The sequence below is a fragment of the Uloborus diversus genome, chromosome 3 (genome assembly GCF_026930045.1).
Source record: "Uloborus diversus isolate 005 chromosome 3, Udiv.v.3.1, whole genome shotgun sequence".
In the NCBI taxonomy this organism is placed as follows: Eukaryota; Metazoa; Arthropoda; class Arachnida; order Araneae; family Uloboridae; genus Uloborus; species Uloborus diversus.
Window position 1 is genome coordinate 198,938,808 of NC_072733.1, and position 144,179 is coordinate 199,082,986.

General features: G+C 31.7%; 1 protein-coding gene across 1 annotated transcript; it reads left to right on the forward strand.

Moving 5' to 3' along the window:
* Positions 1–392: 392 nt before the first annotated feature.
* Positions 393–97,600, forward strand: LOC129219119 (T-cell leukemia homeobox protein 3-like). Its single transcript, XM_054853439.1, has 3 exons — positions 393–969; positions 39,921–40,173; positions 97,309–97,600. The coding sequence occupies exons 1-3, from the start codon at positions 393–395 to the stop codon at positions 97,598–97,600; spliced, it is 1,122 nt and encodes a 373-aa protein (XP_054709414.1).
* The last annotated feature ends 46,579 nt before the right edge of the window (positions 97,601–144,179 follow it).

The window sequence follows — 144,179 nt, forward strand, 5'->3', positions numbered from 1 at the left end:
TGCTGCTCGTGCTTTTCCGTCACTTTTGCCCAGTCAGTGAAGTGCTGTCTGCGCTTTTTCGATTGTGTGCTGCATATTTATTTTTATGCTGGAGAATGTGTGATAAATAGCTTGATTATCGAAAAAGATTGACCTGAAGCACATGCTGAGTGATTATTTTTATGCATCAACTAGTCATCAGTCTTTGTAATGGATAACAAAACATAAGTTAAGCAATTAGTTGTACGTTATAATTTTTTAAACGATAGCGTGATTTCGAAAAGAAGGTAAAAATGCGGACACTTCGAGTGAATACTCATTTTTGTGCAGTGGAACTGAAAAGAAAAACTTTATATCAAGGTAGGAGCTTGAGGTAAAGTCTATCTCGAGACTTCATAATTTTAACTTTTGTCATGGATGACGCAGACAGCGCAGAAACAGTCAGCAGCAGTCGTGCTGGATCTGCAAACAGTGGCAGAGGATCCTCTTCCCCTACCCTCAACAGTCATCACTTGTACAGCAACAACTCGAACAATAACAACAATAACCCTTCTCCGACGCCCCTGCATTCACCTCTGGCGTCAAAACCGCGATTGTCTTTCAGTATCTCTAGACTTTTGGGAGATGAAAAAAAGAGGAACAGCATACCTTCACCGCTCTCGGAAGGCTATGAAGATGGCCCCGAAGAGCAAGGACATATTGCTAGCAATAGTCATCACCAACAGCAAATGGCTGCTATGGACGCAATGACTGCTGTGGCCAACTCTTGTGCTGCAGCAGTAGCTAACGGTTTGCCACCGTCGCTTCTTGCTGAAATGAAAGCTTCTGTACCCGGCATGGTGACTGCATTCGACACCCTTCATAGAGCACCGAATGGATCAGTGATCAGAGTTCCAGCCCATAGGCCAGCGCCTATGCCCTATGCTACAGCTGCTGGATTTTCCTGGATGGGACCTGCCGGGCCTACGTTAGTCAAAGACAGACTCCATGGTAAGTGTCAACTTCAACTTACTTTAAACGTCCTTAGTCGCGCATTGAAAAGTATTATTGGCCAAATTTACTTCTGCCTTAATGTCTCCCAAACGTTTGGAGGAGCCTTATGGTCTTCTGAAGTTATTTGCATATGTAATCAGCTAAACTCAAAATTCTGACAAAGCTAGTGGCGAATTTACAAGTTTAAGGGACCATCGCAATGCATTTTTGGTGACCTCCTAAAAATGAACAACATTACGTAAAACATTTTTTATACTGCCATTTAAATGCTCTTCGGGGCCCTTATATCATGGGGTCCCCTCGCAATTGCGGCAGGGTAAATCCTTCACTGGTCAAAACTAAAACTCTGCATGAAACTGAAACGAGTACAGCAGAGAGCTCCATGGTAAATTGAGTCTCGGTGTTTACGTTTATACTATACATGTTGCAATACTCTCAGAAAAATAAGCGGCTTAATTTGCAGTGAAAGAAATGAAAGAGCCCAAAAGTCTGCAGAACTCTCTCTCTTTTTTTTTGTATTTAAATAGTCTGAATTCTGTATAATGCATCAAAATTCGCATGAAATTGGAAAAACAGTACGGGAGCTTAGTCCCTGGAGATCCCAAGCAAATTAAGTCCCGGTAAAAATAATAAATATTATTTAATCTGAAGGTGTGAGCAACATTTGTACACATTGTTATTTACAAGATTATTACCCACGGGCTGCAATATAGGCACAACTCAAAAAATTGGGTTTTGAGATAAGTGGGTTTGAAGTTTTCATTGCTAAGGAAAATGCATACGAAATGCATTTTACTTCTGCCATCTTTTACGGCGTTATATTGAATTATGAGTTGCGCTGGTATTGCTGTTGAAAAGAATGTATTTTCATATTTACACCTGTTCTTAGTACAAAACGCGCGTTTTTTGAGCGTGATATGCAGTTGATATGTTTGATACTGCTTTTAGAAGAAATTCTAAACTTGAATGCAACGTTTACGTTCAAAATTAAAAAACATGCTAACTATTTTTATATTAGCACACATTTCAATAAAAAAATGCTGACAATTTAGGTTGTGCTAAGTGTTCTGCATGCGAGGGTCAAAATGTTTCTGAGCATCTTGATTTTGGTTAAAGGTGTGATTTAACAACTTAGATCTTTGAATTAACTTTATTAATTAACAAGCACATCCATTTTTTGACGTATCTGTACATCATTTTCTTCGGAACAGTCGTCAAAACTTTCCTCAAAGTTTGCTTCAGGATGTATATTTAAAGCTTTATTTTCAGTATATTGTTAGCGTTCTGGAAATTAGCCCTCTATCACGCAGGAAACTTAAGATTCTGGAAGAAAATAAAATTTTCCTAAATTATTCTACAAAAGATTATTAATCTCTGATTGAGAAGTCCTGAAAAAACTTTTGTAAAAAATTAAGGAAAGCAGGTTAGGAGGGACCTAAGAACTTAGCTACTGATAAGGTTTTTACCTTGAATAAACCCAGAACAGAAACTATGAGTTACTTAGTTTACTGAAACCACCCTTCATAATTAAATAAAAATACCTTCCAGAAGTGTAAATGCACGCACTTGTTTCACAGTTTCCAGGATTTCTTTTTTTCAACGCTAAGTTTTGTGCTTCTGACATTAAGCGGGGGTCACAAAGGGGTTCCTTATGTCCGAAGCACGTGTGTTTTTGGGAGTTCAAATATTTTGAGATTTTAAACGTATGTGACAGAGATGAGCCCTGAGATGAGGGTTCTGGTATTGTAAGGATTACGTATGAGAAATAACCGAGTCTTTTACCCACATCATTTAAATGTTAATGGTTTTTCTAAAGCATTTTCAACCATTTTAACATATCAGAACAATCTGTTTATTCTTCAGTCAATTATTTCTTGTCCCAAGCTCTATCTGAGAACTCCTCCCACATTTGCCTTCCACAACTCCTAGCCAGGGACGTGCAGGGGGAGAAGGGACACCAGTTGATCCAGGCCTGAGCCTGAAGGGGGCCCAATATTTTTGAAACTAGGGGTGAAATATAGGAGTAAACAATATGGAGGGGGGCCCGGAAAAGTGATTTGTGACAGGACTCAAAATATCGGTGCCTGCCGCTGCTCCTAGCACTTTCATATCTGAACAATAGAAGTTCCACATGATTTAAATATTTATTTTTATGAGTGTCAAATGTTTATTCTCCATATTGGAGAGTGCGAGCTGGAAGCAAAAACACTTCATATATTAAAAAAAATTGTTCAAGTTTAATTCAACACCGATATACATGTACAATTGAGATGGGAACCGACTAGCTTTTCTTTTATGAAATAAGTATAATATAATAGATGTACCTTTCCTTATATGCTGTTTTATTCTAGCATTTACTAATTTAAAATTTAACAATTTTTTGTAACTGCAGACAGCATTTTCGCTTTCAGACTCAACTTGAAAATTTTTAATAACACAGATTTTAAAACAAGTATTTAAAATTAATTTGTTTTTACGCTTTCATCATTCAACTGAATTTTGTTAAATATTTTTCAAATTGTTTTTCAGATGATATGATCCAAAAAGCACTTAATTAAAAATTCGGGAAAACAGAAAAAAGTGTAACGTAATCTTAAAATGCTAGTTTAATGTAAACCTGAAAATACTTTACTATAACTAATATAGCACAAAAAATGCTTTAAAATTGTGAAAGAGATAATCAAACAAGAGTATGAATTGCAATGAAAAAACAATTTTTTTTTCTTCCCGATTCTAAAAAAAAAAAAGAAGCGAAATTTCATTATTAATTTCTATTTGGAGTCACAATAGCAATAAGAGTATACCAGTTATCTCTGGTCTCATTTTTAGTGGATCCCTAAACATTTCCCAAAAAGTAAGGTTTGCCTTCTTTTTTCTTTCCCTCCAATGGTTTTTGCTATGATTTGATTTTATAATTGTTTATTGCGAAGATATAAGACATTCAAAAGTTACTAACCTCTAAATATTTAACTTACGTTATCTTTATACATTTAGAAGAAATCAGTGCAAAAGTGCAACTACATATGAGGCAGTGAGAAGCAAAGGGATGTAAAGTGGACATTTTCAAGTTTTGAGTAAAACGCGTTTAAAGATAACATCCTAGGTAGGCTTTCATTGATTTTTTTTTCTAAATCATACTGTATAGCAGCAACTACCAGGGCTACTAGTACCATCTCTTTCCCCAAGACAGAGGAGTGGTTCACCTACCATGTGTACTTGTTATCTACAAATTTTTAATTTTGCCACTTACGTCCCTTTGCTTCTGACTGCCTCATAGAATCGTGCAAGGATAGTATTTGTTATATTTTTTTTTCTCAAAGATTTACGCCTTTTTAATGACCAAATTATCTTTCTGGTACATTTCTTCAGGTGTTGAATGTGCATAAAAGCTCAGAACAAGAACTCAGCCTCAATATTTTTCTTTTTTGGTGAATCTTGATAGAAATTGGATTTTTAAAACTTTTTATGCATGAATCTAAGTTTTGAAAAGGGCTCTTGCAAGTTTTTTTTCAGAAATTAATCCCGGCAATGCTTTGCTTCATCTCGGAGAAGCTGTCAGTTTAAAGTACAATACTTTGAGGCCCAAACATTTTAGCATAGGTTGAATGCTTCAACGAGGTAAACAATTCAATATTTTTTATGCTGCTTTGAGGAAAACTGAACAAATTAAGTTTTTTTTCCCCCACGGTTTTTTGGAGAATGTGAAGATGTTATTTAAATGTTATTTAAGTAGCATTTTTTAATTTTATTTAGTTAGAAGTGTTCACGACATCGTTCGGATAAAAATTTGCATTAAAATTGAAAAATTCTATTTTTCAAAATTTGCAGTAACCTAAGTTTTTTCATGATAATAATGTGTTATATCGTGCACTCTTAACATTGCCGTGTTATTTACAATACGCGTCAGTAGCACAGCCAGAAATTAATCCTGGGTTGAGTTTTGAGCATAACCGTCATAATGTGTGTACAAACTACCGTGTTAGGATTGTCAGTAAGTGTTAAAAACAAGGGTTCTTGGGAGAGAGGTTGCCCCAAAACATCCTCCCTGTCTGCGCCACTGGTTTCAGGTATTTCAGCTTACAAAACACAATTCTGGTTGAGCAAGCTGAATGAAATAACAGTTGGTAAGAAGTTTAAATAATATGTTAATTTCGTATGTAGCCATTGGCTGGTAAAGGGTAGTAAATGCAAATTTTTTATTGCTTTGCATTTTTGTCATCGACTGTACTTCAGCCTCATTGTACAAGTTTGCTAATTAGGTTTCCGTTGAAAAAGAAGTTCGAAACAAAAAACGTAACTCCAACATTTTCCTATTATAATAGGATTTAATTCAAAAACGCGTTTCTTATAATATCTCGAAAATGGATTTCTGCAGATACTGTCGTTCACCTGCCCACGGCAGTATGGTATTTGGGTAGTGTATTCGGGCCCGTTTATAGCGAAACTGTATAATAGTGAATTTATGACTATAACATATTAGCTTCAATTCCTCTTCACGTTTTCTTACCTGTTATTTAACTTATTTTAAAGTGAAGTTGTAACGAAAATTTTTGTTAATTCCCTTTGACTTCGCTTTAAATGGATGCGACTGTATTATAGAATACAAATTTAGCTGAGTGATAAAGGAATTTACTGTGGTTGAAGTATAAAGATAAAGCCTGACAGTAAAACTTTTGCCCTCAAAATGCTCAGCTTTGTTACATCTTGTAAATTTCTACCAAGATCTAACTTTAATTAAAACCAATTCAATAAAAAGAATATGATAGACACATAAATACATCAAATTATCGTTTTCATCTTTGTTTTCGAAGCTTTGTGTGTGTTGTTTGAGCAACTAAATTTTTTATTCGTTAACACGAACTCTTAAAACTAATACGGATGCCACTAATATGGCATACTATATCTCTATTAAAAATTTGCTGAATTACTTCGAACGCTTAACAGCTGATAGTTCTGGTGAAATTATTCACACCGATGTACTCTCTAAAAAGTTTAAGATGCAAACTCATACAGTCTTAAATTATCAGGAAGAAATTTTAAATCTGAAATGAGTGCAGAAAATACAAAATCAACATACTGCTTGACGTACAGACACGAATCTCTAACTTGACTCACAATGTCGTGACTGGAAATTAGGTTTTAGTATTGGATTGATTTTTGTGTAACAGCATTTTTTTGAAAAAACATGTATTGACATATCTCCTAATTTAAATAAGAAAAACATTTCATTATAAAATTCTTAACTTGAATGCTAAACAATTGAATCAAAAACAACATATATTATATCAACATAATATTACGTTGATTGTTGTAGCCAGTCCCAGTGCGGTAGTTGAAAAAAAATATTTTGGGGAACTCACCTTCGGGTTTAGAATGAATTCACCAAAAGCAGAGGGGGATTGAAACCAATTTATTTTTTTGCAATATTTTTTGAATAAAAGACGAAATATTTCGGGTGACGGCTTACCCCGCGCTCCCCCCCCCCTCCTCAACTACAGCACATCAAAACTGCTGAATTTGTTCTTATTTCTTTATCACTTCATATTTTAAGCACACGTTGAATTACTGAATTACAAGAAAATCCATAGTGAATAAATAGCAAGAAAGATAAACTAAAAAATTTTAAACACTCAAAACCTTCAAAACCAAATTAAACGTGGGAGGACATTTCAGCATTAGGTATACTTCAGCTATGAAAGTTTTAAACTAACCAAGTTTGAAAAGAGTTTTGGCTGTAATCACATAACCCTATAAAAAAACAGAGAATCAGTTTAGAAAAATTGAAAAAAGGAGGTATCCTTTCATCAAGAAATTAACGAAAAGAAAAAGTCAGTGCCTTGACGCATTTGCGAAGATGTTTTATTTTGTCATCTTTACTGAATTTTAATATTTTCCCACTTTCTTTCTTCTTTGTTTTTTTTTTTTTTTGAATGTACGAGTACATATGTGCATATTTACCCTGTATGTGTATTGACATGATATATTAGGATCAGTTTTCTATTATACGTAACAGATATTTTATTTGAAAATACGCACCTCTAAAGCAATCTAGAAATATTTCATTATTCAAACTTCTGTAAAGAACTTCTGTACTTTTAAGGTTCTATTTAAATACGCAATAAATTGAACTTAACTCATTCAGAATGTACTTATATTTATCGGTTAAACATATTGGTTGCGCATAGACATAAAATTCTGATATTCATACACTCTTTCCTTTCATCCCTAACACCATAAGACATATACTTCCAATGTTATGTAATTGAAGTTTCGCGATTTAAAGTTGCATGCCTCGCGCGTACCAGCTTTTAGAACAAATGAGAATGATCTAGATTTTTTTTCTTTTTGAGATTTCGTGCTGCTTTACACCGCTAAAGCTTTATCATCAATTATTTACCCCAACCAAATACAGACCGTTTGAGATCTCAAAAAATTGGGAGGAAAAAATAAGCATTTGATACCCTGAAAAATAAAAAGTAAGGACTGATCATAGCTTAAAATGATCAGTAAAAAGAGTAAAACTCCATCAGAAAATCCTCTGCTTGACGCTCCAGGTAGTTTTACAACTTGGGTGATCCATAAAGACTTATGTTTGAAGCAAGTAACTCTATAAAATGATTGTAGAAATGGCGCAGTCGTTTTTCGGATGAAAGTGGAGAAAATCACTGCCAAGGACAATCACTATTTTCTCCTCCCAATGTGAAAAATTCATCCGCGAAGCATCCGAGCTGGAGATAAAAGTAGCGGTGATAGGATAGGAGTAGCGTTTCTGGTAGGAATCTCGGAAAAAAACTTTTAACATCCTGAAGTGGCCCGTATAGTTACTTCCCTCCAGTTTAAATTTTAATCTCCGAGTCGGTGGGTCATGTGTTCTCCAGGGTCTCATCAAGTTCAATTTGGGTTTGAATATTTCAAGCCTTTCATAAAAAGCTCCAGGCAGCAGAGATTGTGAAAAACTCTTTGAAAAATTGTTGAAATGCAAGTAGGGGAAAAAAATTCTAAAAAAAGGGGGGAAGCGTTTGATAGGAGTACTTGATGTATGTTTTTTGTTTTGTTTCTTTGCGGTTTTTTTTTTATTTTTAAATTTAATAATACTCATCATGTTATTTGCTAATATTTTGCGCAAAGAACATTTAGGTCGAAAGCATTTCTTTTTCAAAAGCTATGTATCATTATAAATACGTTAATTCATTTATTTGAAAAATAAAAATAAATGAACATTTTGTGAGGAAAATATGCTGAGAAAAGTGAATATTTACCTACGGTTTGAAGAAAAAAAACTTATTGTATCAGAGAAAAGAAAATCTAGTTGCTTGGGATTTTTTTTTTTCTTGCGAGAAAATTTTTTTACTTTATAATAGTTATCGTAATTGAATTCTGAAAAAAAAAAAAAAGATATGAAACCGCTTTTTTCATTGGAAATAAATATTTTTTTAACAATTAAAGGGCAGTATTAAATTTGTGTTTAGTAATTTGTTATTTATATTATGTATTTTAATTTATGTTTTTAGTAGCATTTATTAGGCATTATTCAAACCAGGCAATTACATTATCAGTGTCAATTGTTCGAGACTTGAACCATGCTTTATGGACGCGATATTGTCAGTTGGTGTAGTTGGAAACAATTGTCTTCGCTTTAAATCTTTCTCTACCTCTTGGATGTATTGAGAGATAAAATTCGCATGCATAATAATACACAATCTGTAATAGAAAAATACATAATATGTATAAATGCAAGCAATACTTTCTGTGAGTAACTGTGCGTGAACAATTTAAGTGACAATGTTAGATAATTGTTTTTTTTTTTTTTTTTTTTTTTCATTTAACAGAGGGACTTTCATTTCCTTTCTCATAACGTTTATTTGCGTAGGTATACCCATAGTATATACAGTGGTTTTGGAGACTAAAAGAGTTTCGAGCAACGATATGTGTGGCCCATCATGTGGTCTGCTGAACTGGTTACCTGGTAACGGCACATGACATACGTGATTAAACTCATTTTGTGTTATCACACTCTAAAAAAAGAACTTTTTCCCTTTCCGGAAAGCAATAGAAGTTAAGTTTGAACACTGAAAACAATCACGTGTAAGATAAATTCAACGACATTCTAAGGAAAAACTGCTCTTTAATTTTCGTTCTCCCTAATTACAACTTGTTCAAAATATTTATAAAGTTAAAGAGATAACTAGGTTGAGTACCGCCGTTCTATAGAGATTGTTACTACAACTGTCTGTCTCAAATTACCTAAACTGTCTGTTTCTATTATTTACACTTTAAATATTAGAGATGCCGAAATCCTTTGCTTGATTTTAAAACTAATTTTGTTGTTTAATAAATAGGAAAACGAAATTAGCTTCGGAGTTGTATTTTTAAAGAAAAGATCATCAGTAAATAATGATTTTGAATTAGATTACATTGTTACTAATATTCTGCCGTGTGCAGGTAAAGGGCAGTAACTGCAAATTTTTCATTTTTCATTTTTTTGCATTTTTGTCATCTATTGTACGTCATCTTTATTGGACAAGCTCGCTTATTTGGTTTCCACTGAAAAAAAGAAGCGAAAAAGACGTCTAATTCCAAGATGTCCCAATAGTTAGTATTGAATCCGACACACATTTCTTCAAATATCTTGAAAATTCATTTCTGCAGATACTGTCGTTTACCTGCACACGGCAGTATTGTAATTAGTATGTTTTTAACTGAATAAACCGTCAATCGACGACAGTACTTTTATGGAGATATCTGTATGATGTTGTCAGTAGCATCTTCTATCGTTTTAATCTTGAACGTATTAACTAAAAGAACGAGTAATGAGGTGTCCAGACAAAATGTTTTTTCGAATCAGACTTCCCTCAAAAGTTATTTGAGAGGGACAGGGGAGAGGGCAGGGGGCAAGGATGACGAATAGACACATCGATCGACAGGCACACATTTTTCCTATCATACACCCCCCCCCCCCTTTACTTATTTTTAATTCTAATATTTATTCAATTAATTTTAGTTTCTACCCTCATTTTGGATTTTTGAGACATTTTTAAGAGACATGAAGTCTTTTTACATTTTTTTTATTTATATCACTTGATTTGTATTATTATTTTTTCTTATCATAATTTTTACGGGAAATCAAGCTAAAATAAGTGGGAAAAGCCGAAAATCGTCCCCTTGTAACTTGAAATATCTTACTGAGAAAAAACTTATAGTCAAATTATACGCTTAATTTGAGAGAAAATGCACACAAAAGTTTGATTCACATCAAAACATAATGCGAGAGCATCCAAAATGATGATTACCTTTCTAACAAGATGCGAAACAGAAAAATGCAACAACGTATAGCATTTGCTTTTGGATCAGATTTGAAGCAGCTGTAACTAGCAATCACTGGTCTCCTTCGGCAAGTAGTGTATTATTTGAACATCACGCGATGTTATGGTTCAAGTGAATGCTGTTATGTAAGAAAGGAAAACACAATCGTAGAAGTGTAATCTCTTTAGCGCGAGAACGTTTTAAGAGCAACGTCTTCATTAATGCATTATGTTTCCGCTGCATATAAATGAAAAGTAAATATCAGATTATTTTTTTTATTATTCATTATACTATCTAAAGAAGAAACGTTTTATATATATATATATATACATATATATATATATATATACATATATATATATACATATATATATATATATATATACATATATATATATACATATATATATATACATATATATATATACATATATATATATACATATATATATAAACATATACATATATATATATACATATATATATATACATATATATATATATACATATATATATATATACATATATATATATACATATATACACATATATATACATATATACACATATATATACATATATACACATATATACACATATATACACATATATACACATATATACACATATATACACATATATATATATATATATATATATATATATATATATATATATATATATATATATATATATATATATATATATATATATTTTTTTTTTTTTAAATTTCTGTTAATTTTTTTTAAACCAGAACAAATGCTACAATGAATGCCTTTTGGGCGGAAAGTTTAGGGTGGAGGGTTTTAATTTAGTATGGTTCTTCTCAAAGGCGGATCCAGGGGAGGGTCAAAGGATCAGCTGACCCCCTTGTGACAAGAATCTTTATTATGATTATTATCTAACTTCAAATTTTTAGATTCGACAAAAAGAGAACATGGAATTTATATCTATCTTTTTTTGCTTCGTTCTGTAAGTAATTCTTCTCAGCTCGTCGAAGGATATGACTGGGTTCGTTAACTGATGCGCTATTGCTATTTTGATTTTTTTTTTTCAAAAGATCAATTACCTCTAATGAGCTTAACGTTTTCTCAGAGCACTCTTCCACTTCAAAACACATGTTGTGTGTGCTACAAAATGTGCATGTAAATGTATCCAGCTATTTTTTAGCAGTAATCTCATATATTCAAAGTTTACGGTAACATGACCAACCTGTCTGTCTAAAGAAATATGACTTTTGACGGGAATAATCCATGGGGATAATCCATGTTTACGCCTTTGAAAAAATTAAGGGGGGGGGGGTAATATGAAAGGGTTTTGATCTCATTGGGGGGGAGGATCCGTATCATAAGGGGGTACGCCATCCCCCTTGGGTGATGATCATCCCTGCATAACTGATACTTTTATATGTAGGAGGTACATCACGCTTGAGATTGAAACTTGACCCCCCTTACAAAAAATTCTGGATCCGCCTCTGGTTCTTCTGGATAAAATATTTAATAGATCTTTTACTATTCCGTACATTGATTTTAAAGACGCTTTAGTTTTTTCGTACTTTATCAATTTTGGAAAATTTTAGTTATTTATAGAATTGAACTCAACCGCATTGTAGTGAATACATTTTACCAATAAATTTAGAAGCCCCAACTAATAATACTTTTAAAGAGATTTAAGTTTCATTGAATGTATCCATACATATTGAGAACAGACCGATTTTGATTGTTCATCTCTCTGCTATTAAATAAGCACAACTTAAAAAATACTCAATTATGAATTTAAATTTTTCTACCTAATAATATCTGTGGGAGTTTTTAGAGTAAAAAAAAAAGTCAAAAGTAACAGAGTTTCTTAAAAAAGTTCCAAGTTTCAAATCAATTGAAAAAGTTTGTCATTTAATTTCATCCCTCATCATTAAAGCTTTACTAAGAGTTCAGGTGAATTAAGCATATGAAATATCTGCTGTTCAAATAACTTGATAAAGGTTTAAAAAGAAAGATGTTTTCTCGAAGAAGGACGTAAAGCAACACATTAAGGAAAACAAAAGGAAAGTTTTAAGATGTTTGGCAATTTGGCATTATTTTTATAATTTAAACCGTTGTCCTCGCGATGCCAATACCTGTAAAGCCTGTATGAGCAATTATTTTCATTCAATAGCCTTTGTCGCGATTATTCTACATTTAGCAAACTCTGCCTTTAAGCTATTTGGTTCGTTGCGTTTTTGAGACTTTTGGCTAACGAAATTCCAATAGAGACACCATTATGGTCTCCATACACTGATTTTTTTCTGACAAGTAAAGCTGCAATTTGAATGCTTATAAATATCGTCATATCAATAACTGAAGTCAATAACTGTTTCTCTATAAATACGTAAATTCATGGTATTGCTGTAATTACATTTATGCACGATTAGTAGAATCGATCATATTCATTTCAACTGTTGTTTAGTTCAAACCTAACCTGGAACCATTGTGAAGACTACGCAGATTCTAATCACAGCATTATAACGCTGCCAGGTTAGGTCTGCCCCAACTATAGTTAACCACAAATACAACAGTATGCTGAAGCCGGTTAATTGAATCAGTGATTAATTGAATCAACCGCTTTAATGAATAAAATTGTCATAAACAGAATGAAATCCAGCTTTATTGGAATTAGCCGCTTTATTGAATCAGTCGCTTCATAGAATCAAACTGCTTAGAACAAATGTGATTCATATAAGTGGCTGACACTGTAGTATTTGGTGAGGCGACAGTCATGGAGAGTAAATTGACGGAACGCATATTTTCTTTAAAATTATAATTGAATATTGCTCAATAAAAATTATAAGTGAAATTTTCTTCATTATATGATTTGGCAATCAAATGATGTAAATGAAAAAATCGGATTAAAAAGCATCTTAAATTTTTACTTGATAAATTAAAACCATTCATTTTCTGTTTCAGATATAACCAAATTGAGAACTATAAATATCAAAACTCATCAGTAAAGACTTTTCTGTTGATCGCTTTACGTTGATGAAGAGAATCCATCACAGCTTTGAAACAGCTGTTTTCTATGTGAATTTCAAATTGCTCTTTTTAGTCACAGTTTAGCACTTCCAAGGTTTTATACAAATTCAGAAGTTCTACTCCTAACATTTTTGCTGTGAATGATGAAATAAAAACTATCATTCTTTTTTGTAATGTGTAAATTACAATTTTAATCATACAGACCATAAATACTGATGTTATTAGCAGTTGCTACTCCAATGAATAAATTTTCTCTATATATAGATGTTATACCAACTGCGATTTTCTTGTTTATCAACAATATTATTAACTTAGAATCTTAAGGAGGAAAAGTTCAGAGCTTCCGTAAATGTGACATCGTGAGGAAAAAAAAAATCTAACGCTGTTAAATACAAAATATGCAAAGCAATTTATGTGGCTTAGTTTCTTTCTTGTATCTCAATAAATAATTTCATAAAGTAACATTTAACAAATTCGATCATTGTCTGGTATAAATACAAAAAGGTAGTTAAATTTATAAAAGGAAGTAATTAATACTTCTACAAGTTTTTCAATACCGTGAGAAAACTTGATTACAGGGAGGAAATTTTATTATAAAAACCCAATTGCATTAAAACACCTAAACTGCAGAGTTGAAGAGCTGTTAAAGGTCAAAAAACATTGCAATGGGTGAATTACGATGTTCCTCTCCTCTTCCGCTGCTTTTATCAGATCTTTTAAGTTCTTTTAGGTTGTTTCCTATACGAACGGCAAAATAAATTTTCTCTACTTGTAGTTAACTTCTTATTTGTCATACAAAGAGAAATATTTTAAAGAACCTGCCTCCCCCCCCCAAAAAAAAAAAATCGTCGCTTCAGAGTAGCAGTAGATAGCTTATTGTTGTTTTCAGACTTTGCGGGGACGATATAACGAAGATTAAACGGAGAGAGAAAAAAAACTTCTTGTTTTAATGTAAGATTCGTGTCATTGTAACAAAAAACTTATGATGCAAAGCACAAACTGTACTATGTCACATCTTCTTTACAATATTAACCTATCAGACTTCTCTTTTTATGTAGCACTGATTGTGTTTAAATGCTGTTTTATATTACATGTTTAAAAAAATAGTAACAAAAACCAATAATGCTTTTAATTAATTCATGATTAAGTAAGATTTTTAAGGCCAACGATTGTCATTCGTCAATGCAAAAGTCTATCGCAGTTATTGCATTTTTAAATGTATTCTCTCTAGATTAAATGATACTTATTAAGTAAATTCAATCAAAATATGAAACTTAGAAGAGCATAATTACAAAACCAGTTATAAGAAATTCAAGACAGATGTTTTTTAATGATTACTTTGCAACTTGTTTGAAAAAAGTAATTAATGAAAACATGATCTTCTTTCTGAAGGATTTTACGTAACGAACTCCTCTTTGAAATGATTTACCCCCCGAGTGTTCCCATCTCTTCAATTAATTAGGAAAATGTTTCTAATCTATCAACCATTTACTCCCGAATTTTGTTTCCGTTCATTTATTTCTCATGTGTTCAAGCAAAAAAAAAAAAAAAAAAAAAAAAAAAAAATGAGATCGTGTTGATATGAATATTCTCTTTCATGTTCATAAAAAAAGAAACTAGGCAGAAAAAAGTTTTTGTAGTACTTATTACATTAAGAATGCTGGCAGAAAAACTTGGTGAAAAAAAAAAGCACAACAGTTTGTGTTTTATCTACTTAGTCAGCAAAAAGTGTCGTTAAAAGGAACAAATGATAATTAATTTTCATTCACAGCTTCCTCTTGTCACGTGCAAAGTATTAGACGGTAATTAATAATTTTCGCACTCATTTGTCTAGCTGAACAATTAAATTAATTGGATGCTCTTCAAAATGAAAGGTTATTAATTTACTAAAACGTTAATTGGAACTGTAACATTTTAGCAATGATTACGTAATCCGTTTAGAGCGAAGCAAATACATGAGTCAAGCATTTCAGAGCTTTGCATTAACTGATGGAATTATTTTGTATTAGAAAAATGTGTATTTCGTGAAAGATGAAGTCATTGATTGAAACAATGATTGTATTTGTTTAATTGCTTTTATCTTTTGATTATATTGCCCCATTGTATTGTAAAGCCTCATTCAGAAGAGTTGTAAATCCTGTTAAAACTTTCTTAGGCTAATCTCACCGGAAAAATTGATGAGTCTTTATATATGCTATGCCACAAAGAGGGTGATCTATTTTATGGGAAATAAAATACATCAGATTTATGCACTCACGGTATAGCTATATATCGTTGCCTCAGAACAACAGTAGGATGTCTTACTACTGTTTCTGAATTTAGATGTTTTCCTGTTACTCTGAAGGGACGATATGTTTCAGTGACCTAATACAGTATCATCACATGGATGGGGAAGTGCCCTTCATATCAGGGGTGGAGGTCAATCCCCCCCCACCTCTCCATCCTGAAATAATGGACTCGAGGGAGGGGCTTCTCTAAATTTAAACTTATTCACAGTGTCGTTTGAGGAGGGGGTTTGAGTGTGATAAATAACACTTTTGCAAAAGGAAGAAACATTTTTTGCGGACAGTTTGAGGAAAAAGGAAGTGTTTTTGGGAAAATTGAAGCAACCGTCAGTCTTCCAATATTTTGAAATTTCTTTTTTTTTTTTAATTTTATTTTAAATACTGCCTTATTATTGCAATGAAAAAACTGAAAAAAAAAAAAGAAGAAGAAAAACGCACTTGCGGAAGAAATTGGAATTGGCGATACCTACTTTTGCAAGCTTCATTTTAAAAATAAATTTTATAGTAAGGAAACATTCACACACACAAACTCTTTCGTACTTTGTTTCCTTAAGGTCTTGGAAATGTTAAATATACGATATAAGAATGGTAACTGGTTAATGCACAAACTTGTAGCGACAGTTGATTATACTCAAGGTTACGAGAAATTCCCTTTTTATAAGAACTTAAACTGCACTGTAATAAAATGTCATTAGAAACACTTGTAAATAAGTTTGTAAATTTCAATTGTCTGAAATAACCTTGGAGAAGGAAAATGTTTTTAGTTGCTATATTCTAAGTCATGCTTTTGAAATTGAAATTATTTTTTCTTCAAATGAAGCTCATTTTCAGACATTATTGCGCTCTAATATAAGTTCCAGAAAATTGAAATTGCTTAAATTTACATCAATTTTGACTCATTTTTGGAATATTTGATTAAATAACATTTTATTACTTATTAAAAATTGTTCAAAACGTGTCATATAGCATGAAATTGCTTTAAGAAACACTTCAGCAAAGTAGAACTAATTGCTATGAATTGATAGTGATATAAAATATTATTATAAATACATAAAGGTATAGGTAGAAATATAATCAAATCTCGATAGCTGGAATTCCCAAGGAACCGGCTAAAACCTTCGAGTTTTCGGTAGTTCAAGCTATAGGAAGTTCCCACAGTTCTTCTCAAAAGTTTGGAATTCTATCAAAGCTTCGAGGTAAAGGATTGTTACAGAGAGTTAGTCATCAGTAAATTATCAAAACATCATCACGTGCTATAGTCTTGAAATATTAACAGTGGCATTTACCATTATCAACTAAATAGGCTTATGGGACAATATAACTTTAATTTATAATAACTGTTTGGTATAAAATTCATGAAAATTAGTTTATATATTTACTGTTGGGTGGTAAAAATTTTTGCTGTTAGCATCATTAAAAAATATCCCGACTGCATATTAATATTCTACTTCTGGGACATTTTGCATGCTCATGTCATTTTTTTGAGCAATCACGATTGCTTATTGTTCTCACTTGACTGTTTTTGATGTCCTATCATTTTATTTTCCCACCGCCACCCTCCGCGCCATCACCGTCGACCGGGTCCTCACGATGCTGCACCTATAGCGAAAGCCGTCTCCAGGTTGCATCCATGTCCTACACACACGTGCATACATACACGCACACACACACACACATACACACACAAACACTTACACACACATACACCTACACACACAAACAAATACGCATACATACAGACACCTACACATACACACACATACACACAACTACCCACACATTCATGCCTGCACACAGACACAAACACATATGCCTACGCACACATACACATACCTCCCACACACACATTCATACACACAACTACCCACACACTTATGCCAGCACACAGACACAAACACACACAGAAACCCCCACACACAAACACACACGCCTACATACACACACTCGTGACTGCGAAAAACATAATTTGAATTCAAGATGTCAAAATTCAAATTAACCTTTTTTTATTTTGTTTTTTAACATTTAGTGAGTTTAACAAGAGGTACAGCGATGTTTGTTTTCAGGGTCAACGCCTCAGAGCCTTTGGGTTTCATGCGTATTTCTAATCCTACTATGGAATGCTATATGCATGTACCCCAGAAGGTAAATGTTAAATGAACTCACCAGGTTAAGTGCATCATGCTCAATACTTCAAACATTTCCACAAGACCTTAAAATTAGATTTATGCGTTGAATATTTCTAAACGAAAAGCGTATTTTAGGTGCATAAAATGAAGCATACAATCCCGCAGCTTGGAATAAGTAAACGCTTGATTAAGGACATCAAATCGTGTAAAAATGATTCATTTTTTCATTATTACGAATTTAAGCAAAGAAAATTTGATTTAAGTTGCCCTATAATACAATTTTGAGGCTTTTTATAATCAAAAAGGGCCATTGTAGTACAACCAGTTAAAATCCATTAAATACAAAATTTAAAAAAAAAGTTGCTTGCTGTAACTAATATAATTTCACGACTGGATATTTATTCAGATTAATATGAGCATCCCAAAGGACACTAATCATTTGCTGAAGGTCATATTTGGACTCCATTTGACTATAATAAGCAGACAGCCAGACATGGCTGCTTTTCTTTATACGTGACAGCAATTGCAAGAACCGTCATTATCTTGAAACTTTCAAACAAATCAACTTTGTTCGTTCACTTTGGATGCATGTCGTGGCAAGCTGTCTCTCTATAATGTAGTTGTTTTGTAAAATACTGAGTCTATATTTAATATTCTGAGTATTGCTAAAGGCAACACGAAAATTGAAACTTGAACGAATGATATTTCTTAATGAGTATAAAAGAATATATTAAAAAACAAAGTAAATTTTCAGACAAAAGAGTAAGCATTAAATACTGGAACCAAACTATAAAATGTTGAAAAATATCAATAGATAGTTCTATTAACGTTTTGAAACATGAATTTCTCTATGTGATACTTATTTTATTTTATATGGTTCGCTTAAAATCATTATGTCTACATTTGAAAAAGTTGAGTTTAAAAGTTACTTTTGTTTTGTCAATTTTACTTAAGCAAGGACCGTTCAAAAAAAATAAAAAAAAATTCATAGATTCACTTTTGTAATTGTCAATAGTTACATCTGTTACATATGAATGTAGTGCAAGCATCGCGAAAATAGTAAGATTGAAAGATTTTGATCATGTCCCTTGTACGTTTTTCCTTTTTTTTTCTGTGGTCTTAGGACGATGTGATTGCGATAAGATAAAAGCAATAATTGAGATAAACTAAGGTAGGGAAGTGTGATAGTTACTCAACTAATCAATTGGGTGACTACTACCCGACAAATACTTTCCCCGTTCAAATCATTCAGTTTATCTTAAATGTCAAGCGTTTGTCTTTCTTTTTCCCTGTGGAGAAACAAGGAGTTGTACGGGATAAAATATAGACAAAAGGAAAACATAAAATCGGATATGAAAAGTGCAAGAGGGTAAATTTTAAGTCCAATTTGCTTGCAATTTAAATTCGGTAACACTACAGACAATAAAAATAATTATCCATAAAATTCAATATACTTCAAAATTATCGATAAATCAATATGCAATTGATAATTTGATATCACTACGACCCAGTAGACAAAGTCCCACAAGCCATAATTTTTAACCTACAGCATATTTAGTTCTTCCTCTTCTTACATTAAAATGTAAAAAAAAAACTGAATAACTTACTTTTACCATTAATAAGAAATATAGTAAAATGTATAAAGATAATTTCATTTATGTATTTTTTTGAAACCTCTATGAAATATTAAACGAAAACAATAGTCCGGTACTTCAAAGTTATTTGTCAACGATTTGATGAATTTAGTAGATTGATTTTAGCTAATTCATACATTTTTTATTCTAAAATTATTTCGCTTATTTTAACACTGTAAAACGGAGCTCACACAAATGCTATTTCAGTAAAGATGGCAACTATAGACAAGAGCGGCGTGTCGATTAGTGTCCACGAGCGCGGTGTAAAAGCACCTGTCTAGTTGATGGCGCCAAATATTTAAGCCGTATCATGCAAGGCAGGTGAACCAAAGGTAGCAACAGTTAAGATGTAAGTTTTTTTTTTTTTTTTTTAATTATTTCCGGTTAAGTACATTGGTAAGGTTATTCTTTCTTTTCTTTGAGTGTTCGCAAATACTAAAATTCTCCCTAACACATGTGAAGTACAATTTTCTTTGCATTATAAAAATAACTGAAGTGCAAGGGCGGTTTCAGGGGAGGGTCAAAGCGTTAGATGACCCCTCTGTGACAATAATTTTTTACGACTATTATAAAATTTCAATTTTTTGAAGCCGAAAAAATAGTTCATGGAAAAAATATTAACCTTTTCCCAGCTAGTTTATAGCTGTAATCTTTTATATTTCAGAGCTTACGGTAATGTGACCAGTTTGTATGCCTAAAGAAATGGGCAGTTGCGTTTTGATGAAAATTTGAGGGTATATTATCTATGGCACAGGTTGCGCCATTAAAAATTTAGGGTGGGAGAATTTGAAAGGGTTGTGCTGCCGGGTGGAGGGGAGGGGGGCGAAGTGCACATCACACTTGGAGGGGAGGCATCTCTGCTTAACTAATATATTTGACATTGGAGGTATAACGTTGGCCATCATTAAAACTTGATCCCTTTACAAAAATTTCTGGATCCGCCGCTGCTGAAGTGTATTTTTCAATTTCAAAATTTCAGAGTGTTGTAAAGATGACCTGTATCCTGAAACTCCTTTAAATGTTTAAAAAAAAAATAATAATAATGCTCAGCACAATCTTTCTTCTTGTAGAAAAGCATTAAAAGTTTCCGTTGAAAGGAAGTTACATTAGTTACAAGAAAACCATAAATAAAATGCTTACAAGAAACCCCCTTTAAACTGTACCTTTTTCATCAGCTTAAATGCAAAAAGTACTGAAATTTTCTTTTTCGTGTTCATAAGCAAGTATCTGTCACTATTCATGCAGACGCATCGAAAGCATTTATTACACTTTCACTTGTCCATTATTTTGTTTCTTGTATATAAATAGGCTTTTTTGCACTATCGGACTACAGAGGAACCCGCGTCTGATCTCGTTAGAGCGACCTAAAATGTACGACTGTATATCTTACAAATTTATTAGAGTTAAAGTATTTGTAAGAAAGTTGGTGTTTAAGAGATAGAAATAAGCTTTCAGAACACAAACCATAGAATCAAAACTCCATGAATTTAAACAAATGTAAATAAACGTCTTTTTGCTGGGGTATTAAAGCGCGAGTCCTCAAATCGATACACAATGGTGGCACTCCAAGGTAAACTAGCTACATACTATTCCAATTTAGTACGCACTGCAGATATTTGATTAGCAGGAACGTACATAGTGCTACTTTGTGATTAAAATTAATTTTACTTTTGGACTCGGAATTTCTTTTGACTCACCTACTTTCTCGACAAAACTCAACAAATTTAACACCTTTTAGCTAAATTCAATATAGCATCGCATATTTATACCTAAAAGGTTACAAAATGCTTTTTGCTGTTGAAATAATTTTCTAATTTTTCATCAATAAAAACCTATATAAATAATTAAATAACAATTCAGTTTATTTCTCTCTGTAACTCTTGAACTGTATTTTAGTGTGTGTATGTGTGTAGCTTGCTTTTCTACTATTAATTTCTCTATACTAGTCTGTTTATAGTTCTTTAGGTAGTAATTTATTATTTTGATTAAATAAAGCACTACATTTTCACAAATACATTTAAATGAAAATAGTTAACTTTTTACTTAAGGGGACGAAATAAGGTGCCAGCTGTTGACTGCTATCTTATCGGGGTAACAATAAACGCGTAATATTACTTAAAATACAATTTTCAGTAAATTCGCTCAGCTTTATTAGCACGCTATACGTTTGAAAAATTGCAATTCTTAGATTTTATTAGATTTAGATCAACTTTTAATATGACTTTAATTTAATTATTTATAATTTTGATAAATTCTATACATCTTTTTGAGGTTTAACTCGGCCGTAAGATTTTGTTTAAATGGAACACTGGAGAGTATGAGATATAAAGAAGCGGTTTCAGGTTTTCAGGTAATTTAATTGCGTAATTAATGCAATCAATGATTAGAGCAGTGTAAGTGCTTTTATTCTTTTAGAGTAATTTGCTTCCTTTTGAAAAGAATGCTTGTGAGATGAGAATGTTAAATATATTTTTAAACAAAGGTGATGGTTCAAATGGAGACTTTTTGAAGCTTCTGCAGAAGTAAACATCGTTTTACATCATTTTATGCAGCATATCAATTGTGTTTGTGAAATAATTAATGTATGAGGAGGCAAACAATAAATAAATAAATAAATAAATAAAAATAAATACTAAATAACCGATCTTTATCGAATTGAAATAAATAAATATAAAAATAAATAAATAAATAATTGCATAATAAAAATAAAAAAGAATTAACTTCTTGGGAAACACATTAATATGGAACATTAATGCTGAAACTATAATTATTTTACATTTACTCGTTTTAAATTTTAGTTAGTTTTTTTTTAAAGATTAAAAAGTTACTTAAGAAAATTGTGTTTTAGAGTAAACTAGATGAGAAAAAAAATTCCCAAGAGAAAATGAAATGAAAAATCACTTCGGAGAAATGCGCACGGTTATCTTCAATTGCAAAGCACTTTCTCCTATTACAGGCTGCCACCTTTATAATATCTTAAAATCATAAACCTAATTAAACGGTTCATGCGAGTTCGCACAAATGACAGATTGACTGTATAAATAAATGCATAATGCATCACTTCTGCACCTTCCCTTTTATCAGCTGCTAATGTAAGCACGCGTTAAATGCGCTGACAAGGATATTAGGCCACAAAAAATCTTCCCATGCCACACCTTCTTTTCACTTGTACGTTGTTCTATGGCAACATTTGCCTGCAGCTATTAATCGGACGAACAGTCAAGTCAATAAATAAGAATTTAATTATTTTCATTGCTGTATGGAATTATTTTTAACTGCCCGGGTTGAGATATTATCGCATAATACAACCATTCTTTCAAACGAACACAAGCCGATGCCATGACACGGAGACCGATATTGAAAATCATGATGTTAATAGGGATCGGAGTACAAATTAGTGGCAGCATAATCCGTCTTGTATTTCATTATTTTTGACAAAAACTTTTGTCCGATGAACACTTTTATTTAAATCTCCACACGCAGATTCGTTTTCCGATTCGGGGAAATGCAGCAAATCTTCGAAATGACACCCTTTGAAACAGATCACTTATGAAGCCAGTGGTAGCAATTTGCATAGCATTAGAGCAATTCCCGTGGTTCTGGCGCCTCGTGATCAATAATATTACGTGACAGTTTGGGCGCGTGAAATTGCTGATGTCCACCATTTATAATCTGAGCACGGTCTTTCACAGTTGAACCAATAAACAACACTGCACGAAAGAGACGAGGGTGACGCTGCAAAATTCTTTTCATAATTTGAAGGTTTCGATAGTATAGGTATGTCACCTTTGATATTTCTCAATCAATCATTGCGTCAAAAGGCTCGCTTTATAGCTTAATAATGATCAAACTGAACCGGTTGCAACTATTTTTGTTCATGCATACGTTTATCATAATCCTAAAAACAGCAGGATAAAATAAATATTAAAAAAGTTAAAACGTGTTATAAAAGTGTTAAAAGTGTGACAAGTACTAGAAAAGTGTTAAAAGTGTGTCTTATAATGATTTTCTTTTTGCTAAATAAATAATTTTAAAAATGAATGTTGGTGCAATACTTTAAATGAAATATTGTTTAGAAGCATATTTAAAGCATGCAAATTTTGGGAAGATTTGAGTAAACATGACTCTCCGCAACGAAAATATCGTTATTCACTTTGCAATGTTTTTATTTTAAATTTTTTATAGTGTTCATGCAACAAAATTCTTGATACATATTTAAACTTAGAACCCCTGCGTTAATTAAATAATGCAGATTTGTACAAACTACCAGTGAAACGTAAAGTAATTCTGATGGAAATCAAGTCAATTTTTTTCAATTAATTTTACATTTTGTTTTACTCTTATCCAGATTATTTTCTCTCATAAAAATGTTTTGACTCCCCTATCTTAAAATAATAATGTAAGGGATTCTCTGAAGTGATGGGCTCAAAAGCGTGCATAAACATTATAAAAGGAAATTAAACTTAATTCCTTTAAATTATCTTTACATATGAATAATATATATTTGCTATTATTATTACAATTTTGTAATGTAGAGTCACAACAAAATTATATCATAGTACTGTCTTTCTCAATGGAACTTCAGACAACTTAATAAGTAAAACTCAACTCGTATTTTGTACCAGCAGACTCAGTAGAGTTAAATTAAAAAACAAAAACTCGAGAACCTATAGCGGATACTTACAGGCCTTTTGGTTGGTCAGCTACGGGGACTGATTGATGTTCAGATCCAAATGATTTCATTAAAAAACCGAATTCTTACTGAATATCAAAATTATTACTGACTTTGCTAGGGGTAAAAATGGTTGAAGTAGCGAAATGCAATGATGCAATTTTGTAGCCAGTCCCTTTCACAAAAGAGGGGGTGTGATCTAGCGTGAAGCAGTGGCCACAACCTACAGTAAAGATATGTTAGAGCGGCAAAGAGTTTGGCTTTACGATGATCGATGAGAATTAAACAACTTACGGAAACGGCTCTTTAAATGAGCGAAAACGAATGACCTTTATATAGCCACAACGTCTCCGTCATTTCATTTAGCCGTCACTTACCACGAAAGACACATCCGGTTTTTGTGTATTCGATACCAATCATACAAGAAACATTGTTAGATTAGAAACCTTTTGGCTTGGATTTGACAGTCGCCTTCCAAGAGCATGGAGACGAATTCAATTTTACTTTTTGACGCTGGATGCTTAACACAAAACCGCTTATGTTACTGCAAGGGATAAATCAAGAATGGCAAATGGAGATGGAAAGATACGGTGATTCATTGTTTGTACTGCGCAAGTCCTTGTCGATGATGACAGTTTATGGATTAATACTTCGGAAATAGTCAATTAATGTCAAAATGCACCTCGGGTGTCTTGTATAAGATCTAAAGAGTTAAGTGATGTTCCGAAATTAATAATCTTTATTTGAATAATATCTAAAGGTGATAGTTTCAACGAATCATAATTAAGTGCTGACTGTGCTACGTGAGTTTTTTTTTTTTTTTTGCTTGTTCTCGAGCACAAATGATTGTTTTCTCCATATTTTTCGATACAATTTCACATTCTTATTGAAAGAAAGGTGGGGAAATGGAACTACTGTTATTTTTCTTTTACATCGAGATGATTTTGAAGAAAAAGATCACGGCTGCAAACCTGTTAGCCCATCTTAGTAATGATGAGTCGCATCTCTGAAATTGTTTAAAATATAAGCAAAATCTTCAGTTTTTGATTAAATTTCCAGAGAATTTCTAATTTTTGCAGTCTATTCTTAACAGACGATACTTTCTCGACTACGGGAAGAGTTTTTATGCTACAAAGATTAGTAAATAGCTCAAATCATTGAAGGACGCTGCCGTATCGGATAAAGCCATTTTAACTGTCTGTTTCTTGAAAGTCATTACACATATTTTTATTTCCTTTTCATTCATATAATAATCTTTCTGCTTCTTGTAATTTCAAGAAAATATCCGACTATATACCCGTTGGTTGGATGGCAACGTTTGCATCGTCTGCCTATCCTTCTTTTAGAATCAATATTTGTACTTCGCAGCTTTTCCTTGGAGAAAATTTGTACGCTTTGCTTTCGTATGAATGTGATTGTTACAGTTAAGTATACAGCCACTAAGACTAAATTCACGTGAAATTTGAATAAGTATACTTCCCGGTAAGTCTTCTATCCCTAAAATTCCCAGAAAAACCAAACTCGGCTTCAATGAAACAAAAAGGTTTCATAACAAAACTGCTTATAATACTTAAAAACAGTTTTCCATTGCTTCACGTAGCAGAGAATAGTAAAGCATTTCACAGAAACAATCACTCATAATCAATTAATGACATTTACACAGCATTCCTTCAACTGTGCACAATCGATGAGTCAAAATGTTCCTTTAAAAATTTCTGAATTAAAAGTACAACAATGAACGAAATTTTATTTGTTCATAAATAATGCCGATGAAATATTGTAATTAAGAAACAATTTTTGTTATCTACTTTGTATCATGTTAGACATTCTTCTCTTCATCACCATTCATTCATTTTCTTCTTCATCATATATATTATTTCAATGAGTATTTACAGTAGCAGCAATATAATTGAAGCATTATTATCCATTAAAGTAAAAGTTTCCGTCCCTAATCGTCTGTTTTCAGTTTAGTCATAAGTTAGTTGAAATCTGTTTGTGCTTTTCAAACACTATGTTTAGCAAGTAATGTATTGATATATCAAACCACTTTGCTGTTTATTTATAAACATCTATCTCGAGATAAATCGATTTACTCTATGAATTCAATGATTGTGTGAAAGTAATAATTAAGAAGAAGAAAAATGTGTTTTTCGCTTTACATGGTCTTTGAAGTCTCCCAGATCTGAAAATTTTTATGGGGACACAAAGATTTTTTTTTCCTCAGCAGAATTTAAAGATACTAAATACAATGTAAAGCCTATTAATGCAACCTGCAGACATTAAACGATGTAAAAACATTCAATACAGCCTAGAAACATTGAATTCAGTGAAAAAAAAAAGACCATTCGACGTAGCATAAAGGTTTGGAATAAAGCATGACAACATACAGTACAATTGTAAATCATTTTATTTCATATAAAACCATGTAAAAGAACATGAAGATATTGAATATGACGTAAAAAAGGTTATCCTTGAAGAGAATCAAATGCCACTATGTCACTTTTGTAACGTAAAAGGAAGACAGATGGCACCGCTTATATAATTAAATGGCCTATGATTAGTCACATTAAAATGCTTGTATTCTTTCAGGATCTCGGATTCTTGCATTGCAGACAAAAAACGGTTATTGCTGTACAAGTTCAACCATTATCGAGCTGCGTGTGAGGTGTTTTCCGAGTATCCATTAATCTAGAATCATTAATTTATCACCCCCTCTCCCCGCCCATCAATAAAAAGTCCTCCAGGAAGGCAAATCTCGGTGGAACAAGTCATCAAAATATTGGTGGTGCTAATCGCCGTTTTATTTGCAAAACTGTAATGAATTCAAATCGGTCAAATAGTGTACTAGAAACAAGTGTGAATTCTTCACTTGTTTCTTTCATTAGAAAAAAAAGTTTTATTTATTTCATTGCAAAACAAGTTTTCTGATGTTTTGCAGCTATTATTCGTGTGACTATCATACATAGTTATACAGTTTGCGTTAAATCCCGTAACATCTCGTATTATCCTTACTGTGCAACCCGAGGGGGAAATATTTCCACCGTGGTTAGGCCCATTATTATGATTCAAATCCTACCTTGAACACATATCATAATGTATCATAAGCGCGTTTGTTGATGGTAATTACTGAAGTGGACAGCATTTGGAAACAGATTTACAGTATGGATCAAGCATTGCGGATCTCATAGGCACGCAATTTATGCCTCCGCTTAAGTTTAGTAATTATAACATATGTAATTGCCGGGGAGTTACTTTCGCTTAAAAAGCGATAATCATCATACCCAAAATGAAGAGCCAACTTTTAAAATGTTAAGAAATGATTGTTATTTAGTGTTAACAATTTAAAAAATGGTTCTTGAAAAGTGAACTGGGGTGATTCAGTACAGTCACGTACGGGACACATTGGGTAAAATGTACCTTTACATTTTAATATAGGTACAAATGATTTAGGAATAAAAGTTACATTTGTTGACCTAAAGCGAAATGGGTGATTTGTTAAGCATACACAAATTTTATATATATATATATATATATATATATATATATATATATATATATATATATATATATATATATATATATATATATATATATATATATACAGTCGAACCTCCATATATCGAACTTCCACATATCGAAATTTTCTATATATCGAAATCCCAGCAAATTTCTATGTTCATTACATAGAAAAATTGTTTCTACATATCGAAAAAATCTCCATATATCGAAAAATTTTTAGAGACATTCGTAGATTTTTTTTTTCCACTTTAGACTGTTTGTCTCATGAAAAATAAAGGTTAGAGGAGAAAATTACGTTCACACTAAAGGTTGCTATGGAACTCATAAGAAATCTGGGGTTGAAGGGTGTATAGTTAAGTCGTTGTTCCGTTCTGAAGTTCTTAAATTCCCTCAAGTTTATTTCAAATCTTAGTTGTAACCAGTAACACTGTAAAATCAGTTCCAAATTATCCCTTTTGTTTGTTGATTATCATTTCTAGTCTTCTTAGCTTCAGTAAAAATCATTCAAGTTAAGTAGATTGATTTTTTTTTACTTTTCTCCCGATCACATTGTTAAAACGAAAATCTCCTCATGTTATGATCAAGTTGAATTGCCGAAGAATATGAAGATGTATGGTTGGAGTAAAATGTAATTTCTGTTAATTTTTTAATCATTAACTTGCATTTAATTCGATACTCGTATAAATTAGAAATTGGTTTTCATACACGAAAATTAGCTTTTATTTTAATGTTTTAGGATATTTTTATGATAAAATAAGATCGTTTCCATACATCGAAATTTCTATACATCGAATTTTTTTTCGGCAATTTGCTACTTCAATATATGGAGGTCCGACTGTGTGTGTATATATATATATATATATATATATATATATATATATATATATATATATATACGTTATCTTTTTAAGTTGATAATGTTTCAATTTAGTTTCACTGTCATGTATAGGACGCACTTTTGAACATCAGTTTCATACTTCTCAATTCTAGCAACATGTCTTCCAACTCGATTTGTTTTCCCTTGTTTTAAATGTATACTTTGCTTTCATACTAATTGTTTAACATCAATTTCAAAACTTAAAAAATACTGTAGTAAGCCGTAGGGCATACCGATTGAAGTTATAGCTGCTAAGGTAAACTTAGAAGAGTTTGCGCATAACTGAACAGAATAGAAATAAACACGCTAGTAGTAATCAAAGTTTGCTAAAATGATCATTTGCTGGTTATGCATTTTCACTTCTATTTTCCTGTTACGCTTTAATGTAATACAACAGTTGTAATAAAACCAAGAGGGCGTTTTGTGCAATCTGATTTTATAAGGTCGGAGAGATTGCTCTTAATAATAAATAGACAATTAAATTGTTTACAACAATATTTCCACTTAAAATTACATTATTGTAAAGTTTTTTTATACATAACCATTATTATAATAGAAGCAAATATTTTGACTTAATTAATAATGATTTAGAAAATAAACATTTAAAAAAAAAAAGATACAACGGAAGGAACGGGCGAAAATTTACAAAATAACATAAAGTTACTTTGTAACTCGTTTAACTCAAAATGTGTCCGTTTTCGTTTTACAAAAATTGTTCGTCTAGGGAAGTAGCTTCATAAGAAATAGTCTAAATAATTTTTTTTTTTACTTTATTGCCACTCAGTAAAATTTAGAGAAAAAGGTATGAAAGCTTTCGCGCATAGCTCGGTTAAACAGTGCAAAATAGCGATATTTTTTTGCAAATGCTTTGAACAACCAGTAGTATGCACTTTCATATGTCCACTCAAATACTGTTCTTGTACAACTAAATTAAGCCCCACCGAGCTTACCCAATAATTAGCCTCCTCCCCCCCCCCTTCCTAACCCTCTCGGGCACAATCACTACTCGCTTTACCTAAACTATATGAAAAAAAAAATAATTAATTCATATAACTGACTACACTGACTACATTACATATACTTGAACAATAAATTTCAATTGCAATGTTTTCTCTTCCCCTTGTTTCTACTTTTGCACTTTCGTGTATACTTATTCCTGTATTAGTGCAAGATACATAACTGTTAAAAAAATAACTGTTGAAAAATAAGAGATAGTGAGGACGGAAGGTTCATAGGTTTTTTTTTTTTTTTTAATTTGAGAATAATAGTTGCACCATTATTTTTTCCGCCTTTCTCCCGATTTTACAAGTATGCTTATGAGAGTATACATTTATGTAAATCTTGCGAGATTTTAATTTTTCTCCTTTCTTTAATACTTCTCTTTTCATTGGTTGCCTCTAGGCTTTATTTTCGTATCTTCGTTTTGTCCATCTTTATTAATAATAAAGCTCAAATTCTAGAGGATGTTGTAGGATGTCAGGATCTCTGTGACGCGCATAGCGCCTAGACGGTTCGGCCGATTTTCATGAAATTTGGCACAAAGTTAGTTTGTAGCACCTCGAAGCGATTTTTCAAAAATTCGACTGTGTTCTTTTTCTATTTCAATTTTAAGAACATTTTTCGGAGCAAAATTACCATGAGATGGATGAGTAAATTACGAAATCATCATGACGTGAAATGGGAGAGCGAATTGGCTGAAATTCGTCATCCATTATTTGTAAATATACAGGCGAACCGAATGACCATTTAATTTTCCACTACGGGCAAAGCCGTGCGGGTACCACTAGTATTTAAATAAATGTATTAGCCATTGCAGATTAACCAAAGTTCCTTTACTTTAATGAATCTCATTCAGTATATGAGCTCATTTTTAAGCTATTGTGAGACAACCAGATGAAAAGTACACATTCTGAAACCGAAACAGATGTCACATATGTCACGGTTTCTTTGTATTTGACGAAGTACCTGCTCAATATTTCGTCGAAAGACTAGATACAGGCGGAAAATAAAAATATCGAATTTTTTGATTACGAAAAACAGAACCGATAATTTTAAGCAATTAATTATAACAGGAAGATCAATTAAAGATCTTGGCTAACGACAAAGTCGTCACTTTCTTTGTCAGGGATTAGAAGATACCACCAATTGTTATTGCCATAATTGCATTCTCTGTAGTAATACGTTAAAACGCTCAATGGAAATTGGCAATAATTCTAAGAATTTTAATATAACTTTAAAAGCATTTTGATACGTCCATTAACGTACAAATTACATTGCATTTAGTTCACTGTTCCAACTTGATATTACTTATCCGAATTACACATTGCAGCTTCAAATCTGATATTATTGATGCTACATTGAAGCGAAACAAGCAGGAAAAATAAACATCAACCATTCTGACTAAAGACAAATTACAGTGTGTCGACAAGTCTTCAGTTGTGTCGGCTCGACGATGATAATATACTCAGTGACATCATTATAGCTTCCTTATACGTAGCGAACGCAAAATCAAATCATAGAGGAGTCTTACGGCGTCAATAGTAAATGCCCGGTAGCTACGATGTGTTTTTCCGTTTTTTTGTAGTAGAAGGAAAGGTCAACTTAATCACAGACACACGGACTTCTATTTGGAGTTGCTTGAACTTGCCCCGATCTTTAGCTTAAATGATAACATAGTTAAAGACTTACTTCCAGTTCGTATCTTCTTTTTTTTCTCTCTTTTCAAAGAGAACTAAATATTTTACCCATCCAGAGTGAAATTTCATGAATAATTGGTTACTTAGCTATCATATTTTAATAAAATAATTTTTATTGTTACATTATATAAATGTCTCACATTAATAATAATTGATAAAAAATTAAGGTGAGTGACACAAAGGTGGACATAGACAGTAGTGTTCCCATAGGGTATAACTCCATATATGCCGTATACTCTCAAACATTTTTTAGACATATAGCGTATACCCTCAAGCTTCATAAATTTTCATATTATGACATACTATGTATATGATCACATACACAAATTGTGCGTAATCGATTACTGGAAGTATACCCTCAGAAAAATTGATAGGAACATCACTGGCCATAGATAAGCTTTGATGATTTTTTTTTTTTTTTAATTTTCGGGTATTTGGTATGGGTCGGGTATTTGGATGGGGTTTTTTTTAACTTTTTTTTTAACGTTAAATTTTATGCTTATCTCTAACTCACATCAAGTGCCATTTTATCTCTCCAAATTCTTCCATCTTCACTGGAGATACATGTTTTATAAAGCAGTACCCTCGTATTGGTAGAATGAATAAAACTAATTTTACTTTTTGAAGAAACCAACTACTTTAGGAAGACGGGGCATCTTTAGCTCACCTACTTTATGAAAGAATGTGAAGAAATGTGACAATAAATTGCATAAATTAATCCTTTTAATACTTTATGGCGCTACTTCCGTAAGAAAACCAATTCATTGATTCGATGCAAGTCAACGATCCTTGAAGAAGATCTTAATAAGATTAGTTTCAGAAATGTTCGCTCAAAAGATATTCCCAATGTTCTGTTTACCTAATTGTCATATTTTACTATTTTGTAATGGTACATTGATCAATCATCCACAATCAAATTAATTGCCCGAAACGTTTTATTAAGATAATATTTTTAAATTACTGACATGTATCATTAAAAGTAATGCGAAGAATTAAGAGCCACTGTCTGTAAGAATCAGGCAGTTTACGGCATTTGTGATTGTTGACGTTTTTAATTTTTCTTATTTTCACATATGTTGTTCCTTATCATGGATGCAATGTTTGTGCAAAATATGACCTTTGTCTGCCTTACCGTTTTTGGGAAATTAAATTTTTAAATTTAGGGGGCGTGGTACATTTTTGCATGTTTTTCAAATTTGCAGATTTAAAAGTTCTTGTTGCTTTAAGTGCCCCTATAATGATATGGATTTTTAATTTCTATACTATTATATGGTCTTCTTAGATACTATTACAGCTGTCAAATCGGTGTCACTACGAGGGCGACGGCCACAAACTCCGTTTAAAAATGACCGAAAATGAATTTTTTACTACATTCAATGCCAATTTTCTCAAAGCGCCTTCATGATGACACCAACGTTTTTGCCTCGATTTCTAGCTACACTTGCATACATCAAAAATATTTAATAAAATTGGTGTCACTATAAGGGCGCCAGAAGATATTGGAACTTTTATGTGATAAATTTCACAAAAATGCAAATGTTTAAAATCTAACTACTACTCTCGCCCTCATAGCAGAGATCTGAAACTAATTAAGTTTGATAACCAACATGTTCGTCTAACATATAAAAATAAAAAAATCGGTGTCAATCCTATTACTTTCGAAAATATAATCATTCGAAATTAGTATGTTATGGAGTTATTTAAAAAAAAAGACTTTTCTAATTCAAATGGCTTTTTGCACGGTTTGTTTTAAACTTTATTATAAAATTACAGTAGTGACACCTAAAATAATATGTTTCTAATGCTTTTTATAAAAAAAAGCTTTATAAAAAGCATTAGATACACAGTAAATCGATATAGGTACAGATGGACGTATTGTGTAATGTGCATTACGGCTAAAATAGTCGTACTAATATTTTTTCAACCATACTAATTTTTTTATCTGTTATTTATATTAAAAATGCAACTATTTATTACATAATGTCTTAAATAGTGATGAACATAATGTATTATACAGCGAGCATTCAGAATCTGAAACATAATTTGAGAATGACGTAGACTAAAACAAAGAAAACATAAAAAATCAAATCCCCCACTTTCAAAAAGACGGTCATCTCTTATTGATGTCTGGTAATTTTGTAGCACTAAAGCTTGGGAAAACATGGTATCCCCGGAGAAATAGTAGAAGTTGACCATTTGCTAATCTGAATACAACTAGCCCCCTTATAGCAGAGATCTGAAACTAATTAAGTTTGATAACCAACACGTTTGTCTAACATTTGAACTAATAAAATTAGTGTCACTCCTATTGGAAATGTAATCATTCGAAGTTAGTATGTTGTGGTGAATTTTTTTCATTTATTATTATTATATTTAATTATTTTATTTGTTTATTTATGTATTTTGTTAATTTAATCTTATCAAACCCAGATAGTGTTTTGACCATATTTATTTTTAATTTATTACAAAGAAGCAACGTTTAACATAAACAGCTTTGGGCAGTAAGAGCGTCTTTATCTTGAATAGAAAATGCTCGTTTTGATATAGGTACAGGTGGATCTATTATGTGCATAATATGTTTAGATTATCATACCAATACTCGCCTTTTTTCTAGTCAAATAAATTTATTTATTCCAATCCTTCTTGCCATGCATTTGACCTTTACTTGCAAATGGTCAACTTCTACTATTTCTCCGGGATACCATGTTTTCCCAAGCTTTAGTGTTTTAAACATTTGCATTTTTGTGAAATTTATCACATAAAAGTTCCAATATCTTCTGGCGCCCTTATAGTGACACCAATTTTATTACATATTTTTGATGTATGCAAGTGTAGCTAGAAATCGATGTAAAAACGTTGGTGTCATCATGAAGGCGCTTTGAGAAAATTGGCATTGAATGTAGTAAAAAGATTCATTTTCGGTCATTTTTAAACGGAGTTTGTGGCCGTCACCCTCGTAGTGACACCGATTTGACAGCTGTAGTAGTATCTAAGAAGACCATATAATAATATAGAATTTAAAAATCCATGTCACTATAGAGGTGCTTAAAGCAACAAGAACTTTAAAATCTGCAAATTTGAAAAACACGCAAAAATGTGCCACGCCCCTTAAATTAAAATTTAATTTCCCAAAAAACGGTAAGGCAGACAAAGCTCATATTTTGCACAAACATTACATTCATGATAAGGAACAAAATTTGCAAAAATTAAGAAAATTAAAAATGTCAACGATCACAACCTGCCTGATCCTTACAGACAATGGATCTTAAGGTTCTACAAACTTTTGATGCATTAAATTTTAAGACGCTAGTAGAGTAGTCGATAGAAGTGCCAAGTATTTTGAATTCACCCTATATACAGACAATACATAAGTATTTTTCTTTAACTGTTATAGTACCTAAATTTAAACATAATTAGTTGAACATAAATAAAATTTTCGGGAAATTAAAAATAAATGCAATTACTTTTTTCGTTGCACTTTTTTATGTGCATAACTGAGAAAAATACATCGAACTCTCAACATCAAACAAGAAATGAAAATATGTGTATTAAAGGGATGAAATTTCTGCCCAAGTTTTTCCACTTGTTATTTAAAATTATCTACTGGATGTACATTATATTTTAGAGGATCATTACATAGTTACGTTGTAAACATATTTGCAAAACTTCGATAGAATAGAGTTCAGTTACTATTTTGCGAGCGCTACCAGCGGGAATAAAAACTACGAAAACATAGTTTGAGCGAAAAAAATATCATGAAACAAAAAATGAATTCAATAAGTTAACTCACCTTCGCTAAATTTCTTTTAGTTTGAGTGATTTATCTTTTGAAAACAATATTACAGTTTTTGAAAGAAAAATTTGAGAGCTATTTACGTTTTATGAGAATTACTTTTTTCGATAAATTATGGTATTTTCAAAGCATAAAATTATGCAAGTGAATAACAGAGAATGAATTTTGAATATTTAATTTATCCTTCTTCTAAACATTTAATGATGAATAATTTGAACGAAGCTAAAAATCGCCTTTTTGATAATTGAATAAATTCAACCAAGAAGTTTGATGAAGTAAGAGTCTTAGCCATAACTACATAATTTGAATCAAAACATTGTTCCTTGCTTGATTAAAGCAATTAAAATTCCTACAACCGTGAACTTCTGAAGTTCCCCAGGATAAAGCTATTTAACATTCTGAATTTAGAATGCATTCCTAGAATCAATATCTAGAGTACGCGTCTTAAAACTGCTAATCGTAATTAAATTTAAAAAATAAATAATTCATTTTCAAATCAATCATTTTTGAGTAATAACGAAACCAAAATTATATAGGAGTGTAATTGAAAAATGATGTATTTAAAACTAAAAAAGACGTGACCTTGTAGACATTGATCATCGCGGTTTAAGTGCAAAACGAAGCAAAATATTAACTATACGACCGACTATAACTACTTATGATCAACTTTTAGTATGTAAAACACATTGTTGACTAACCATATAACACGCTAAAATAAAGAACAATTTTTATCAAGCCAATTTTTTATCATGAAAAAATGATGAATCCGAGCGACTCTGCTTTAAACTGGCAGCTAAAGGTATTGTTAACATTTGAACCTTAATTGCCCTCTATGTGCGTACTTAGTTTTGTTATCCGCCTTGAAAGAGAAAATTACAGTGCGCAAAAAGCTTTTTATGAGAGCTGCCCGTTTGGTAGAAATAACAGAAAAATATCGTAATTATATTCAACTCCCAGCGGACAACGGTGATGGATGCGACTCCAGCTTCAAAGAACTCCACACAAACCTTCACACGACATTTTCGAATCAAAGGAGTACCATGTAATTTTGCAATGCCTCTCGCTATAGCCGTGCGCCATGCTGCGCATACCTTGTAACTGTACAAGATTATTTTGTATCAGTAACGGAAAAAATGATGCCTATTATCTCTCGAAAAGCAAAGCAAAGATCAAAAGGTTAAGATTATAACTTGAGTAAATGACGGTCATTTCTTGGGTTGTGTAATTCCCGCATGGAGAAGCGGTTTGCGTCGTGTTGCAAATAGGATATAATTATTTTGTTAGTTAAACTACTTCCAGTAATGCTTAATTGCAGTTTTAAATCATTTTAGATTATGGAATAGAAAAGAGTACGCAAATATATGCATCGAACTATCAATTAAGAGCAAGTTGTTCACATTAACTTATTAGCAAAACTTGAGAGGGAGGGGGAGTAATCAGTAGCTATTGAGAGTTTTGAATTGAGGCTGATATCTAATTGATATTATTAAAGGTTTAGTTAGGTAGTTAATTGAAAATTAGAATATCTTTGAGTTTTTTTAATTACTATTTTTTTTTAAATCTTAACCTTTGAAAGGAACAAGTAATAATAAAAACTCATTATGTTTTCGCATTAAAAAACGATTTATAAGCACGAAATAAGTGTATGCGCTGTTTGTTTTCTCTTTTTGTGCTATAATAACGATGTCTCGTTCATTAAAACGTTTTTATTTTGTGTAAAATGAAGAGCAAGTGCTCTTTCTGAATTACGCAGCGACATGTCTTATAAATGATGGATATTATTTTACGTCTTTAGTCAAATAATGATATGTATTACCACTTAATTAACAAAGTTTTAAAACATTAATATCAATGAAAACATATATTAGTAAATTGATCATTAAATTGAGATTATCAAAATTTTGATTTAAGTTTTTGGGGGATAGAGTATTTTAAGATCATACCCTTTTTCAAGAGCCACTGAAATAAAAACTCACTATTTAACTATAAGGGTTACGCTGGAAACATCTTGTTTAACACTCTAATATAGAAAATTATGCTCAATATCGCAAATTTTTGATTGAGCATACATTTTGTTTGAACTTATTTTTCTTTGTAATGGTATTCGCTGTAGTGGTATTAATGTCATTAGTATTAATTAATTATATTCACTACTGTAGCCAATACTATTAATATCACTTACATAAATCAAAATTAAAAACTTATGACAAGTGAGATAATAAAGATTAAAAAATCGAAGAAACAATCGATTACAAATTCTCAACATGAAAAGAAAAGGAGTAGAAACTTAAAAACTCTTCAATATATTGAAGTCATCTAAGAAATCGAATTCCGAATAAGGAGTAAAAAAAAATATTTAAAAAAATGTGTGTGATAGTTTCACATTGATGAACACTATACTGTCTTTTCGAACTACATTTTGTAACATAATTCTTTCAATTCATCTCGTTCTAACTTATTCATATCAACATTTAACATTGATCTTGTAAACTATGAAACAGCTCTATGTAATTACATTACTGGTATTTCTAATTGGTATTTTGTAATACAATATTCATGTACTCTCTACGTGTCTAGTTCATATAACATGAAAAAATCAGCATTGAATATTGATCTTGTAAATTATGAAGCAGTTCCTTGTTTTCACAACACTCGTCTGTTTAAAGTAACACACTGGAACATTGTATTCATGTTCTTTCTACTTGTCCAGTTCATCTGTCATGATAAATCAAGTTTGAATATTGGTCTGGTAATTCTAAAGCAACTATATGTCATTATGTCATCTTTAAAAAAAAAAAAGTGTGCATCACATGACTTCCTTTTGCTCCAATTTAATGCCATTTCCCCATTACTGGCAATTTTAATGTGATTCAATAGTTTACTCTCTAAATATCACCAACAGTGACCAAATTGAAACAGATTTACTTAAAAAAAAATCGCCAAGTTGGCGAGAAAACTTGGTGACCAAAAGACTGGCGATATATCGCCAAGTGTCCGCCAAATTATAACACCACTTTAGTTTACATCGAAATTAACAATGATTTTCCCCCAAGAAAGGGCAAAAGACTCCTTTAGAAACACCCAAGTGCAACCAAAAGGAGAGGTGCACAACTAGACCCCACTAGGAGTCTACGTACCAAATTTCAACTTTCTAGGACTTACCGTTCTTGTGTTATGCGACATACATACGTACATACAGACGTCACGAGAAAATTCGTTGTAATTAACTCGGGAATCGTCATTATGGATGTTTCGCGTGTCTATACGTTCTTAGGCACTTATCCACGTGTAGTCGAGTAGAAGCAAAAACTCAACATTCATTCGGGGGTGTGTAAAATGGAAATTAAGGTCGATTTTTGAGTGAAAATTTTTTCGCAAATACAATACTTCCTTTTTTGTAAAAGGAAGTAAAAAGCTTGTTGGCAAGAGGAACATAAATGTTTAACTGCTTATGGTTTTTGAAATACGCTCACCGTAGAAAAAAAATAACGTTTGCAATAAATTCTTTGTAGAAAAAAGCTATGCTTAAAGCGAGTAAAGTAACCCGTTTATCATTAAACATACATTCATAATTCACATTTTCAATCAAAACAGAATTTCTTCGCTTTACGTGCCGTCAATCATTAGACAAAAACTGTGTGACATGCTTTTTGTGTTTTGAGAAATAATAGCTTCTTAAGCAACAATGATGTCAATAACAATTTGTTGAGTGTGATAAACATAGAGAAAAACAGTTTAACAATAGCAGATTAAACCGAATAGTTATATGAATGAAGGGCTTGCATTTTTAAACAGTTGCATGTTGCATCGTGTATTTAGACCAGAGAGCTGTGCAGCATTTTAATAGGTCATGATGATTCAGTTTATTTATCCGCATCAAAGTTTCGCTTCTTGGTCAGCTTCGGTTTAACACTGCTTATAGACAGTTGAACTCCTGGCATAAAACTGGATTATTTACATCACAGAGCAATTTCTTACATTACAGAACAATTACTTTGAATTGCGTAAGGGACAGCAAGGTAAAAAGAGAAAAATGTGGGGTTACTGAAAAAAAAATCACATTTTTGAAAGTATACTTTTATATAACTCAAAAACAAAATTTTCCGTGACTTCATCGACTATTTGAAAATTTTTTATCCTTCGTGACTATTTGAAAGCTTTTTTGTTCGTAAAATTATGCATTTTATACTGTCTGTGCTGTGCATTTATTATGTTTAAGATCAGCAGATTCTTGATACAGGATATTTTTTTTTTTTAAAGCGTTTCAAGTGAACAAAATATATAAAAGTATTCAAGATAGAATTATTTTTAACATTGAACATGAAGATAATCGATTAAAAGTGCTAAATTTCTAAATAATCAGAGATCTACAGTCAATTTTATCTCCTTCATTTTGACCATAAATAAATGAAGCAGCAGAATGCTTGACGCAAATATCCCCCTTTCCCTTCTTGTATCAGATTGAGGAAAGCAAATGCTTTAAATGGAGAGTGTGACACATAAATGATACTGTAAAAAAAAAGCGCTGAGTTTACTTTTCGCACGTTATAATTGACTTCTTATACTATCATTGAGATTGTGTGCGCCTTACGGTAAAAAAACTATAATTGCTACTGAACTTAAACACTTAGAGTTCCATTCCTTCAGTTTATTTTGGTATGTTATTATTGCGTCATTTGTTAGTAATTTCAGCAATTAACATAAACATGACTTAAATACAATAAAGCATTTAGCAAGAGAGTAATTCAGCACTTTTCGAAGTTTTAGTAGCATTGTTACCTAAAGATATTTAATTATTTTCAAAACCATCAAATAATAAATTCTTTTTTTTTCTTGCCTAACTCAGTTGATATTTATACCAAACATGCAAATATGTAAAAGTAAAATATTGTGAAACGAAGCATAAGAAGTTATAAAATAAATGCCAATCAAAAGTTATTTTGCAAACACTTAATCATATAAACACTGTAATATCAATAATCTGCTGCTATTGTAATTCCTATATTGTTATTCGTTGATACTAATACCCTTGTAGTGCCTTTTTCTATGCCACCAGGTCTCCCGCCGGTGCCACCTAGGAGGATTGGACACCCCTATCAAAACAGGACACCGCCAAAGAGAAAAAAACCCAGAACTTCTTTCACTCGAATGCAAATATGTGAGCTTGAAAAACGATTCCATAAACAAAAATATCTTGCTTCCGCAGAGAGGGCTGCACTAGCAAAGCAGCTGAAAATGACAGATGCGCAGGTCAAAACGTGGTTCCAAAACCGGCGTACAAAGTGGAGGTAAGAAAATTATCCCTTACTTGTACTTTTTTTTAAATAAATTTCAAAGTAATATTCAAGTTGTTAGCAATAATTCCTCGAAAATAAATATTGCGATTTTAGCTTGTGCACAAAAAATTGTCTAATAATTGCTCAAAATGCAGCTTTTCGGAGAACTAAACGAGCTGATGTGTGCATCACATGACTTCCCTTTACTCCAATTTAACGTAATTTTCCCATTATTGGCAATTTTAATGTGATTCAATTGTTTACTCTCTAAATATCACCAACAGTGGACAAATTGAGACCAAATTTATAAAAAAAAAATCGCCAAATTTGTCGCCAAGTTGGCGACAAAACTTGACGACCAAAAGACTGGCGATTCATCGCCAAGTGTCCGACAAATTATAAAACAACTTGAGTTTACATCGAAATTAACAATGATTTCCCCCCAAAAAGGGGCAAAAGACCCCCTTAGGAACATCCGAATGCAACCAAAAGGGAAGGTGCACAACTAGACCCCACTAGGAGTCTATGTACCAAATTTCAACTTTCTAGGACATACCGTTTTTGAGTTATGCGAGATACATACACACACACACACATATTGCACATACATACGTCACGAGAGAATTCGTTGTAATTAACTCGGGGGTCGTCAAAATGGATGTTTCGGGTGTCTGTACGTTCCTAGTCATATTCCCACGTGTGATCGGGTCGAAAAAGAAACTCAACATTCTTTCGGGTGTGAGAAAAGTGGAAATTAAGAAAAAAAATCGCCAAATTGTTCGCCAAGTTAGCGACAAAACTTGGCGACCAAAAGACTGTAGATATATCGCCAAGTGTCCGCCAAATTATAACACCACTTGAGTTTACATCGAAATTAACAATGATTTCCCTCCAAAAAGGGGCAAAAGACCCCCTTAAGAACATCCGAATGCAACCAAAAGGGAAGGTGCACAACTAGACTCCACTAGGAGTCCACGTACCAAATTTAAACTTTCTAGGACGTACCGTTTTTGAGTTATGCGAGATACACACATACATACATACGCACATACAGACGTCACGAGAAAACTCGTTGTAATTAACTCGGGGATCGTCAAAATGGATATTTCGAATGTCTGTACGTTCCTAGGCATATATCCACGTGTTGTCGAATCGAAGAAAAAACCCAACATTCATTCGGGGGTGAGCAAAATAGAAATTAAGGCCGATTTTTGAGTGAATTTTTTTTCGCGAATACAATGCTTTCTTTTTTGTAAAAGGAAGTAAAAAGGTTGAAATTCAGCTACTAATTTTAGGTGTTTCAGTTAACGGTTTAATACGTTGCAACACGAAAAATTTCACCAACGAACTTTTCTTGGAGCATGCTCATTTTGATGTACACACTCCTTTTGCTTCCCTGTAGTCTGAACATTGTCGAAGTCCGTGTAGTCTGAACATTGTTGAAGTCCCTGTAGTCGGAAAATTGTCGAAGTATGTTTACTAACATTGTCGAAGTATGTTTATAACATTGTCGAAGTATGTTTATAACATTGTCGAAGTATGTTTTAAAAACATAGTAGAGGCTGTTATGCTTAACTGGCATAGTTAATACAAGCAAGTTTACTTATTAAACCCTTCATAACACGTATCCAAATGCCTCAGTTTTTTAATTCGTAGTATCAGAAAGAAACAAAAACATTTGTTAGACCAATGAGCTGTGGGACTCAATGCAACTTGAAGAATATAAAATCTGAATTATCAAACGTTTCTAGGCTAAAAACAAAAATAATATTATCATTTGTTTGAAATGTAGATAGCACTTTTATCTTGAAATTTTGAAACACAAAGTTGACTTAATACGAAAAAAAAAATTAACTTAATCTTAATTGAACATTTAAACATATTCACTAGATCCAAACACATTTATGATTCGTCAATGAATCTTAAGACAAAAAGTGTAAGAAGAAATTCCACCGTGATGTCATTATATGGTTTCTTGTCGACGAAAATGAATAAACAAATAAAGGACTTCTCTGGGCACCTCAAGAAAACTAACAAACATTTCCATCTCTCTTTATTCAATTTCATTTCCAATCAAATTCCACCGTGATGTCATTATATGGTTTCTTGTCGACGCAAATGAATAAACAAATAAAGGACTTCTCTGGGCACCTCAAGAAAACTAACAAACATTTCCATCTCTCTTTATTCAATTTCATTTCCAATCAAATTCCACCGTGATGTCATTATATGGTTTCTTGTCGACGCAAATGAATAAACAAATAAAGGACTTCTCTGGGCACCTCAAGAAAACTAACAAACATTTCCATCTCTCTTTATTCAATTTCATTTCCAATCAAATTCCACCGTGATGTCATTATATGGTTTCTTGTCGACGCAAATGAATAAACAAATAAAGGACTTCTCTGGGCACCTCAAGAAAACTAACAAACATTTCCATCTCTCTTTATTCAATTTCATTTCCAATCAAATTCCCCCGTGATGTCATTATATGGTTTCTTGTCGACGCAAATGAATAAACAAATAAAGGACTTCTCTGGGCACCTCAAGAAAACTAACAAACATTTCCATCTCTCTTTATTCAATTTCATTCCATTAGTGCATAATGGAAAGGGAGACTGCCTTATTCTTTAAACGCGCCCAACTGATTTCACCCTTCAAACGTTTTAGTAGCTTTTCAGTAACTAACCAAGGGTCGTTAACACATCATCAACGGCAATGACTCTGTATAGGACTTTTGAGAGAAGGCGTCCAAAAAGGCGAGAACGCACAAAACTCTTTGTTAAATGACTGTTGCTGAATTCCAGTCGTGACACGTCATTCTTGGTCGCCCACAGATGTCAAATGTGCTGCGTTTAGTGCGCACTCTTTAAACTTTTATTGCCCTGCCATTTTTAAGATGGAAAAATAATTACTAGCCACAGCATTTCAAAAGCATCAAATAACTTTTAATGAAGTGAAGCAGTGAAAGTCGTTTACAATCTTAAAAAGTACTACTTAGCTGGAAATTTGCGGCCAAAAACTTGTGTCGAAGAAATAGAGCAGCCTTTTTACGCAAATTATACCCAGCTTTTGAAAAATGAAGTTCATAGTTAAATACGCATTCAGAAAAAAAAAACGGCAAAACATTCTTTTGACGATACCATATTAAGTTAACTGATAACACTGACCATGAAACTGACACAGCTCAAAACGCAGCAGTGGAAATAATCAAGGTTTCACACAATAGCGGTTTCAAACAGTCTAAAACATTGCAAAAAAAAAGTTTAAAAAAATGTATTGTGATGTTTACTGTTTAGTTTTTGTTGTCTAAATTAGTAATGTATGCTCAAAATTCGAAAATTTTTCTTCCTAATTACAAAACTTCAATAATGTGTCATTCTTCATTATATAGATTTTACGCCACCACGCATCAGTTACGTAAGCTAACGTTGTTCGAGTTTTGTAAAAAGAAGGAGCATTAAATTTAGATTTTAAATCAATAGCTTTTTTCCCTAAATTTTAAGTTGTGTCACTTTCCTTGTCGGGGTGCGATTATAATCTCAGTGTTTCAAATGATGATTTAGAAATATTATTAGATTAGTTACTAAATCATTTCATTACTGACTATTAAAATCGGTATGATTTAAGGATTCAGTGAAATTAAATATGTTAGTGAAGATTAGAAATCGATTTTTTTTTTGGGAGCGTGAGGGTAGGGGAGGGTTTAAAGATATAAGAACTAAATAGAAACACTCATCATCACTAAGTTTAAGTACTATAAAACGTATTTGGATAATAATTACTTTAATAGGTTATTTTTATAACCAGTATTAAAGGAAATTTACTTCAGGCAGTTTAAAAATACATCGTTAAAAAAGCAGGCATGTTTTAGCACACATTAACTGATCTGATATTATTTATTTATTCATTTATTTATTCACTTCGTGTATAATGCAACAAGCGATCATTATGTGAGGACTACAAACTGAAACATATTAATTTTGTTATGATTTTTGTGGTGGAAATTTAGCTAGTATTTTAATGATTTTGGTCGCATTTATGCATTAAATTAATGCTTATTGTGGCTGCATGTATTTCATTGCCATGTATTTGTCTGTTTATATTTTAAATATTTTTATTTATTAATTTCTTTTGCACTTAGCGTAAAGTTTGTTTTTCTTTAAACGCTGTTTGATAGTAAACTTACAAAAAAAAAGTTTTATATCTTATATATATATATATATATATATATATATATATATATATATATATATATATATATTGTCACAAAGGGAAAAAATAGATTAAGATAGCAATCTTTAGCATTTAACTCATGTGAGTATAAAAATTACGTAACTATTTGGCCACGAAGGAATCACCACTTCGAGCTATACCCGAACTTAACGTGGATCTGTCAAAATATTAAGAAGTATATTTTGACAGATATATTTTAGAATAATCATAAGAGCGAAGGATTCTTAAAAATTTCTGCAGAATGGATCAGTGGAATTTCTTAGGTTTAATAATATTTTATAATTTTTGCTATGAGATACAAATCATCCGGAATGAGCGAGATAGATCTACAATAATATAATGAAATACTTGAACACGTATTAAACTCCTAAAATATTGTTTTCATTAGAATAAAACAAAATCAATTTACAATTAATATATTTAATATTTAGTTATCAAGAAATACTATTTGACTTGCATTTTATATATATATATATATATATATATATATATATATATATATATATATATATATATATATATATATATATATATATATATATATATATATATATATACAAAAGTGTGTTTCTTAAGTTGCTAATGGATTTAATCATTATACATGAAATGTGTTTACTAGGTTGTGCCAAAAGTTCGCAAGCATTTTGGATTTTTTTTTTTTTTTGTTTCTCCTTGGGAAGTAAAATTTCAATTTTTTTTTTTTTTTTTTGAAAGTGTTTATGAACATTTTAGACACTCCCCTAGTATACACTAAGAGACACTAGCGTAACCAGAAAATTTTCCTGGGTGTACTGACAATGTGCCTAAAAATTAAGAATTCTGAAAGGTGGGTTTACACAGAAGCCGAACTCGCTCTGCTATTGCTATATGAGTTAAGATTGTTTTGAAGTGACTTCTTTCATAGCATTTTTTTTCTTTGAAAACAAGATATTGTCTCCACCTACAGTGTTTTTTTTCTTGGTATCGTTTCAGTTCTTTCTACATCGCCAACCTTGTCATCACATATTTCTTGACTGATTATATACATGTCCCGTATCAGAACTCTAAGAAACATATTGAAACATTATTTTCCTTCCCTTAATTTGCAGCGGCTTCTTTCTGATCTGATTTTTTTTTTTTTAATAATCAACATTATTCACATTAAATTGACCTTATTTGAAGCTCAAAATTTATCTTCGCATCTCAAGACAGTAAACCTGGTCCATATCTCCCGTTTAGACGCATTCTATTTCTTCCGATCGTCTGCACTGTTAAAACCAGGAGTTCCACAGGGGTAAAGAATTTCACCCAAGGGTGAAAAAACGGTGCCTCTGGGTGAAACAGAGGCTAGGAAGTGTCGTTAAGGTGCTTTTGGTTCCTCAGTGGGTGAACGACGTCAATAAAAGTGATAAAAGACCATTCAATAGGAGAGCGACTCCTTGCGCATGCGCTCTGACTTATCGTCCAACGACAACTCCAGTTTGAATGGCGAACGAAGGAAGTTGCAACGAAATTTACTTTCACATTGAATGAAGTACAAAACTGAAAATTTCGTGGATTAATCTTCGAAATCTCGCGTAAGTAAAGGCATTTGATCATATTGTAGCTCTCAGAACTTTCGAACATATTTAAAGTGTTTAAAGTATGTTGACAACTCTTATTGTTCCGTTTACCTTATTAAACATTTAATGTCTTGTTATTTATATCCTGCAAAACTGTTACCTAAAACTATCTATCAGTACTATCTTGAACAACAACATTAAAAATAAAACGTTTAAATCAGCTGATAATTGAATTGCTAATTCCGGAATAAAAATGCATCGACGTAAACAGCCTATATACCAATGTCTATTTCTTCTCAATGAAATTACGTAGTGGAAACGAACAGAGCAGCAAAGGCGGAGGGAAAAAAAAAAAAAAAAACTGCGTGAAAAGAAATCTCTCACTTAGCGTTTGACTCATGAGTTTCACATCGTGTTTTGGTTAACGTATCTTTCTCAGGCGTTATTGCATGAAGCTAATGAAGTTATCTGCTCGTTTTTATTTTTAATCTGGCGGAAAACTTGACATTGGAAAGAAGGGCTTTTAAATTAGTATTTATCTTGTACGCATAAGGATACTCAAATATCGAATCTTATAATAAGTATTGATAAGTTACGCTCGATTAAAATTTTAAACGTTTATGAAACGCTTATATTTTCCTATGATTCTAATCTATAATGCTACCTAATATTTCTGGTTGTTCCGGCAAATGATTGATAAATACCTTCCCTGTTCATTTTCGGTACGGATTATAGTAAAAATTGTCAACAACATATTAATTACTGAGCAATTCAAGTGTGAATATTAGAAAGTTAGTGCACGAACAGACAAATTAAAGTCATGAACACTTGTAAACTATGTTCGAAAGTTGAAATGTGATCAAATGCCTTCGTATATATAAATCAAAATAAATAAAACAATTGTATTCAAAAACGCACACAACACGGGGGGGGGGGGGGGAATCCCTATAGGAAGCAATAAAGGTGCCATTTTTCTCACCTAGGGTACCATCTTTTCACCTACGGTGCACGTTGGGTGAAGGAAGTCAGTTTTTCACCCTTGCTAAGGGTGCAATTTCGGCTCTCTATCGGGTGTCGCTGGTGAACAAGCGTTTCACCCCTGACAGGTGCCAAACGCAACCTGTAGTTTTAACAGTGTGGGTGAGACTTACAGCCTAAACCGACTACTGCGAGAATACGAAACCGACGTTTTAGCTAATTTAGAAGTCTAAACGCTCCCCGTAGTTACACCACTCAAACTAAATGTATTACACATTAACTAAAACCCATATAATTATATCCGTAAGAAAAAATATTTGTCACGCCAAATGCAAATATGGTTATTAGCTGATATTATGTCTCTTTTTACGTTCCTATGTAAAATGGATTGCGAAGCGTTTAACGGATCCGCCTCATCTGTAACTACCCCAATGCATCAGTAATTGAAAATCAAAATATTAGCCACTAATTCATCTAAGTAATAATTAAAAATTGCTCATTTATTGTAGAAGGAGAAAAAAATCACTTTTCTTGATTCAAACTCCGAAGAGTTACAATTTGAAATGTTGCAAATCAATTGGAAATATTTTGTAGAAAATATATTTTCGAAACAATGACACTTTAAAGCTGTCTTAGTCTTTTCAAATATATTGAAGGAACTTAAGTGAAACAAAATTTTACCCATTTTGAAATCACTTGTAAAAATTTATTCAATGTAGAGACAGATGATCTCTAGTAGAAACAGTGCACTGGAATTAGGAAATAAGCAGACATCTATACAATCGATCGTCGTTATAACAACCCCTCTCTTCCAGACAAAATCGGTCGCTGTACCTTGTCATCAACAGGCATAATTGTCATCAATGTACGAGACATTGCATATTATTTACTCATAATTAAAGACATTTAAATATCTTTGACTGAATTATACCTTATTTTAAAAATAATAGGATGAGGATTTCGAACGTTATGTTGAAATGAACAGCTCTCATTGCACGTTCTAACGGTTGTTATAGTAACATTGCACCTATGGAACATAAAATGGAACTTTAGAATCGCTGGGTATAACAGAAAGATCGGTCGCTGTGATGGTTGTTGTTTTAAGAAGCGTCGACTGTTTAAGGATGTAGTATATGACTTTTATTTGGCACCAACAAATTATTCCTCTAATATATATATATATATATATATATATATATATATATATATATATATATATATATATATATATATATATATATATATATATATATATATATAATTTTCGGAAGGGGATAAGCATTTACATTACACTTTTAATTTTATTTCTCTCAAACATAATGTATTCTCTTAACTAGTTTATAAAGTTTGAGAACTGGGTTCCGGGGGTAGTGAAGTCTATACTTAGCACAAACAACGAACATGGTACATTGATGCATTACCTTCAAGACAAAAAAGTAGGACGCGTAAGATACGTACACATACATATTTATACATATATGTTATTTTAAAGTAAGCATTGAAAGACGAATACTGTGAGTTAAGCTGACCTAAATCAAGCTTTAAAATTAGTATTTTTCCTTACATCTACCAAAAAAAGCAGCCAAAACTCAAAATTGCTAGCAATTTCAAAAAACTGACATGTATTTTCTTGTTTTGCTCCAGTTCCGCAAAATCACCAAAATGATTTATTTCTGTAGACACAATACACGTGGTTTACAGTAACATCAAAGCCCCTGGTACATACATAATATACAACTTATTGTAAAACTTCAGAATCGGCCAGGGTGTCAGTTGCATTTTTTCATTGTATTTCTTGCAATTTCCAACTCTTGAATTTCTGCAAAGCCATTGTTCTTGTTCGAAATAAAAACTGCTCGGTAACTTGCTTCAGTCTAGCTTGTTTTACGACGACACAACTAATCGGTCTTGCTCTTAATCCTCCTCATGTAACCACTTTGTTTATCTCGAAATACACAAAGAAAATTGAAACAATAGAACATTCGATTGACTACCATAAGTGAATGTGATGTGCCTTTTCGTGGCAGTTTTCCCATTGTTGTTGAACCTGAAGACCAGTGCGAGGGTTCTGATTTGGCTTTTTGATTTATTGTTTTAACACTCCTTTGAACATAGTGCTGTTTTACTGATAACCTTGGTTTTTCATAAGGTTGAATGACTCTGAATGATAATTGCATGAAGATCTCTTATTGTAACTGAAAAGCTATTCTGTAGCATTTCATTAACTAACGCAAAGATATGTGTGGATTGATCGCATAGGTGAAGGATAAAGCTTGTTTTGTTTCGTGCTGTTGGTAATTAACTTTATATGGTATTATGTCTTGATTAATAGAACCATGTGGTTGTTTCTGACACCATCCGTCCCAAATTTAGTTGCTGCATTTCAATACTTTTGTACTTGATTTACTGATGATTTGGTAATTTTGTTTGAATTGCTTTTTGTAATTTCAAGGTACTATGTTATCATTTAACATTATTTAATTACCAAGTATTCCCTCCTTAGAGTAAGTCCGGCGATCTTGATAGACCTAAGCAGAAACTAAAAAAAAAAAAAAATATGTTAACGAAAATTAAAAGATAATACCTCCCGCCTCTCTTAAAGTAGGTCCAGATGCTGTGTAAAATTTATCGCGACTAAAAACTACGAATAAATGTTTTTATTGCAAAAACAAAAACAAAACTGCAGCTTTGGGGCATATTACCTTGAAAGTCAGACAATTCGCCTCACTACACCAGGTAAAATGCCTCACTTGACCAGCATTGCAAAACTTTCTGCTATTGGTAAGAAAGTGTATTAATTGACTAAATTAGTTGAAATAAATACAAATTATAATGTGGGCAACTAACTGAAAAATCAAAATCAATTAAATTCTAAACTGCAAATATAGGTTAAAATATTTTACATAATAAGCACATTACCTGTGGTTTTTAATAACTTTTGCTTTTCAATCTTGCCACAGCCATTACATCTCTGATTATACATTGTGCACGTTTCATGCAACCATCCTCAGCAGCCTATACATTTTGTCCAATCTACAGTCGACGTCATTCAGGTCTTTATTGAGGTGGTGCATATTACCTTTTTGGCAAGGTTAATTGCCCCACCACCTCTTGTTCAAACAGCAAGCCAATATGGCTGCAATTAATAGTAACAGCCTTCTTTATGATACTCTTTTACTGTATAAACCTATAATTGAACATAATATTTGAACGCTAGTTAATTAAACAAAAGTCCTTAAAAGTAAAATCTTAGATCAAGCGTTAAAAAATGTCACTCTTACCTTTCTCTTTGCTCTGAAGCTATAATGACCTTTGAAAAATCGCTGAAAATGGCTTTAGTATATGCGTGTAGCTTCTTCATACAGAAATCCTCTTGAAAAAGTTGACACAGGCGCACTCTGTTGTTACAATCGTGAAATACAGTTACTGGGGCAATTTATCAGACGGGGCAAGAGATCTTCGGACTTACTCTATATCTGTACCAAATTAATTTCAAAATCACGAGGTACACACAAAGAGGAACACCATTTTGAAAGGACTCCACCACCAGGACACCAGACAGATCAGTTTGGTTTCTAATGAATTCGTGATTAATTAGGGTCTGTCTATAAATGATGGCATCTTTTGCGGGAGAGGTAGGTTAATGAAATTGCGACAGTTTGAGTCAAGGGTGTGGAAGAACGCAACAGGAAGTGTGACATCACTACTTTTTTTTATTAAAAAAATGTATGACATTTGACAAAGTGGCTGTCTACAAATGATGTCACGCTGTGAGGGTTGAGAGGCGTTCGTGAAATTGTGGCAGCTGGTGATAAGGTGGAGGGGGTAACAAGAAATGTGACATCTAATTTTTTTTATAAGAATTGGTTAATAAAAAATAGCGTGTCATGTGACAAAGGGGGTGGTGAAGTGTGACACTTTGTGACAAGGAATTCAGAAAAATTGGGGGAAAATGACATCATTAACGAGCAGCCCCAAAGAGGGAAGCGGGGAAGGTGAAGGGTGACATTTTGTGCCAAAGGAAGGAAGGGGATTCAAAAATGGTGAAAAAACGTGTGACATTTACGAATAGTCACTTAGCTAGAAGTTTCATGCGATTACTGTTAGATTCGTTACAAAACGAGGCACTTTTCAAGCGCATGCGTACCTTGAATTTTGGAAACCAAATTGGTTCTGATTTAAGGAGGGAACGAGTGAATGCTAGGTAAGTAAATGTAATTTACTGATAGCCTATCACCCTGAAGTCAATAAAAAATATGTACATGAAATGATAAAATTATATTAGTAGAAAAGTATTAAATTGTATAGCAACTAATTAGGGGCATTTTTTTTTTTTTTTGCATTCAGCTCAAAGCGGTTTGTCACCATCATTTAATTATCATTTTTGGTAATTTTGATTTTAAGTTGAATAATATCTAATTTTATAAAATTATTATATATTTTTTGGTTTACTATATTATATGGACGCAAAAATGCTTAAAACTTCACAACTGCCTCTGATGTTCTTCTCTCGTTGCTTGCTACACATTTATTATTTTCTTTTTTACTGTTTCTTATGGCAAATGTAAATGAAATTCAACGAAATTGAAAAAAAAAAAAAAAAAAAACAAAAAAAAAAAAAACCTACATAATTGATACTGTAATACATTCTGCTATCCATCATACTCATGAAAATTGAAATGATTTTTTAAAATAATGTATAGCTATCTCTAAGCAAAACCATTTATAACTTTCTATTTCACTCTTATAAACGTTTTTTATACATAGTGTGAATTGACTTTTTTTTTTATTTTACTGTCAATCAGTAAATAAGAAATTTTAAGCCGCATAAAAGTAGCCAATGTTTCTGATTTTTATTAGTTTCACTTGAAAGGAAGTCTTTAAAAAACATTTTTTTTTTTCTTTCAGTCCCTGATAATTATATCGTTTCATTAATTTTGAAAATAAATGAACACAAACAATTAATCATTATACCAATTTATTTTCAATATCGTAACAGTACCTGTCATCACACTGTCTTGATGCATAATTCAGAGTAAACTCATTTCTAATTAATTGCTCACGAAAGAAAATACAATAAGAATTTATATTTTCACTTAAAGAGCCATTCATATGTATGCTCTCCCAGCACACACTGTTATTTAGGTTTCACGCAAGAAGAGCTGATAATTTCCAATTAAAATATCCTCGCAATTAAAATATAATCGCAAAATCACCAAAATTATTTAGCTAGAAATGAGTTTACTCTGAATTATGCATCAAGACAGTGTGATGACAGGTACTGTTTCGATATTGAATATAAATTGGTATAATGATTAATTGTCTGTATTCATTTATTTCCAAAATTAATGAAACGATATAATTATCAAGGATTGAAAGAAAAACCATTTAAATGTTTTTTAAAGGCTTCCTTTCAAATGAAACTAATAAAAATCAGAAATATTGACTACTTTTACAGTGAAGTCTATACTTAGCACCAACAACGAACATGGTACATTACCTTCAAGACTGAAAAAAAAAGTAGGACGCGTAAGATACGTACGAACGTACGTATACATATTTATACATATATGTTATTTTTATGTAAGCATTGAAATACGAATATTGTGAGCTAAAGTTGACCTAAATCACGCTACACAATACACGTGGTTTACAGTAACATCAAAGCCCCGGGTACATACATAATATACAATTTATTGTAAAACTAGAATCGGTTAAGGTGTCAGTTGCATTTTTAATTAAAAATAGTGATCAGAAATCAATTTTTTTACCATGCACTACTTTATAGTGACATTACATAGTAGTTTATACGCGTTAAATTTCATTAATCTTGGAATTGGGTCACACTTGCTAATTTTTCATTTTCTACTTCAGTGCGCATTATTTTATTTAAACTACTTTTATCTTTTAAGTCACTTCGTTTACGAATATTTCTTCTTACAATCTTCTTATTTATGTATTGCCTTTCTTTTTAGAATCACCATATTAAACTATTACTTTTTCCTTTAAAATCATTACATATTACATAACATTTTAAAACCGTCACATAAAAGTTCTATTATTTTTTTTTAAAAGTAATATATTATAGCATATTAGTAATATATTGTAACTAAAGTTGCCTCTTCCTTCCAAACAAGAATTTCAAAGAATTGCTTGAAATGCATTAAATTTTTTTCTTTCTCAACAAATCACTATATCAAAGTATTAACTTCCTTTAAAAATCAGCACATCAATGTGATATATTTCTCTTCGAAATCACCACAATAATTACCTTTTTCCTTTAAACGAATTATTTTTAAAGGTACACCTTACCTCTCTTTAAAGAAATGCTTGTTATGCCACCTGTTTCTCCAGTTTTACTGTTTAAATATATTTTCACCAAAAAAATTTTTTTTATCTCCAAAAGCAACAACAATAGGCGCCGCTTAATGTGATCACTTTGGGACAAACATAATTTGATAACAATAACCGACTGATAACAATAACCGAAAAGAATCTAGGAGACAAAAAATAATGATTTTTTTTTTCCAATTAAGGTGTATTTATTTTGGCAACCTCAAATTAAAATCACAATGACTCAACTGAATGCAGTTTTAAATTATTAAATTAACAGAATGGAAATATCTGAATTATAAAAAGTTAAAGTTAAATTATGCAATTTTTAATTACATAGTAATAGGTGAAGTAAAATACGACCGGTTTCCCTGACATTCGTAAATCAGTTTCAAAGCACGTTCAGCTTTTCTATCTTTTCCAGCATGGTTTTGCTTGTTGTTTAAATTTTAATTTAACTTCGCTTTGTTTTCAATCTCGACACAATTCTTTAACAGCTTACAAAGTAATGGCAACAATAGCGGTCCTACATCAATGCCTGAAACATATCCAGTGACTGAATTTTTATAGGTGCAAAAGAAATTTTTCTTAGGGGGAGTCTGTGGTCACTGGGGGCCGAACTTTCTGTAGCTTCATTCCTAGAAAAATTTTGAACTGCTATTGAAAACCACAAAATGCTACACAGAAAGTTAGTCTCGTCAGGGTTTACCTATGTATTTCTGTTAATTGAGGAACAAAAACGGGGAAAAAATTGAAAGTTTATAAAAAAAAGTGAAAACAATAAACGAAGACGCTGATTACAATATCCGACTTTTTTAACGCGTGTTAACATACAAATGTTGCGGGACTTCGTGATTCTGATAACATTAAGCGAATGATAACATTAACCGTGATCACATTAAACGGCGCCTACTGAATATACTTAAAAACTTTAAGAAATACTGGTCCGTAAAGTGGATTTTTCAAAAGTGCTTTTGCCCCTTTCGACATTAGCAAAAAAAAAAAAAAAAATGTTTTTCTGAGTCATTACCAACAAACATAACAAAATCTCCATCTACATACGGTTTGATGTTAGTGAATAAGGGTGAATGGTGCACAGCAGAAGCTCTTTTTGACGAGCTATCGAGGGATTTCTGGTGGGGAAAACCACAGGAGGACGATTAAGCATCGTCTAATGTTTTCGTAAGAAAGATCATCGCCGGAAGAAGCCAGACATGTGGGTTATTTGAATATGTTTCCCAGCTTCTAAAAACCACTTAATCATGTTTTGTATTGAGCCTACGGCGTTGAAGAAGATATTAGCTGAAAGTATGTTTTGTTGCAGATTTTCTTTTTCTTCTTCTTCTTAAGAACTTTCAGCTTCATGCTTGACGGGACATGGAGCTGCCTGAAATTGGTTGCAGGCGTATTCTTGATTCTTTGGCAAACTGGAGGGAAAACGTGTAATTTCTTCAAAGGCATCATTTGCAAGTGTGATGTTGCGTTGAGTTGTAACGTAAATTATAAGTAATATGAGTCGGAAGATAATGTTAGAGAACGTTATGTAATGCATCCCACTGATGGGAAACTATTTATTTTTAGCACATTACAGTTACTTTTTTAGTTACAATATAGAAACCAATGTGTTCGGCATTTTCTAAATGTCTAGAAATATTCGGCCTGAAAATATTTCTGTTAGATATTCATTGTTGTATTTTTGTTCTAGTAATAATAGATACATCTACTATTTAAAACTTTAAAAAATAGAGCACATTTAAAAAATAATTTACTAAAAGCTTAAATTGCTGAAAGAGGTTGAATTACATTTTCAGATCGATTTACTTAGTCAAATTCGGAAATACGTACGTTGAAAAAAAAGTTTGCGTTATGTAAGCCTAGTTCATGTTCAATTAACGATTCTTGAAGCCAGCGAATGTGGCAGCAATTGCGTTTCAATCTAAACTGACTCTAAATAAAAGTTTAACTTTTTATCATTGGTTTTTCTGCGGCTACTTTCGATGCATGGAGAAAAAAAGAGTTACTGAGTGGGGGTTCCCCTTTAGGGGAAAAAATACGTTGTTTGTTTGAGCATTTTAAGAACCAAGAGCAGTTTCATCATGATAACATTGAAGTTCAAATTTTAACAAATATTTGTTCTTCATTTGGAAGGCGTTTTGAAAATTCACCAAAATAGAATCAACTGTGCCATATTTGAATAAATAAATAAATAAAATTAAGAAAAAAAAACTTACCACGATTCAAAAATATTTAATGCATGTTTATCTCCAATATAAATAGAGACACTTCCTTACAATCTGTTTATCAATCAGGAACAATTATGCAGTTGACTACTATCATTTGGCGGGAATGTGATTAGTTTAACAGGTCAAATCCATTAGGATTCAAGTTTCTGAAGCAGAGCCCAAGAGCGTCAAACATCATCACAAAAGCTATAATCCTTGAATACTCTTCGGCTGTCATTAGAGCTTGTGGACTGACCAGTAAAAGCAACACAACAGCCAACAATTATTTCCATCAAATCCCTGAAGCATTACGATAGAAGATGGCAAGAGTGCTAATGCAAGCAAGAATCAGCAGTGCTGTTACTTTAATTGCCCGACTTGCATTATTAGAAAGGGAACTATTTGCTTCAAAAGAATAAAACGCCAATTGCATGGCGAGGAACGCCCAATATTTGAAATAACAAAGAGCATATCAATCGCATGTTATGATTCACAGATGCTTTGTGTAACTGAATAGGTGATCGAGATTTCGTAACTGATAAAGAAGCACATTTAATTACCAGTGAGAAATTTTCGAAGAAGGATCTCCAGTTTAACGCGGTGCCGCGTTCCCCCAGCGTGGATACATTGATAGCTTCAGTGTGATGGATCATCTAACGACCGGGGTAACTTTTCCGTTTGATGTGTCAGCTGTCTTAACTTGAAACGTATTACCAGGTAGGGGGGATGAGGAGGGAAAAGAAAATACCCTGTGTCTCTTAAAACGCATTTGAAAAGGAGAAAACAAAGACATGAGCGCCTCAAGTGAGCACGCACAAGACCAAGAAAGGTGAAGGTAAAGAGAGAGAAAATGAATATAAAAAATAACTAGTTGTAGATAAAGGCATGACGTCACTAGTGCATGTCAATGTAATGCCGTTTCTTTAATTGCTCACGATACGATCTTCGCTAAGTTAGAGATGTCATTTGACAGAAGGGGCGAGTACACTTAACTGCGCACCCTGTTTTTTAGAAATGATACGATAAAGGAAAGAATAGAAAATAACAGCATTTAAATGCTGCAATCATTTTAGATGCGCTTAAAAGTTTACTACATGATTACTGTATGTACCCCGTAATTACAGCCTTCATGCATATATAGCATATATATATATATAGAGAGAGAGAGCTTATATATATATATATGTATATATATATATATATATATATATATATATATATATATATAAGCTCGTTTTTTAAATAACATCAAAAATGTCACTTGCTTACTTTTGTATTTTGTTAAAATGCTAAGGAATTTATGGAGTACCCACAAACCGTCCTTTGAGAAATAATAAAGATGCATTTTAAAACAACTTTTTTTTTAAAATTTCAATCCACAATGTGCTATTTATTAAAAAAAAATCGTCAATTGAAATATTAGTCGACATGTAACACTATTGGCGTTGTACTGTCTGATTTTCTTAGTTAAAAACATCCGCGTAGTTGCGCATGCCTCATTTCTACTCTGATTTTATCAAAACAAGAGTGATACGGTATTTACATTTTTTCCCTATCATGAATGATTAATACAGAGACAATCAGAACTGGAACGAAGTAAGGATGCAAATCAGAAATGCAAAGTAACTTTGAAAAAATCATATGGACAAAAAGTGAAAGCTTAAAACGAGAAACTTCGGAAAGGAACAACCATGAGAGTGGGCACTTATATAAAGCGCAGCTTTTACTAATATTTAAAACAGGAACGGAAAATAAAAATTATACATTGAAAAAGGAAAAAAAAATCAACTACAAAAAAAGATTATGTTTCAATTGGAATTGCATTTTACACGAATTTTTTTCTTTGAATCATGTCAAGCGAATTAATTTTTTTCTCAAGTCAGCTTAACTCTCATATAAATGTATAAAATTGTTTAAAACCCCTGCTAAGTACTTCAAATGGACCTTCTTAGTGTTTGTTATTAAAATATCGTCAGCAATATACAGTTCTCGTAGGTATCAATTTTCCTCATTACTGTTATTGTTATTTTTTCCCGTATTAAGCGTCTCTACTCACCGCATTCCCGCTTTTAACGTTTTTATCCAGATAATGCTTACTTGTTATTGATTATTTTCCAATGACAAATTTTACATAACATTTCTTTTGAAACGAAAAAGTTTCTTTAAATCATTTTTTCATAACCTCTTTTGTATTTTAGTACTCTTTAGAATGCTTGGGGGGACAGATTAATGCCCTATATAATAGGTATTACATTTCATATCCTCCGCTTAGAAAAAACTGCTTAGCTCATTGTCCCATGAAATGTGAAATTCCTTGACCATTGGACGGAGATTCCGATCAAGAGATTCATACCCTGAACATTGATGATCTTTTGGATATTGATTTCTACTTTGAAGAATTCACGAGTTGCGACACAAATCTTATCATCGCAGTAGTTCCAGAAAGTTGGACTTGGCAGAGCTATTAGTGAAAGTAAAGGTACGAAGTCAAATTCAGAACTATACTTTCACTTGACGTTGTTATGAAAAGACTAAATGACTTAAAAGTTTTTTAAACCGATATGATTCTTTCGGAGACCAAAACAAAGATATGGGGCAGGCAAAATTATTAAAAATTTAAAAACCAGCTAACTTGTAAGTATTCTGGTTTGCTACATCGTATATGAAATTTTTACCTAATAAATTTTTAGTAAAATATATTTTACTGTTTTCCATTCAAATAATTTTATAGTATTGAATGAAAATTTGATCGACCGATAAATAACGTTTTCCCGCCTATTTCGTTTTTTCTTTTGAATTTCGCAAAAAACGTTAATCGGGGTTCTACGGTATATAATTTCTCAAATGCGTTTTTTCCCTTTTTTTCCCTTTCTTTTTTTTTTTTTTTTTTTTTTTTTTTTTTTTGTGGGAAGGCCATAACGTTCTCAGTCCTTTATTAAACTTCACAAGTAAGACATCCTTTCAAAGATTTTTAACTACAAGTCCAGATTTTGAAAATTCCTATTTCTTACTGTCGCGCTTGAATGCTTTGCACGAGTCAGCTAGTTACTATATTATTAAGACTTAGTTTCTTTCTGCATTTTACTTGTATTCAGTAGACATAGGCGTACGCACGGGGGTCACAAAGGGTACCGTGGTACCCCCATCAGCACATAAAAACGAAAGTTAATAGACAAATAGCTAACATTTTATGTTTTTAGGTTCATTAATTTCATAGCTCATAATATGCTTTAAAAATACTTCTGTTCCCGAACCTTTTTACAATGTTCTTTTTGCGAGCAAGTATGGAAGCCTTTCTCGGCGCGATTTAAACCTCCTGGTACAGGCCCATTCCACGAAAAAGTCAACTCATTGTCCCGCACGTGACGATTCATGTATTTCATTAAAGGGTACTCATATCTTTAAAGGGTAATTACGAAATTTTTTGCTTAAGAAATCACACATAAGTTTGTAATTTTTTAAAAAGAAAAAAATTGTTCACTAATATTTTAAATTATTATTTTTGGTGAAATATATGAGGCGTCACGTGCGGGAGAAAATGACCGTTTTGCCTGGAATGGCTCTACAGTGTTTCCCCTATTTCTGAATCTCTATGCATGCCTATGCCAGTAGATGGTCTTCAGAGTCAATTTGCTTTTTTTTTTTTTTGACAAGGGGGGGGGGGGGAAATAAATAAATAAAATTCTCATGGTCTTCATTTTTTTTTTTAATTTGTTATTTCATTGGAAACAAATTGTATGAAGTTTCTAGCTTATTCGTACAGAAGTATTATATTAAAAACTAGAATAACTTTTTGTCTTAAATATATCAGCTCAGATATTATACCATACATTAGCTATTAATCTTTTTTGTTTGCTTTAATTTTGAATACCATTTTTAACACATTCATATTCAGCAGTTTCAAATTAAAGTTAATTGAGTTTATAATTGTCACGTATTGGTTGATTGTCATAAACAACGGATCAGTAACATGTTATTTTTCGAGATGCCGTCTGTATAATTTGAAACTTCAGGCGGCGACGTTTCCGGAGAATCGGGCCGCCGTTCAAACCAAATAGCAGTCCTAGATGGGGGGAGGGGGCGGAGAAGGAAAGTGGAAGTTAAAGTGCGACTCGGCGAGCAAGTTAAAAGCCCACCGCATCGGCTGATGGCTCATTTGTAGGACTAATTTCAGACGGGGTTGACTCAAGGGGAGGTATTATTGGGACGTCATGGGGACGAATGTAATAAAACCCTGTCAGTTGCGCTGCAGGTTGCCCCGCGGGTGACCTAGCGCATCACTCAACACAAACACGTCAGGTAGGATTTGGAGGAGATTGTTACCCACATTTGGCAGGGAATCGCTTCCGCTTAGAGAAAACAGGAGAAAGGGTAGCTTATGCCTCTGCTTCCCTCAAGTTACTGGAATTTTCAATAGCTAAACGAGATTTAGACAGGGACCTACACCTATTAAGGAAATTATCCATGATAGATTTATAAGGAAAAAAAAGTAAAATATAGGATTTTTTTTTTTTTTTAAATTGGAAATCACTCTTAATAACTACAGCTTTAGTTTTGTGCCAATAAAATATTTAATTCAAAAGCAATCATTATAATTGTGATTTATTTGTAATTGCTTTATAATTATTTTAAAATTTATTTTATAGATGTATTTCTTTTTCTTTATTCGTTGAATATAAGCAACAAAATCTTTATGTAAATGAAGAAATATTCTAATTTTTAGACAATAAGTGTTTGCATAGTTTTAACTATAAGTTTTATAAAAATATATGTAAGAGATTAATTTTTTTTTATCACAATAATCGGAGTAACACTGTTAGTTAATATCTTAGCGAAAGTAAATTGTTTATTATTAATACTAAATATCATAAAGAAATCATTCTCTTTTTTTTTTTTAAGTGTACATAGATTTATTACACACTATAAGCAAAAAAAAAAAAAAAAAAAATCCACACACCTAGAAGGAATTTCCAGAATGAAACGAAATTTTACGCACGTAAGAACAACATTGAAACAAGAAAGTGATTACAAAATGAAATAAAATAAATGTGGAGGACGTAGGGCATCATGCGATACTTTTAAGCCTCAATCCTCACCAGTATCGCCTAATGCAATCATGCTAGAGGTGATCCGACACTGTACAAAAGCCTCCACCCTATTGACATTTTTCCAGTAATAAATAAGCATTTTCCTTTCATTTTTTAAATCAGTTTCGTACAGTGGCACACAGAATTTTTTCAAAGAGTACAGGATTGAAAGTCTACCTCTCTCATATCGTTCTCCAACACGCATCCAAACATATTCCTTTGATATTATGAATTGTCGGGAGAAAAAACATTAAAAAAATATATTGAATAAGTACTTATCATTAATTAATAAAATTAATTTTATTAATAACAAATACTGAATTAAAATACCAGAAAGCAGTAGAATAAATGTATTTTCTTTTCTCATAATTAAAAATAAAAACAGCGAAGCAAAATCATCATTACAGAACAATTTATGTTCGCATACAGTTCTATTTTCCAGGAGAGAAAAGAGGGAAAATAAATTTTATTTTTTCATTTATTATATCTGTAATTGTTGTTACTTTTGCTTGGAATTATTTTACGCATTACATACATAGGATTATAGTCAATTAAGAAGTCTGGGGCAATGGGAGAGGGGTTCTGCCTTTTGCCCTCTGGACCCTCCCCTTATTTGCACCACTGGTTTCGTATATCATTGCTGTGTGTACTTCTGTACGTATGTTAAATTTCATTTCATTCTGACTACTAATTCTTGGTTGGTCGATTTTTGTTTGCTCATTTATTTTTTTATATTTTATTAAATCTGGTGAACCCCGACCTTTGCGGCAAACCAGGTAATGTGGGGTATTTATAAATTAAAGTTTCCCACCCATGAAGAATTTCTCGGAACCTAACTGCTACTATACTGAATGCACCCAATTTCACATTATGAACCGCAGATTCTGACCCTGATTCTTCACAGACCCTGATTCCACAGAAATTAGGGTCTAATCCTGTGGAGGTATTTAAATAGGAAAATATTAAGGATACGCAATTATGTGAATTCAGTTATTTATTTATTTATTTAGCATCTCACCAACAAACTATTGACTGTAAAGAAATTATTTTTTTAAGGATTCAATATTTTTGATCATTCTATGAGAAAATTTTTACTCGCGTATATGATTAATTCTGCCTTTTCCTTCAGATATATTTAAAAAGTCAATCCGTGGATAATTTAAAAACATAGTAAAATTGTGTTAACAGAAAATTTAAAGGATTAATTTGTTAATTTCTCTGTAAATTCGCAAAGAGTTTTTTTAATTCTTCTTCTTTTTTTTTTTTTTTGATTTTTTTTTTATAACAAACTACTTCAAAAGCTTCATAAACATTCTATCTGATGTGCTGTGCTGTATCATCTTGTGGAGAATTTATCTTTTTTTTTTTTTTTTTAATTTATTTTCGAATGAAAAGAAAGAAACATTGAGAGAGAGAGAGAAGAATTGAGGAGCAAACATTGAAACAAAAAGGAATATAACAACGAACATTCCATTAAGAATTGCGTTGATCTATATCAAACGTCGATAATATTGATTAAAATAACAAATCAACTGAACAAAATCAATAAAATTACTTCATATTAACTACAACTGATGATTACAAAAATCTAATATCTTTGTTGAATTTTATTTTCACCTCTAGTTCAACTAGTACTTTTATTCCTTCAATTCTGTAGTCGATAATAGTTCGTTTTTATTTGAATATGCAAACAATAAAAAATTTATCCTCTTCATGGATGTAATATATTGCCAAGTTTATGAAGTAGGGGGAAAAATCAGATTACAGAACAAAATAAGTAAATTTGTTTTATTCAATAATACTTCTGCGTCTTAGGTCTTATAAAATTGCCTCTGTAGGAACTATATTTTCTCTACCATATGCAAGTGGAAGTCGTTCAACAAGTTCTATATACTAGCCCAGCTTAGTAATGTTAATGATGTCCATCCCTCAGTGAGCATTGTTATAGACGGATGACTTTTAGATAGGTTGTGACTCTTTTGCCAGGTAAAAGTGTTTTACGGATATAAGGACTCTTATGCGGCTTTAGTAAATTTACTCAAATCAAGAGTTTTATTAGATCAAAATATTTTAATCAATGTCTTGAAAATAGCTACAGTTACGGGTTAAAAACCTAGTTGAACCCAATGGTGGAATTCAGATACGTGTATGCCGTCTGATCGGTCAAGAAAAAACACTCTCAATTATAAAAATTTAACCTTCTGGAATCCAACAGTTTTCTACAGACGCGATGTGAAAGTTTCTCACTAGCTAGAACCATTTCTCCACATAATGCCATACAGATTAGTTTAGTCAGAAATACGATTCTAAAAAATAGTTTCAAAAAACTTTAAGAAAAAATATTGAAAAAAAAAATCGTAAAAAAATTGTAATAGAACACATGAGTATAGTCTACTTAAATGAATATTAGATCTAGAATGCAAAATAAGTCAATCAAATTTGATTAGCGGTTTACCGGGACGGACTTATTTCTGGACATGTGTACTGCAGCTCGTGTTAATTTACTGATTATAATTAATTATTTTTGTTATTTACACTAGATGTCTTCCAGTATAAGTTTTGATCATATTTAAGCTTTAATTACTTTCAGTACTCAGTTTCCAACAAGAGTAAGGGTAGGATCCCGATAATCATCAAAACTTATTTCCATAAACAAATAGGCTGAATTCTGTTTAATGCGCAGTGTTTAATGTGCAGTTTAATGTGCAGTTAACTTGAAATTCTGAATAAGGGTAAGAGCTCAGCTCCCGTGTGCTAACATGCAATTCAGCCTTGATTACTGATGTTTTGTGTTAACATTATTTTAAAGCAACTTGTTAAAATAGTGTATGTGTAATAAACCGTGATGAGATGTCAATCAAGTGTGACTACATATTCTATATGGGTCATTCTCCGGAAAATGTAACTTTTGAGCTCAAATATTTTTTAATTTCAAAACTTTTTTTTTTTTTTTTTTCATTCTTACAGTAAAGTGTTACCTACTAGAAGTAACCATAAACAATGGCCCATCTAAGTTCCAATTATTTTACTCACAAATAACAAAAAAAAAAAAAAAAGCCTTGTTCATGGAAATAAATTTAATATTAAGGTAGTAATTTTGTTACTTGTGCAAACAATGAGTTATTTTAATGATTAGTAGGAATCTAATATTCAGCTCTCTTAGTTAAAGTACAGCTTAATTAGTAGTTATCCTTTTTATTTAAATGTGTGTCAAGAAATAGTATTTAGTAAATTTGAGAATATACTGGCAATTTATAATTTCGGTAGAATGCCTAAGATTGATGTATTTCCCCTTCATAACTTATTTTCACCTCAGAAATAATGACATTCATAAGGTCTGTCACGGAGAAGATTCACGGAGGTGAGGGATTTTCCATTAATATAGTTCTAATAGATGTATTTTTCAAGGAAATAATTTTTTTCTCCGTGGCTACAATGTGCACACGTTTAGCATATGAAAACATGTTCACTTCTTTTTTTACATTAATTTACATCCTTGAAATTCAGGTTTTCGGAGGTGAGAAGTCACAATAACCACACTTAATTTTTTAAACAAAATCTATATTTTCTTGTTTTTTGACAAAATATCACAGCTTCTTTATGGCTGAAAAGAAACAAAGGGGCTCCCTTCTATCATGGAAAATAAAATTTGATGTCATTACTGCCACGTGTTAATGAGGAATGGCATTTTGTGTTTAGGTAACGGAGGTGAGAATTTATTGTGTGGCATAACTTCTTATCCTACTAAAACGAACTAAAACACAATATTAAAAAAATATATGTACTTATGCAATTAGTATTTGAGACACTTTTGAAAGGAATACTAAATAAATAAGTATATACTTTTAATTAAACAAGTTATTAAGCAACATAAACAGTCACACAGGGACACGCCACGGAGGTGAGAATTTGCATGTTGTCAACCACTGAAATAAAAATTACTGTTGAAAAATTGTTGGTAGCTTTAAATAGATATATTTTTGATGAAATTAAAAATCATTGTTAAATTAATTGTTCCTTAAAATTTTTACTGTAAAAGGCATGTGACAGAAAAGTTACGCTTTTTGAAGAACGATCCATATATTGTACCACGGTTATGAAAACACGGATTCAAAATACGTCCCGTACTCAGTATACAACGGGATTGTGCTGTAATTATTTATTGCTGTGTATTTATTTGTCTAACTAATATACTTTTTGGGGAACTTGGTTCGTGTTTGACGCTTTACAGGTATCCTCAAAATTTCTTTTTCAAAATTATCCATTGCTATCAAAATAATACCGTTTGACCAACACTTCATTAAAACGCTATATTTTCATTGATTTTTACCCGTGACACATTTGTTATAGTATTCTTTAGAAACTTTACTTCAAATCTCACCATATGTCAAAGGGTAAGATTATACTTATTAACTAGAAGTCGGTAATGAGATGTTAATGATTCTACTATTGCGTACGCGTACAGAATCTATTAATCCTTCGCAAACAAACGCTTGAACATTTTCATCTGATAATGAGGAAGATGGTTCATTAATCACAAGAAAATGAGAGTGGCACCAGACTTTCACAAAACAGTTTTGAACGAAATCTAGACGAAAATGTATTTTGAATGCATGTAATACTTATCGTCATAAATTCCAATGAATGACCTGATATTTTTTAAACAAGCAATGTAATACATTTTTAATAATTAAAACGTATATTAATATGTGCATACATTTTTCTACTCCGAAACAATATTAGAAATTATTTTCAATGCTTTTCATAAATAGAAGCAATATTTTGAGACCAATAATTTAACATACATGCTTTCAAAGTTGTAAAACAATTGTATACTAAATTGATAAAAACATGATTGAAGTACAACATTAGAAACCATGCATATACTTGTTTCGGCGTTACTTGGAGCCCTTTTTCAATGCAGAAGCAGTGAGCTTATGAGTGAAAGAAAATTCAAAGAATGTTTTCTCTTATATGAGCTCAAGCCTTGTGCATTGAATAAGGGTTTTCTTGTAAACCAAAACACGCGCATACAATGGCTGCCAGTTTTTATGCATTATAAACAGCCCCTTTTATTAATTCATTTTAGACTATATTAGAACATTGAAAATGTTTTATTACGTTTAAAATCAATGTCACAATGCGTGTTGCGGCGTTATGCGTCGTAAAAACTGTGATGGGTATCAAATTCAAATGAATAATAACAAATTCAAATTATCAATATTGTAGATATGTTTGTTGTTAGTTCTGTTGTCTTGAGAGAAAAGACGAATCCCGATTTTGAATAAACAAACTTATTTAATTATTAAAGATAGAAAACGCTTTTATGCAACTTTCCCAATCCTCAGGCGCATCTCCTACTCGTTGCATGACCATCTGTCGCACGTTGTTGAATAAGGCTTCCGACTGTCGTTTATCATATTCTTTTCAAAATGAATCAAATGAAGAAACCAATCAACGATTATGGATTTATTTCTAGCGTGAGATCTTTCACATAAAAATAAGACCCATCACTTTCAGTTGAAACACAGTTGGCGTTGTTAAAAGAGTGCCAAATTTCTTGCAACCCTCATAATGGAGCCTAATACCGTGAAACCTTCGAAAATGATGCAGCGGCGCCAACGCGCCAGTGATTACAGACTAAAACATACCTAATGTCGGTATATGGGTCATTGTAATATGAGGCCTTATATTCTCCTCGTCGTTGATGCTTTTTACCAGCTAAAAACAAGCCAACTTTTTTTTTTTTTTCATGCGTGAGGTACAAAATACTGTTTCAACAGTTTCCTTTTATGTTTTAGCTGTTTGACCCCCAACACATTGCGGCAAAGGGAAGGTTATAACTCGTTGTATTGCATAACTGGTACTTAATCTTCCTCTTTTTCCGTAGCTTGACATCCGTCTAAAACATATCATTTCACTGAGCGAAATTAGATGGAAAAATCCTTTCTGCCAAAGCGGCGTTTTTCAATTAGGTAAAATGTTTCAAATGTTGAATTCAAACACTGAACTGTTTATAGGTTTATGTTTTGCTTTTAATACATTTTTTTCTAGACTTTATTAACAATCATTATTATTACTATTATCAATATTATAACTACTACTTCCTGTTGCAGTTAATTTACTTATTAATAATAGTTAGTATTATAAGCTCTAGAAAGGATGAGCAGGTTTTAGTTATTATCTATAACCATCATTACTGATATCGTTATAACTATTACTATTTATTATTTATCCTTCTCACTGCTAATTAATAATAGAAATCATAATTATTATTTCATTTTAAGTTGGTAGAAAGAAGGAGCAATAGTACTTATTGCCAGTAACAATAGTTAGTTATTATTGCCTTTTTTTTTGTTATTATTTTGATTTACTTAACACATTTCAGCTACTTATACTTAAGCAAGAATTTTCCTAAGAGTAGTTCCTATTTTAAGCACATTCAAACGCAAGAAAAAATCCAGATTTTATTCAAATTCCTCATGCTAATATCAAAACACTTCACACAAATACTTCAAGCACTTCTTTATCCGTTTTCGTAAATTAAATATTACAACAGAAATATTTTCAGGACTTAAATATAAACGTGTATTTAAAAAGAGAAACTCGTTTTTTTTAAACTACTTACTATTCTATGATGCAAAAGATAGGGACTGGAAAATACACAACTCATTGTATAAAGCCAACTAATAAGTGAAAAAACAGTTTTTTTAATATGTATGTAGTTAATAGTTAACAACTTTTTAATTTTTATTGTATGAATTAAATTTGTTTTAAAAATGATATACAATTTTGAAACGCATCATGCATAATTGTAATTCATATTTATATTTGTGTGCATTTGTTACATATTGATACATTGCCATGTCAGGTATTTCAAGAAAAAAAAGGGGGGGGGGGGAGGCTTTTAGTTACATTTATGGGAAAATAATCAATATGCATTTTAAAATTCAGCAGACTATTTTAGCGCTCATAAAATGTTCGTAGAATGAAACTGATACCTAATAATACTTTACATAAACATTTTAAAACTTTCAAATGTTCTTTGATCTTTTAAATTATTTTTTGTGTATTTATTTAAACATTTAAAAAGCACACAAATTCAAAACAAATTTTATTTAAAAATAATTTGAAGACATTTGCAATTGATATCCGTGATCCATTCATTTTGATGGTTTTCTTGCTTTTTGTTTGCCTCAAAATTAAATAAATAAATAAATGAATAAATAGCTCAAAAAGTGAAGTGAATGAAAAAAGAGGCTTTGTTGGAAGATAATAATTAATACACTTTTTGATATTTATTTTCTCGTATTTATAGAACTAAGTGGTTTAGGAAGCTTTTTTTTTTATTATTTTTTTTTTTTTTTTTTATGTTTGAGTCGTTAGAGTGTTCATAAAATGCTTGTATATACTTGAAAAGAAACCTAACGATTCCTTCTTTGAAAATTTTTAAAATGTAAAAAATTATTCTTCTTTTCGCATATTTTTTGATTAAGTAATTTAATGAAAATCTCAATTTCGGATGCCACTAATTTCAATATATATATATATATATATATATATATATATATATATATATATATATATATATATATATATATATGTACACAAAATACCTCAAAAGTAAATAAATGGATACATTTTAAAAGCAATATGGGGGGGGGGGAATTCTGTAAGAGGTACGCTTTGAGCTGATAATATAAAATTATGTATTTGCATATTTTTGACAATGACAAAAAGTTAACTGAAAAAAAAAAACGAATTTTATCGTGGAGGGAATACTTTTGTCTAACTATAACGAAAGCATAACTTATGAATGATTATTTTTTTTACAAAACCTTATTATATTTTAAATAACAATTAAAATTCAGGTAAGAAAAATGTGAGCTCAATTCCATCTTTTTTTAAAATTTACATAATTTTCCCCAACAAACCCACATTTTACGACTTCAAAGCGACAAACGCAAAAAAAGGGGAGAAGACACGATAAAATAGTGCGATGCTTATGTAGCGCTGAATCAAAAAAAAACAAAACGATCTTAAATTTTCATTGTGATCCATTAACAAAGCTCAAAAAGTAAGACAATAATAAACCATCTCACATCATTTAAAACCTCGTAAAATTTAAGGAAATGCTTTATAATCTATAAAGCAGCGAATGTATAAATATAGAGTAATTACATTTTTTAATGTTACACGAACACGCAAAATGATACAGATATTGACGGCGAAATTGAAATAACAATTATCGACGCGGCGTTACCTTTTTTCACATTAAAGCACTTCCAATAAAAATCCATAATGTTCGATTAAGCAAAAAACAAAATAATTTTCCCCGGCTCTAACTTTTCTAATTGTGCAGAGATTTGCTGAAGATAAATTTATTCAGTGATTAATAAAAGGAATATTAAAGTGTAATGTTCGAAAATTCTGCCGCCCATTATCTGGTTTGCGCTGTTTATAACTGTCCTAATCAAAATTTTCGTACTATAATTGTAATCTTCCCCATTAGCAGTGAACACCGCGCGTTTACGATCGGTGAAACAAATCGGTCCGACTTCAATTCTTTAAGGTTGATATATTTTTTATGTATTTCAATCCCTCGATATCAAATAATTAGACTGTTTGGCTCTAATTTATTGTCATAGCCCCGGGAGACTTTTTATAACTTTCCTCCTTAATGGGATTTGAATGAGACCCATTAAGTTTTTGTGCTTCAAATCGAGCTGAAGAAGCTTCCCGGCAAAGAAATAAGTTAAAATATTAAAGAGGCCAGGGATTAGAAGCGCAAAAGAAATGGCTTTCTAATCGTGTTACGCTAGCCCTTGTGCATATATTTAGACCTCTTCGTAAACAGCGGCTATTACCGAAAGATATCACGTAATTTTATGGTCAGAAAAATACGCTCGGGAGTTGTAATTTAAGGCGATGCCCCATTATCCTGATAGGGTCAAGATTCCCCGGTTCGAAGTTGGGCTAACTCAAAGACGATTTGGGATCAGTAATGCAAAAAGAGTCGAACACATAAGCACACTATTCAAATCGGTTAAGGCAAGGAGGATTCTATTGGTTTTAGTGTTATTGGAAAAGGAGGATTCGGGCAGAGCTCTCCGCATAAATTCTTAAATTCTCAATCGCGCGCGCGGAATATGTATATAATTTTTTTTTTCTTTACTCACCTTTATTTCATTCCCCACGATGGCAGTTACATTTCGAGAAATACACTTCAGGTCATAAAATGCGCAATAAAAGTCGCCACGTTTGAGAATAATATTGCTCTCTCGATTTTCCAGCTTCTTGGTAAATAACTGCAGATCGGAAAAATTCTAAAATTATAGATGAAAAAAGTCGACGAGAATTACGATTCCGCGAATATAAAATCAAACTTCGATATGACGCTCTTACTGCATCGATGCTATTGTAAAGGACGGGAATCCGGGGTTGCCTTTAAGATCGGAGTGTTATTGTCATAGGTAAACTCAAACGTGACCACAACTCGAATCTGATTGACTACGATTTTATGTTCCTCGGTGGCCATTACAATCTGGCTTTCAAAGTTACGATACTACCCAAAGATTGAAGTAGCCTGTGGGAATGCTTCTGGATCGCTTTATTCGCCTGGAAGAGATGGCAAAAATGGATTCAAAGTGCAGAGAGTCCCGAGTTGGAAATAAATAAATCAAAGCAATATCGATGCTTAATGCTCGTAAAATGATGGCGATTGGAGAACGGAGTACGGATAAACAGGCTTGTGTGGGATGCTTAGACCAGCCTCTCTCTCTCTCTCGTAAAACTAAATACTCGATTTTAGAATAGAAACTATTTCCCTAGCCTACGCTAAAACATCCTCAACTAACTCGCGATTTTCGTTTTCGACTCACCTACCAAGGAGGTGTTTAGAACGGCTCTTAGTAGTCGACTCTGCGCATAATTTTTAAACACGTAAATTTAACACTTGAACCATATGTTAGTACCATACCAAAGATTTTCAAAATTTAGTAAACAGACCATTTCAGACACTATGGCTTCTTCTTTTATTTTGTTTTGTTTTTTGGTCACTGTTCATTGCAACCATTTTCTTTTATTCGTTTACTTTCTTTTTTTATTTGTAGTACAGCTTATGTCTTTTCCTCCTTATGAATGCCATAAAGGCAAGATCGCAGTTACTTAAAATAAAACATTCGAAATCAATTTTTTTTTTAAATTTTTACCTTAGAGTCTATTTATTGATCAGAATAATTAACTCCGTGAAGGTATTTTAAAAATATAAAGTGCTGTGATGAAATATGAAACTTTGCAGTAAATAATACAAAGTAATGCATAACATTCGCTAAAGTATATTAATAAAAGTATTAAATATTTTACCGTTTTGAAAAAAAAGTGAAGGTTTAAAAATTAATTTTGAATGTGTTTTTTATCACAATGTTTTTAATAATAAAGAATCATTAAACAATAAATAAAAATGAAATATCAGCTCACTTGTATTTAGCAAATGTTTCACGCATGAATAAGGCACTTTTGTTCATATTTTTACCTTACATATAGCTTTTTTTTTTTTTTTTTTTTTTTTTTTTTTTACGCGTCAACAATGATTCCGTCAGAAAGTATTTGAGCAAACAAAGCATTTAACTTGGACACTGAAATAATGTGTTAAAATTATCTAAAAGAAAAAGATAAATTACATTAAATTTTGATAGCGAATTAAATAATAAAATTACATTTGAAACATTTTTACGAGAGTCATAAATGTAAGCATTGGTTCTGATGCAGTAATACACCCCAAAAAGAAAAAAACCCTTTAAATTATTTAAACTACGCAAAAGGAGAAGTTTGCACATATCCATTTTTTTCTTCTATAGATCAGTTTTCCCATAAAAGAACTGAATTAAAAAAAAAAAAAGATCGTACTCGGAAGTTTACTTAGTTCTTCGCAAAGTTATGTGGTATAAAAATAAAGAAAAAAAACAGTATAACTACTAGTTAATAAAAATTATTATTTTGTTTGCTTTTGCAAAGTAAGTAGGCTTTTGAGGGTGGTGGAACTGTATGCCGCCGGCCGGTCTGTTAATAATTATCGCCGCCTTCCCAAACTTTTTTAATGGAATAACCATTTTCACTTTTTGTTCCTTCTTTTTGTCGAACGAATCTTCCAAATGAACTTCACTCCATGCATAATTTACGTTACCACTAAAAAAAAATGTATAAACAATATAACTCTACAACTCTTAATAACTTCAAATCGAAAAAACACGTTTCGAATCAGATCTGCTTTTCAGAAAGAGCTTTGTCGTAGAGCGTCAAGTACTTTTCAGTCACATGAAAGCTATACTGCCGTGAGCAGGTCAATAGCAGTAACTGCAATGCCACCTATTGTACGTTAGATTTATTGTACAAGCTTGCTTATTTGGTATACGCTGAAAAAAAGAAAAAAGCGTGACCAAAAAAAAAAAAAACTAACTCCAACATTTTCCTATTATTAGTATTAATTCCAAAAAGCGCTTCTTCAAATATCTCGAAATCTCATTCCTAATTTCTGCCTTTTACTTGTTCACAATAATATATATGAAATAATTCAAAAATATTTACTGCTGCCATCAAAAGGAGAATTTCAAAGTATTTCATTTAAAAGTCAAGATTAATAAATAAAAAGCTGGAAATAAAGCGTTTGCCCTAAAGTTCCAAATGCGTTGCTTCCCCCCCCCCCCCGAAAAATAGTTTGTTTTCCGCCAACTTGAAGGTATGAACAAAAATTTCTAAGTGAAGTAATGAAATTTGATATTTTACAAAGTTTACAGAAACGTTAAACCGACGACTTTACTTTTGATGTATGTGGTTTCTAAAACGTATTTTTTAAAATATAGCTACTATCAAATTTTCGTTGCTGCTATTGGTACAAGTGCTCAAATTTTTTTTTCGACCGTTGAGTTAACTGAAATTTTACGTAGAAATTGGACTAACAAACAGTATGAACTTACTAGGAGCATTTTTCAATGATAAAGTATCAAACAGAAGACTACAAACAAAATCTGTGTTCATGTGTGGGAAAAATTGACTTCTATTTTTCTACGTAACCATAACCATATTGTTATGCCTCACCTAACTGTTTAAATTGAAATTCTTAAGATAAAGAAAAATCTTTTCAGACACTTATTAGAAGCCATTCCTTAATTATTTTCACTAAAGTTGGATAAGTTATTCCTTAAAACCTGTTTTGTTATGCCAAAATACTTGCAATTATATTACTAGGTTTTTTACTTTCGTAATTTTACTCTTTTAAAAGAACTATGATTTTAATACTGTATTGCAAAATCGTAAATGGTTGAATAAAATGTCCTATCTATAGAAATTCCAGTACCAATAATAGTTAAACCGTACATATTAATTATTTTTGCATCATTTGCTAAAAAGAGCTGTTTAAACTGCAAACAATATCAGCATCAATTTTAAAAAGAAAAATCTGAAAATTATTTTGAAAAAGAGAGAGAGATTAACACAAAAGTTATTATTTATTAATGTTATTACATTTCGAGCATTGATTTTAAAATTCCCGCTTACAAGATAATTGTCTTCTGCTAGTTTTGAGCAGAACTAAAAAAGAAATAAAAACTTGAAGCATTTACATCTTCACATAGCCATGTCATTTAAGTAAACAAGGTCTTTGTTCATCAGACAGCTTGAACTCACGTCAATTTTCTCAAATGCTAGGAGATAAGCAAAGTTGGTTGTTCAAGTTGCAAAGCGAATGATGGTCACGTTCATTTCTCGTAGGAATGAAGAGATAATTCAGGCAAATGCAGAAATTTGCTGAGAGCTCCAGACTGCAAGATCTGGCGGTATGATATGTGTGATAATTTAATCATTATCTGGCGTCTCCCGCTCTCTTTCGCTGAATGGTTGCTGGAGAGCAAAGCGTGATGACGAGGCGGTGGTGATTATGAGTACCAGCCAGGTGAAATCAGGATTTCTTAACCAACCAAACACTTTAGCAGACTATTTTAGCAAGGGGACGCCTCGTTATTGCAACAAGTTTTGTTTCTGGTCCTCCTTTTGCAAGTTTAATAGTATAATAGAGAAGTCTTCGCCGAAATTGACTCCCTTTGTTTTGAAAAAGCACGATTTGGGCTCTATTAATGTTTTCGAAGACGACATCGCTATTATATAGATATGTAGATAGCGGATAGATAATTTGGATAGATAGAATTGACATTTTTTAAACATTAAGCAATCTGATACACTTTAAGCAGAGAAAAACTTGTCGTGAAAGCCTCTAATTTCTGATACTTCTTTGTGAAGCTCACACATGGGACCTCACCAGTGTTTTGCAGCTGTAATAAGTTTTGAAGTCAGCAATGTCTATTCATGCGCTTTTCATTTTGCCTTCAAAAAGACGAAAGGATAATAAAAATACATGCACTGGGCATGCGTCATAGAAATTCAGGTAACTAAACTCGTGAAGTACATGTAACAGCGCGTGACTTTTGTTCACCTTTGCTCCTGATCATGTTGAAGACGAAAGGGAAAGCGCATGAGTAGATATAGCCTGGGAACTCGTTTATTTTAGTTCCTTTGCGAATGCTATTGAGCATATTGTCGAATATATTCAAAAGCAGGATCTGTGATTTTTCTGAATATTCTAAAAATTTTATTTATTAGCATGGGTGTTATTCCCATTTGGATCTAGTAATGATTCTGGCTTTAAACGTTTTTAACCTCCGGCACACAAATTAAGGGGGGGGGGGTGATATAAGTACTACGTGTCTGTGTGTCTGTATCTGTCTGTGGCACTCTAGTGTCGAAACGGGTGGACCGATTTTGAAAAAAAAAAATGTTCGAAGGGAGAGTTGATTGAGAGTGGACTTATCTAGGTTGCGTCTTTGGATGATATTAATTAACAAAAATATTAATTAAAAACCTCTAAAAGGTTCTGCGCGATTTTTGCTGTGAAAACATATTTAAAAATTTAAAAATTTATTACCAAAATAGTTTTTTTTTTCTGCGTCTGATAGAATGTGTTTGGAACTTCCATGTAATATAGAATTCGAATTGTAACGTTTTTTTAAAGCAGATTTTAAATACAGCTAAGCCTTTATTCACGCGATTGGTAACCGAATTCAGTGTTGGCCGACAAAGAAATTAAACGCAATGATTTAAAATTTTTATATGTTGCCAGTTTCTATTTGTTAACAAATAAAATACTTGTAATTGATTTTTAATAGCGAAAGGCTTTTAAAAAGATTTTCAATTTTTCCTCTTGATTCTACATTTGCGGCTCAGTGGATTTTTTTTTTAATTTTAAATTGAGTTACTTTTATTTATATAGATTACTAGGCCCGCACTGAGGTGGCCTACTTTAAAAATGTTTAAAATATAACTGAATTTTCTAATTTATTTTTGATAAGCTTTGTTTGTTTTGGTGCGATAGAAGATATACGAACTAAACATCATACAAAATAAACGTATTAGTCTGGTGAAATCGATATTTAATATTTAGTCAAATACTTGAATAGGTTAATGTAGTAGGGGGTCTCTTGTTGTATTATTCATGCTTCTAACCCTCTCTTATGATAAGCCCTCATACAAGGAGAATTAGTACATTTGTGTCTGCTACTTTAGTCAATTGTGGAACTATTTCAGATCGGTCTTAGAGGGACTTAGAAAAAACAAATTTCATTAAATCTCGTTTTGAGTACATCTTAGTCAAAAAACGACTGAATTAAACGCCATTCTGCAAGCAAATCCGCAAATACACCTTCCCGTAATCTGCACCAAAAAGCTTAGTTACATCTTCATTAGAAAATTTAATTTTTATGTGCACATTATGTTTATTTCGGATTTAATAACACACTAAATATTAATTAAATGATGTATACCATAGATGGAAAAGAAAATATTTAAATATTTCGGAATCAACACAGTAACATACAGATATCTGTTATCAAGACTGAAAACATTTGACACAGCTCATAATTTAACAAGGCTGAGTGAATCGTAAATTAATAATATGGCCTTAATTTCGAAACATCAAAAAATGTCTTCTGGTGAAAAAAAATGTAACATAAACATGTTGCTTCTTTTTGAGCACATTATCTGAAAAACAATTCTATACTTTTTATTTTTGTAGTTATAATTACCATTTTGTTTATAACGTCATGGGGGGGGGGAAAAGTTCAACGTAAAAGATTTGCCCCAATCTCGTTTTTTTTTTTTTTCATTTAAATAAATAAACAAAAATCCTCTAAATTACTGCCTAACTTTGAATAAGTTTGGCAACATAGGCAATAAACATGTCAAAGAAAATGACTGCCAAAAACTGCTAGCCAAAAATCACCACAATTGCATTAAAATCTGACATCATTCATCAAAACCTGCTGTTTGACTTATGACGTTTTGGTTAACACGCCTTTTATCTCACGTTTTAACATCAGATTCGATACAACAAGGAAGTCCTCAAGCACTTTCCTTCAAATAAATACTTGATTTTTCTCAGTTTCCCAATTTTCAAATCTCAGACCAAATCATTAATTAGATATGAATAATCTCGCAATAAATGCGATTCCTTTTACAATTAAATGTATCAAGAAAAACGTTTAATGTTTAACAAACGCTCGATTGCTTTTCTTAATAAATGCATGATTGATTCCACATTTAAAAAATGACTATTTAAGTGAGATTTGTATCGTCAATGCAAAGAAAAGGATTTAAGGAAGTGTAACTGCAACTTTGTATCAAAGATTAGTTCTTATGAAAATTAGTTCGAAATATTTCAACAAACGAGAAAAAAAGTTTTAGGGCGTGTTTGAAGTACATTTCATTGCATTTTTTAAATGTAAAAAAATTATGGGTTTAAAAATTAATAAAATATTTTTATATTTAATTTTACCTCATTCAAATTAAATGAATAAAAAATAAAGTGTAGTTTGCCTGTAATTGCAATTATTTATGTTTTTCATTTTCTTACTTTCTACTTTTTACAGCTTAACAAAATTTATCCTTTCCTTTCTACTCAATTTTCAAAACTAGATACGAGTTACTAGATACTAATTTAATAACACATATTTAGTATTGGTATAGCTACGCTTTTTGAATACATTGAATTTTCATTATGATGCCATGCTTTTTAGATCATTTAGTAGTTTCAAAAGGAAATTTATAGGCAGAAATTAATTTTTTTTTTCTTTTGTTTACAAAGTCGACTTTCTTACTGTTCTTTTATTTATCATCAAATTGTCCCACTATCAAATCAAAAGCCATATGCTTGAAAATTGGTAGATTTTCTTTTCTAAATTAGTTTATTTAAGGGTTTAAAAACAAATGATCTTTGTCTCCCTTCCCTTTGGATTAAAAAAAAAGTTATATGCACTTTTGTATTTAGTAGAATGATTTACTTATGACGAAAAAGTAACAATGCGAAGCAATCATGCTAAGTAGAATGGAATGTTAAATGCATTCTTAGTATTTGCAATGTTTTATAGTTATTCAAAAATATAAACAAATAATCTGTTTTTTAAGTGTATTTATAAATTTAAATCTTGGATTAAAAATTATTGTAAAAATTATTTTGTTAACTTTATCAAACATTAAGACGCTTTTTCTTTTTACTGTCCTATAATTTTATTTTCTTACTTCATTTTTAACTTAGAAAGAACTAAAACTCGTACACTAAAAATTTCTATTATTTATTATTTTTCAATCTTTAAAGTTAAGGAACTCCTTTTTTTGTGTGTGTTTTTCATATCCTTTCGACATGAGAAACAAAGTTATTGATATAATATTGATAATGAACATATTTAGATTTGCACGGAAAGATATTTTCTGATACATTCGGGGCGAGGTCCATAATGTTAAACAGCATTACAGCAACACCAACGGCACAATTAACATTTTATTTGAAGAATCATACGTGATTTTCAGAACATATCAACAATATCAGGCTTTAAAGAAAATAATTCATAGAGATTTCATTAATTTAGAGTTCATTACAAGCATACTAACGTGAAGCATATTTTAAGCCACTTCATGAAAAATTAGGATGCAATATGGGTAAAACACGGTTAATCACCCAATTCCTCAATATTTCATTACTACAAAATCGCCCGTCAAGGTATGACAGGTAATTGAATTGCTTCTACATTTGAACGAAGCAATTTCCTGTTTGGTGATATTTCTATAGTTGACATTTAAACCCTAACTCCAGTGGATAACGTTCATTATTAACCACTTTTTCGTTTCTTTATTCTCCTTAAATGGCACTCTTACCAATAAAACAGTAAAGTTACCAGATCCAGTTCAGTTTTGTCAAAATAAAGCATTTCCCTGCATGTCAAACGTTATCAAAAATATTATCAAATTATCAAGTGCAATGGTGCGAGCTTCATTGATGATGACGTCAGAGCGTTACTCGAACAGTGAGTTCGCTATTATATATATTTTTTACCGTTAAAGTATGAAATCCGTTATTTTATAGAATACCTAGTTAGTTCATGGAATAACTAATAGTGTCCGTTAAAGTGTAAAACTCTTGTATTTCATGGTTTAACTAGTTATTTCATCGAATAACGATGTGCAGCCCGTTAAAGTGTAAAATAATCTATATCATATCTTGCACGACAAATACATTTACCTTCCACCCCTGTGTTACCCCCAAAATGTTCGTGTAAAACACAGTGTGTCAACAAAAAATGTTTTTGATTTAGAAATAATGTTCTTTGTAATTTCAAGTGTCATTTTAGTAATCCTTGTTGCAACAAATGATTTTATGGTACGTTTCCATAAATACCATTTATACGCTGCATAAATTAGATAAATTGCTTCTTTTTCATTTTAATTGTCTATCATTAGTTTATTTATAGAGTACCTATATATAGTTATTTCATTTTAGATAAGTTGTTTATTTTACACTTTAACTGTTTCTCATTAGTTAATTTATAGAATACCTAGTTATTTCATAGAATAACTAGTTAAACTGTCAAATTAATAACATATTACACACTTTAATGAACACGATCAGTTATTTCATGGAATAACTAGGTATTCTATAAAATAACTGCATTATATACTTTAACGGTAACATATATATGAGGATTTTTCATTTGAATAATATACATCTGCACCTACAGATGCTATAAAGACTATAAAACGAACGTGCGTCAGTTGTCTTTGAAAGTTACGTATTATTTGCGAGTAAGTACCTAAGCATGCATATTTTATGATTCAAGTTTTGAATACAGCTAGATTGATAAAGCTTAATCACTCGACATTTTTTTATTTTTTCAATGCTCGCAAAAACAATTTTATTTATAGAATTTTGTTGAATTCCAAAAATAAAAATGAAAAAAAAAATCTTTACTCAAAGTTATTCTCAAATCTCTAAATTAAGTTAACAAACACACCAAATCTATTTTTCATTTATTCAAGAACGTTTGTTGATTGAAAGTTCACTTTATGCTTGGAATTGCAAAACGAAAGCTCAGCGATAACCGAACGCTTCATAAAAAATTTAAACAAGAGTTTTTCGTTTAAGTATGTAAATGCTGTATTAATCTCAATTGTTTTCATCTATGCGTTTCAGTTACTTTAGGAAATTACTTTTTAATTTATAATTACTGGATTTAAGAGAGCGTGAAATTTGTTTCGCATTGATAGGCAGGAGTTTGGGCTGTTGAGTGAGGAAAGCTTAGTTGATTAGAAGCATCAAAACCGATTAATATTACATGACTGTTTTATGGCTTATGTATTCAATTTAAATCAAATGTAATCAGCATTTTATTTTGAAAATGAACCGCGTTTAAATCTTTATTAAATTATTATAATATTCTCTTGCTTAGATTGGAAATTTAGCGATTAGAAAATAATTCCTTCTTAACAATTGTAGCAGTGGGAAGCAAAGGGATGTAAGTGGACTTTATAAAGTTTCGAGTAAAGCGCTTTTAAGGTTCAGACGTTAGGTAGGCTTTCATTGATTTTTTTTTCTAAATCATGCTGTATGCTGCACCTACTAAGGCTACTAGGACCATTACTTGCCCCAAAACAGTGGAGAGGCTCTCCTATCATTTGTACTTGTTATCCCCTTACATCCCTTTGCTTCTTGATTCCTCAATTGTATTCTAATAACTATTCCGTGGTGATAAACTCGATATTATTTTACCGTTTATCAGGGTCTTGAAGTTGTGTTGTGTTTACCATTCTATTTAGTTTTTTTTTTTTTTTTTTTTTTTTTAAGGAGAAGAGGGGTTCCTTTTTTTTCTTACCTATATTCTTGGCTTTTTAACTAAGAAAATACATTCCAATAGAGGAAGAAAAGTCTTTTGATATATAGTTCTTGATAAATATGTAAGGATTAATTTAAAAAATGTAGTTTTACAAAAAAAAAAGAATGAATTAATAAATAAAAACAAATGGGTAATTGAATAAAAAAATAAAAGAATCTATTAATTTAAGGTTTTTTTAAAGATATTAAATTAACCAACAGCACTCTTCACAGAGAGCATTAAGTGAGTTTCGTTAATTCTATGTTTTCCAACGCTTGCTTATTTAATTCTTTTTTTAGAGTTATCTGCACTCTAAAAATCTATTCAGTACTACATTGGTCAGCAAAAATGAATTTCTTTCTTCAAATCCTAATTAAGTATCATTTAATGAAATCGTTTTAAATTATTGCTATCAACCTTCAGGTTAAAGATAATTCTTTCCATAATTCTCTGTTCTCGAACACAGACACAGCAAATCGTGACTGCTTGATTGTTGTTTGCTCAACCAGTAGTACATTTTAATGATGTTCCAGGATTAAGACATAAAGCTCTCGTATGCAATATAAAACTCATTTTCCATCATAGCAGTATCGTTTAAGAATAACAATCAGAGACGCATCAAAGCATTCCAGACACTTTCATTTCTTCTGCCAGAAAAACGCTGATAATGATAGAAAGCTTGCCTAAAAACTGGTATTAATCTAGTTGACGTTATTGTACTTGACAAAATGTAAATGATTTGAGTCCTCGTACCGCCCTCCTTTTTCCTTGCAAGCGCTTTCAATTACAGTTAGAAACTCATTTTTTGGTGCGCATTGTTATGGACTGTTGATCTAGGGGCCGACCAACACGGACGTATTTATCGCTTACATCGGGGGCAGCTCCAAATGAAATTGTGCAGGTTCGTGTAGTGACGGCGATGGTGCTAATTTATCTGAAAAGTTTGAATTCTTGTTGAAATGTTTGCATTCTTGATTCTTCTATCGTGTATTATTCTTCTAAGAGATCAAGCGTGAAATTAGAATTACTTGTACGAATTAAAAGTATGTTTCTCGCTAGCATTAATTTTTATTATGAGTAATTGAAGCATTTGATCACTTACAAAGTTTTTAATGGTCTATTTGAGATGTTTTCGTTTCATATGAGTTTGAAATTTCTGTTGTTTAAATTTATTTTCCAACAACATAAAAGGGTTATAAAACTTTGATTTATTTCCTTCTTATCAATAGATAGATTTCTTTTGTAAACGTGTATTTTTAACTGAGAAAATGTATGAATGAGAAATTTATGATTTCCTTCTGGTATTTTTGGATCATATCCCAGCTATTTTTTTTTATGCATCGTGTTTTTGACTGATAAAAACGAATGCTGATGTTCACCAGTATCATTAAAAGGTATTTAACCTATAATTATTCCTCATATATACTTAATATTGTATAATACTAAATTTTTGCATTTAATTCTAATTCAAGTGATTATTTTTTCTTTTTCCTTTCGAATTGAATCAAAAGTTTAGAATCTTTCCCCGATTTCTTCGGCTTGTTAGTTTATCCTTATACGCATCCGGAAGTTTTTATTTTTAGTTTTCATTTTTATTTATTTATTTATTTATTTATTTTTTTTTGCTTCTTTTTCACTACTTTTGCCCTTCAATTCCAAACACAAAGACCGGCAGGAGCAGTTTTTTATGAACTAGAAAAGTTAGATTTATGATCTAAACAAAAATTTTTCAGCTAAATAATTGCTAATTGATTATTTAAAGAAAACGAATATTATTTGAGCAATATTCCATACTCTTTTAAATAACTAAGCTGCTACTTCTACTATAATTTATAGTTTCATGAATTATGCTCGTAGTATATTTGTCCAAGTATTTTATTTATTTATTTTGAAACCGAGTTAATGAGACATCTTTTTGAACTTATGTGTGGGGCAAGTCCGAAACAGAAAAAGATGTATTGATTCTTATCTTATTGTACGGTAATATTGTTACATGTGATGTTCTATTTTATGGCATTACGAATGCGAGACAATTTTACTTTCTTCTTTCTTCAATTATTTTGATGCAGGGCCATTATAAATGAGTAAATAAACTTGTTAACCACCTTTTCCTTCAATGTTTTCACAAATGATGCTCTTAGAATTTCATTTTGGGAGATCATTGTTAGAGATCGTTGATCCAGGTAGTCGAAAGATCCTGATGTAATTATTGCTTGCGTCGGGTATCTTGGCAAAATTAAATTGTGCTGATTCGTGTAGGAATCAGTCAAGTTATGGCGGCGGTGCTGCGTTTGTAACCTTAGGCAAAGCTATATGATACAGTTTTATCAATGACAATCATTATTTTTGCAAAACATGTGGGTTTTCCCTCAAAATGGCTATTCTGCAATCGAAGATAGAAGTTTTTATTACTGACGCAGTGATACCGTTTACATTGACGTAATGCTGGCTTTTTAGAGGCATTCTCAAAGTGCAACAAGAAAAGTCTCTATAGTAGGGGAGAAAAGGTACAGTGCGAGAATTTTCAGCCTAATACTCCTTATCAGATTTAAATTGGGCTACTTCAATACAACCTTTACATATATAGTAGTTGTATTGGTAAGAAGCAGGCTTCAATGTAAACAGGTGCCATCGGGATTCCAACTAAACTTGATTAAAGCTCGCTCATTACATTTCCTTTGTAAAAGCGCCCAGTATATTTACCTTGTAAGAAAGGAAATTCTTTGGAACAAAGTTGTATCAATCCTATTGTTAAACGTGTGTTGCTTAAAAATTTTGCTACATTGTAGTAAGAAAAACTTTCGACTCTTTTCTTCTTCATAAAACCCATCGAAGCTGAACGTAGAACCCGCTGATCATCTTACGGAAAATCGAAAGCCAATTGATAAAGTTATATCAATCACACTCAATAACAATTTTTGCTGCATGTGTGGACTTTTCTTCCGAGAGTTTGATACATTGTAATAAGAGTATAAACGTCTTATCTCCTTTCTGTTTTCTATAAAATTCGTCAATGGTCACACATGCGTACATCACTTCAGGTGAAATCAAAAGCTGTAGGATAAAGCTGTATCAATCACACTTATCATACCCTCAGGAACAGACCAAACGGATGCATCGCATGGTTGACTTACATATAGATGTGTTAAAGAATGGCTTTTGCCAAATGTTTCACGAAGAAATATGGAAATTGATTGAGACTGCAAGTCCATTCCGCCTTGTCATTATGAAATGTATTTGTAAGAGCATTCCCAAATTAGAAGCAAGTTGTTTTCAGATAAAGAACTCTTTGTATACATCGCGCGCAGATAATAAAGATATTATATATAGATAAGTAAACATCAAAAGCACACATACACGCGGAGTATGTTATTCCAAAAGCTATGCCATGCACGGTTAACTGGAAAAATTACTTTAGTTCGCGTCAAAGTATTACTTTTATGTGCAATGTAATAACTTCTTTGCTGTTAAGTGTAAACCACCATGATACTAAATCTCAGAGCTCAAGAGCATTTTTCTGGGAATATTCATAAAAACTTAAAGTCTGTTTCGTCTTCCGTAACTGAAATAGTTTTACGTGCATAGCATACAAGTTGGAAAATTATGCTCATGTGACCAAAACTGTTATTGTTTCAGAAACATTTCTTGTGTTTTATGCAGAATAGTTTTGATGATGCCAAGGTTTTCTTCATACAATTTATTTTATTTTTATGAATATAAAACTGAGTATGGTACTTACTATTCGCGATTTTGCAACATTTTAAAATAATGCGGAAGATTTAAGTTAAGATAATTTTTCGTGCATGCATTTTTGCCTCAAGTACAGTGGAAAACTACATTAATATGTCAGGTCGAATCGAAAAATAATATCTTTTGAAGAACATATTTGGCTTTATAAATCGAATATTCTATTTTTCGGTATCATAACAGGTTAAAAGAATTTTCCTTTTTGAAACTTTTTGGCATTTTGATCTAACTTGTATTATAAAGCAGCTAAATTTAAGAGAAATATTTTTTCCAATACTAAATGAAACTAAATATATGTGTATATATGCCTTCAGGTTGCTAAAAAAGGACTTTGACAATTGACAAAAAGGATTGGATATCGTACCAAACCAAGAGAATGCCAATTATTGTGGAACAAAGGGTCGTATTTTGCACTGAGTGAAGCATTCTTTCATTTGTTAATGTGAATCGTACAATGTTATATTTAGTCCAAGCTTTAAGCATCGGTGTATCTTTCTTTTAGGATGTCAATAAAGAAAGCAGTACAACTTGTGAACAACTGTCTTTATCCATCTCAACTGAAGTTCAATTCGAAACTGAACTGATACTGTTGTACGTTTAATTCGGATACGTGATTTTACTCAACATTTAACGAACCATTTCTTCATTCGTCGGTTTGAATTACGAAATGCCACACTTAGTCGACACTTTAAGCATATACGCCTGTTACATTTATGGATTTATGATGTCAACGAATACGTTTCTGAAACTTCCGATTCCTTTATCCATTTCAATAGTGGCAATTCAACTAAGGAATTAATTCGCAATTGAGCTGTTACCTTCGAGTGTTCAACATATATACGCTATTTTGCTCCCTTCTGAGCACTCAGAGAAAAATGGGGAGCTAGGCCCAGGTTCCAAGGTAAAATACTGCTCTTTTTATGAATACATACTACTTGGTTTATTAAAATTCGTTTCAAACTCTGTATATACATTAAAATGATGTGAGTAATAAGGAGTTTGTTTTCTTATTAAATTGGTTAGAATATAATTTGAACGCATGTCCTTTGTTTTTGATTATTAGTATGGACACTCTTAACTCTTCTAAATTTTTGTAATTTCTAATTTGTACTTGCATTAATTATAGAAAATTTCTAGTATTTATTTATCCCATTTTATTTGCTATAGCTTGATTTTTAAATTGGCTGAAAAAACTGGATGTTACAGCACTTAGTATCACTGAAGATCTCAATTAATAATAGGTCTTGGAATATTAATTTGTGGTAGCAAAACTCAGAGATTAGAAAAAAAAAATACTCTTTTTCAACATAATTCATATAATTAATAATAATTTTAATAATTATTTGAATTTTTGAACCAATTTCTGTATTACTTAATCACAAAAACTAATGATTATACGAGAAAAAAAATAAATAAAAGAAATAAAATCAAGTATTTTCCAGCAACTTCTAAACAAGCATAGTAAGCATGTGTCTAGGATACTAGTTCTGTTCATGTGATCTCTGTTTTTTATTAGTGTGCTTGAGTGATAGGATAATGGAAATTAATATATACTTTCAAGTTTTAAATTATTTGTATTCACTTTAATTTACGTGGTTCTTCTCAACACTTAACAAACATAAGCTGGTTTCAGAGCTGGAGCACCAGCAACAAACAGCCTACTCCAAAAAATACCTATCATTGTTTTCAATGCATTGTGTTTCAAAAAAAAAAAAAAAAGAAAGAAAGAAAGAAACAGTAATTTTTAATGAAAGTTTTTGCATTAGAAAACTAAATTTTCGCCATAATCATTTATGTATGATTAGGACTCTTGAATCAATTTATATACTCATAAAGAGTTTTGCTTCAGTGATCTTCAAAATATCATTGAAATTAATTTCCTGCTTATAAAAACATCCCCATCATTAATCGTTATCATAGATTTAACCTTATGAGCTTTAGTTGAATACGGGAAAAGTGAAATAGTTAAAATAATTTAACCTTTTTCAAAGTGAGCAAATTAGAAATTTGTTTTAAAAATTTCAGTACATAAAGAAAGAACAATGCATTTTATAATAAAACTTGCGCTGAAACATTATTTTACATTTTACGCAGTAAATTTCTACCCTAAAAAAGTGGAAATTTCACTTTTTCAATTTGATCATTAAAAACATATTGATCAAATGAATGAGCAGATAAAACAATGATTGAATTAATGTAGAGATAATGAGACAATAAACAAATTAATTAATTAATTAATATATGAAAAAAATAAATGAGTGAATGAATGAAAAAAATAAGTGAATTATTAAATGAGGATTATATCCATTTGGATGATATAAATTACAGTATAAGTAAACGAAAAGAACTATTTCACTTGGTACCGTTTGCACTTGACTTAATGCACAAAAAATTTGAAATAAAAATAAGCTTAATATTAAACATATAAATACGGCACCGAATATTAGTCGGTCTTAATAATTAAAATATTAGTAAAATGAATTTTAAAGTTTCATAATAACAAGTTTTGAAAATTACTTGTGTTATCATATTCTTCGATCTTTAGAGAGATAACTTTTTCTTGACTGGAATAGACTACATGTGTTACTGCATAGGTAAAATATTACCAGATAGGTGGTGCTAAAACAGAGTAAATATTTCATGATTTCACTTTGCCCTACATTCCCATACTTGAAGATATTTAAATTGAATTGTATAAAAAATTTAGAACTGAACATCTCCATTATTGCTATTTTTATTCATACTGGAGTCCATTCCTGGTTCACTTCATACAGCCAATGGCGCCAGGTTACGATCAAAATCAGAGGACTGTCAAACTCTAAGCACATAATCTCGTGGGAAGGCGGGGGGGGGGGGGGCTGTAATGAATGAAAAAGGCTAAATTTCACATTTTAACCCTCACGAAAAAGTGTATCAGGCAATTTTTAATGAAAAATAACCTATGTAAATTATTAATTACTGTTATATTAGCAACTTTTTTCAACAATCGAGAATTAATGCAAACAAAAATGTCAATAATGCCTAGCTCAAACAAAAAATAAACAAATATGCAAAAAATAAAAAATAATAAAAAAATAAACTACCACAAAGCTGCATTGGTATTCTAAAAGTACAAGAAAAACAAAACAACTTTAAGTATGAAACAATAAGGTTTAATTGTTTGAAGTAGTTTTAAAAAATAATACGGAGATTCCTTTCGTTTTACTTCCTTATGGTTCACAAACTTTTTTAGAGGTGGCACTCGAGCACCAGAGCAGTCCCAGAGTCGAGGCCCAGGCACATACAACAGTAAAATATTTTCTCTTACTGTGACAATGTCTTCAAGAACTCTCTAGTTAGGCAGTGGGAAATAACTTCCAACCAGGTGCAACAAATATTACTGTCCAAGATTATACGCTATTTGAAGATCTCTTATTAGTTAAAGCCCTTCTAAGGCTTAGGGACGTGCAATGCATCGATATGTAAACGCGGGAAGAGGATTCCACCTCTTCCCCAAAAAAGAGTAGGGTTAAATATAATATTTTGAACAGCGTCAAGATCTTAATATATTTCTTTTCTTTAATCACTTTCATATAAAAAATAATTTTAGTAAAAACGACCTTATAACCGGTTGATATGTGTCTAAATGTATTTATTTATTTTTAGAGATGAAAATTTTCTGTCTGTCTAGCTCATTTTCGTAATAAATGTGTAACCGTTGATTTATTTCTAACAGAAAGAGTGTTAGTCCTACTAGTCTTTAAAACCTATTTGTATATGTAAACAAACTTAATTTCGTCTCATTTGTAAAAAGAAATATTAAATAAAAAAGAAATACAGGAGCTAAGCTCCCCGGCAAACAAAACCTTATTTGTACCTTACATGTCATCCTTCTAAATACCTAAATCGTTTTTTAACATTACAAATTTCCAATTTGTTATTTTCATTCGACTTAATTTTCTATGAAATTTTTCTTGCTCGTATTAATTTCATTCGGACTTGATTTAATTCATAAAAGCATAGAAGACTTTGTCTTATTGATTGCGTCTTAAAGCATCTTCAAAAAAGAAAAAAAAAACAGTTTCCTTTTCAAAAAACACACTTGTTCAGTGTTTATTTATTGATGTTGTCCTCCATGTTACGTAAAAGTTCTTTCTTTTTGCTTTTAAAAACTTTTGCATGGAAAATCATAGTTTTGTCGCTTTTATTGATTGAATTTTTTTATTTAACTCATACATTGCTAAAAATTCATGGAAGGTGTCTCCAAACGCTATTGAAGTCCAAGGATTTCCTACTTCGAATACTTACTACTAGTTCACAAACAGGCATAACAATTTTGAATCGTGTCATTTGTACGTATAATTTTCCGGGCCTTTTATTTATTAAATATAATCACTAAAAACTGTCTTGTACCCTAGTGTCTTCTAACATAGCAAAAAAATAGTTTATTTCTTTTAAAAAATCGAAAATGAATTCTATTAATATTTTAGAATGGTTTATCTTTCATTATACCATCTTTCTTCATCTATGATTAGAGCTTTTGATTTTTCACAAAAGTTTAATTCATCATCAGTCTTATTGATACTGTCTTCTAACACCTTTGAGGTCTTCTTTAAATACATTTATAATGTCATTCGAAGAAAAAAGAAAGATTTTTAGCATCGCTAAATCTTGATTTTTCTCTCGAGAAAACTTGAGTTGCAATATAGATAAAAAAATTTTAGCTTTAGAAAAGCTTCATCACGTACACTTCCTTTGCTCAAAACACTTCTAGTAAATTATTATGATAAAGCACTTCAATTTAAACATTTCGACGGAAAACTGTATTTGACTCAGTTTAAGATTGCGATACCTTTCATAGGAACTTTTGTTTTTGACACGATTAAGAAATAAAAGTTGCGAAATTTCCTCAGGGTATTTTTTTGTGATGTAAAAATATATGTTTCGTCCAAAGCTGAGATAACAAACAGATCTTATTTTCAAATTACTAGTAATTTTTCCTCATTATCAGAAGCACAATTTCAGAAAAGAGAATGAATTTGAATATATGTTAAAACAGGAAAGATGTTTTCGATAAGATATCATCTAAATTTGAGACCATTATACTTAATGTGAACTTTAAAAGCAAAATTTTAAGAATGCCCGTATACGATGTTTGACGATGAATAAGTAAACCAATGTCTTCCTTTTAGATTGAATATAAACTTCACGACTTTTATGTGCATTTTCTTAACCAAATACACCGTTGACTTTTTTTTTTTTTATGTCTTGTTAAAATGTTTCATGCTCAAATAATAAAACTTTGTTCAATCAAATTGATAAAAAATATTTCCGTAGTAAAATTGGTAAGGAAAAAAAAGCATAATCAAAAAGAAAAAAAAATGCTTAAAAAATACAACAACAGTGGATTTCTTTCATAAATTCATCACTACATTGCAAAAAATTGAACTTTTCTCAGCGTTACTAGGATAGAATGAACTTCTTATAACCTCAAAACACGTGCACACAATTTTGTTTGCAAACTTATGGTATACAGCGTTGAATTGGTTGTTTACAGCCGGTTAAACTGTAATTAATTTGCATAGAACTACTTTCCTTTAGAAAGCAGAAAAAAGTTACGATATTAATTATTTTTAAGCAAAAACAGTAAGCTTTTCTCTGTTCATTTATTAGAAACTTTTCTTTATCTCCTAGCTCAAATTACTGTTACAATTATGCGCTATTTGTGAATAGTTAATGGAGAACAAATTCTAATCAAGGTAAACTATTTTTTGTATCAATATTATGAGTTATTGATGAAACATAAGTTACATAATATAAAACCGTAACTTGTTCCGAAACAAAGAAAAAAATTGCGAAGTCTTATATTTAAATACATAAATTTTTAATTTATTTATCAAATCACTGGCAATATCAAATGCAATGCTTACATAACAAATGACTTTTACACGCTATCTAATTTAGACCAAAACACAATTGATTTTTATATTCTTGAGTTACGAACTAATAATAATAATGTTTCGTGTGACTAAAAAAAAGTAATAAAATAATTGAGTAACTTAGTTTAAGTTTTTTTGTAAATATTACCTGCAACTCAGGAGGTGAAAGATCGAGATGGTGAAAATCAGATATATTCAAAGGGTCAAAAGAAGGCAAACTTATAAATTTATCAATTTTATCTATTTTGCGTTGGCAAGCAAAAATGTGACATCCCAAAACAGTAATTAAAAGGAATATAATGCTAAGGCGATGCAAAAATAAAAAAATAGGAGTATTTTACTTTACAGACACTAATATTCTTCAGAACACATACAAAATGTTTTCATGATTTGGTCATAAGTAAAATTTCCCTCCGGACGGGGTGGGGAGGGGGCTGGGGATCATGCAGCATTTACAAAAGATATTAGCACCCAAGGATTGGTATTATGGTTAAAACTGGTTCTGGGGGGGGGGGGGGGTTGTACTACTCCAACTTCATCTTTTCGCTGCGCCCCAATGGTTCAGAATCGATAGTCATTTCTAGCATCCACTTGAAGTCGAATATGAGAGTCGCATATATTTGATTAAATACAGTTCTCATTACTTAACAAGAGTCGAATGTCAGAACATTTAGCATTTTGCATATATTCTACCCGATTGAGTAGTCCTGAACATTTTACCGAAGCCGCACATTAAAGCAGGCATTCACATATAGTCTGCCCGATTAAGCACAGAATATTTACTTACTGCAGTGACTACACGATTTAGCAACAGATTTATCATTAAGCGGAATACCAAAGTTAGCATTTCGTAGATAGTTCGTCTGTTTAGTTTTCAATAAGTAACCGATGCTGGAAATCAAAGAACGCATTTTTCTGGTGTTCTTTTTGACAAATTATGACAATTCCAAGCATTTAAGATGTGTCAAATATCAGAGTTAGCAAATGAACTTTATAAAGCATTGAACTCGACTTTTATATAAAGCACTTAAATTTTGAAGATTTCCATAACAAATATTTAAACACACATATTTTCAGCAGTAACGGTCATATCTCATAAGCTGCAGCTATTATTAAGACATTTTTTTCTAAATTTAAACCCTAAAAATTGTATAGAAGTAGATTCTATACTCTTTATAAAGTTGAAGCAATGAATCAAGAACATAACATGTTTGGAATATTTGCTGGATGATTTTTGCAATGAAAGATAAATATATAAAAATGGAAGTTCCCTTGCACAGTAGCGTAGCGAAGTTCTTTTTTCTTGAGGGTGAGGGTTGGTAGGGTATATTAATTTTTTCGAAATTACAGGTCGAAAAGTGAAATTTTAGGCCCTTGCCTGTGTGTTCATAGACATATAACTTTGTTGTTTCAGGAGGGGGGAGGGCGCGGTATGCCCCCCCCCCCATCTCAACTCCCCCTTGGCTACACCACTGCGCTCACAGAATGTGTGAAGTGCTTCATAATTTCCCTTTTAACTTGAAAACCATGCTTCAATCTATACGGAGGAAACTCAAATGATTAGAATCAAATAAGACATCGTGCTCAATAAAAATGAATTGAATCTTAGTCTATTACCGACTTCGAAGAACAGATGTCCAACTTAGAGACAGTAAAAACCGTGAACCTGTATTTAGAAAAGGTTCATATTTAGCCTGATGACTCCTTAATTATTGAGGACCAGGAACTACTGAAAATTACTCAACGCCTTTTGTTACAGAACTGTTATTGACGTCTCATCTCCTGCTGTCACGCAACTTAAAAACATGTACTGATGAGACGTATTCCCTGTATTTCGAGCTGCAAATTGCTATCTGGAAAAGTGGTGATGCGCTGATTTTCTTTTACTGTACAACTTTAGGCTAATAAAAATAATCATACTATTTGAGGCTATTGTTGAAATTGCGTTTAATTCGCTGAAGGAAGAGCCAAAATTATATATATCTTTCAGTTCTGGGAATATTGTTTATGGGGTCAAACGGACTCGGTGATTGGAAAGTGTAACATTATGTTGTAATTAGTATTATATATCTTGATGATGAGAAACTCAAGTGCAACGTGTTAATTGTACTCGGTGAAAAAAACGAGCAAGGAGAAATAGCGATAAAAATTTAAATTAATGGTTTTAGATATACATTTACGACAGAAAATAAAATGATATTTCTCTTAAGCGATGTGTATCGCAATCTCGAGCTGATTAAGTCTACTTCTGAGAGGTTACATGTCAATTATTGAAACGTAAAGTCATTATAATATTCTTGAAACTTAATCTATTCATTTTAGAGTCAAATTTTTATGGGAAGAGAGAAGGGATTCACCGCTGCCGGTATTTTGTGATGATTTTTCAAACACAAAATTATTTATATCGCTTCATACTGGATTTAATAATATGAAAGTAACTAAGTCTAGTGGTGGCCCTGGTAGTATTGTGACCCTGTGCAATTTATTTTTGCAAGGTCCTTAATATCTAAAAGAAAAAGGCAACCAAATTACTACTGATTATATTAAATTTAAATAATGAAGTATGCTTTTTGATATAATGCCTGTTAAAATAATTTAATCACTTTTATTGCCCAGTTAAAAACGACGAAACTTTTTTTCATGCCCTTCCTATACGCTTATACGGGACTAAAACTATAGTTTCAGGATGTAGTACTTTATGTACTGAACTCAATCAGTTTTCTTGCAATGGATAATTTATGAGTTTTCGGTTAAAATTTAAGATTCAATTCAAATTTCCCTTCCAAAACAACGACTAAAAAGCAGATACAATTTTATTAAACTGTTAGGGATGAAAATGTCGCTTTTTGTAGACAGTATTTCTTTCTTAAAACGATCCTTATTTCGGATCGGAAGGAAACAGATTCAGAAACTGGTCTCAATTGAGCCTGACAGCAACTGTACAAGTCAAACTCAAGAAAGGTACAGACGAGCCTGTAATAATTTGTGTTACGTTTGTAAGTTTCAGCAGGTATTTTTTAAGCAGCAATTGATCGAAGAATAGTTTCAACAGTAAGATTTATTTAAAAAGAAAGACATTAAAATATTAATGTTCTTCTTATAATACTGTACATTTTAAAGAAAAATCTAATGCAGACACCATCATTAAACATCTTTTAGACAGTGGGCACGCACTGTTACACACGCAATAGGAGTACAGTGCAACTCTGATACGTTGAGCTATGACCTTGACAATACTTACACTTCTTTTCGGATAATTGAGTTTGGTTACGTTCGTAGGTTGTTTTGCAAAAGTATTCCAATTCAACTCTGTATCAGTAACATAATCCTCTTTCCCTCAATTTTTCCTCACATACTCTCCACACGGGAGTGCTAAGAGTTAGCACTGCAACAGAAACAGGAGTGGAACGGGTCCTGGGATGAAGAAGGTGATAACATATTTTCGCAAATCTTTCTGAAAAAATAAAAGGGTTTTCGATCCACGACCCATAATGAATGCGGTTCCGTGCGTTTTTTACATATTAACTATATATTTAACAAAAATAATATTGAAATGAAAACATCAAAAAGCTGCTTTTATTTTGTCCCATACAGTCATTTAACAGGATTAACGATCTAGAAATAGAAATTTTTTGTCTAGTAACAAAGGAAAATCTGCTTCATACAAAAATTAGAGCAGGTTGTAGCAGTATAGCTAGACTGCGCAATTGAGGTTTGAATTAGAATTGCGAAGGTGATTAATCCTCCACCATCAGAGAACGTAAATTCTCCTATTGTTCTAGTGTTTTAATTTTGTGTTGGTTTTTAGTAGCTTCTGTGTATATTACTTCCTCCGTCATTGTAATACACATTGCTCATTTTTTTTTTTGCATAGATGTGACATTTTACTCATATCTTTTCTTTTATTCTCAGAATTTTAAACTTTGACTTTTAAAGATTTTTTACTTGAATATGAAAAACCATTATGTATCATAATATGAAGTGTTAACTTTCTAAGAAAAAATGTATTTGAAAAATAATGATTTGCACGTGTTGCGCTACACGTTCAAATCTTTATTTTTTAAGAAAATTTCTTAGAAAGTTGATACTTTTCATATTATAATATATAATGGTTCCTGAAATTTAAATATATTAAAACTTAAAGCCAAGGCCTTTTCAGCAAAAAAGAGGAAATATATCCGTAAAAATGTTTCATTTATCCAAATGGATTGAACAATATATAATGCACTCACAAATGTCAGTATGGTGAAGGTTTTTTTTTTCTTTAGGTAAATGTACTAAAGAGTAATAGGTTCACTAAAAGAGTTGCTTCACGAATTCAGTGGCACATAATATAAAGAGTCAAGTTTTTTCCCATCATAGTTCATTTATCTTAAGTCCCCATTTAACAATTTTATTTTGAAGTAAGATGTTCTTTTCTCATTCATATTCACCCAGTTTTTTTATATTTTTCGTTTTTAATATTTTGCTTACCAAAAGTTTTGCACCAGAAGAAAATTGATTGGCACATAGGGTAAAAGTGGGAGAGACGCCATACCTTCGATAGTTTAGTGATTAAGAAAGATATGGCTATATTTCTCACTGTTTTTATTGACTCATAGTCGTTTCCTTCTTAACGTGTCAGTTCTTGTTCGGCTGCGCTCGAGTGTGACGTCTGTATGTCGAAAAGATCATTGTAGTGTGAGCATTTTTCGAAACAAAATTTGAGTCGCTTTGATTTCAATAAGTGTTAAATATAAAACAAAGACACCGTAAAGTAAGAACTGGTTTTAATGTTTGGTTTAGCTTGTTATTAACTTATGTCAATTACATTTTGCAATATATGTTAATGCTTACGTACTTTATATCTATGTGGCATCTCTCCCTCATAATGAGGAGATATGCCAAACTTTTCAAAAGTATAAATGAAGGGGTGTTTTGCCGAAAAGATCATTTTAGTGTGAGCATTTTTCAAAACAAAATTTGAGTCGCTTTGGTTTCAATAAATGTTAAATATAAAACAAAGACACCGTCAAGTAAGAACTAAACAGTACTTACTAACCGTAAAGTAAGAAGGTTTTAATGTTTGGTTTAGCTTGTTATTAACTTATGTCAACTACATTTTGCAATATATGTTAATACTTCCGTACTTTATATCTATGTGGCATCTCTCCCTCATAATGAGGAGATATGCCAAACTTTTCAAAAGTATAAATGAAGGGGTGTTTTGTTTGTATTTTTTTTTCTGAATGCCGAGAACATGCACGAGCAATCATACGGTAATCAGGGAGCAGCGGAGTGAAGAGAACTTAATTCTGGCTATTGAAAAAGTAAAAAAGAGAAGAAATATCGAAAAATGAAACTCAAAAACTTTATGGAATGCCGAAGTTAATGCTAAAATCAGGTTTTACAGCTTCTGGATTGTTCCCACTCAATCCTAATGCTATTCCAGATCATTTATTTGCTATATCCGATTTAATTGAAGTAACTACTCCTGACATTCCTTTTAAAAGTGCTGTCACTTCAGCAGTGTCTCCACAAAACCCATCAACTTCCAGAAACCCCTACAAAGATTCTTGAGAAATCCTATCCAATCCCAAAACTACCTAGCTCGACAGTGAAGCGAAAACTATTTGCTTGTGTGCACGGAATATTAGGAAAATTATTTTTTAACATAAAAAAGACTGAATGGATTAAATGTTACTTATACTAAAAATGGGCACATGAGTCATGTACAATAAACTGTAATAATTGTGGTAGGAAAATAATCCGCAAAAAAACCAAAAGCAAGAAATAATAATATAGATGGCATCTCTCCTACACCAATGGCGTCTCTCCCACACGTTATGGGAGAGATGGCCTGTTGTTAACTTACAATTTTTTTTATTATTTTATTTTTATTTCAGTCTAAAGCTCTTTAATGGTGATTTAAATACTTAATAATAGTGTAACTTTAAAATAAGACACAAAGGTTGATTTATATCGCGTTTTTAATTTTTTATCTATTTTCTACCAAAAAGTATGGCGTATCTCCTACTTTTACCCCACTATACATCAATTTCAGTCACCACGATTTTTTGATGATGCCTTAACTCACTGAAATGCAGGTTAGTGGCTTCATTTTTTGGTAAGGTGTTATTTCTCTTGATCGTACTTCATTGGTTTTAAACTAATAATTTGTTTAATTATTAATTTAATCCAATTTTTTTAAACGTAAAATACAGTTATTGTGTACAATTTCACGATTGCAAGTAATTTATAATCAAGTTTTCTGAAATTGTTTCTCTTTTTCTCACTTGGCTGTCACTGGCGCTGCCACAAAGCATATTTGTTTCATTGAATTCCCAATGTAACAGATGTACTTTGTGGCAATACTTCTATTTCTTCTGATACAATATTTTGTTTCAACATTAGTTTACTCGTACGCTCTAACTCTCTCTACGATCTTTGGTAGAACATACGTGTTCAACTCAGTAATAAGAAAAATCAGTTATAAATTAAGAGGATTTTAATAGCTTTAGGTTCTTTCACTTAGCTTTGTAATAAAGTATTATATCCTGTGGATTCTTAAATTTTTGGGATTTTTAATGACCTTGGGTTCTCACTTTAATCCTAGTTTCATGCCCAACAAAAGTGTTCAACATTGCGATTTAACTTAAGTAAGACTTATTAAAATTTTGTCTAAATGCTGTCTGAGAAGAATTTTCGGAAGCAATGCTCCATGGCAATATTACCAGATTCGATTCATCGTAAGAACACGAAAATCAGTTAATTGTACAGTTCAAAATAAAATACAACTCTTCATAAGTAGACTAGTCTGAGGAATAAATGAACAGTTCATTTTTAGAAATTAATAAATTAAAAACGAATACCTGGGTACATCATGGCGCAACAAACTTTTACTGATATAAATTATCAAAAAAAAAAAAAAAAATCGTGGAGAACTTTTAGGTTTCTACTTTAAGTTTTGGGAGTTTAAATGAAATGTAGGGCAGCAAAGAAACGCGTCTAATAAGTGGACAAACACAACATTTTGTCGCTGTCAAACTAATTTTTGTGGGCACATGTGTCTGCTTGACAATCTACTTGATGCACATGGTAGTCGTTAGTTTTTTAGCGACCTCATCTCACCGTATAGAGCCAGTCTATTTATGCGAAAACTTAGTTAATAAACTGGTGATAATATTAGAGCAGGAATTAGCAAGTGGAGGGAGCAAGTCCAATCACTGGCTAAGCAAAAGCTTGTGCAAAGATCTCAAGTCATATGACTCAACAGCCACGAGTAGTGACATGTTTTGCGTGAAACCAGCGGAAGAAACCTGATTTCTTCCAATGCTTTTCTTTAAAATCTCTCACGTGACTTGGGGTCTTTCTTTCACGAAAAGTATTCACTCCCTCCATTTTATCTCTTCTCAGTGGTGATAATAGTCAAAATCTGGGCTTGATTACTGAATAGACCAACTAGGCCCTGGCCTAAGGCCCCCAATATTTTGAAGGCCCCAAATGGCAGAAATTACTTTAGTCTATGACTAAAATTGTTTCAGCCAACGGCTGAAGTTATTAAGTTTGAATATAGTCCCCCCAGTATTTAGCCTAGGGCCCCTCGATATCTTAATCGGGTCCCGGTCAAAATGTTGAAGTCACCACAAAGTGCACATAGAAGATATTGGTTTGACAATGACGACATTCCAGTCGTTTCCTTTTTGACGATGAATAGAAAGAAGTTACTGTAGCCACGGCGTGTAGTGTGTGTTCTTTTACCGATTGGACCATTCCATTCTCTCAAAACTAATAACATGCATGTAAATTTACATATATTAGCAGATCACATTGTCACCAGTTCATTTCTTTCTTTCCAGGCGGCAAACAGCAGAGGAACGTGAAGCCGAGCGACAGGCCGCCAATCGCCTGATGATGTCTCTCCATGCCGAAGTGGTGAGCAAGTCAATGTATGAGCAATCAAGGGACCCACTGTGCTTGAGCAATGCATCGTTGCACGCGCTTCAAAACCTCCAACCGTGGTCCGCGGAGAACTCTGCCGCGGCACACGCGGCTGCCGCTGCAGCTTCCGCTGCATCGCATCACCAACACTCGTCGGAGAGACCGCCGTATCTACAACCGCCAACTTCGCTCACGGCGCCCATTTGTTGAAATCGGCGGCGGACGGGCTAAGCCTAACGTGGCTTCCACTCCACATTTCGTGTGTGTGTGTGTGCCCCCCAATGCGGAGGTGATTTCATTTCACTTAGCAGGTGCTGTGTACATTTTCTAAAGAGAAAATGGAAAACGGGGGAAAAATGAAGAGCTTGTTCCATATCAGTGATCTTATTAAAGTTTGGTGCTTCAAGTATTTTTTGAAGGCGTTAACCAAGCAAAATACAAAATCATTAGAATATATGTATGTAAAAAAAGTAAAAAACCTTCAATGCTTAACTAAATGCTACATCTTGCCAAATCCACTCCATTTCAAACGTGATTACGTTTTCTAATACATGCCGAAAATTCATTTTTAAGTATCAGTATCAACTATGAAATTAATAAATCTTCTGTCAATAGCCCACTTTAAAGTACCATAAAAAATTTAACCAATAAGTATCGGCAATTCTTCAAAAGAAACATTTCTCAGCTCTTAATTATATATTTTGAGACTGTAAGACAATATCCAACATCTTCAAGGTAAGTCAATCTAGCCAAGAACTACAATGTTACTATGAGTGACCAATCATAATTAGTAAGTAAAATTATAATGAACATAAGCTAAGACATTGGACTTTCAATGGTAAGTTGATTAAACTCTTAACTAACAGAACTTTCAAAGATGAACGTGAGTGACTTTGAAAACCGTCTTAGTTTATAACAAATGTGCCAGAACAAACAATTTATGTATGTGTTTGACACATGTATCAACTGTAATGGTCTAAGGTTTTCGTAATGTTCTTCAATGTAAACACTAAGATGCCAAGAAAGACATGAACTTATAAGATAGACGTCTAACGAAACTGACATAGAAGTTTTAAATTCAGTGCTAGTGAATGTAACTTTAACATTAGATAGTTTACATCATATAGACTGAGAGAATAGACTTGGTTATTCTTTGTATTCCAACGTAAACAACTTCCACCACTCATTATCAATCACAAGTTGTGATCAGGATTGGATTTAGAGACCTGAAGGAACTGATTGTCGATACCATTCGACTCAAAATCATGCTATACTTGTAATTGCAAAATTGTTAGTGCAACAAGAATTTTATTTCATCGTTTAAGTCCTGGTGATTTTGTTCATTGGAAAGATACACATAATAATTTTAAGATCAAAGAAAAGTAAGTATTTAAAAAATTATGTATTATTCGAAGGCTTATGAGAAAGTTTCTACTATTCAACTGGCTACTTCTTTAATCAAAAGTTATTGAAAATATATTTTAATATAAAGCCATATTCAAATTATACGCCTTGGGAAATTCAGATCTTTTAAAGTTTTTTGTGTGTGCTAATAATGCTTCACAATTTTTTTTCTGAATTATTTCAAGTTATTTCAAGAGAAGGGTGGTCGTACTTTTTAAATCTAAATAAATTACAAATTAATTTTTGTGAAAGTCAAAATTAGATAGCATTTGGGGATACCATGGTTGCGAAAATTCTTACATTACGCAGAATTTAATTTTGGAAATCAAAAGTATATAACTACATTTATATTCATAAGATACTTACTACAGCATTCATTCCTTTTCTGAACAAAAATGTAAACTTTAGCCAACGATAAAATATCTGTGTTTATCTTATATCGATTCTAGAGCAAGGATAAGCCTTCGTACTAATGCATTAAATTAGCTAACTACATAAGAGACAGATGGTGAAGATGTACTACTTGTTCTGTGTGTAAAAATTGTGCCAGTAAGTGATTTTTCTAATCATTATTACCCTTAATAAAAATGTTGTTATAAATGTTTTTGGTACTAGTAACAACGAATTTTGTTTAAAGAAAATATTTTTATGCTTGTATGAAATGATTCATCTAGAAACAAATTAGAATACTTCAAACGTTTAATAAGATACACCCATTTCATTAACTCAAAGTGAAATTAAAATTTTCATACTAATAAACACATTATTTTTATTCCTTTAACGGTTAAAAAACCCCTGCTTTTAAAACTAAGTTACAACATGTCTGCTGATATATTAACATAAAACTTTCTCACAAAGATGAAAAAGAATTTGACGTGTTTGGAGTCTGTAAAATTAAAACTTTATTATCACAATTATTGTTACTATTTTGATTTTGAGAGCAACTTTAAACCGTTGAAGCAAGAACAATAAATTAAATTTTAAAAAAAAATACGAACATAACCATATCAAAAGATCAAATATAGTAAGTTGCGCCAACATAAGCCCTTAAAGTAAATTATAAAACACACAAAATGATTGGATTCTTGGGCTAATATTTTTTGTTCCTCTTTAGGCTAGATTCTCTCAAACATAGGCAGTTGATATCGTCCTAGCAAATTAATATCATTCAATCATACATTTTAAAATAAAGTTTTTTGGAAATAAATACAGTGGCTCCCAAAAGCGTTCGTACATTTTGAAATTTTTTAGTAAAACCAAAATAACGCGAAATTGAATTCGTATATGAAGTCCAATATTTTTTCACATCATTCCTATGTCATTCAAACAAAACCCTATAGTTTTTTCAAAATATTGACGGATCTTCTTTTTGAAATGGGTCAAAAACGAAGATACAGAGAAATAATACGCCACAAAAGTCATCGTTCACTCAAATATTTTCGAATAAATTCATGATTAAAATTATGTCATTTTTTTATTATTTTTGCATTGTGCAGACACTTAAAAGTCATTTGGCTTTAATTTTTTGTTTATTTATTCCTTAATATTGTGCTTATTACTGTAAAATAGCTGGCATTCGTAAAAAACCGCAAACACCATTCAAAATTTGAATTTTTTCCTCACAGTAGAGGTAAATTGGTTTGAAATGTCTCTAAATTAGTTAATTTATTCCATTCTGTAGTAAAGTGCTTGATAAAATGCTTTAAAAAAAAGAATCGGACCGAAAACAAGGTAAAAAAAGGTCAATCGGCAAAGTTGACAAAGCGTGATCAGAGATATACAGTTAAAAAATTTATGAAAACACACATGAGTGCTGTAAAAGTTTTGGCAGAGTTAAATGAAAATTTTTACACATAATTTTCGACTAAAATTGCTCGCCAAGTTCTCTGATTAGCTGGATTATTAGCCTCTCCCCGCAGAAATTTTCTTGGCCGTGCGAAAACAGAAAGCTAACGCTTTTCGTCGCAAAACCAATGATAAATAAGCTCAAAACGTTTTGGACTTAAGTCTTACTTACAGGTAAAAATGAATTCAACATTTTAAGAAAAATTGTTGTATAATTGTAAAGGAAGAAAAAATTAGGAACTTAATCTTAAGAACGTAGTTAGATCAATGAGGACGGTGAAGGTGTTCTTGTGTGAGGGTGCATATCAGCATCAGCACTAGGTAGTTTGTAATTTTTGATGAAATAATGAATCATGCTGTTCATTTAAATATTTTAAAACCAAATTTTTAATTCTTACCCAAAACTTTGGTTATCGGAAACAACTTTGTTTTTTTTTTTTATCAAGATAACGATAAGAAGCGCACGGTTTTCAACGTTTGCGTCTAGTGCCTCAAAAATTGTCCTAAAGTTTGGAAAATACCCCTTCAATCTCCAGATTTGAACTTAATGCAATATATTTAGAGATAGCTGGAGGCTAGATTACGAAATACGTCTTTGAAAAGAAAAGAGAGCTAAAAACAGTAAAACTCGAAGTGTGTTTGAGCACTTACTCAGAAGTTACGCAAAAAAAAAAGAAAGAAAAAAGAATAAAATCTATTCGCAGACTTTAAACGGTGTTGTTGATACTGCATGATATTCTACTAAATAATAACTTAATAAAAAGTCAGATTATTCAATAATATATAGACATTTTTTAAAGTGTACGAATACTTTTGTGAGATAAAATTTCCGGCACTTTTTAGTTTTTGATTTTTAAAAAATTCAGTTTTAATATTAAAAAAATAACGTCATGTAGTTTTGTTGAAAATTGATCATAGATCTTATAATTAAATACTTATTCCGAAATATTAATTCTAACTAATGGATAGGATCCTATTTCATTGAAAGTCGTAGGTGCACGAACACTTTTGGGAGCCACTGTATATGCAATTAGCAATAAGAGGGATCTAAAAATTAAAAATTATAATTTCACTATTTTATTTAAATATGTTTTGAGAACAATATCATAGCGTCGATAAGCATGTGTACATTCTGTAACCATTTTAATACAAATATGGTCAAATAAATCAACTCCTTGGAATGAAAAAATGGCTGGGAAATACTATATGGGTTTTGCTGCATGCGATTAGTTAGGTAAAAAAAGCAAGGTAAAATTGTTTGACTTAAAATTAAATTTTTCATAATAAAAAACGCAAAAATTGCAATGTTTATCCAACAAGTTAATCACTACATGCTATTATACACTGAATAAAGTATGGTAAATGTACTTACTAAGTCTTTAATCAAATACTGATTGATGATAAGAGGTAAGTTATAGATTTTTCTCTAAGTTAGAAATTAACTGTTCCACACTACTTAAAGAAATATAAGTAGTCAAATTTTGAAAAAATCCTAACTACTTGATATCGTGCCGATTTCGGATTCAATAAAGTAATTTCACAAAGAAAATGAGCTGATCTAGATTTTTTCAGTATGTAAAAGTTATTTCGAAAACAAATTTTAATAAAACCAAATCACATGCAGGTCTACTGAGCCCAAAACTAAAAGAAACCCTCTGCCTGTATCAAGAAACGGATTTAATCTAGTTTAACGTTTTCAGAAACATTTACCAGGAATATATATTGTCCGCCCCGATTTAAATGATATATATATATTCTAATTATTATTTAAAGCTATATCGTATAGGTTTCTGGACACCAGTTTTAGGTCTGAAAAAGTTGGGTACGTTGAGCTTTGTTCGCTAAACTTGGTGCATATATTGAATGGAGTACCCTGTAAAAAAACTGATGAAAGTCGTAACTATTTCGTAATAAATTACGTGCATTTCGCCAACATTTAGTAAAACTGTGCACATTACAGTATGTAATATATTGAATACGATATAAAATATTTATCATTATTTCCTGAAAAATCAAAACCATCTTCCTAAAAATGAAAGAAGCTGCAAATGAAATACAAAATAAAGTTGCAAGTAAAATACTAAAATTAGTGGAGATTTTTAACAACAATTCTAAAATAATTTGCACTTTACCTGTTTGTGGTGAAGGAAATGTGCTTTATTAAATGTATGCAAATTGTTATAAGCCATATTGTTTCCTAAAACTGTAGTTCAATTTTTCCAAACTTTCAGAGTTCAAGAACTAGATCTCCAAGGTTAAGTTTACTTAACGTTAACGCCTTTAGAGGAACAGTTAAAACAACATCAAAGCGAAGAAAATTTTAGTTTCTTTCAGTGTTGAAAATTATTGCTCAAATTTAGAATTAAAATTCAATTCCAATCTTGCCAAAATATGTTCCGATATAGCTCTAATTGTGCAATTTATTAAATATTTAGAAGTTGCATCTATATTTGAAAAAATCCGACGTTTTAAATGTTTTCGGGCCTTCTTCATTAAATCAAAAACTGGGGCAAAGTTTTAGGGACGCATTTACTTATTAGTATTTATACCGAAAATTAAATCCTGCTAGTAAGAAATTAAACAAAAAGATGAAGATTTTCTTTAAAAAAGGCAAAGTAGCGCTTTAGTAGCAAAGAAGAAATTGAGCTTTTAATTAATTATTAAAATTACTATTTATTAGCAAGATGCTGCTTTTCAGTATATAGAAACTTTGTACAGAAATCGGTTTTAAAGCTTAAAACATTCCATTTGTGAAACTGCAACACAGAACACTTGAAAAACACTAAAGTTAAACTTTTAATGAAAGCATTATGTATATGAACAAGATTCTAAACAATAATGTTTAGAGCTTTTCTGAAACTAAGTCAAAAGAAGAAAACGCTCAGTTGAGACTTGTGCCACATTCCTAATGTTTGTAATTGTATATCATTAATATTTCCATTACTGTCACTAATTACTCACCGAGTAAAAAAATCATAATTTCCATTAATTATTCTCACATCATGAACATGTAAACGTGAAAGAGCAGAACAAAATGCAAAGTGTCTCATTTACAAAGGTACCTCCAAAATTTATGAGCCACACTAGAAGGATGCAAGGCCATAAATAGCGTTAGATAGATTGGGATGTACTAGTGCTGGTGGTAGTACATCCCTGGCTGTAGTGCTCGTTCTAAGGATTTCACTCCCAAGTGGAATCCTTAGAACGAGTCATAGTACGGGAAGATTATGTACCTTGGATATAAGTGTAGCTTTATTAAGCGGTTAATTTATTAAGAGAAAACTAGTTTTGGGACAGAACATTAATTGTGTTATTATTTATTGGTATTAAATATAAATTTTAGTGATAACATTTTTCCCAAGGGGCACAACCTTCCCTTTTTGAAAAGAATATACAGTCCATATCAGCGGCCTAAGCTTTTAAGAGGTACCTTTCTAAATAATTGTCAAATTAAAGCCTTAAAGCCTTTAAATTTGAAACGTTTAGTATACCATTTTCGTTATGTCCAGTCAATATTTACGTCGTCAAAACAATAAATTTGTACACTGTTAAAAATTTTCCGGAAAATTTACGGTAATTGTTACTGGCATCCATGTTGCCAGTAACTATTACCGTAAAAATCAAATGTTACTGTAAAATTTTACGGTTTCCTCGGTAGGCCACAGCAACCAGTTGGCGCTGGGATCGCTTATTTCTCCGGTATAAATTACCGTAAAAATCAGCGATGCGTCGGCGATGCAATTTTACAGTAACAATTACCAGAAAATCTTCCTGAATTTTTAACAGTGTATATACATTTGCATTGCGAATAAATTTGCATAACCAATTGGTTCAACCATATTTGCTTTGTCTTTAAATCCTATTTATTGAATTTTAAGCATTAAATTGAAGCATACATTGTAAAAGCTAGTGAATAAGATTTAGGCAAAAATGTTTCAAGATTTCAAAGAATTCATTGTACCATTATATGTTAAATTTAGCATCCTAAACAATATTGAACTAATTCGCAGAAATTTGTGATTTGTTTTTTATAACAGTCTAAACCATACTTTCGTGAATTAGTTCTAATTCTAATTGGCCGTTAGGAAATATACTGGACATTATTCTTATCTGTTTAATGCGTTGCAGATAGTATATATAAAGTCTGGATAAACTTAACTTCGTTTATTAGTATTTTTAAATGATTTTTCGTAAAATTCAATTGGCTCAAAATATTCTAAACTATAAAAATATTTATATGTTAATTTGTATTTATAAATTTGGTATACACTTTGTATTTCGTTCGCAAAATAAATTGAGGACAAATGCAGAAGTGTGATTTCTTTACTATATAAATATCACAAAAATCGAAACTCAGTTCCCAATCTCAATCACCGAACATTTGCTTGTTGTTTGAGGAAAAATTTCTTGCACTTTGTTCCGTTCTTTTCGTGAAGATCAAGTATTTGTACTGTATATGCCTTCATAAACATCACGTACCTTACAGCTGATATTAAGAATGACAGAAGAAACAATTTAGAAAATGTTAATATTGCTGTTCAGTAATGAGTATTTTCAATAGTATGTCACATAAGTTTAATTATTTGAAAAGTCTAGTTTTTGTATTCTTAATATTACATGTACCTAAATATAAAACAAAAATGTAATGTTAAACAGTTTATAAAACCAATTTAAGTCTGTTTAGATGATAAAATGTACAGTGCTAACTTCGGATTCTTCTCAGCTGAAAATTACAATTAAGTAGATACCAGGCTTGGAGAGCTCTAAATTAATTAAAATCATTATTGATAATTTAACGCGATAAACAGTTATTTTGTCCGTTATTATAACAAACATATCAGGAATAATAATTTCAAGCTATCACTCTTCTGATTTCTCTTTTCTTCCTTCTTTCTTTTTTTTTCTTTTGTTAAATTTTTATTTCAGTTCCAGTGTAAATCAAATAAAAATTAGGTGTAAATAGCAATCAACTACGTTTTATCGCACAAAACTAGCAGATTACTGCAAAGTGTAGGCAGTAATCTGCTAATTTTGTGCGATAAAACGTTGTTGATCACTATATTTAATTATCTGCACAATGATATTTATTTATTTCTTAAAAACTAGAAAGTTCAACTGAGATTTAAATTTGTAATAATTTATAAGTCAAGTTCGTAGTTGATTTCTGCAGATAAAGAAGAATCGTTGGGAGAAAATTGTTGCAATATACCTCAAACCAAGAGCAGGAAATGTTTCCCATTTGACTTGAGCTTAAAGACTAACTTACATGTGATTAAATTTATTTTAAGCAAACAAACTGTTGCATGAATTAACTTAATTCAAGCGCTACACTCCCTACCTTATTATTTTTTTAAATCTGCCCTAAGTAAAGTAAGAGCTTAAAAATTATAAGCATAAAATATATAAATAAATGAAGTTACATTTTGCAAAGAAAGAAAAAAAACTTTATAATTGCATATTCCATGTATGTAAATGACTGCATCATAATAGATTGCCATAGAATATTCTTTAGTTTGATAATATAGATAGTCGAGATCAAGTTTCACTAGTTTTGTCAATAAGAATCATACCCATGTCTTCTTTACATTTTAGAGTACTACTTATAATATTATATCATAAATTATCGTTGCTCCAAGTCTGGTAAATCACACAAGCTCTTCTTATGTTTATTTAGAAATTTTAAATCAAAAGAAATAGCTTACTTTATGTTTGTATATATTCATTGTAAATATGCCATCGTAATCTGGAGATCTGTGCGATGAAATGCGTCCAGAAGTTATCATTTGTCTTCAAGATTGAATGTGTACTGTTGTAGTATTTTCATTCCTTGTACATAAAGATACTGCGAAAAGTGCTGTTTTAGCGGAATGAAAAAAATAAAAGAAAAAAAATTGAAAACCTGCTTCTTAATTGCCAATAAAGTATGATTTCTGAAATCAGACTAGATTTTGTACTGTTTTTGTTTTTCTGTATAAATGTATTATTTCTTCCATCATATTGCATTTTATGGAAAAAATACATGTTATGCATATACCTAAATCTAGTTATTTTTTTAAAAAATATTTACTTATTTTTTTTAAATTTTATAAGTTAATATCGAAAATTTCCAAAATTTTGCGCAAAAATATATATTATTTTAAATATTAACTTTTATTTTTAGTTAAAATTTAGGTTCAGATCATAAAAATAAACCAGACAAACATGCATGAAAAGTTTTACGGAAATATATAAGAAATTTTCTGAGACATGCGCGCAAAACGAGAAAACCGAAGAAACCGGCACCTGAGAAAAAGAGGCCTAAACAGCTGCTTTTAACATAAATCTCTATGGGGAAGGTTTACGCATTTTTACGATAACTTGAAAAGTTTTTGGTATATGGTAAAAAATAAGGTATTAAATTGTTATTAATTAATATATGCATAACATATATTTTTTCCAGAAAAAAATCGAAAATTTTGAAGGTTAAAGGTCTTTAGACAACTTAAAGACTGGAAGAAAATTCCAAAACATCAGAAACTTCTCTTGAAGAAAATTCCGAAACTTCAAAGATTATTTCCAGAAACGTTCCGTGATTTCTATCAGCTTCCGGTGAAAAACAAGTAGGAGAATTTGGAGGCAAAGTGAAAGCGTTAAGATAATTCACCTTTTTCAAAGTGGACAAATTGGATATTTGTTTTGAAAATTATAGTACCTAAAGAAAGAATAGTATAGGTTGTAATAATATTACCTTGATACATTATTTTTCCTTTTGGGCAATAAATTTGTATCTTAAAAAAGTAAAAAAGGGGGGGGGGGGATTTTCGCTTTGCCACACACATGGGGGCAAAGTGAAGAAAAAAATACTTTTCTAATGAAATACTTTTAAATTTAGTGTTAAAAATATTATTCAGAAAATAAAGGGAAAAATGAACGAATGAATGAATAAATGAGCAAATAATGAAACAAACGAATAATTAAAAAAAATAAATGAATGCATGAAAAAAATGAATGAATAAAATAGTAAGTTAATGTACAAATAAGTGAATTAATGAATTAAAGCATGTAAATGAATTAAAAAAAACTGAATACGTAAGTGACTTAATAAATCAATGAATGCGAAGCTATTTAACAATGTCCCGGTCACTACCCCACGTGCCCTTTACAAATCATTTAACATTTATAATCAAAACTTACCAAATATTAACTAAATACGGTCTGCATTGAACATCTGCAGTCCGTAATCAGTTAATATTTAAGATGTTAGTTACAAAAACTTTTATTTTATAGTAATATGAATTGTTTTTTATAACCCCCCCCCCCCCCGCCCCCCCCGAAAAAAAAATTGCTTTTGGGATTCAAAATTTGAAAATTACTTGTATAAAGCTATACCTTGAGCATATGTTTTGACTAGAATCAACGATACATTTACGAACTAAGTTAAAATATTACTAGATAGGTAGCGCTACAAACTGTATTTGACTACTGTTAAAAACTGTTACTATCCCATATTCCCTGTATTTGCGAAAATTAATTTAACGGTTTCGTGTCCCATTTTATCAGTGTAAATTTTTTTAAATTATTTTTTTTAATTTTATTATTATTAATATATATATATATATATATAGTATCAACACCTCTGCTCTTCGCTTTTGCACCCACCGTCTTGACTTGCTCACTTCTTGCCATCTTGCCATATGGGCATGGCATTGGACAAGCCATGGCGAATAAGTGTTCGGTACTTGCTTGTAGTTCTGCCTTAACACCTGTGATATCTTCTAAATGCCTCAGAACCATTCCTAGTAAATCATAAAAAGGCCAGGCTATTACTCTAAATGTTGAAGGATTCTCAATTTATTCCAGAAACATGATAGGTGTTAATTACGAAGATTTCTGACTTCTTCAGAAAGATTTCAGGTTATTTTCCATAAATACTCCAGAATTTGCTTTTCATGATTACCATATAGCACGCGAGAAGTGTTGAAATCTCTTCATCAATAAAATTTTGCTCATGCTAAGACCCAATTCTTTAGAAAGATTTCCCGGTTATATATTGAAATCATATTTTTTATTTTGCTAATTATTATGTTAATTTCTAAATTATCAACCTTTTAACATATATACCCACACAGATTCAAATAAATTAGCTCCTGGTGTTAGCTAGAAGTTTTTGTTTCTTGTTTATTTATCTATAAATTAGTACATTTTAGCTACAGGCTTTTGTCTCTCCCTGAGTAAGAAAAAAGTAACAAAAGCGGCAATTGCGTGCTTCTGACATACTTGAAGGAGGCAGAGTTGATACCTGCAATAAACATTGCAAAAGGCCATGTGTAAACTACAACGTAGAAAATAAATAAATAAATAAATGAAAACAGAACGTTCCCAGAAAATGATGGACAGCTAAATGTGCCTAATTTTCTGCCAGCAACATAACAGGAAATGCAAAATAGCAGGAAAGTTTCCCTTTAAAAGTAACCTTTCTAAAATTTACCGAAATCTTTCTGAAGAATTCAAAAACATTTCCAATGAAAACCAGTCATATTTCTGGAATAAATCCGGAACCTTCAGATAAAACTTAGATATGTTCATAGTAATAGCGTGTTACCTTCCCGATAGTCCAAGTTATAAAACCTTCTAAATTGAATGATACCGAAACTAAGACAGAATTTCAAGCAAACACTGACCAGCATATTTGCCTGCCTGTAATTCTTTTAAAGATACAATGTCCTGAGACTGTATTTTACCCTTATTTGGGGCTCAGAGAATCTGGAAGGACCGTAACTGAGATGAAGGCGAAACACCTTATAAAGACGGTGAATATATTTTCATACTGGGCAATTTAAAATGGTTTTCACAGCAATTAGAAATCTGCATTCATGAGGCCTCTAGCAATTCAGGAACCTTTTTTGCAATAAAAAAACCCTTGTTTTTCACTAGGAACTAAACCCATCGTATCCTACACTGTTAAAAATTCAGGAAGATTTTCTGGTAATTGTTACTGTAAAATGGCAGACTTAACGCATCGCTGATTTCTACGGTAATTTATACCGGAGAAATGAGCGATCCCAGCGCCAATTGGTTGCTGTGGCCTACCGAAGAAACCGTAAAATTTTACAGTAACATTTGATTTTTACGGTAATAGTTACTGGCAACATGGATGCAGTAACAATTACCGTAAATTTTCCGGAAAATTTTTAACAGTGTAGAACGGTTCCGAGAAACAATCCGTAATGATTCGCATTTTTTTTGCAGTGGAATGCTAATTGATCATTCTCAGACAACACTGGAATTTTTGTCTTATGATATTTATAGTAAAAATATTGTTTTGAAAATTACTATAAATGGATTAATTCTATTTAAAAAGCTGCAAGAGTACGTTGAAATTAAAAATTGAGTAAAAAGAAATAATTTGTTAAAAAGCTGTCCACAAATAATGATTAGTGACGCCTATGAACTGTCACTCCTCACTGTTTCCCAAATTTCTAGGCTTATAACTATTTTTTTAAGCAAATAATTTCAATAAATTAATTTTTGATTAAGAATGTACTCAAAGTACTAGACTCAAAACAAACAAAAAACCAACATTATGAACTTGACTGTGCTCGTAAATTCAACATAAAAACTTGTGCCCGAGTAATTTACCACGTCTGTCGACATAAAGTACAAATACATTATCACAGAAGCAACAGGTACATTGCTATAGCTCATGAATTTCTTAGCTAGGAATATTTTTGCTTGAAGCTACAATTACAAGTGCATATTATGTATTTTACCATACTTAATCTTAAGCTTTTGGCATTATTCTGCTTTTGACAATTTTCACGGAGATCAACATCTTGTCTGTGGCGTTAATATAATTCATTTAATAAATTCAAATTAGAAAATGAGTTAATATATCTAAAATTGTATGTGTGAATGATTTGTCTCCAGACCATAGTTTTAAACACATCAATGTCTTAAGCACATAAGATTATATTTTTCTCTCGTCTGTGGACATCACGTATACATAAGCTTAATCTGGGGGGGTCATAAGGGGGCAAGTTCCCCCCTACTTTTTCCGAACCATGGGTAGAGTTATTATTTTGGACCCCAACTCCCCCTAGTTTCAAGCAAATGGTTTTTTTTTTTTTTTTTGAATTGTTTGTCAAATGATCTGTACCTTATTTTTAAACGATAATTAAATGTAATTACCGATGCAATTATTATGAATAATGCAAAAATTGTATACTTGTATTCAGCCACCAATTAGTAATTTCAACCTATAGTTTTTTTTTAAACTGCACCATAGTGGCGCTATCAGAAGCCCACGAGAGCGCCCCTTGTACCTGAACCCCTAAAGTGATAATAAAACAATTTCTACCAAAAGCCGATGTGAGCAAATGACGATGCGTTGTCTTTTCTCCTTTCTCTGTCGGTAAATATCAACGATTTGTGGAATCAAAAATGATTTTTATTTCGCAATATCTTAATTTGCAAAAGAGTAAAATTTATAAAACATTTTGGTTTGCCTATTTTTTTTTTTCCTGATATATTTTTTTAGTCTAATTATGCTTTAAAAGGCCTCAAAACACAGAATTTCGTATCTATTTTTCAAAATGTTCCCAGGGGGAGAAACCCTCGGACCTCCTTAAATTAAGGATCTTCTATATCGTGTTTAAAGTGGTCCTTGAATTACTCTCCTGATACCCTCACTATAAAGTCAATCCTCAGGATTGCCCATCCCCACCCTTCAAGTTCAATAGCACAAATCCCCCCCCCAAATTTCCTCAACTCTCCCTCCCCCCCTTTTTTGTTTTTAGCTCATTTTTTATTTTATTTATCTATTTTTTAAATAATTTTTATTTTTTTTTCTTTTTAATATTTTTTATTTATTTATTCTTTTATAAATAAATTTTATTTATTTATGTATTTAATTATTATTATTGTTTTATTAGAAAATTTCTGTGCTACGCAAATGACACACACACAAACTAAATAAATGAAATTAAAAAAAAAACAGAATAAAAAAATAAATATTAATTTAAATTAAAAATAAATCAATAAATACATAAATAAAAAGCAATTTTAAAAATACCCCCCAAAAATTTTGATGGCGCAACTTGCGCCATACTCCCCCCTTGTGGGCACCCCTGTCAATCCTAAATGATATGAGGGATTTATTGTGAAAACCACGTTTTTTTTTTGTTAATTTTAAACAGTTATAATTAAGATTCAATTACATTAATATACATTCGTTGTATTTGTAACTAACAAGTGGGCTTCCCAGGTTGGAGGTATGTCTGAAATTGAGTCATTAAAATCTGCAAGAGGCTGTTTCTAGGGATCGTTTCCCACATTTTTCAGGGCTCTCGTTCGTGGGAGGGAGGGGCATCAAAACCTAGGGCCGCCACTGCTGTCATCAATTCATTTGCTGCAAAAAGGACATGAGGGGAAGGTGCATTACCCTTCATTAGTGCCTGGTTAAATCTGCATTGTCCGGATGTATGTGCGAATTACTCTCTGTAGTTCTGTTCTGTTTAAATTGAATAATATACATTGCGTTAAAAGTTATTATGATTTTTTTAAATTTATTCATTTATTATTTGAAAAAGGTAATTTTAGCATTATTTTAATTTGATGGCAGAATATGAATCAAATAAATTTTTCTTAAAAAAAAAGTTTGCCCCCTACTTTATGTGGCCAGGTTACGCCTATGCACGTATATGAACACAATTTATCCACAGATTGAATACTGTGTCCACAGATGTGACGGCAAAGAACAAAGTATTGAAATAACCAATATGGCTAAGATTTACGTAATTTAATCACTTAGCAACTTGGAACAAAAATGAAATCAATACATTTTAGACATTGTTTTAAAATTTACTTTTTCATATTCAATTATGTAATCTATTCACAGTTTTGCCATGAAATGCCATTTTATGTTGTCTCTCCTGATGCGAAAAATATTTAAAACAGCGGTTTATGTAATAAATTATCATGGTTTTGAAAAAACTATGTTGCTAGGCATGATTATCTAAGTTATTTCAATATTTAACGCTTGATCATCAACTTGATGTGAAAAGTTTAGAAAGAAACTTGTTCGAATTATGTAAGTAATGTTATTGAGATTAATAAATTTATAGATGAAGGCATTGTACAGTGCGAACATTTGTAATGAATGTATAAGAAAGTAGAGCACAAAACTGAATATGGGATAAAATTGATACAAATAGTTGTAACAAAGAAAAAATTACTTGCTCTAAACGTGAGTTAGTTTTCAAATTTACCAAGCAACTCCCCCAATATAGACAACACGCAGCCAATATTAAACATTAATACTATTTAACAAGTAGCGTTACATCTGTGGACTTCCGGCATTTCATGTTTAAATTACAAATTTGTTATCGACGATCTAATCCATTGTTATTACTATGTTGTATACATGCAATGCTACTAATCTTACAACAGTGTTATTACTTAAAGCTAAAATATCGCTTTAGAAATATAAGCTTGATTATTTTTTTAAACCTATTATGAAATTCTTACTTTTCTGAGAATGACCGTGATACTTATTTCGTTGCAAGTACACGTTATCTACGCAATGCCCTGTCATTTTAAGTTCCCTTCTGTTAATTCAAATAAAATACTTAAAAGCGTTGAGAGATACTTGCAACCAAGTTAAAAATTGCCCAGACATTCGGATAAAAAGTTTCTCTTTCTGTTGTTAAAAACACATAATTCTATCAGTAGCTGCTGAGATCCTCTTAAAACACCTGTTAAGCAAAAGAATCCTGCATACTGTACGAGGTAAATTTATCACTAAACTAAATCGCCTGTAGAGGGGCGTGAAATTACGTGCAAATGAGAATTAAGCCAGAAAATGTTGCACATATTTTGATGGTGAATAACAAAGACGATTTTCAGATAAGACAATTTCTCTGTGCATAACTTGACGGTGTTATGCAAGAATGAGTCAACCCAATAAACATTATTTTTGAGCAAATTGAGTTTAAAGTTGAATATCAATGTCCAGTTTCTTAGAAACGTGTTGGCATTTTGTTTATTAGATGGCATAACAATACAGAATTTGGCTTATTTTTTTTCCTTCTAGCTACCAACCCACGCTCATAACTAATTTTTTGAGTTTTTATAGGTTAGCTCATTTTTACATAACATCGTCCAATTTATATAAGAGAAAAAACAGCATGATTTTATTAAAAAAATTTCGAGTCAATCTTTTTGCTTGATAGTGCACATCAATTTTTGCAGTCTGTTTTAAACATTTCTTCTCCATTGCAACCTTAAATTGTTAAAAGTTGTGAATTTTTCTGCAGTCTTCATATTTTCGAAGTATCTGTTTAGCAAAAAACCAACAACATTCACTAAGCGTAGTTCAGGAGTTTTGGACTTCTTATCTCAATCAAAGCAGTTCTTTTTCTATTCCTTTTTTTATGATTTTTTTTAAAAATCACTTTTGAGTAACGAGAAGTAGCTGAGCTAAGCCGTAAGTGTAAGGAACCTTTGGAGGGGGGAGAGTCTTTGCCGAAAATGTGAGATGTTTCTTCAGGCACTTACTGACATTCAGAGTAATTTATTGCACCTTCATAGAAAAAAAGTGAGCTTCCATCTCCTCAAGACCAGATAAGAATTCTGCGGCAGAATTTTCCCATGGAAATGCTTTTTCAGATTTCAGAAAGTCATCCGGCAATTGTGTAAAATTCACCATCGCTATCACATTGTAAGATTTTTTTTGTAATAATCGAGCCACTCGTGTAAAACTTTGAATCTCACTTCTTCACGTTTTGATGACATTTTATTCAATGATTTCCCATCAAAAGAATAATAACATACTCGTACTTTGATTATTCAAAGTTCCCTCTTTTCATCCATATACAGACAGTTCAGAATTTAAGATACAGCTCAAAATTGCTTTTTAAAAGTGTGCAAAGCTTTCTGGAACAAGCCACACACTCATACCTCAGGAATTGAATTTACTTCAATTTACGATATAAAATGTTTTTTTCGGTCCATAAAATCGGACACCTTATCTTCTGTAATAAAAAAAAATAAAATAATAATAATATAATTAAACACAGTACGAAAAGCGAATGCTTATTGTACATTGCAAATGAATTGTAGCAAACTGATTACGATAGGTCATATTCTAGTACAGTAACAGTATCCAAATTTAAAATACTACGGTAAAAATCCTCAGAATGTTATCAACATGACCAAAGTCACCAGTGTACTTTTACTCTTATTTTCTCTTTAAATAGTTGTCTTTGCTTTTTGCATGGAATTTTTCTTAGGTTGTGGATCAATTATCAACAATAATTATGGAGCAATTAATTAAAAAATATCTTCTACAGATTCATTCCATTTTTTTTTTTTTTTTTTTTTTTTTTTTTGTCGTGTGCCAGCCACGCTGGCAATTCGGGGTGCGCTGCTTCACTTTTCCAACTGTACCATAATTTAAGGTGAAGTCCGAAATCCACAGTACACACATGCCACAAGACCCGTCATTTTTTTGTTCATAGTATTTTTATTATTACCTTTGTTATCTTTAGCAGTAATTTAGAAGACTTTAAATTACCAGCATTTTATCTGAACCTGGTGACAATTCCTTTTTTATTTATATTTATTCCGATTTGGAAATTGAACTTGAAATTGAACTTTTACGTAGTAAATCATCTGGTTGCTGTTTAAGTTATTTTTCTTCTTTTCAATCTTCAATTTTTTTCTCTGGTCAGCAGGTGAATTATAGCAAAGTAGGAAATTTTCTCCTCTTCATTATCGCAAAGCCATTATTTATCGCAATTAATCTGTTACGAGTATGTTTCCACAGATGGGTAGTTTCAAAACATTATTTTTAAGTTCAACGTACCTCTTTTTTTTAAATTTTCTTTCTTTAAATTGTCTTTGCCGTCTTTAACTGATAATACTATACCAGCTGCTCGGTATTGTTTTTCAGATTAAAACTTTTTGTTATAATTCAGTCAGCCAATAAATATTTTTGAAATTCATTTCTTGATTCAATGCAGTTTTAGGCTATTTTTGGCCGTTTAAGTGTGATCATAACCTTTCATGACTCCAATCATCTTAATCAGTGCCTAGCTGAGCATACGTTTTCAATAAGTTTAAGTTTTCTCCATGAAACATTATGTGGATGAAGTTTTTGCATTAGTAATTACCCGTAAGCTCTTAAGATTTTATGTTCCCCAGTTTTGAAAGTAGACCCTTTTTTTAAGTCGAATCATACTAACTAACAGCTCCAAGCGGAACTGGAGGAATGAGAGAAACAAAATAATCATGAATTCAATCAATATTCAGTAACTAGTATGGAAATTTTTTACCAGACTGTGGGACGACGCAACACTGTCAGGGTGTACATAACACCTCTGTTTGCCGACAACTGCTAAAGAGTTTTCGGAATTAAAGTAGGTACGGAATATATGCGAAAATCAGCACAAATTCGTGTCTTATTTTTATCGTTATAAATTAGCTGACACAAACAGCACACGAAATTCATTTATGATTAATTAGTTTACCCTTTACCGTTACCATACAGAAAAAATCCTTTACATAACAAAAAAAAAAGGGGAAGGATTTTCCGTTTTTAATTGTCGTTGTTGAATTCAGTACATCAAATTGATTCATAATTTGACACATTCATTTAACCGAAAAAATTAATTGTTGTCAAGTATAATTGTCTAAATTGTATGCACTTAAAAAAAAAAAGAAAGAAAAAAAAATATTTTGTCCGAAAGGAATTTCATCGCTTGTTTACTTTTTAACATGATGATATTATTAAAAGGAAAGTTTTGTATTTATGTTCTGATGTGAACGTGCAGCTATTATCACTACATCTCATCACTTAAAATGGATTATAACAGGGTACGCTCGACAAAAAGTTGGAAAACTTATCACCTACAAGACGCTCACATACCATTATACCGACGTCGGCACTATCATTACAATCCTTAATAAGGAGCAATGAGAAACCTGTTTTTGAACTTTTTTGTAAAGACTTAATGGTTTATACATAGACATTATTATTACGTTGGAAGCGTAGCAGAACTTATGGCATGTAAGACTCGAGCCCTGCTATTATGTTTTAGGTGAGAAACTATTAAAGAAAGGATAAAACTAAGACATTTTCATATCGAAGACAAGATTATATCATTTTCGTGTAGCAAATTACCAGCTGTATGCAACATTAGAAGTCGTTTGGGCTACTACAAACATACTTTTAAAATCTTTTATGGCCGTTCAAGAAAGTTTCGGGACAAGGTTACTGAAATGTGCAATGTGATTGAACTTAAATTTCGATGAGTGAAGATAAGAGTACTGGCCAGATTATCACGGGATGTCAGTTTTTTTCTGATCCCGTGAAAGATCTCGAAAAAGGTTCCAAACTTAAAAACGGAAATTAATCGAAATATATTTTTAAAATATCTTTTGAAAACATCTCCACACTGTAAACAATTTTGTGTAACCTTACTCCATAAAACCGGTGACAGCTTAGTTGCCTCCAGTGCTCTGGAGTAACTTAACTGAAAAACTGGTGTAAAGTTACAAATCGCTTGTGGAAGGTTACACCATGGTAATGTAACTGAAGCGTAACGCCTCACTAATTTCTGCGTAAGGTTTCACTAGTATTTTCTGTATGTTTACAGAGAAATTGCTTGAAAGGTTACACAATAGTAAAAAAAATTAAGGTTTCTTCTGGCTTTCTTGAAAGATATTTTTAAGATCACGCTTTTTAACAAGCAATATACACCAATTATTTATTTTAGAAAACAACCAAGACAGTTTTATTGCACCAAGAGAGGAAAAGACCTGAGCGGGGACCGAACATGCGACGCGATTCTCATCGAAAAGGCTGCTTAGAATTAAAGAAGGAAAATTTCCAGAATGCGAAAGACGAACTCTTCCAGAGTGTAAGACACCACACCTCCCCTGCTAAGAGTTGAAAAAAATGCTTTCCGAAAGCAAGGTATCAGTTATATCGCTTTTAAATTCTTTTAATTATTATAATTATAATAGCCTAAGTACGAGAAGCCAACAAAGCTATTGGGTGACATTCTAATTTTAGTGGGAAATAATTAAGGCAATCCTTCTTTAAGATTTTTATGCGAAACAATTACCGATTTTTTTTTTCAGTTCAAAAGTAGCAGTCCATTTCCAGAATACAATTTTAAATATTTTAATTACTCATTTCAAACCTTTACATCCAATAATAAATATCTCCCATAAGTAAAATAAAATACTCAGAATAAAACCGTGCCCATTTCTGCCGCAATTAACGCTAAATTCAGTTATTATTTTCCTGAAACAGTTTTGCCAACAGTTCATTCGTCCCTTTTTCGCTCCCAAAATGCCAGCATCGTAACGAGCCGTTTGCAGCAATTCAAATTGAATCCCCAACTCCACAAAAGCAACTCTCGCATTAAATTCGGACTTTATTCGTCTACAGGTGTTAATTTATATTTAATCTTCTTAAGTGCGAAATCCAGATTAGATTCCGTTTACAATTTACTCCGTCAGCTAAATTATCTGTAAGTATTAATCAGAAACTTGAGCATCCCTGCATTAATTAACCTTTTAGCCTCCCGGACGTTCTCATTAATATTCTGCTACGTTATATCATTCCTAGAGCTATTCGACCCCTAAACGGAACTGGGATCGACATAACTCCTAGGAGGAAAGCACCAAACTAATGAGATTTTCATTTTCCTGAGCACTACTTAATTACTTTACACTTGTATTAGTATTTAATTATCTTCCTTCTGCTAATTAGTTCGGTCAACACATTCCGTAATTATTCTGCTGTTACCGAGATAATCGGAGAAATTATTAAATGTAGACTCCGGATGCGTTAAGAATTCGCGGATCTTAACTCTAGAAATTAAACGCAAATATTGCAAATAAATTTATGGGCGTAGATGATTTATGTCGCAGACGTTTTCATAAATTGAAATAAGTATGATTGAGAGTGCCCATGATGTTCAATTATTGTTATGGATTGTTTTAATGAAAACGAGTTAGAAAATATTAATGTGAGAGGAAATTAAAAGATGAAACTCTAAATGATATATAGTGTAATGTTGGGGAATTTTGCAGCGTTGCGAGATGTAACTATCACTCGATTATTTTATTCGGAACGTTGATTCAATTCTTATTTTTTGTATTTCTCTTTATAAGTCTTCAGTGATAAGTTTGGTATAGATGTCGTAATCATTTTTTGTCTCCTGGAGAATGGCTTTTTTTTTTTGCTAACTTAATGCATTTTTAAAACAATACTGTATAACAAAAATTCTATTTATTGCATGCTTTTATAAAAAAAAAAAAATCATCAGCAAAAAAATGCCCTTCTCAGTCATTGTTTTTATGTTAAGGTGATGTTTTGCAATGTGTACTTTTTGGGTTAGCACTAAATTTTTTTTAGCCCGTAGCAGAAATCAATTAATTGTGAGATATATAATATGAAAACTTTTTTTTTGTTCAATTACTAAAAAATGTTCCGTAACAATTACATTGAAAGTTTTTAAACTTTAGTAGTTTCAGCAAAGGCAAACATACCTGGTTGAATCAAAATTCAGATTCAAATATTTCTGTTATACATTTCTGGCTTTAATTCCCTCCCCTCCCCCCCCCCCCCCTCGGGTTCATTCGTAACATATGGAAAACAGACTCGTCAATAAAAGTTGAAAATAATAGTTTAAAAAAACTAAAAAAAAAACATGCTTCAGTAGCTTAATGCACTAAAAAGTTAAAAATAATCTTTGGATGAGAAGTATATAAAGTAATTGACCAAACATTTAATTTTACTGTAAAGAAAAAAAAGCGTGGGGGGGGGGGACTTCCTATAAGTTGTCTTAAATTTCTTCCACTTGTTATCCACTTGTTTATTTTTAACTTTTTAGCTCATTTTGCTACAAAAGCGTGTTTTTTTTTTAGTTTTTTTTTTTTTTTTTATGATGGAATGTATTTTAGTATTCTATTGCATTATTTGCATCAAACATTTTGAATGCTTTCTTGTAAATTCATGTGCAAACATTGTTACACTCCGCAGCTCTGATTTGTACGTTGTAAATAATTCTAATAAGCCTCTGGCTATTTGTCCAAAGAAAAGTTGGACCCACAAACATACAAGTTAAGCTAATAAAAGCGTGTTGATTAGAATAAACTAATAACTTATCGTTAATAAATTGATTTGATTATAGAATATTGCATTGTCGTCGGGTCTGAAGTTGCATTCCAAATTTTAAAAGAATCCGATCACAAAAAGTGGACGAAAATCGAGTTGCAAGATTATAAATTTAATTTCGGTGTAGACGGGATTAGAACGCACGCCCAATGATTCCCGGAGGTGGACGTCAGCGAAGACCCGTGACTTAGACAGCTCGACTACGAATGCTCATAAAGTGGTGGAATGTACTAACAGCAATAAGCCACTAGCTCTTAGTCCAAAGGAGAGTTTTTCAAAAACATACAAGTGAAGCTAATAAAAGCGTGTCAAAAAGACGTTCATGGCTGCAAAGCTATTTTATATCATTAAAACCATGCTTCCTATCACGTCTTCGAGAGGAAAGCACACAGTATTTACAGTTATATCCTCCGTCAAAGAATGAAAAGGTACGACATAAGATCAAATATTGCACAAGGAATCTCAATTACATTGTTAAACGAAAAAATTATTTTCCCTCTCTTAATTACGGAGCAAGCACCATTTTCTTTTAAAACATCAAGCGGAAAACAGAAATATTCAACTCTGCAAAAGTATAAAATCATCTCGCCAAAGAAAAAAAAAAAAAAAAATCAGGTTATTCATGATCATATCCGAATATACCAGCAAACACTGCCTGTATTTTTTACTTTAGGAGGGGTAGGCGATGGTATCGAGTGGGTTAAATCAGGATATTTATGTATTAATACAAGCAGAAGAAAAACTACCTTTGTTGTTAATCCAAATATCGTAAAATCATCAGGTTACTTATTTAAGACAAATGTATTATTTCTAGAGTAAATGATAAAATCGAGACAATATTTAAATCTCTCATCATAACCCTTGAATAAATTTAAAAATTTCTATTATTTTCGTGAATCAAAAACCTGTCTTCACACCTGCCATTAAAACAACACTACGCCCATAGTAAATAGGCACCGCAGTCACGTCCAATTTAGTTTAAAGCAATCTCGGTCTTTTTGATCACCAATGTGTTACCATCCGTTTCCAGCACTTCCCGGGCGTGACAAAGCATACGCCTTGATTTGTAGGATACGCTTATTAAGGCAAAATCATCGGAAACGCTTCCCTCCTTCCTTCTGACCTTATACTGTGACAATGTCAATAAAATCTGTAGGACGAAAATATTTCCATTACTTGTAAGGGATCTTCTGATGATGATTCCTCCATGTAGCAGAAACAAAAAGACTTGGAAATGGGTGGTCTACAGCAGGTGCTGGAGGGTGTTGTCCTTACCAAATCTGGTCTTTTTGGGGTGAACACAATTTCTATCATTTCTTGCTATTCTTCTTCCAGCCTCCCTGTACATCTGTGTTTTGTACCCCCTGCTCCCCCTTTATCCGTACCAAGTAAAGTTTCGAGACGAAAATCAATCGAAAATTGGATCCCCAGGTTACGTTTCCTTGTTCTTTAAAATGGAATGACGGCTGCAGATGAGCAAAATTGCGACGATAGAAAGATAGCTGATGGTGATGGATGATGCGTTATTGTAACCATGAGGAAAAGAATTAGCGCATTGAAATATGTGTATTCTTGAAAGAAAAAAAATCACAATGGTACTGATTTTCCCAGTTTATGTGCAAAGGAGTTTTAGTTAATATATGTAAATATGTGTGAGTGTAATTAGTGACTTTTCCCACGATAAACGATTATTATCTGTAAAAAATTGAAATGGGACTAGTTTTCAGCTAACTCTTTTCGTGACAATGCACTTTTGATAATAACGAGCATCAAAATGAAATCATTTTACCATCCAAACAATTTTTTTAGCCTTATTATCATAAACAATAGTGGCCCAAATTTCAAAATCTTTCATTTGTTCGAAAACTCACAAAATCAAAAGGAAATTTCGTATAGAAAATTCCGTATACAACAAGAAATTTCGTTTTTTTTTTTTTTTTTTTTTTTTTTTGCTAGTCTGGTAACAAAGAAACTTAGCTGTCGCTCTTTTTCAACCCAAGTAAGAGTCTTAAAAATTCGAGTTTCAAAAGTCCGAGGTTCCGTTTAATTTGAGATGCTTTATTTTTATTTGCTTTTTTATATAAATGAGTTGGAAATAATTTGTTAAAAAATGGACTTAAAATAAAATGGACTTAAAATTAAATTTGTTAGCCACAAAGAACAAATAACCAGCCCTATTGGAATATCCGATTGCAATCAAGAGAAGAGCACAACTAACACCTTACGAGTCGTAGGTACGAAATTTTAACCTATCAAGACTAACCGTTTTTGTTTTATACGAGGTGAAGACATATGCACACATACATATATAAATATCATTGCAAGACGTTTTAAAATGTACTTGGTTACAGTCAAAATGAATTTTTTCGGTTGCCTACAAATTTACACTCAAAAATACGTTTCGACACCATGAAGAAACTAACCAAAACTTGTTTAGGAGTAATTAAAAAATAAATTGAAGTTGAAATGTGAGTGAAGTTTTGGGAAGTCTATATATTTTTATCGTTATTCAAGGACGCAAAAGGTGCACATACATATTCGGCGGTGACAAGCATTGCAATGGGATGTTTTAAGTGCAAAATTAAAAATTTGAAGATAACCAGTACAAACGGTAGGAAAGCCTCTCCTCTCTTTTGGGGCAGAAGATTGTACTATTGGTCCTGGTAGATGCTTCTCTACAACCTGATTTAGAAGATATTTTCAGTAGAAGCCTACCCATGATCTGATCTTGAAAAGCGTTTTACTCAAAACTTAAATCATCCACTTGTATCTCTTTGCTTCTTTTTGCCTCATATGCCTTCCGAATAATATAAAATTTTAATTGCAGGAATTTTCTGTGTAGTCAGAGTTTTCAGTTATCCAAGGTGGTGTGAGCCCCAATTACCTTGGATTTTCGGGATTCTAATGAATAGTTTAGGAAAGGTAGGCAAAATGTAGAATCACACAATTGGGACTAACCGTTCGAAATATCCTCTTTGACAAAATTTGTACATCCATCATCAGCGATCTGCTGGAATGAAGGCTCAGCTAAAGTTATCCTGACATTCCGGGTGACTTTGCGCCGCATGAGAAATGCGTAGAAAAAAAATGTAGTTGTGGTACTTTAAATCAGAAAAGTATGAGCTTTAATCCTTTAAACACTCTCCTTTTTTGTTCTGTAGCATCCACAAGCTTTATATAAAAATTATATTGCAGAAAATATTACTTGTCGGAGGAGTTGAAAAAGAAAATCATCCAAATTTAGAGAAAAAAATCATTTTAATATTTTTATAAGAAATAAATATGAAGAGGAAGAAAATAGTCATAGTATTATTAAATTAAAATATACACCTCTTTTTACTCAATTACATTAGTAAAGCTAATAACCGAGGAAAAAACAAACATGTAACTTATTCAACGTTAAGTTTAATTGCCTCAAAGTTCCAAGCAACACTAGCTATTTTTCGAAGGATATTTATCGCTTGCGTCACTATGGCTACAGTAGAATATTTAATGTGAGTTTAAATTTAACTCTAAAAATGTTTTGGCTGTACTTGTTAATAATATGACGAAGTAAGGGAAGTACGTTTTGGGAAACATATGTCCGTAAAACTGACAGTTTTGTTTGTATATAGAATGTGTCTATACTTGGTACAATACAGCAAAGCATAACATGGAGGTGACTCAAAGCTAACATGAAAACTGGAGACAAACTGTAATGACTTACTTTTAATCGTTTTACTAAATATTACTAAATAAACTGTTACAGATACTGAGAAATTCACCTTATTTGGGAAACGAGATGATTGATAAACGAAAATATTGTCCCTTACTTTAAAGGTTAATAGGATTTCAGCGTTGTGTTGTCTAAAAAAAAGTAAGAGTAGAAAGCTGATTTTATAATCTCACCAGCAGAGTGCAGCACTGGGCTTTCCAGTTTTTTTTTTTTTTATTCGAATATTTATTAAAAAATTCAAATTGGTGCAAAGTTAACCGGAGTGCTCAGAGTTAGTCTACATGACTGTACTGCTTTGACACTTAAGAATTTCAGCAATAGTGACTGACTGAAGCGAATGAGTTTAATTCGTTGAAGACATATTTTGATGGTAAAGATGCTGCAGTTCAATAAATATAATTTCATTCCACAAAAAATGCATCATCTTTTAAATAAATAAAATTTAGCTTTTACCCAATTCATTAAAATGAGATGGTTTAAAAAACAGTACATTCTTCTTATCCATCCACTATAATATTAAAATCTGTTCGCGTGCGTCTGTCTGTCTGTCTGAAGATCGATCTTCTCGAGAACCGCTGCGAATCGAGAGTCGAACGAGATACCGATCAATTCGAAATTTTCCAAAGAAAACAATAGGATCAATCTCGTAATTGTGCGACTTTAATTAGCGGAGATATTAATTAAAACGTTAATTAACATAACGTTTTTCAGGAATTTTTATTTCTTTCCTGTTGCCATTTTGCATATGGATGAGCAAGTAAAATTCTAATAATTATTTTAAAAGAGATTTTTTTGGCTGCTGTCCAAATCTTAAAACAACGTTTCCATCTGGAATTTAATTTTAAATAAGTTTAAAATTGGTTGCTCTATTCGGACATAGCCTTTATTTTATCGTCTGTCCTTTTCTTTATTTTTTTACATTCAAACGTTTTTAACTCTTTTCAGCATATGAAAGTTGTTTCTTTAGTTATGTTTATTAATTGTTTAGTGTAAGTTGATCATTCACCGTCCTCATATTTTGATACATTTAGGATGTGCGACTAATTATGTTTATTTTGTTGGACTTTTTCCCGTCACATGGGTGAGTTTTCGAATTGTAATAACTCTTTTTTTCCTGCCTGTTTCTATTTTTGAAATACAGTTTATATCGTTAAAAGAACATGTTTAATTAAGATTGTTTGAATTTCTTTAAGTGAAACAGAGTTGAACAAGAAAGATTGTTTTTAAGGATTTTAACTTAAGCTTAATTCGAATCTGATGACTTGGTATTAAATTTATGCTTATTGGTATTTATTAAGTCTTGGTACTTTAGTTTCATGTAATCAACCAAAAAGTATGTGTCATTTTATGTAAAAAGCTGATTGTAATTGTACATAAATATTTCAGATATAGTCTATCAGATTTAATTCAGTTTAAAGTGAGCACAGGTTATAGTTGATAATGCATATATTTTCATCTTTTGTGCTAATTGAAAATACGCATAACTTGCATTATTGATAACTATGATTAACTTTAAAGAGATTTTTGCCAAAAATATGCTCTACTGGTGTTTTGCAAACCTTGCATTACGCGTATTTATTTACTCCTTAGCGCTTTAGAAACTGATGTCAGAGTAATGCAAAAACATCAATTGGACATTTCTTTCGTTTTTTACGTAGCCCGTGCAACGCCGGGCACGCAGCTAGTATATATATTATCATTTGTTAGTTGGCAACAAACTTAATCAAAGTATTTTAATCTATTTGAACATGTAATACAACACAAAATACAATTAACTTTTCTTAAATGCAACTTATAATTTCTGAATCAACGGAAATAAAAATGAATATATAAATGTATAATGATTGTTAGAATAATGTTTTATTACATTGTAGCGAGTCTCTTAAATAAGGATTCCTTTAGTGTAATTTCCCTCAATAAGAGCATCATCATAGCAAAGTTTACAGCAAAAAAAGTACAGATGAGTGCGTATAGTGTTTCTTAATCAAAAAATTAATGTAGCTTACATTTTGATTTCCAGACAGATTTCAATAAATCACCATTATGTCTCGTTAAATTGACATATAGACGTTAAACAGCGCATTAATATTCACACATATTACAAGTAAACATTTCACGAGCACTCATTTGGTGCTTTGAGAGTCCTCACTATTTGACGAATACGCTTGGGACCTTTTCCGTGGGTTGTATCGGCTGAGATTTTCCGCCAAATGATCATTTAATTACTGCGACTGGCTAAAGAAACCATCTTAACGGACTCATTTTATGTCTGCGAGCGGCGCCGAAGAGGAATCAACACGACAAAAGTCGCTCGTTTTTTGTCTTCAGATCGATTCGAAACCGCGAGAAGCCATTTATCCTCGAAATGACGGTGACAATCAGTGCAGCATGAAGCTTTTTAATCGTCTTTTGATAGAACGAGGGCCATCAAATTAAACTCGGCAATAGCGGACCAGTGGACGGCTGTTAATCTCTAATTAAACATCATTATCGCAGTTCCACGCTTCGCCAGAAGGCTAACAACCAGACTTTCAAAGGGACGCAATAAAGATCGAAATTGTCGTTTCTTAGATTGTTACTGTTAAAAGAGAACGAGTCTCTAAGACCTTAGTCCAGCCCCTCGGGATCTAATTGAGGACGTTGAACCGCTGAAGTTCTCGATTGGCTCATAAAATTCATATCAGAAAATAACTACGTAAGAAATAGATGTTGAAGACTTTCTCTCCACAAATGTCTGTGTCTCTGGGGTTCTGGGTCGTGGCTGCGTTACACGAAACTCCTTGCAACGGGCATTCAGCACGCTAGCTGGCCGTGACTGCAAACTACGACCTTCAAAGCAACTTAGATGTTCAAGTAATCTTCAAGAAAATTACATCAATCCAATGGTTGCTACTATACTTCAAATGAAAACGAATATCACACGATGTAGCATTGTGTATTGTTAGTTACCGCGTAAGGAGATGGGAAAGAAGCAGATGCAATGATTGATTGCAGTTGCACAGGCGCTCAATAAACCCGAGGAAAACATGGTGTAGTATGGTTTGACGGTTTGAGAAAGGTACTTTCAGGTGCATGCGTAAAATTACTTAGAATATGAGCATCGAGCAATATTGGAACAACATAGAAAGCAGCAATAAAGCATTTCGTGTATAGCTTTTTCTAATGTCGAAAGTTGATTAGTCTTACATTTATCGATTTTCAACACTTCAATTCATGATATTAAAAATTGTATCATCACAAAGAATTTGATGGCCCCTTCAATAGCACAATGATCGTTTTTAAAAATAGTGACGCTTCTTAATGAGTAACAATTAATGTTATTTTTCGTAATTTTGATTTAAGAAATTCAAACCTTTTCAAAGAAAATGAAAGTTAACCATCAGATTTTCGATTCTTCCATCTGATAAGTTTTAATTTAGATAATAAAAATAAATATATGGTGCTGACCTACAATGGCCACTATACAGAAGTAGTACAGCCATAGCCATTTTGTTATTTACTCTACCAAGACAACATTTCGAGCTTTGTAGAACTAGTATTCGGGGATGGATTAAATTATTTGTGGAAACACAAGGGCAGATCCAGCTTCTGATTTTGAAGGGGTCATCATTTAAATATGAGCTAGCAAATCGGAAAAAAGGTCACATCGGGTGCAAAAAACTTGCCTGGTCGCCCTCAGGTAATTTCTTGAAATTGAAGTCTGAGAAAAAATAATAAATATAGGCTATTTTTGCTCGCATTAAAGGAGGTCATGACCACTCCATGATCTACCCCCCTGGCTAGGCGCATTCTAGGACATGCCAAATTGGGCAAAATTGTATCAGCTAATCAAAACTTAAATTTATAATTACTGCACTTCAGTGCTAAATCAATTTCTGATTTTACTCTTCGTTAGTTCTTCAAGCCACTTATCTACTAGAAAACCTTAAAGTTTCAGAGCTCCTTTCTGCGTTTAAAGCTAGTGACAGTCAATATTACTGGGAAATATGCACAGGCAAGTTTTAACTCCCATTAAGCATTCATATCTCAGTGGAGTGAATTATTGTCTTTATTACTTAATTTAACTACTATCATTAAAAAAGTAAATATTCCGTTATCAACACTAAACTTTTTAAAAGCCAGTTTTATAAGAGTCAGGTAGGTCAGATACATGTCATTTTTGAGTTTGCTAAAAATTTTACAGTAGATTCTTCGAATGATTTTAGAAGAATTTTTTTGTTCTTCCAAAAAAAAAAAAAAAAAAATGTGACCCACAAAATTCCAAAACTTGGTCCCGACGTAGAGGTTTTTCCAAATCAAAGGTTTTTAAAATTCGATTATTCCTGTGCATTGAGCATCCGGCAAAAACTTTTTTTGTGTTGACAATATGACAGTTAGTACTTAAATTGAAATATATATCGAAGTTTTGTGTCTGATCTTCACTGGACCCTGGCAGAGGTGGCTAAACTGGGCCGAAGAAAACGAAAATGTTTCATGTTTGAGGCCTTCTGGTTCCATGCCATGAGGCTCCACCAAGGTTTTTGTACTTAATTTGTGTAATAATATATATAAATTTTTCAATGCCCTCATTAGTTGCTTGGCTCACCCTCTGCGCTGCCAAAAATTGGCGATTTTTCTATCGAAAAATACTAAAAAGTGCAGTTTTTACAAGCCTTTATCTCAGTGCACTGAGGGTCAGTGTAGAACTGGATACTTGAATTTAAAACGAGAGTATGTATATTTTCACAAACAAGTGAACTATGGGCAATGGTTTTGCAGGCTCATAAAATGCACTTTAAGATGAGGAAATTGCATACAAGTTAATGACGCATCCAGTTAGTTGTACTCAAGTTATATGCTTTGTATTGCTGTTTTTAATTGTCCCCACTAGGCAATTGTACCCTTGTTTTATAATGTCATATCATTGCTTTTATCATAAGTAATAAAATATGACTTTGAAATTGTTTGCTATCATGGTAGTTTAGTGCAGAGAAAATACTTTTTGTCACTATAATGTACAGCCTAAAATGGCAGAAAATAAGTAATTATCAAACGAAAAAAGCTATCTTAGTTAAAATAAAAATACGCCTAAATCACCTTCAAAAGAGTGTAACAAATTACTTACGTTTTTACCGCAATAACAACCTTTCATTTTTCTCCCCCTTTGCTTTCAGTTATAATACTATAAAGTGTGCAAGTCAGCATAATCAGTTTACTTGCAAGTTTATAACTCTTTTATGGTAAGTTTTTGATCATACTAGTTTTTGAAATAGCATCTGGAAGTCCATGGGGGAAAGTTTAAACCCAGATATGTTGATTGAACTGAAAATTGAATAGTTCATTTTACTGTTTTGAAATACGTATTGTGTTCTTGAAAAGAATTTGCCCATAGTTATGTCACTTGTTTGTCAAAATATACATACACTAGTTCGAAATTGAGTTATCCAGTTCTACACTGACTCTCAGTGCTCTGAGATAAAGGCTTGTGAAAACTGCACTTTTTAGCATTTTTCGATAGAAAAACCGCCAATTTTCGGCAGCGCAGAGGATGAGCCAAGCAGTTAATTCGGGTATTGAATAATTTATATATATTATTATACAAATTAAGTACAAAAACCATGTTGGAGCCTCAGCGCATGGAACCAGAAGGCCTCAAACATGACACATTTTCACTTTCTTCGGCCCAGTTTAGCCACCCCTGCAAGGGTCCACTGAAGGTCAGCCACAAAATTTACGATACATTGAAATTTAGGTACTAACTGTCACATTGTCAACACAAGAATTTTTTTGGCAGATACTCAATACACAGGAATAATCGATTTTAAAGGACTCTGATTTGGAAAAACCTCTACGTCGGGCTCCACTTTACGAATTTTTACAGGTCCCCAAAAAACATTTTTTGGGGAAAATAAAAAATAAATGTCTTCTAAAATATTTAAAAGAATACACCATAAAAATTTGAGCAAAATAAAAAATAGTGTATATCCAAACACTCCATTTCTGCTCGGTTCTTATAAGAACTGACTTTTAAAACCTTTTTTTCATTCAGTTGAAAAAACAGAGTTGCAATGAAAAGCAGTAAATTCTACAGTTTTAAAAAAGTTATAATATTCATTCATTAGTTAAGTAATAATTAATGACGTAATAATTATTATATTGTGAATCATAATATCGTTATATAATGCATTGATGTAAAGGCTAATGAACCAAAAACTTCCCCCAGGGAAAAAGTGTATTTGTGCGTGAAAAAGTTTCCACTTTGATCAAATATTAAGAGTAGAATAAACTAATCATAGCATTGAAGTTATTCTCATTAAAAAAACGAGACGGTAATTATTTAAATGTAGCATCTTATGCACCTCCAAATAAACAGGAAGTATATATATTCTATAAACATGTGATTAACGAATTGTCGATCATTGGCCACTTTAATCAAAATTCCAATCGATGGTGAAAACAACAATTATCAAAAGAATAAGAAAATAATTAAAGACTCAAAGAAGCGTTTCGGTAATAGATTATATTACGAGTGTTTTCATTTGTCGCAACAAGTTTCGAAGAAAAAACCCTATTAGCTTAATTGAAATACATACTGAGAAGACATTTAGCATAAACAGGTAAGATAGTTAAAATAGTTACATTTTCAAGTAAGGAATGTAATCTTTATAATGAAAATAAATTAAAATATGACGCTTAAATTGTCAAACAAATTGAAACACATCATTGTACAATTTGAACAAATCTTTTGTCTGTTTTAATGCTAGTTAGTCGTTATTATCGTGTCTTAGACTTCTTTTTCTGGTATGTAATCTGTCTTTGCAACGTAAGCTCTGCCTACTTCGTGTAAAAGTAAAAAATAATGAACTTTTTCTAAATACTTAACTTTAATAAAACAAAGTATTAATCATAATATCAGTGTAAAAAACTAATTATCTAACACCTACTGTTTTACTATAAAAGAAAGCTTATTTAAAAAAAAGTAGTTAAAATAGTCAAAATAGTTAAAACTTGGATTTAGAAGTGAAAAGTGTTTTTAGATCGAGTTGAGACATTACCAAAGCTTATTTTTAATCACTTTTTTGATTGGCTAATGGTATCCTTTTAAGAAAACACTTTAATTTTACTGTTTTAGCAATGACAATTTTCGTTCATTTTATGATTAAAAAAAAAAAAGTCCGATAAGACGAATTGTGTAAAATTACCCAATTCGATAGTACTTCCTAATATAGGGTACTTATGGTAGAATCTATCCAAGGGCACCCATATAGGGGGTAAGAGGGGATATTTCTTATTTTTTTATGAATTTTGACATATATTAAATTCAAAAATATCGGAGACCCTCATGTTACTCCCCCCTGTTGAATTGCGATATTCATGGACGCCCATATGCAAATTTTTAAGGGGGGGGGGGGCTCAGATATTTTCCCTATGGTTTAGCAGGATATTTTCTCCATAGAAACCGATTTCAGTTCAGATTAGAGTTATTAAAGTTTGACATTTTTAATAAATTATTTCTTAATGGCTGGAGCAGAAATGTTTTTATATTTTTGCAAAGAAAAAAGCAGCAAGGAACTTCTAATATCTAGGGGGGCGAGGGCTTGAGATCCTGGAGTTTTATTTTATGAAAACAAGAACGCAGTCTCCAGCCGATTGGCTGCATTTCCCTACACAACCTTTCAGCGTAGCGCCAAAAGAATCATTAAGCGCAATATGACATCTTGTTTTTACTAAATTCAATATCCTGAATAAAATGGCGATCTCGGGACCGAAGGGTCTCGGGTTCGATCCTCACTGGTCGAAGACCCACCGTCGTCATTAATGGTGGCTGGGCGACGTTAAATATGCTCGTGGTCACAATGTCCTCCAAGTGAAACGATACCTCTGGGGGTGCCAGACTAGGAAGTTATTCGGCTCCTGGCCTGGTTCTAAATTGTCTCTCGAACTGTCCATAGATGGCACCACCATCTATTGTGTTGTCTGTGTGCTGTCCTGGAAAACAAAATTCTGGAAACATTGTGTGGATTAATAGAGGTATAAGCTTCCCTAGTGGAATAGCAGAAACCTCAATATGTGTGTGAGAAAGAAAAGAAATGGCGATTCAGAATGAAAATTTCGCTACATAACTTAATCAAAAGTGTTTTCTGACCACTTGTTGCGATTTTTTCTTTTTTTTTGAATTTTCAGGTCTGCCATTACGTAAAGATATTCAGTAAATCACCGCCCATTAGCCAGGGCTAAAGCAGAAATACATGAAATACACCGCCAGCTCAGTCATTTCCAGCCGAGGACTGCAGTTTTGAAATGCCTCTAAAATCTCTTAAACAAAAGAGTGAAGCTCTCCTTTTCAGGAAACGTAGTGCTCAGTGGTACTAAAAAACTGTGAAAAAATTAAAATTTTTAAAATTGATATTTTTCAGAGAAATCAAGAAAAAAAAATATTTAAAACTTTTTTTTCAAAAGACTGTGGGAAAAAAACTAAAGCACACATTTCAAAATGTTGCATATTTTTTTTTATTTTTTAACAAGAAAGAATATCCTTTTAAATAAAACCAACCCTAACAAAATATGTTCCAACGTTCCGGAGATAATGTACTTTAAAGATTTTGACGAAAATCCCAATTGAGAAATCATGACAGGACCGCCATCTTTGGCGGCCTGTGTCTCGGCATAGGAATTTTTTTGGGCAAAAAAAAAAAAAAAAAAAAAAAAAATTAATTTGAATTCTGAAATTTTGAATTCAAATTATGTTTTTCGCAATCACGAGTGTGTGTATATGTAGGCATGGGTTATTATGTGTGTGTGGGGGGGTATGTGTTTTTGTGTAGGCGGGTATGTGTATGTGTTTAGGCATGTGTGTTTGTGTCTGTGTGCAGGCATGAGTGTGTGTGTGTTTGTGTGTGTAGGTGTATGTATTTGTGTGTGCGCGCGCGTGTGTGTGTGTGTGTCTAGTGGTGTATGTATGCGCGTGTGTGTGTAGTTGTGTATGCTTGCGCGTGTGTGTAGCATATTGACACAACCTGGAGACTGTTTTCGCTATAGGAGCAGCATCGTGAGGAGCCGGTCGACGGTGATGCTGCAGAGGGTGCTGGCGGGAAAATAAAATGATAGCACATCAAAACAGTCAAGTGAGAACAATAAGCAATCGTGATTGCTCAAAAAACGTACTTATTTTTTTTAATGAATTTTAACATATGTTAAATTCAAAAAAATTGGAGACCATCGTGTTACGCCCCTTGTTGAATTGATATGGATTCTACCTTATTTATTTTTGTAATGCATCTGACATCTATGAAAAGTGCAAGAAGTAGAAGACTAATATTTTATGCTTTGGGTTGCGACCAGAATCAGTGGTCTCAGCTGCAGTTGTGGTGATTTTATTGTAGATGTTAGGTAACAAAGTTCCGATTTTTTTTTTCTCGAATGCTGCGGTAATCACGTAGCGCCGTTCTTATCCGTTGAAAATTAAAACTTTACTAGTTATTTCTTCCTTATTAACATTAAGCACATGCATTTTCCGTACTTATTGATTTTTCAACATCATTGATGCATATGATCAAGAATGAAAACCAGGTTGGAGAAGTTAGCAATAAGGGATAGGGAACAATATCGCGCGAAATACTCAATATGGGACGAAACAAGTTTTCTTTTCTCCACAAAAGGAGAAATAGAGACGCAAAAGTGCAGATGAAAATTGTGGTTGTGTGCGTCTTTTGCGCATTGTCCTTTTAAAATGATCAAGTTGTGAAGAGTTAGTTCGGGGTCAATAATGCCTCAAATCAGCTTGCATCCTGGTAATCAAAAAAAAAAAAAAATAATAATAATAATAATAATAATAATGAAAATAATAACTTTTATTTGAAATGCAAATTTATTATTAATGAAATGCAAACGCTTGTTTTCAAATGTTATTTATAATAGGAGACCTGCTGCAAAAACAAATCTTTCGAAGTTTTGAAAATAAAAATTCATGGGTAAAATGTTTAAGTGTTTAAACTCCCAGACCGGTTGTAATCCTAGATTCCTAAATTTAATTTTGTGCCCAGTATTGGTTTTTTTTTTCTTAATAGTTTTAGTTGTTAGAGGAAAAAACAAAAGGTACCTCTAGTGAGTGCTTTTACACCATTATAGTGGAATAAGCAAAGTTAAAAAGCCCTTCTGCAGATTGAATATATTTTTTTAATTAGCAACGAAAAAGGTCAAATTTTACGTTGCAAATAAATAGCTTTTATCTATTCCAATAATAGATTGAAATTATTTCACATAGAATTAACGGGATATATTCATCATAAAACAGTTTAAAACATTTCGTATCTAAAAGTATTAGTGTTTCAGTAATAAATTCCAAATGCATTGTTACACGATAATTTAAAATTCATGGTCTTAAATATGCCCGCTTATATAACACAGTTCTAAGTCAAATTACTCAAGTTTTGATATTATGTCAGTGACAGTACAGTAAATACACAATTTATTACATTACCCTTCAAGCAAAAAATTACAAAAAAGATTGGGTATGGTGTAACTTAACAATCTGAAAAAATGGGTGATATTTTTCTCTAAAATTTGGCTTCTAAAAACAAAGTATTCGATCGCCTCCTCCCCGAAACAAACTGCAATAGTTATAACATATGCCCAATAGTGGTGAACATTAATAAATAAAATTCCATAAATATAATTAAAAAATATATAACGTACCAAAAAAAAAAAAAAAACTTGATGAAAATGCTTGATAAAAGACAGAAAAAGGTGCAAACTTACCCGCAAAATAGTGTAGTTTCATTCCTCGAGTGAATTCAAAACAATTTTCAGTATTTTAAATTTATGCAGCATTGCTTTCCCTAAAGCAAGGACGATTATTATTGCTATTCAGTTCGGTATCCCAAAATATATCACAGGAATCCAGTTTTCTTTTATTAAATCAACTTTAAATAGTAAAATAGAACTCAACGGCACACAATTGAACACATAGCGTTTATTTAACAAGCAGAAGACCGAATTAACACGAAGCTAGGGACAAACACTTTCGAAATTCAAGTTCTCACAGCTTGTAAGTTACACAGCTCGAAATAATTTAAAAATTAAGTTGTTTAATCTTTTACGCTAAACATTATGTTATGAAAAAATCTGAGAACAAATATATAAATGTATTTTGTTTACATTTCTCCAAAATATCGTCTCTAAATAAATAAGAAAGAAAGAAGGTGCATATTTAAGAGTACTTGTGAAATCAGTTTTCTCTGCTACAATGAATGCAGCAAAAATCAGTAATTTTTGCCGCATTTTTTCAATTCCAGCAGCTGTTAACTTATTTTTAATTATTTATTTATTTATTTATTTTTTTGTGCTTTTGAAAGGCGAAATTTTTTTCATTCCGTGGGCCGTGTAACCAGGGCTACATTTGGAAATAGGCACCGGTCGCACCGGTGCCATCGCAAGCGTTCGGAAACGATGAAGTCCCAATACGTTTTCAATTAGAGATTCAACCGTTTCGACCGCTTGTAGTGGCACCGGTGCGACCGGTGCCTGTTTCCGAATGTAGCCTAGTAAGAAACTTGAATCAATTTCTGCACAACTACGAAAAAACAAAAACACGCTGAGTTTGTAAATATTATGGATCAGCCCTAGTTATCTTCGTCTTGTTTTTGAATATTTTAAAGGTATGTTACTCACTTGCATTAATGTTCTTTACAGAATGAGAAATTTTGTGTTTTTACATTTACTGAGCTTCATATGTTTGCTTCGAATAAACAAATACTTTATCGTACTGCTTAAGTTATGAACTAATTTGAACAGCCATGTTTTAAAGCAATGTGGTTGCGTAAAGATTAACGTGTTATAATTTTAATCATGATGTTTGACCACTGATTTAGGACTCCTTTCCCTTCGGATTTAGAGTTTAAAACAAGGGCTCTCTATCTCCAGATCACGATCCTAAGATAGTTCGTAAGGCATTTCTTATGCTGTTGAATTTCAATCTTAAGTCTGTTTCATCTATGTGCTTTTTATCAAGTGTGTCATTTACTTTGAGTTTTTACAAATATTTCAGGTGTTTTTTTTTTTTTTTTTCTGATTTGCAATTTTTGATACTTAAGTACTTTCGCTTATAAACGATCCAAGTTATCAACCATCTTGTGCACCAATGTTTGGCTGAACAGACCAAAAAGAATGAATTGCTGGAGGTCGTATGGCTTAGATTAGGTTAAACTAGAATATGATATATATCTACGACAATAACGTGGATGAGATTCGAACCAAGGTCCATGGGCCAAGATTCTTTTGAGTAATGATGTTTGTTAAAAAATATATTGTCTAAAGTTTTATATCAATTAATTTTAGCTCACTTTTGAAGAAAATATATTTTCTGCCATTTAGTATCTTATTTATGGACAAATAATTTTATTGTCTGTTTAATTTCATACATTAATTATTTATATTTAACACAAATGCACAGTAAATCAGAAATTATTGTTTGGATGAATAATCTGTCATCAAAATATTAGCTAAAAAACTTTTGATTAAGTATCTTGGTCTAATTTCTGAAATCATTAAAGCACTTAGCGCATACGTGGTGCCTCAAAAAATTTGTTTTTTTTTTCATGTACAGTACATGTATCGTGTCTCGGGTTCTTAAAAATGGGTTCGTGAACCATAAAATTATTAAAACCGCTCGACCAGAAGATAATTTTAAGTAGTTTTTTTTTTTTTTTTTTTGCCTCATTTAAATCACGTTTTTTGAGTTGTTGTTCAACATGTGAATGAAAAATTTTAGATTTTAAAAATAACCTTGAGTGCTTTATAAATTAAGTGCAAACTGATAACGTAAAAGCAAAAACAAAAATCTAAAAAAAAATGCGATAAAAAGATTTTGTGAAAACATGTTGGATAAACTAAACGTGCAGCCAGTTGCAGTTCAATCGCAGATGAATATTTATGTAATCGATTACATTGAAAGATAAGTAAAAGGGGACCACAGACTGAGGAAACTGGAATTATTAAAGCAACTTCGAGTAACGGGTGCGGGGAATTATTTCACCCAAAAATGTTTTGAAGCTGAAGTCATATAAAAAATTTGTAAGGTAAGTTAAGAGCGAGGGGATACGGGAGATATCAATTAATAATTAATTTTTTTGAAATTGATTTTTTTAGGGCATAATTTTCAGATATCGTTAGTGACGTTAGAGTAAGGGAGCTCTGGTAGGAGGAAAGGGGGGGGGGGTCTCCAAAAAATTTTAAAAACTGAAACCTCCAAAACGTTTTTAGCTATCTTTGATGATGTAAAGGGAACAGGAGGGGGGCGGGGGTAGGGCTCTTTCTGGAAAAATTATGATAATAGAAAAATTAGTGTATATAAATGTTTGTGTTCTAGGAAAAAAGTTTATGAATGTAAAAAACAAGCTTTTTCTTATTTGTTTTTAAGTAAAAATTTACCAGGCAAAAAGAAAGCAAGAATGTATAATATAGTTTTAAGCATTGTTATACAAATTTTTAAAAGTGTATGTATAAAGTTAAATAAATTAGTTTTAAACATATCGTGTTTCATGACTAGATATGTTTGATAAACTCAGTTCAGTGTTATTAGGTGGGTAAGTTTGAAACATATCTCCCATGCATATTTTAAATTTAGCTGCATTAGTTAACTTTCTTTATTTTTTTCTCATAGTTATACCTGAAAATAATCACTTGTTATCTGGAGACTAAATGTCTTACGTTGGAAGCTAAAACAAATACTCAACTGGTCACTTCTTAAGAACCAAACCGGCATACAGATATGGATTTTTTTTTATACCCAAATCATTTCTATTTTGAACCAATTAGTTTATGATAAAAAAACAATCCCAAGTTCTCATAAAGTATTACATATATTGCATATTGCCTGTTAATCAAAAATAAATTCCATTATTAATTTCCCTCTCTCACCTTAAGATATAAGCTTGTACAAAAGGATTCAACACATCTGGGAGCGGGGAGGGGGGGGGGGAAGGCAAATGAATGAAATTGCAATTAGATTTCATACGTAAATACTTTCTTCCGCCGCTCATATCTTAATGTAGTGTTTTTTTTTTTTCTGTTCAAAAAATAAATAAATGAAAAGTTTTGGATTAAGTGGCTACTAATGACTAAAAAAAGGGCTACTAAGCTAAAAGTTTGATACCAGCCACTGACGACTAAGTAAAAAATTTTTGATTATTTATTATTTTGTTTCGCGGACATATTTCTTCCTTCATACAAGGAAGGAAAAAATAATGATAATTAATTGATAATTTCATCGCCTTCAGTGCCGGATCTACGATTTTTTCTATCCGGTGCAAATCTTTAAACTGCTGACCTTACTCATCTTTCTTCCAAGTTTTACATTGAGTTTCAATTTAAAAAATAACAATAAAAACCACGAAAAAAAAGTGAATTTGTCGCCCTCTCCCCCCCCCCCCCCGAAGTTGCCTTTCGGGGCAAGAATCTTGCTCCCCCTCCCCCAAGATCCAGCACTGATCTCTGTAGTGAACTTTTAAAGAAGTGATCAGTCATTAAAGAATTAAACTGCATTAATATTGTTTATAAGAACACTTCTAATGTTTAAGGTTATTGATTGCATTAAAAAGCTAAGTTACTGGAATTTAAACAAATAAGGCTTTTTAATTTTGTTCTTGAGAAATTAAAATTTTTGAAAATGAAATTTATGAAGCAACAAATTGAAGTTATGTGAGCATTTGTTTTTTTTTATACATTTTTGTTTACTTTTTACAATATTGATTAGCTTTGAAAACAAAATATAGAAACTAATATTTTAAATTTAAAAGCAATTTTTGAAGTAAATATTAGTGTACTACATTTCCCTGTTACTTTCTTATTAATACATGTTCGTGTACAATTCTGCTGTAAGATATTCAATTGCTTTTGCGATATCTTTGAACTTAACATTTTCATAGAAGTTATGCTGATAAATAATTAGATTCAGGCCAAGCCTAAACCAATCATCAGCATGCACTAAATTCACCGACATAGTGCTAAGTAATTGCTTTAAAACGCATCCTAAAAACTGTGCCTAAACGTGGGCCACAAAATGCTTATGTATGTGTTCAAAACCGTGTCTTTAACGCTAACTTATAAGTGCTTAAAAAGTGCTCTAAAAAGGGGGCTCAGCTAAATATACGTTTCGAACTGTGTTTCTAGAAATGTTCTGGAAACTGACCCGAAAAAAGTCTTTTAAAAAAGAGAAGTTTCCGCGTGTTCGAAAAATGGGTCCAAAAGTGATCTCACAACAGTTCCAATAAATATTCTAAAATAAGTGTTCTCAAAAAGGAAACAAGTGTCCGTGTGAAAAAAGTGATCAAAAAGTTTGATAATTTGCAGTGTACATTTTAGAAGTTATTTTTTAAGCTTTTGGAACTATACCAACTCAATTTTTATATTTTGAAATAAGTGATTCGTTATATACTTTATGAAGCTACAAGTGAAAATTCAGCTTTTTGAAGATACAAACATCTCACGAAACATTCTTTATTTTGAACGTGTAAGAATTATTTTAACAAAAGAATCAAATCGCATTTAGTTTCAATATTTCGAGTGTTAAGACGCTAGTTTCATTAATTTCACTTAATTTTCTCACAAACTTGTTCACTCCAGTGTTTTTTTTTTACTTCAGGTTAGTAACAAAATTATTTTATGTAAAATATTGTAAAAAAAAACTCTTTTAGGATGAGATATTTTTTTACTAAACTAAACTCCGAAACCTTTTACACATTCTTTAACAGAATGGACGGGATGAAAGTTTTTCCATGATTAATGAAGGACATTTTTTGAGTTTTTCCCCAACAGAATGAAACTAAATAATAAAATAAATAAAAACAGATACTAAATAAATAAATAAATAAATAAAGACAAAAAAAAAAAAAAAAAAAAATTAAAAATTAAAATGGAAGGAAATAAAGCAAAAAAAAAAAATTGAGGCCAAAATTATTATTGAAACAATTTTCTAATTTTTCAAGGATTTATTGAAACATTAATTATTTCATTTTATTTCCTGGCGTTCTAATAAGGTGTAAGCCTTTTTGCATAGATATAAAACAGAATTGCCACTCAAATAATTCTTATGATTGACATCGTGTGAAACTACGTACCCTCCACAGAGATATATTCAGATAAAAACGGTCAGAGTCTTTCAACAAAAGAAAAATAAGGTTACACAATCTTTTTAATACGGTTTCCCAAAAAGAAAATGATGCATACTGTTACGCAAATCGCAAATAAAAATCTCCGCCGATACATCCATAAAAACATGTCACTCCGACATATTAATCCCCACGCCAAAGTACTACACTCAAAGTAACAACACATTGAGGAATATAAGTTAACTCAATTTTCCCGCAACAAGCATTCAAGGATTGGCAAAAAAGCAATTCATGCCCCCGAAAACGCGTGGCGTGCACGCGTCTACGGCAAAATCCTTTGGGGTTAAGGGGTTCCTATTACCAGGGGTTTGCACATCTAACACTGGTGGCCCACAGTTCCAACGGCATGATAAATCGCGTTTGTATTGGATAATGAACGGTTGGTACCATCTGATAAATGATGGTAGCTTCTGTCCCGAACCAGATGGGGGTGATGTGGTATTTCTATAGTTGTCTTGCTTTGGGATTGACGCAGCGTAATATGAAAGTAGTCTGTGTAGTTCACATCTGCAGGTAAAAGTTACACTTGTTTAATACTGAGGTGTTTCTATCGCTATTGTAATTAAGAAAATTAAGCAGAATTAAGATCAACAAAAATATGGGCAGTGCTACTCAGAAATAATTAATTGTTACATTGATGTTTCTGAATTATTTTAGATGTATAAAACTGCCTAATTTCAAGGAAATAAATGTTTTAAAACCTAAAAGAAAACAAAATGGTGAAAAAAATGTGAAACATTTATACGTTTCACAAGAATTATTTAAATTTTTTAAGCGAAATTAAATTTTTAAATAAAAAAACTGTAAAGTTAATTGCATTACAAGTTTTATTTTAGGGGGAAAAAAAAGATGAGAATTCAATTTATGAGTAACGAAAAAAATATGATTAACGGTTGAAACTGCATAATAAAAGCTTATAACAAGCGTCACGAACATTATTAAGCATTATAGCTTTGATATAAGTATTTTGAAACTGAAACAGTTCTTGGTATGGATGCCTCACTTGCCAAATCGATTAACTCCATAAAACAAAAAGTCGAGAAAAGTGATGAAGAAGATAGTGGTATCCAATAGGAGTGAATAGGACCTCGTGTTACATTTTCTACCATCGCATGGTCATAAATGTACTGAACCAAAACTTAAATATAAATTTACATGCTAAGCATTGATAAAGCACTATTAAAGAAGAAATGAGGATTTTTTTCAAAAAGTGGAGTTAATCGATTTGGCAATTGAAGCATCCATATAACATTCGATGTAGATACAGCTTTACTGTAGAAAATTTAAAATTAAATTATCTTTATTTAATGCACGTAACAAACAGGCATAATGTCCTTAATGTAGAAAATAGTCTTTCATTATATCTCTTCATGTTCACTCTATAGTTAGTTCATACACGCATTCGTTTTATTATTGATTTATTAAAATCTTAGAATTGTAATACTTCTTGACATTTTAATTTTTTCTTCACATTTTAAAGTTAATAACTTCTTTTTGAATTAATAACTTATTTACATTTTGAACTCATTGCAAGCTTTATTACATTTTTTACGCCCTACTCCTCCTACGAAGTGGATTTTTCAATCATCAGAAATATTACAGTACTTGAAACCAGATGTAAACCAAAACTTCAAAAAATACGCATCTTTAGTAGTTAAAGACACACTATATAATCTCATGCTGTAAAATGAGGCCACTTTCTCTGACAAAATGTTTTATATGGAAAGATAATTCACGTAAAAACGAAACTATAAGGAATTATTTATTATGCGGGGTTTTACTAGGCACAAGCGCAATTTATTTAGTCGTGAATAATTTCAATGTTTTTGACTCCTCATGACTTAAAATTTTAGCGAATGAAAAAATTGCGCATGTTGGTTAAGTTAAACAATGATTTACACACTTTGTGTTTTCAAACCTGCGTACAAATTGCAAAAACTACTGGATTTTAGGGTGAATATAGGTTATTTGAATTCCAATGGCGCGTAGAACATTTTTAGGTAAAACTAATTGTATTATTGTTATCGTATGCTTGGTTAATTAAAGATGAAGAATCAAGAAAATAATAAAGAAAATAGTTATTAATGTATATACTCCCCTGGCTTGCATTTTTTTGCATTCGTTCAGCGTTCGTTTTTGAATAACCGGGCACAAAACGTTCTTTACCATAAACGTACACCTCAATAAACATCAAAACAAATTAATTTAATAATGCACAAAAAAAACTTATTTTCATGTCACGTAATAAAATTGTCACCCTCACCTTGCGAAATTAATAAAAATTAATTCAAGTATTGTCTCTGTAATCAACATATCGTTACAGAGAGATTTCAGTCTTAGTTAAAAAGCAATCGCATTTCTAAGTCTCAAATTTTACACATTTATATACAGAACAAATTTTGATTATTAAGAGTAAATAATAGAATACATTGCAGGATTAATTTCTGCAAAAAATAAATCTTTTAAATCTTTTTATGCAATATTTTGATTAAACAATCGAACTTAAGTTATATTACAGTTTAAGCTAAAATAGAGGATAATTAAATTTTTCTTGTTTTTGGACTCGTGAAAATTCCTGCATTAAATTGATTTAGAAAAGAATATCAGCAAATAACAAAAGTGAACAATTTTACATAATACTAAAAATAAATTGCACTCTAAGGAATAACGAAATAAATATTCACTTTTGTCTATCAATTGATATTTTTTTCTGTTTTAATGCAGAAAAGGTGAAGGTTCCTGTAGAATGATAGCATTTTTGCATTATGCAAATTCTAAATTACAGATTTCTCGAAACATGGTGTTATTTTCTAATTAATATTTATCACAATACATTTAAATAATAAATAAATCATTTCAAACTTTGATTTGTTGATTTGAAATATCTGCTCATGAAAAATTCATGACATATATTTTAAAGAACAAAATTAAATGAAGATATTTGCTTCTTAGGGATGTCATTATGAAAGCAGTTACTTTTTCAAACGTGAAACATTAAAATAACATTTCACAAAACATCCCTTTTAGCTAGAGAGTTCTTAAGCTCTTTTGCATATTTAAAAAGGAGTCTATGCATAAATATCAATTAAAGACTACTTTAGAGGAGAGGAACCCGAGAATAAAAGGCCTAGAAATAATGGAACATTTTTGTAACGTGCATATTTAATTTTTCACCTCCCTTTTACTAAATCCTATTTTGCATCTCATTCTTGCGATCTCTTGCAAATTAGTCCTTAAGTCTGGTGATGATCTCAACTAAACGGTGAGCAAGAAGGCTTATAAGCCACCAGGGGCAAAGTCTAAGGCCTCTATGGGAACATTACCATAGAAACAATAAAATCATTTGAGGAGACGAAACGACTTGAAGCTACAACAGAAGATTAGGAATCTTCAAACCAAATCAAAATGCTTTAAAATGTCTTACTTTCTTTATTAAAGCCAGTAAAAGCTCAGAATTTTGAGAAATTACAAATGATTTGGTTACTTTCCCTTTGTTCCTTTCATTTACGAGGACAGACTACATCTTATAAGATCACTCGAGCAGTGGAGGATTAGTGAAAGAAATCGGCCCTGGCATAAGGGGATGCGGTGGAACCATAGTTCCTGTAGATATTGAACTTTACCTAACGGTTGGGGTAACACTTAAATGGGAGGACATTATTTCTAAAAGCTAAATATATCGTCGGTTTTAGAGGAAAAACTAGCTAAGTACATTTTTGGTCGATTTTGTGGTGTTAGCACATTGGTTACTAAAAGTTGTTCTCTTTTCAAAGAAATACTCACTAAGACTTAAAATAAAACTAGAACATCAAAAAAAAAAAAAAAATATTTCCTCAAAAAGCCGTCCATTTTTTTTGAGCAATCACGATTGCTTATTGCTTTTATTTGACTGTTTTTGGCGTCCTATCATTTTATTTTCCCACCGCCACCCTCCGCACCATCACCGTCGACCGGCTCCTCACGATGCTGCTCCTATAGCGAAAGCCTTCTCCAGGTTGCATCCATGTCCTACACACACGCGCACACCTACACAACTACACGCACACACATACATACATCTACACACACATACACCTACACACACACATACATACATCTACACACACATACACCTACACACACACATACATACATCTACATACATACATCTACACACATACACCTACACACACACAAACACATACACACACAAACACATACACACACACAAACACACACGCATACGTACAGACACATACACACACCTACACACAACTACCCACACATTCAGTCCTGCACACAGACACAAACACACATGCCTACACACACATACACATATCCCCTACACACAAACACACATACCCCCCACACACAAATACACACGTCTACATACACTCACTCGTGATTGCGAAAAACATAATTTGAATTCAAGAAGTCAAAATTCAAATTAATTTTTTTTTAATAACTATTTTTAAATTTCTTCCACATTTCCATAAATTAATCAAATTGCACTTAGTGAGTTTTTCCTCTAAA

Bases quoted from the DNA above. Each gene is read 5' to 3' on its own strand.
- LOC129219119 (XM_054853439.1), top strand. From the start codon at position 393: ATGGATGACGCAGACAGCGCAGAAACAGTCAGCAGCAGTCGTGCTGGA. The intron at 970-39,920 runs GTAAGTGTCAAC...ATACCCTTGTAG, and splicing joins AGTCAAAGACAGACTCCATG to TGCCTTTTTCTATGCCACCA. The intron at 40,174-97,308 runs GTAAGAAAATTA...CTTTCTTTCCAG, and splicing joins AACCGGCGTACAAAGTGGAG to GCGGCAAACAGCAGAGGAAC.